The 115,266-nt window shown below is 36.9% G+C and overlaps 1 pseudogene; it reads right to left on the bottom strand.

The window, feature by feature from the left end:
* Positions 1-17,233: 17,233 nt before the first annotated feature.
* On the bottom strand, positions 17,234-113,984 carry LOC109050726 (annotated as a pseudogene).
* Positions 113,985-115,266: the final 1,282 nt, after the last annotated feature.

The following is a 115,266-nucleotide window of genomic DNA, read 5'->3' as shown; positions in this document are numbered from 1 at the left end:
AATCTTAGAGAGGAAATAAAATGATCTTCAGACTCACCTCTCACATGTACCACCCAATGCACTTCCTGATTTGCATAACTAAAGTAGTAATTGCCAGAACTGGAGCTATCGTGCATGTTGATACGTGCCTCACCAACTGTGATGTCTCATAAAATTCACTTTTAAGTTCTTTATTCCAAATTTTCGTCTTTGTTCTGGGTGTGGTAGCATACAAGTTTACTAGTGGTGTAGTTTGCTGGGATCAAAACTGACAGTTGGAAGTCAAGACTTTCCCCTGCTAGTGCCACTCTGGTTCTGTTCTGCATGGAGATTGTAGGTTTGGCTGGAGGAACGGAGAAGAGAACATGGTGTTATTGAAGCATCTGTGCCCTCATGGATTCTAATTCAGCTTAAGAGGGTGTGGGTGAGAAATCCAGCAATACAATAATAAAAATGAAATAAAACACACACCGTAATGACATAAATTAAGATCAACAATACCTAGAGTTTCCTGCCAACAGCACAGAATTTATGATCCAACACAGGACAGACTTGGCTGCATACATCCTTGAGCGAAATTCACATTTCCTTTCATTTGAAACAAAATGAGCCACACCTTTTTTCTCTTCTCTCGGTTTGTTTCGTCAAAGCTCAGAAACAAAGTGGTAAAACAACTGCTTTCTGTGCAGATGACGCAGGAAGTTAAGCCATATTACACCAGAGTGGATTTTCACAGGACATTCACATGAGGTACAATCTCAGAATCTCATGCAATCTTCAGAAACTACTTCCTCTCTCACTCCACAAACTCACTTCCTAAATTATTCCCTTTTACAGAACTGTTGTTCTTTGGTTGGTTTTGATAACAATCAATTCTAGATCTAAATGTAAACAAGGTTTCAACACTGAAATGTAGTTCTTTTACAAAATGTGTGCACAGCGCAAATTAAGCTTGAGGTCTTTAAAATGGTTAGCTTTTTTCACGTAGTGAAACAGGACATTCACAAAACATATGAGCAACCTCTCCAGTATCTTTTTTGCAGAGCATCATATGTTTCTATTTACAACTTATTTTGTAGGGTTGAGTAATATAACCAATCACAGACATTTCTGTCAATCTCTTAAACACATCTGATTGGCCATTGTGATTCTCTCATTGTTACCAAGATACATGATGCAAGAAATACATTCATTATGCAGTGTAGAGAGCTTTTTTATTGATTATAGACTTTGTTAGACTGTGAGACTGTGATGAACTGAAGTTAGTGACAGCTTTTTAGTTATTATAAAAGGAATCACTATTTGAACACTACCTAGGATAATCCATTCCGAACTTAAATTAAATAAGTTTTGTTTTTCCTGCTGCTAAGAGGACCAACGGTCCTGTACACGTAACAAACATATGATGACATATATAAATCCTTCATTACTCATTATATAAAGGCTATTGAAATTGCAATGACTGACATAATGATTATAATAACCATAGAAATGTATCCTATGGGAAAGAATGTAATTTTTCAAAATATATAGCCTAGCCTATGCATTGTAAGCAATGTAAAAGCAGACTAATAATAGCCTAGAAAAACAGATGTTTGAAATGCGGTTGCAATTATCATTTGTAAATCAGTTCTCACATGTACATTGGTATTGTTGTTGTGGTAAAAAGTTATTTCTTTTAACTGTTATTTTAAATAGTTGATTTTATGATAAAACACAATACCATTCATCATGATGTTATCTGCTATGCCCAGATAAAACTCGGCTGACAGGGTGTGTGTGTGTGTGTGTGTGTGTGTGTGTGTGTGTGGTGTTTTGTTGTGTGTGTGTGTGTGGTGTGTGTGTGTGTGTGTGTGTGTGTGTGTGTGTGTGTGTGTGTGTGTGTGTGTGTGTGTGTGTGTGTGTGTGTGTTTTACAAAACAACCCCTGGTTTATATGCGTAAACTAGTACGCTTAGTCTGAATTCAGTAGGCTAATAGAATTTTAAAAGTCTACTTTAACCACCAGGTGGCAGCAGAAGGACACACGATTCTTTGTGAGCGAGCGCCTGACTTGCATCAAGTAAAGAGGAGTTCCAAAATCATCAAAAATGAATTACGTAATTATTACATCACTGTCACTGAAATAGTTTACACATAATTAGCGCCAGGGCAAATAAATCAAAAACACCAGTACAGAATCTTTTTCCTTAGTTTAGTATGACTTTAAATTAAATATTACTGTATATATAGAAAAATATAATCTCTGATTTGTATAAGTGTTGTATTAAAAAAAAAAAAAAAGAGTCACATAAGAACAAAATACAGCCATTAATATGGATTTCACACACCTTACATATTTGAAATAGTTGAATATTCAAGCTCCAATTGTATGATAAAGATAAAGAGCCCGGGATAGGGAGATATATAGACAGTAAGGTGAAGAGAAGGGCAAGGAATTCAGTTTAAGGTGACAAATCGCCTTGTTTAATGAGAAACAGGTGCATGAATGTCTTGTGACTTCTGAGCTGAAGTAAAGGAATACACACATACTCTTAAAAGCCTATAAGCCAGGCTAAACTGACCTCACATACCACAAAAACAGACCAGGGGGAGAGAGAGAGCACGTAGAGGCACAACATATATAACATCTGGATACCAGGGAATAAAAATATTTCCCTCCCATAATCTCTTTCATCTTCTTGTTTCTGCAGTCATAATAATGAGAGTCAAAGTCAACACATAGAGGCATGATAGTAAAGGACTACAATACAACTAAAGCATTTAAGAGAAGGTTAATTGCAGGCTGCTTTTGTGAGAAAGAAAAACTGAATGAAAGAAAAAGAAGAAGTATAGTATATTTATTATGCTGTCAATATTTATGAATTTAAACCAGGCTCCTGGAGATTAAACATACAGTATAGTAAGTTTATATAAGTTTTTGGTCATTTTGCTTAAAAGTTTTTTTTTTTTTTTTTTAAGATTGAATCTTGTACAAACACTTCAGAAAAAACAATACAGTGAAGTCTGGACATTTTTTATATGAATGAACTGTAAAGCATGGTTTTCTTGTATTAAATATAAAAGTACTGTCAAGTCTTCATCAAGATAAAACAGATATGAGTCTGGGCACTGATTTATCCAGGTTTAACTAGATTATATGTCAGACATTTATTGTAGTGGCCCACAAAAATTCACCCACTGTAACCATGGAAATAATACTGTGAGACAAGGAGACTGAATTATGAATGCAGTGTTTTTAATAAAGAGCATTCCAACTGAAAGGCACATGCATGTTGATGCAGTTGTTGCTCAGCGATGTTCAAGAGCCTTTTGATTAAATAACAAAAATCATATGAGACTTGATTTATGAGTCTGACTGCTCTGCTAACCTGCTAGATTTTCTCTCTCTCTCTCTCTCTCTCTCTGTGTGTGTTTGTGTGTGTGTGTGTGTGTGTGTGTGTGTGTGTGTGTGTGTGTGTGTGTGTGTGTGTGTGTGTGTGTGTGTGTGTGCAGATTTGGCTATACTTGTGAGAAAACGTCCTCTAGCATAGAGTGAAACAGGTCAAAAACTGATGAGGACATATAAAGTGGTTATCACTATTTGAAACACTCATAATATTTGAAATGTTTAGAATGCTTCAAAATGTCAAGAGATTTTAGTAAGGGTTTGGTTTAAAGGTAGGGCATTATAATCGTATTATGAATGCCATTATGTGTATGAAAGGTCACAACCTGAGCCACAAACCCAGTCATAAGGGTCATTAATTGAGATTTATACATTAGCTGAATTTCTGAAAGCTGAATAAATAAGCTTTCCATTTATGTATGGTTTGTTATCATATGATATGGCAAAGATACAACTATTTTAAAATTTGGAATCTGAGGGTGCAAAAAAAAAAAAAAATCAAAATATTGAGAAAATCGACCTATAAAGTTGTCCAAATGAAGTTCTTAGCAATGCATATTACTAATCAAAAATTAAGTTTTAATATATTTACAGTAGGAAATGTACAAAATATCTTCATGGAACATTATCTTTACTTAATATCCTAATGATTTTTGGCATAAAAGAAAAATCTAAAATTTTGACCCATACAATGTGTTTTTGGCTATCGGTACAAATATACCCCAGTGACTTAAGACTGGTTTTGTGGTCCAGGGTCACATATAAGGTCTGTTTTGAGTGTGTGTCACTATAAGAGAAAAAGTGAAAAATAAATCTAAAGAAAAGGTTCACATCTGGAAAAGAGTGATAGTTTGGGAGGGAGTGAGAAGACAGAGCCCAACAGATGGAGAGAGGGGGAGAAAGAGACAGAGGAGAAAGAACGAAAGAAAGAAAAGGAGATGCAAGAGAAAAAGAAAGTGGGAGAGAGAGAGAAAAACTGAAAAAAGTACAGAAGGGAGGGGGAAGAATAAGACAGAGGACAGAGAGGTAAATGTACACAGCATTATAGTTCTTGCAGAAGTTTAAGTGTTTGCACACTGACTGTCAACAGACTTCAACACGCTGTTCAGAGAGAAGAAGTGGACAGGACGGCGATATCACAGCAGAGGAGAGGGGCACATAAAAAAGAGAAAGGAAAGACACATCTCATTCCCTGATAAAGTAAGTAATTTGCACTTTAATAGAATTTAATCCATTAAAAGCAAAAAAATGTATTCTATGATATTTCACTAATCTGTGTCCTGCAGTTTTACTATTCTGCTATTTCCCCTCTTTCTGCTGGATAAAGCCTTGTATCTAGCATTGGGATCAGTCTAGATTTTATAAAGCATCAAACATCAATTTTACAGCAAGTGTTAGTGGATGTACAGTATGTATTTTGTATTTGTTTGACTGATATTCCTATTGCATGTCAGTTCCTTCTCTCTGTATTTTAAAGCCTGCGTGATTTGAAAAAAAATGTGTGAAGTGGGTAAAAACTGACAGAAGTGTCTTGATCAAACATTAATCCTGTGATTTTCGAGTTCCTGAGCACATCCAGATATCTGCTGCGCCACGACGTGAAGCCATTTTGAGAAATGCCTCTTTAGTGACTCACTCTACAAAGTCAATTACTATGATCTCCAAGTTCAATATTATGTAAAGCTCTCAGTCCCCTCTGGACTCCTTCTCAGTGTGAAGTCAATCCAGTTTCCCTTTGCTTTCCTGCAGCATTTCTCTGAAATGTGGCTTTTTTTAGTCTAATGGTCACATTTTTTTAGCAGTTCTGCCTATTCGTAGTAATCTTACCTCAGAGAGCTCTCTGTGGCAGTGGCCCTTGTGGCTCCAGCACAAAGGAGATTTTCTTTCAAATAAGCTAATTGAGTTTGCTATCAGTTAGGCCAGTCACAAGACAATCAACCCGTCATCCATCTCCCCTCTGTGTTCCTGAATGAACTCGAGTCATTTTGGGATCTGATCACAGTCATTTAATAGAGTGGAAATACCCGACACTAGCGTGATTGTTCTTGGGAAGCGAAGAGCATGAGGCACTTTCCATGGAAACGGCACAAAAGAAGGCATGAAACCCAAAAAAAAAAATCAAAGTAATTTTTTCCTTTTTCAAACAGCCAGAGAAGAACATTTAGTTGAGTTGAAAATGTGTATTTAATTTTTTTTTTTTTTTTATTGTGTTATCACCGTGATGCACAGTTGAAATAATCAATGCTTTTGGGTGTAACAATTTTAATGGTTGTCAATGTAATAATAATGTTTGGTAAACAAAAACTAGTTCAAAAATGAAAAATAGTTTTAGTGTAATTAATTAAATCTTATTTCAATAGATTAAGTCAAAATTATTACGCTGTTATGTGATTTTAATAGTTGGATACTGCAGAAAAGTTATTTTTGAAAAGGAAATCTAAAATATTATAATAGAAAGAAATATGGGATTTGTAACTTAAATACTAAATTCTAATAAAAGAAGAGAAGAAGTAGAAGACGATATCAACAACAACAACAACAACAAAAGAGCCCTGGAAAGTATCATGAGGACAACAAAACAAGGAATATAGAAATGATGAAACATAGAGGATATGATCATATAAAAATACAGGCCTCTGCACTGAAATTTTCCACAGTATCATCGGCCCCTAAAACACATCTGGCTGTTTGTCCTGAAAAAAACAAAGGGCTCTCCCATGTGCCAGATGTATTGGCAGGGTAAAGGTTTAAATCTCTTGGGAGTGTTCTTAGTACTTGTTTAACTTTTTGATATTCTTTTTCCAACCTCTCCTTTAAAACGCAGCCACTTCTTCACCATGACCGTTTCGACTGCAAAGATGATGGTGCCTATGATGGTGGTGGCGTTTTTGTCTCCATGTCTTGGGATGAGCAATGAAGTGGATTATGGGAATTGGAACTACAGAGAAGGAGGTAATATTATAAAATTATCAAATCTGTGAAAATGTGCAGAATGTATTTAAGAATGGTAAAATGTGTTAAACTGAGGTGGGACAGCATTCTTATTGCTATCTGAAAGTAATATCAATTTAGCCTTAAGTGGTGTTAGGTGAGTATAATTATACTAATAACAGCCATTTAGTTTTTTAATAAATCTGATGAAATCTCAATTGATTTTGTGCAGGCCTAGTACTTTGCTTGCTGAAAGGTCACATTTACTGTATTTCTATAGTGCTTTATACAATACAGATCATCTCAAAGCAGATTCGCAGTACTAAAAATAAATAAATAACTAAATTTCAGCTGTAAAGCAGCCCTATAAAACAATAGTCATTATTCAGCTCAGTTTAGTTCAATATTTATTCAGTATAGTTCAGTAGTAGTGCAAATGTTGCAAAGTTCATTTATTATGAAGCAAATTCAACTGTAGAAAGCAGAAGATAGTGTCATTATTCAGCTCAATTCTGTTCAGTATTGACTCGATTCAATAGTAGTGAATCAAATTATGAAACGAGCTCAAATCAACTATTAAGCAGCTCTACAGAAGGCAATAGTGTTGTTATAGCTCGAGTCAGTTCAGTGTCGATTCATTCAGTTCGGTAACAGTATTAATGGTGCAGAATTCATTAATATGAAATAAATTCAGCTATAAAACAACTCTATAGGAGACAACTGTCATGATACAAATAAATTAAGGTTAAGTTTTGTTCTAATTCGATAGTGTCAGTGTGGTCATTTCATATTACTGAATATTAGGTGTTTTTAAACTTCATTCCAAAAACAGCTTCAATCGTTGGTGTAGTGGCCATTGTAAAAAAAAAACAAAAAAAAAAAAAAAAAACCTATAAGTCTGTATTGGCTCAACTTCAACACATTTGTTCAGATGTACAGTTTCATGGAGCTAATATTAAAATACAAATCACATTGACCTATGTACACTAACAATACCTTTATCTGTCAACCCAACTAAAAAACACAAATAGACATCTCCTAATTCCACTCTTTAAAGCTGAAGCCCTGTAGTCCAGTGACAGAAAGCTGATTAAAACCATTCTGAAGCATCAGAAAGCCTCTTGTCATGTGGTTGCCAGCCTTATTAGAGACTAACCTCATTGTCTTTGACCTCAACGGCAGCAGAGAATGTGAACGTGGCTAACATACGCAGCGTGACTCGAGTGTTGGACGCCTGGGGCAAACGCATATTCAAAGATATCAAGACTCTCTTACACTCACAACCCAACGCCCTTCTGCCAGACTACTCCAGGTAACACCGGGATTAACACAGACTACTCCAGGTAACACGCTGTCTTTCCTAATATCTCTTTACTATGCTGTTAAAGTACAAAGCAAGCAGCAAATAGTGTTAACCAACCACCATTATTTTTATAATATGGATTTTCGTATAACACTTACAGAGTGTTAAACCAGCTATATCTCTCTTTGCTATGTTCACTAAAGCTTTCTTGTCTAAAATTTGTATTTTTTTTTGCACATGAAAGCTGCTTGTTGGACTGTTTTATATAAACTAGAAAACCGCACCGTCCTTTGGGGGTTTGTTATCCTGAAGTCGGCAGTTTAACAGACTTACATTCTAGCCCTAAGGAGACTGTTTTCAAGAAGCTGATTCTAAGCTACAAGCATGGAAACAGCACTTAAAAGAGGTTTCCTCAGTATCTATATCTGTATAACATTTCTATTAGATCAAATTACATTTAATGCATAAATACAGAGGTTATCCCTTACACATAAATATAAATATATCCCTTATACATAAATATGTTTGAGTATATGTACTAAACATATATTGTCCAAAACCCTCAATATCTGTTTTCAGTAAACACCTTTACAAATATTTTCATACCTGAAATGTGTATGCAAACAATAAAGAGATGAAAGTTTATGAATATGTGTCCAGCCTGTAAATCCATGCATTAATTCAGTGAGGGTTTCAACAAAGCTGTTACATTTATATAAAAAATGGTATGCATTATTTAATAGTTTGCATTATATTTCCAGTATGCTATATTTCAATATATTTCTGTTTCATAAGGCATCCCAAAGTGACTTAAGAATTACATGTATGAATCAAATAGCAAATAGCAATTATAAGATTAAATAAGATCAGCTAACAATCACAAAGCATGCAAAGCTTAGCCTAAAGTCTTTTTAAAAGAGGTGTGCTTGAACATGTCAGCGCATTTGAAAAAGTAGTGCAACGCTTAAATACCGCAATGTACTAACACGTGTTTACGTAGAAAAACAAGTAAGGCATAGAGCAAGTAGTCTCAGCATCAGACGTCATGCCCACGGACCGTTGGCTAAACGTCTGATGCATATGGCACACAAAAGTAGAATCTCTTCAGCAGTTTCGAAGTCGTCATCAGATTGGTTGGATTATACAGGGTTTCCGGGAGATGTGTGTGTCGCGTTCTATAACGTTCCGCCTGGAAACAAAGATGCAGTGACACCAAACCCCCTCACTAAAGAAGAAAGCCGTCGACTATGAGCACTTATCAGCATCAACTAAATGCTGGATTCATAAAAGTATGTGAAGTATTTAAAGGGGTCATATGATGTTGTTAAAAAGAACATTATTTTGTGTATTTGGTGTAATGAAATGTGTTTATGTGGTTTAAAAAAAACATTATTTTCAACATACTGTACCTTATTGTTTCTCCTCTATGCCCCGCCTTCTGAAACGCATCGATTTTAACAAAGCTTATCATTCTGAAAAGCGAGGTGTGCTCTGATTGGCCAGCCATCCAGTGCGTTGTGATTGGCCAAATGCCTCAAGCATGTGAAGGAAATGTTACGCCCCTTAACATACTGCGATGCGTGTCGCGGTCAGAACACTGCCACTACAAGACAAAAACAATAAAACCCATTACAAACAAGCCATTTGTTGGATCCAGTGGGGACATTATTACAGATTATAATGACTTACACTGTGTTTTTAAGTGTTACGTTGCATCGCGCCGCATACACATAAGACCATGTCTGCATTTTTGATCAGAGAAACAACAAACAACAAGCTCTACTCTGCACCAGCGGTTCTCAATTCCAGTCCTCGCGCCCCCCAGCTCTGCATATTTTGCATGTCTCTCTTTGGGCGAGACATGCTAATTCAGATAATCAGCTCGTTAGAAGTGAGCTCCGTGCATGAACTGTGTTCCCATTGACATGGTCCCTACACAGTGTTCATTGCTCCCTACTCCCTGAGCAGGGTAAATCTGTTAAAGTTTACTTCACTTCAGAACATTCATTCATGGATTTACGCTGCACAACGTCTTCACACACGGACAAGTGTAACAACATATACCTCTATAATTAAATACAATTTAAATTGACGTCTTGCACACTTCAATGCACTTTGAATGGAACATATACGTTTGCTTTGAACTGGAATCATGGCGGGATTGTACCTTGATGTCCACTTCGCAGGGCACTTACGTTCAATTAAAACAAACGTCTGAAGCGATAAGAGAAACATACAAAATGTGCAGAGCAGGGGGGCACGAGAACTGTAATTGAGAACCGCTGCTCTACACTGCTCAAAACTCGCATTTGAATCATCAGTGGCAAATCCTTTACATATGAAAACGTACTTACAGACTGTGTGCCAGAACAGCCGGCATTGTAGTCTTCTCTCCCAGGATCAGGAAACAGTCCTCCATAAAATGCGCTGCACACATCTGAATATTTGGGTTGAACTGTTCTGGAACAGTGTTGTAAATACAACTTAACCACTGATTTCTAGTTGTGACCTCTTTTGTAATGCCAAACAAAGTATTTTCGCTTTCACAACGAAACAGCCTCTCCACGATATGGTGCCAGCGGCAACAGCGAGAGTCAAAGGTTACCCTTTCTTTCTTTGCGTGAACATTTGGGCAGCATTATGCAAATTTTCCCACATCGTGATGTAGACATGTGGGGGCGTGTTTAAACGAGGAGTTTTAGGAGGGCATGGATGAGTCTTAACTTTTATAAAGAATATCTCTTTGGGTTTGAGACTTTAGTCTTTGCAACTTTACAGATCTTCTTTATGCACCAAGAGCTTGTAACACTCCAAAGAGAAAGACAAACCTGAAATCGCATCATATGAACCCTTTAAAATCTGTGGCATAGAATCTTTCAAATATGTCCGACAGTTCTGTTATTGTGGGGACATTTCCATGCCCCAAAACGTGCCGCTGAATGAAACAAACTGTGATTGATTGTTTGACATGTTGATCAAATAGCATCATGGGCGGGCCTTGGCCAATGAAAGCTAACATGGATTCCAGACCTTCAGCCTGAAGGTCTGGCTACGTGAGATTATACAGCAAGTAACAACACATTGCCAGGATGGCAGGATTTTTGGCAATTCCCAGAAGAAAGACATTTGCAGTAGTCTAGCCTTGAAAATGTTAGAGACCATAAGCTACACAGAAGAGTAAATTGTGGAGAAAAGGCTTTGTTTTTCTTTTGTTATTATTCGTGAAGCAGCCTGATCGGACAGTTGTCATAATGTGGTGTACAAAGGACTCGTCAACCCTATGGCAACAGAGCGTTTTAACACACCTAGAGGCAATGGCGGCGTGACCTTTTGAGTTTTTGTGAGGCAGGTCTTAGCTAGGAGGACCAGAAGCACAGCCTTGTCATATTAAACTATGTCCTGTTAATCTATGTTTTTTGACTTTCTGACCCCAAATTTTAGTACGCTAAAACAAACATGAAATCTCCTTATTCACATTAATAATTCATAATTAACTTTTGGAGGACTGACTTGGTACGTAGATTTTTTGCTGTGTTGAGTGTGCACAGCGTGTGCCAAACCCTCACAAAATAAACAGAAAAACAATTATACACTCTTTTCTCTCTCGTAGGCTTACAGATGTTTTCGCACATGCATACAAACATAGAAGCCTCTTCTATCTCGCCCCATTTCACACTCTCTTCTTCCTCGCAGGGTTCGTCCTCTCTCAGAGTCCCTAAATGATCTTTTCAGAGAAGTCTCCCACTTACAGAGGCGCATCACAGATCTTAACAATCGCCTAGCAACCCTGGAACCCTTCCTCCGTCATCATGGTTACCGAGAGGAGGGGGGAGAAGGAGGGGATGGCAAGGAACCGGCTCCTCAGAGTGTGGGACCAAGTCAAGCAAAGTATCCACGACGCTATGTGGTTCGAGTGGTTCGTCCTGCGAACAGGGTGGTGAGAACCAGACGAGTCAAAGTGATCAAAAATGAAAATGGAAGGGTTAAAGAGAGCGAGAGGTAGAGGGATAGACGAAAGATTTGCAAATATTACAATCAGATGCATTAATGATATTCAGGAAATATCCTTTATATTGGGGATGAAATATAATTTACGTATTAAAAATGTCAGTATACTATACAAGTGTGCATTCATTTTCTTTTGTCTGTACTGCTTCACGTTTGGGTCTCAAAGGTGTGATTAAAGTTCCCTGGCAGAAAAGTGAATGCTGTGAATGTTGATTGTGGAAAACTTTCCCAGCAGGATAATACCAAATGGAAAAAAAAAACCTTGAGAGTAAAAACAGACACTCCAGCTCTTTCCAAACAAAGCTAAACAAGGATGAAGCCATGTACAATCAGTTCTTATTTTCTGTGGGGAATCTTCATTTAGGTATTGGTATCCAGAGACATGTGTGTGACAGGAATAAAATCAGGTGAATAAATTTGAATACTTTAAAAATATAATTCTGTCAATGTGTGTGGGTGTGTTTATGATTGTCTACTCATTTTTTAATTGTGCTAAAATATTTAACTGCAGGGGTTGGTTGACAATTAATTCTTTGTTGAATATCTCTGATGGAGCATTTTAAGATTGATCAAATTAAATCCTTAGTTTTAGGTAAACAAAACCAGACACGCGTTACTTAATTTTGTTAATTATGTTCAATTATGTTATGCAGTTTGGGTTTGGTTGGCACAGTGCCTAACCTGAAAGAAATATACAGAAAAAATGTACATTTCTATTTTATGACTAAACACCACTAAAACTACTTTACGGTTAATTTTTAGTAAATTATTAATTTGAACAAGTTTTACAATGTTTTATCATGTTTTTTTAAACTTATCCGGTAGCCGTTTTTATTTATGTAGGCACTGTTTCACGTGTTTTTGGTGTGTGTGTGTGTGTGTGTGTGGTGTGTGTAGAGGTAAGCATGTGGTTATGTTCTGCATTATTAAATTACTGTCATATTACACTCTATGCACGCCAACCATCTCCAATCACGTGCTTTTCATAAATGATGTCAGCTGGGTGGCATAATTTCTCTCAGGCTTCCAAATCTTATATTAAAATATGGTTCCCATCTCTGTGTATATGAGAGCAGTGTCCTATTCTATAGCTACCACACATTAACTCCTGCATATAAAATACATCATTACTAAATATCACTCACATATGCTCTTTCACACTCTCTAAATGAGAACAGCAGTATGCTGCTCACTAATAGGCGAGTCACTAAGACATTAACTCCCTTAAATAATACTGAACACTAATTACGAACATCTGCATTGATGAACACATTTGCTTATAATATAACTCAACGCATGCTAGCCAGAACAGATGATGGACTTTTTTGTGCTCTTATGTAACAAGTCAGAATCATAGTGGTGTAATTTTAACAACTGAAAATACAAACCATAGCGCCTCTACCCCTTCAGATGTGAGCAAGACGTCTCTGGAGTGTTATGTAACTCCGGGCGCATGGTGGCAGTGTTGCGCCGGTTAGTTCACGCGCGTTATTTTGACAGGAGTGAGTGCTTGAAGTCTGTGGGCGACTGTTTTTTGGTCAACACAGGACTTAAAGACGATTACCAATATATTTTCATACTTAAAGTTTGCTGGTGAGGGCGTGTGACGTAATATTGGTACGTATGAATGAGAAACTCTGTCTCACGTAGCGTAAACGAGCGCCCGTCATTTGTTATCATACTAAATTACTTTCTGAATCTTTCCATTCACAACTCCCTCTATCTACGCACCTGTCACTCCTTCCTTCAACTTCCCTGCTTGCGTTTAGCTCTCTTCATCTTTTTTTCCCTCTCCCTGACTCCATGGACACGTGTGGGTGTTGCTATCAGTTACTTTTTTGTTTCTATGTAATATGTTGTCGCGCCCCAAACCAAGACACAGTATACTACACAAATCTTTTCTTTTCTCTCGCTATCTTCCTCCTTCCGTCACTCTCTCTCAGTTTCAGTTTTCTTCTCTCCAAAGGTCCAGTTGCTAGGTAACAGTTAATTGTCAAGAAATAGTTACATGTGTTGCAATGTATTCTGTGATTGGCTGCTTTAAGAAAGCGCGTGAGAGAAAGAGAGAGAAAGGGGAATGAAAAAAAGAGTGGGGGAGTGAGACAGGAATAGAAAGAGTAGGTTTGTGAAATATTGAATTGCAAATGGTTTTAAAATAAACAGCTATTACTTTAAAAATAAACCACATGTACAACATCCTCATGATTTGAAACAGCACTTTCAGACAGGAATCAATAATCAGAATATGTTTGACATGAATCGATAGATACAGAAATGTGAGAGATGAATTCAGTGACATCAGTATTTGCTTGCAGTTTGTTCATGATGCAGTGAACCAGACGTATCCAAGGCAACACCGGTGGCTAAGAAGCTCTCATTCACGTTCCATGTACATTATGCCACGAGGCAAACCTAAGCTAGTGTTGAATAGTCAGGAGGATTATCAAATAATACGTTAGAAACACATTTCACAGTTTTCATATTAACGATGTGAAGAGCAAGTGAGATTCATATCTGGCACATGATGACACAGAAAAAAAGGAGTGTCACCATTTCCCATCAGATTCTCGCTGCTGGAGTTGTATGGAAAAACACAGAAGGACTATGAGGCTTGAGATATCTCCCTTTTATTTTGTTTTTAGTCAACACTGTTTTGTACAAAGAGACAGAAGAATATATCTTAGCACTTATTTTCACACTGTCTGTATTCTCAATAGCTTAAGTATTGTGAAATGTCTCATTAAATTATTATTGTAGTCTTAACACATGTAATCTCTCTCTATACAAAAACAGAAAAAAAGAAACCATTTTTGTCATATTTACAGAATCTGTACAGTTCTGATCCATGAGTAACATTTAAAATAAGTGGTTAAAATACAAGAAGGACAGAATTGAAGACAACGGAGGTGTAAATTTTGTCTTAAATTCTGGCTCTCGGATGCTATTAGAATGGCACTGTGCTCCTGGTCCAGTGGTCTAATAACTTTTCCTCATGTGGCTATAAAAAATCTTCCAGACAAAAATGTATCTCAAATTTCGTTATTTTAAATATTTGTCTTCATATATTAAAAGGCTATGGAAAGGGGACATAACTATTTACAGCAGACATAATAGATAACCATTGCACTGTGCTCTGTTTCCTTTTCACACATACACACACTCACTTGCACAGACAAATGTGCACACACAAACACCTGCGCGCACACATGTCCACTCACATACAGAGGTAATCAAGCATATGATTTCAAATACATGAACAATCATATGTGACATACCTTACTGGGGAGGGCATTAAAATGACAAACCAGTAAAATAGAGTCAAACTAGTGTAGTCTTATCCTACCAGTAATAAAGAAAGAGATTAGTTCAAATGAGAATGAATGAAAAGGGAAATAAAACACTGAAATAACAGAACACTGGCTACTATCTCTCCGTCCTTGTGCGCCCCATTTTATCGGCCAATCTCCCTTGTATCTTCTGCTGCAAATGTCAATATGAATGAAAAGGGAAATAAAACACTGAAAACTGGAAAGCTTTTCAGGAAGAGCAAAGGCATCTGTCCCTGACACTCACACACCCAATCACACAATACTACTTCTACATAGTACTACTACTAAAAACTGTTGGCTTGACTCTGCGGTACGAACACAGAGATTAACAGGAAATGCAGTGGTCTAAGTCTGTCACCACATCTATAGCTCTTAAAGCAATGCCACACTGTTATGAGATATCTTATGAGATATCTTTAAAGGATTTTCTAAATAAAACTAAAATGAGAAAAACAGACCAAGCATAAAAATATTAAGGGTACTTTAAAAAAAAGGGTACCATGCAAAAAAAAAAGGTATTGTGAAAAAATCTTGTGACTAAAAAGACAAAATTAGCCTTACATGGACACAAGAATGGTCTTCAAAAATTTTGCTTAACTAATGGCAGTATTCCTGACGAAATCTAGCAACATCACCCAAATTTGGGATTGCCGGTTAATTTCCATAACAAGTTATTATTCCATACATGTCCATTTTCAAAGATCTTATCAATTCACTGGAAACACCACATCTGTTTTACAACCCGAACCTGTATGATGCACAGTTTATCAACATATTGCACCCACAAAGAGCAGGATATCTAAATAGACATAAATGTATGAAATGCTAAAGATATGGCAATAAATAAGTAAAAGGCATGCATGCTCATCTTAAACACAAACTCTTACATTACACACAAAGACAACTGAGTCAAAAAAGAATGTGGCAGAAAGTTAAGATAAAAAATTCACAAATCGATAGCTATACATCAATTATAAACCGAATATTATAAATATTGTGCTTAAAGTGGAGATCTGTTTGGCTAACAGTTCATTCACAAAGAAAATGTATAAAGAAAATCTGCAATAAATTTCAAGTAAAGGATTTTTATCTAAGCTGTGGGCCAAAAGTTCAAAAAATGACCACGTCTTCAGACTGCCCTGCCATGAGTTCATTTGTGGTTTCGAAAACGATGGGGAAAAAAGGTCATAAATACTTGCAACAACCTCACATGGCTCTCATTTATCCAATTAAATGAGTTCACTGGTTTATTGATTTAGGTAATTAGGCAATTTAGCCAAATGATATGTTTGTTTTTGCCTGTGCCCATCCAAAATTCCTGAGAAATACCTCTACTTCATATAAGTGGGTATTAAAACTGCAACTTAACAACAGAAGGATAGGGGAAAAAACTGAAGCCATCCCCACCATTATCATGTCTTACGTTATTTAAAAAAAGCACTCTGACTGGCATAAACTTAAAATATCTACAAAATTTCACTTCTCCTGTACAGGTGCAGTAAAGGACTGTATTAGCCTGAATAACAGTAGGGAGGACATAGAAAAATTCTTAATGTTTGTCCATTAGTTGATTTTTAACTGATATATTTTGCAGCAAAGGTGGATTGTTAACCTTTAATGTAATTCCTAAAATATCATCTAACCAATATGGTAAAACATAGATATGTAGAGTTACATCCTTTCTGTCTATTCACTGTACAGAGTGGGAAAAAAAATTATATTTACATAACAAAATGCAAGTATCTGCTGAGAATCCTGCAAAACCCTACATACTGTGTACCGCAGTCTCCCTAAGAAAAGTATAGATAAGCATATCCAATACTAACTGCATTCAAAGAAGAAACAAATCCATGACACAGTTGTTATTTTGCTGCTTGATCAAAGACTTCCTCAGAATTGGGAGATGGCGGAGAACAAATAATTAATTAATTTTTATCTCTATATTGTGGCTAACACCATACAAATGTAACGCCCCACGTCTCAAATCAGGGAGGATACTGTGTACTGTACAATGTTGTGCAAACTTCAAATATCCTATGATTCTATTATTAAAAGCTATTTGAATAATAATTTATCTGGTTTTCTTTAGAACCTAGTTCTCAAGATTAATACTATAAACACATTTAGCCTACTTTATGTCTCCTCAATGCTGGATATTCCATATCAGTGCTTATACCATTAAAACGAAGGTTCCAGAATAATATGAATCATCCAATGACAAGTCTGTGTGCAGTGACCAGAAAGATACCATGGCAAAATGACCTGTAAATAAGGTGTTATTTTGTTATTGTTGGTAAGGCACATAACGTGCTGTATATTAAACCAATATTGTTCTAACAAACGAAACACTGTAAAAATTAGGTGATAATAAATTTCCTTCACAATGATATCTGAAGTACAGCTGAAGTACTTTGCAAATCATGCCTTGTACACACATTTTATAGCACTCCATGTACTGGTAAAATAAACTTGAATAATCAATAATAAAGAACCTTATGGAATCCAAGTTTGTCTACAACTCAATTAACAATCAAATAAGATCAGTTGACAAATCAAAAAAGCCTCCCGCAAAGTGGTTTGTTAACTAAGAACTGAAACTATAGTACAAATATATAACAGCATAAAACATCCAGAAACCAAGCCCAAATGGATATCATAAACATTGTAATAATATATAATGATATTATTATCAGGAACATTATCAATACAATTATTGTAAGTTTTACCCTGTTGCTTAAAAAGAGTAACTGATTTCCATCCACAATTGTACAAAGGATTGTACACAGTTGTCTCCATCTGGATTGGCCACTATTTTGATGTTAGGAGCAGGAAAATAGTGGGATATACAAAAAACAAGAGAATAAAATAGAGGAATAAACAGATTTTTCCCCCTAATCTCAACTTTTTGACAGTGGGCAGGTCCCCTCTCTCTATTTACATACGTATGCTTGGCAGCGCGTGATCCGCATAACTTAAAGAAAGCATGAGTCAGTTCCTCACACGGTTTCCTCTTCTTTTTGTGAGCATGAAGGAACTAATTACACACTGCCTTTTCAGTTTTCTCTCAATCAACATTCCACATGTCCGTTGGCTTCTTTTCTGCATTTTTATCTGTTTCTGACTCCCCTCTTCAGACATCAGACTCTATACTGGAAAGCTTCTCGTAAACATGTCCATTACTCGATCCATTAAACGGTCTCTGTCCTTGACCCATTCCTAACCCATCCCTTGCTGACAGCAGCTTGTTGTTGCTAGGTCCTCCACCGTAGTGGTTGCCAAGAGGCCCACCCAGACATAGCTCCTTGGGGAACCGAGGGGCCACATTGGACAGTACCCCAGAAGTTGCGGAAGCAGGCAAATAGGAAGTCACCCCCATGGAGCCCCGGAAGTCAGCCCGACTGTTGTTGAGGAGCTGTTGCTGCTGCTGCTGTTGTGGCGTCTGTTGCTGCTGCGGCTGTGCCTGCTGCTTTTTGATGTAGTATGATTTGGCGCTGTGTAATAGACACTGGTCGTCGCCGAAGGTTGGGATGAATGGGTTCTGGTTCACCTTATCTGGGTAGAGAGATTTAGACAAGGAGTAAGTCCCGACCCCTCGGGTACCGCCCACACCTCCTCCCATCATGCCTCTATCCCTGTCCCTCATGTCTCTCTCACCCACGGAGCGACGGTGCAACCCACCTTCACCCCCACGGAATAAACTAAATGATGAACCCCCGCCCTTCCCTCTGTCTCCAAAATATGATGTCTCCCGCTCCCCTCCCGCATACTGCTCAAACATCTGGGCGTAGGGGCTCGTGCCCTCCATGTAGCGGTCTTTGTCTTTTAGGCTCACGCTTCGGGGTGGAGGAAGCATTGACGCTCCGCTACTGCCTCCAAACCCACCCATCCTGCCCGCCCCTTCCTTCTGCAGCTCTACAAATGTGTCATAAGAGTGCTGCCTGCGCAAAACCTTACCACCTGGGCCAAATTTCCGCCTCTGTACCTGGGTTTGGGCCCCTGTGCCTCCCCCTCCCTTTCCGCTCTCCAAAGGGTGCTTGCCCCCAGTTTGATCCAAGAGGAGGTGGTTGTCCTCACTGATGTCATACAAGTTGCCCGGTTTCTTGCACGAATCACACCGCTTGCAGGTGGCTGAACTAGGGCGGCTTGAGATTTGTCCACTCCCTCCACTGGTTCCCCCTACTCCCCCAGCCCCACCTCCCCCATGCATGCAAACTGGCTTGCTTCCTCCACTTCCAACCCCTCCACTGTGGCAATTGCGACATTCCCAATCCCCTCCAGCCAAACCCCCCACCCCTCCGATGCCCTTTTCCCAGCATGCATGGCCCTGTTGCCCAGGCGATCCTCCTCCCATTCCACCCTTACATTCTGTCTTCTTGGATTTACCTTTCAGGAAATCTTCCATGGGAACCAAACTAGTGCACGCTCCCCCAGCACCACCACTACTAACTACTCCACCACAACCGCCTCCACCCAGTCCCACTCCTCCACCCATTCCTGGAGCATCACTTAAATCCAAATGCTCCCATGGGGATGCCCCTTCCTTGGCTTGAAACTGGTCCACATAGAAGTCCCTCAAATTCTCTTTGTCTCTGAATAGATAGGAGGTGCTGTTACCACCTCTCAGGCTCTTGCGCTCCACGGGTGGGGTGGCTGAGCGGTGTGCTTGTGTTGCTGGATGATGGTGGTGATGATGGTGATGGATTGTGTGGTGGGGACGTCTCCTGAAGCCAAGCTCAATCTCATCCTGCTCACGGCGAGACTTGGCAGAAGCAGGTCTCTTTTTTAGGCTGTCCCTGTACTGCTTGCGCCGTTTGCCATGACCCTCGAGGTTCCCGTAGGTCACGGTGTGAGTGGAAATATCGGACACGTCGGATCGAATGTTTCCGTCATCCCCTCCTGATCCCACCCCACCTCCCCCGCAGTACCTGTCATGTCCTGCAATAAACCCTGAACTGGATGCCCCACCCTTGAAGGAGAACTTTCCGTATAGATCTGGCAGGCCGGACTTGAAGCTTGACTGGGTTGGGTGACCCGCAATAAGGTCAAACTTTTCCCTGTTCCGATGTGTCAGCGACTGCCTTGGCTGGGTGGTGAAGATGGGTGCTACCCCACCCCCTAAGCTGTCACAATCGTACCCCCCCTCCAATGAACTGGCACTCCCTAAGCTACGAGGTCGGTTAGGCAGGGGACCCGACATACCGAGAGCCAGTTCGGATCCCGTGCCCCCATGGTGGTGTAGGTAATGATCCTGGTACAGGTTGCTGTCCTTCAGGTGCAAATTCCCAAAAGTCCTCTCCACCTCGCTTACATAGTCGCTGAACATGTTGTCCTCTGGCAGGTACGGTGGAGGCTTGCAGTCTGTGTGGCCTACTAGGCTGCGCCGGTGTTCACTGATGTCATAAACGCCTGACTCACGATGGCTGTAGTCCAGTGCGCTGCGAGGTGAACCATTGACCCCAGGCACAGAGGTCATGTTTTTGGCAGTACGCAACAAACGGAGAATGTTGGAGTGGGTGTTGTTCATGTTCATGTTCATAGTGGCTGATGGTGAGTTAAGGGCTGATTTGTTCTCTTCAATTTGAACACCATGGATGCAACTGTAGATGCCCTGTTGGACAGATAAAATAAGGAAAAGCAAAAACAAAGGAGAGGAGAAGGAACAAACAATGTGGGATTAGATAGTTGTTTAATGAAGTTTAATTAGCAGCAAGCATTTTCACAATTCTGATGCTAAGTCTCAAGGCTTAGTCCTTTCAAGTCAAATCTCTTAGTTTCTATAGTTTTTATGTTTTTGTAATTACTATTCTGACAGTCTTCTATATGCTGTAGTTTAATTTAGACAATTAAAAAAAACTTATTTCTAGGGATTTCCTGTTTATCACATGTAAAAAATAATAAATAAATAATTTTCATCGTAATTTTCATAATTTTCAGAGAAAGGAAATTGAAGGAGACAGAAAGGAATGAAAGGAGAAGGGAAAAAGATATGTTTAAAATATGTTCAAGAAAGAGAAAAAAGTAACTCTGTGGTTTTGACTGCCTATCAATGTCTTCAATCAATGTGATTAAAATTCAGCTGACACCACTGTGTTGACTCCTCTGTCTCTCCTTCATCACTGCCATGACAAATTAATTACACAATATTCTAATAAACCTCTCCAGCTCATTCACCAGTGATGCAGATTCACTGCATTTTAATCCATTTATCTGTGTAGTTTTGGCTGTATTTTATCAAACTCATTTCTTAATGGCAAATGTGTTATTGTAAAACTGTCAAAATACTTAATTATCTTTTAAACTGCTCGGTGCTTCCATTTATACCTAGACCTGTAAATATTGTAATATTAGAATGTTTTTTTATTTATTTTTTTATATACAAACCAAGAAAACCATTTCATAACAAACAATACATGAAACGTGGAACAAATAGAATTCCCTTCAAAACATTTCAAAGGGTAAAGGTTACTCTTCTAGTGGCGATCCATCCCTCTAGTGAGGCAGCATGTCAGAAATGTTTTCTGTCTCACTCTTAGTCATGCTTAGTGTCTGTCCACTCATATGTATTTTTCCCCTCTTCTCTTCATGTTCCTCTTATCTTCTCTACCTTCTGCCTTTTTTAACTCAGGCCATCCTTCCCACTGTGATTCTTACTCTCATTCATCTACTGACCCTTCAATCCAATTGGGTTAGAGCATATTCTTCATTCAGTGTTATCTCATTTTTCTATCTTTTTCCTTCTTTTTCTTAAGAGTTGCCTTTCTCTCCCATATTGTGTTGCCCCCCCACTCCATTAATTTTAGACTCTTCTTACCCCATCACACTAACACTGCTTTAGCTAGTGTTCAAACACACATCTTCATCTCAAAGGGAAATATATCTAGTAAGAGAATCAGTTTCCTATGTCTGTACTTGTAGCTGAGGAAACTGGTCATACAAATTGCCCTTGTGCCTAACAGACTAATATAGCATCTTTTATCCTTTTAGCTTCGATCATTTGTGAACTCAGGTAAACCTAGGTTTATGTGTAAGTCACTTTTCAGTTTGGTCACATAAACTGATATTTACTCTCTCTAGCTGGGTTTCCATCACCTTGCTTTTATGCACATTTTGAAGTATCGTATCAGAATAGAGTGATGGAAATGCTGATTTTCAAATAAAAATGCCTTAATTCGCAAAAAAGTTTTTATGCTCACTTGAGGTGGTTTTTGACTTCTGCGAAAAAGGGTTAATGCGAATTATGGGAGATGGAAATGCATTTTGCAAAATAAATTCCTCCAAGCGCATCAAAAATGTCTCTGACTTTGTGTTATGGGATGGTAAATCCTGACTAACCAGTGGACCGATCTTGTTCCACTGCATCTGAAATGTTGTTATATGGTCATTCGGAAATGCCAGAGCAAAGTCTGTCATCAAAGTATTTCTGTATAATTGCTTCCCAGAACTGTTAAACGACTGCGTTCCCAAACAGCAGCATCCACCTCCGATAGCAATAACCGCATTGTGTTTCGTCTGATCATTCTGAGGTGCAAGTAATTTATTATATAGGAAAATTATTATATTCAGTAGCTTCTCCTACTTTTCTTAGTGAGGTATACTGCCAATTTATCAGGAAGTGATGACTGTGTTCTCTTTTGGCACTTTTCCACTGCATGGTACAGTACGGCATGGCTCTGTACGGTTCACTTTTGGGGGGTTTTCCACTGGGTACAGTACCTGGTACTTTTTTTAGTACCACCTCGGTTGAGGTTCCAAGTGAACCGTACCATTACCAAAACGTGATGTGTAAACTCTGCTGATCACAGATTGGCCGGAGAGAATAGTCGCTACCTGCATCACTGAACTTGCGACACAAACACAAAAGAACTGCCAGATTTAAATCAGCACAGCCAGTGAAGGATCGAACGCAACTGTTTTGAACAAGCGCACCTTTTTTAACAACCAAAAAGTTTTGTTGTCTGTTGCGGAAGTACAGACAGGAAGTTCCTCTCGTTGATAGCAGAGGAGCGGATCCAGCCAGAGCTTGATGGGGCGATGCGGAATGAAAAAGTTTTTTTAGGAGTCGTGGTAGTATAGGTGGTTGCAACTATAACAACATATAAATAATCCCACCAACTCTAAAGCAATACTAAACTGCAGTGGAAATGCAAACCGTGGCGTGCCGAGCCGAGTCGTACCATGCAGTGGAAAAGCACCATTTGACACGTTGGATGGAAACGGTGCTTGTTCTCAAATGTTTGTGCGGTATTCCAATTTTGTGCATAAGTTAAATTCGCAACTTCGGATGGAAACCCGGCTCTGTGTTCATCCCCGCCATTATGTGGGTCACGGCACCATTCCAAATCGATTGAGGCATGATTTGATGTCCGAATGTCTGGAATGAGAGACTGTTGCTTTGCCTGGTTAGCTCAAGATCAGGGGTCTGATTTATAATGTTGCATTTCGTGCAAAATGGGCATTGAAAAGTTTGTTCACCCTTTCCTCCACATACATTAGAACAAAAGAAAAATAATGATTTAAATGTACAAAAATAAATATGTACAATACCACTAACAAAAATGTAGTTAAACCGTCCAATCAAATGTAATTATCATACAGATGTTAGTGGCTTTTCCAGCATAAAAATCAGTGTTGACATAATTCTAATGTGAAGGAAATATAAGTTATTTTCAGATGGGCTGAGAATATACACATTCAAGATACATTTTTTATACATAAATTTGCCATAAAGTGAAATAATTTCTTAATGAATGTTAATAAATCTTTGTTATTGTTATTATTAATATTGTGAACAAGTCATACTTTATGGAAGTCCATTTCTGCCACCGAATTAAAAACAAAAAAGGTAATTTTTTTTATCTAATAATTCTCACTGTTTTTCTCAGAAGTGTGTAATACAGATTCGAAAAATTTTTATTTTTTTTATCTTAAGTGTTTTACTCAGATTTGTATTCTCACTGTTTTTCTCAGAAGTGTGTAATACAGATTCGCAATCTTTATTTTGATTTGTAGTGCTTCCACTTTTGTGTGGAATGGCTCATCTCAAAATCCAATTAAATAATGATTCATAGAACAAAAAACATGTTTTTGTTTTTTTTGATAATCTGTTACACTTTGATGTGTCACAAATTAGAGAGCAAATCTGTCGCTACCTAGGATAGGAAATAAATTTTGACTGGACAATAAGACAGTACTCCTAATCTCCAAACCTTAAAAAACTCAATAGTCTGCTGGCTCCTGAATAATAGTTAAGTCAATCTTTGTGGTTGTTTGCCTCTGGATCAAAAGTGAATCTGCCACTTACCCTGCTAATGGAGAAGGTGAGGCCAGGCTTGCCCGAGCACACACCCATGAAGCAAAATCGCAGTTGCCAGTAGAAGAGGTGCTCTGCGATGAATGTGATAAGGGACAGGGCCATTGCAGCTCCCAGCATGTAGAACACACCTGCCATGTTGTCTACATCCAGCTGACTGCTCATCACCTCATTTTTCTCATTGTGGCAGATGCCAGTCAGCCAAAGGGCCTCAAGTTCCTCCATCTCACCTACAAAGGAGGAGAAAAAAGATTGTACTTTCTAGCATTTGAATGCGTGTTAGAAAGAGAGTGACCATTTGTGCATCTTTTTCTTTCCGCCTCTCCAGCTGTGTGTTTTGTGTGTCCATGGGCATCGAGTGCTCTCAAGCTTTACTGTTAGCAGACGTGTCTGTTCATGTTTGTCTATCTGTGACGATTTCAATGCATTTCAGCACTGCATTTATTTAGAGCCCCCACAAAACTCTGCACAGTAAACAAATTACGGCCCCTGTGAAGTGTAACATTTGTCATAATGGATTAATCCAACTCACACACACACTGAGCTCTCTTCACATTAATGACTGCTTATGGGAGTCACTTGAGATTTGGTTCCCAGCTCTAATAAGGACCCTGAGGGGCCTGACAGCCCACATAGGAGGAACGGGATCAAACTCCAAAACGCCATTCGGTGTTGTGCAGGTCTGTCTTTAGGGACAAATGCAGATCGGCAGATACACACGGCAGATACACACAAATATACTTTTTCTCACACTAAAAGAAAGTATGCAAAAGGATCCATCCATTCAGTGCCTGCAGTTCTATGCCACACTGGGAACTGTAGTCAGGGAGTTCAGGCTTCAAATCCGTCAAAAACCCAACACCTATGTGAGGGTGAATGTGCGCGCGGGTGTTCACATGCTGTGCCGGTGCATTCATGTGTACCTACATGTATATGTCACACAGTTGATGCCTTCCCAGTGTACTTTTGAGATAACACAAGCGCCCCCTTGACACTTGCAAATAGGACTCTATTGCTGCTCCTGGATCATATGCTGGCTTATATAATAACATGTGATACACCCAACCGTACCTTTCCGATTCCATGCTGCTGTCAGTGTGCACTGCCTGCTTGTCAATATGCATATGAACACTCACCTTGCCACTAATCTAATCTAATGTGTCCCACTTGTTTGACATAACCAAGCATGCATGAGGAATCATTAAGTAGGGCATATATATTATATAAATGTATCTGATAGAATTTTCTGTGACTGCCCGTATACAGTATCTATAAGATCTCTTTACAAAATGTCATCCTAAGTGTCTAAATTTGTTAACACTGTTTATGCGTTTGTGGGGTGCATAGGGCATGTTCTGCATGTGTCTTTGGATGTGTTCCTAACAGCTTGTCATCTCAGATGCTGTTTGGGGAAGAGATGATGATTTCTAGAAATGGCCCCTGGATCTGGATCACTAGGAAAGCACCCGAATCAAACTGAATTAGAGATGTGGATATAAACACTTTTCAAAGCTGTACATCTATTGCTGGTACAGTACAACTATTATAGTTGCTTAGTACACTAAATTAGTATACTATATACTAATTACAAATACAAATTTACTAATACAGATTTTAAAATGTAATTGATTCCTGTGAAGGTAAAATTGAATTTTCAAAATCATTACTCCAGTTTTCAGTGTCACATGATCTTACAGAATATAAAATGCAGATTTGCTGCTCCAAAAAAAATTATTGTTAAATCAATGTTGAACACAGTTGCTTAATACATTTGTGGAAAGTGTGTTCATTTTTGCAGGTCTCTGATTAATAGAAAGTCTAAAAAGAAAATAATTTATTTGAAATAGAAATCTTTTGTTACATTATAAATCTTTACGGTGAGGTCTGATCAGTTTAATGCATCCTTGCAGAATAAAAGTATTAATAAAAAAAAAATAATATATATATGATATATATATATATATATATATTATATATATATATACAAATTTCCACATTTTCCCCTCCTTATTTAATGTAACTCTTTTGCTGTATTTTATATTATAATCATAAACACAAGTTATATCCTTTGTGCAAACAGACTAATATGAAAGAAAACCTCAAACACCTTTAGCTTCAGCTTTGCATCACCTGTGTAAATTATAGTCATTTATATTATTACAGAGCACATTATGAGATGAATCCTTGATTTGATGAGTACATTAATTCGATATTAGCTTTATTATGCTTTAACAGAATGTGAATTTCACATAAAGGAAGCTTTGAAAAGCAGGATGCCATATTTTCACACATCTAATACCATTTTGTGTGGCATACTTGTTGGCGTTCTAACAGACAGTGTAGGCACTTGTCATCTCTTGGCAGGTATTCTTCAAAACAGTTTGCCTTGAGGGCACATTGAGAATCATTAAAAGAAGAAGTGAATGAAGTAAACAACTCAAGCTGTGAATCTTCTACACATTCGCGCCACTTTTGTGAACAGCATTTCATCGCGAAAACCTGCCTTGTTCACTAACCACCCACAAACCATTTTAACCAGGCACTGTCTGCTATCTTTTATAGCTTTGCATCATGCAATCTGCTCAGCTGAATTTTTGTGTGTGTCTGTGGTGACCAGACTCGCTGAATTTTTTCAATGAATCAGATGCTAAAAGAATGCAGACAATGCAGATTCATTCTGAGTGAATGTCCCCTAAATATCTTAAATCTTGAACTAATTTGTGCAGATTAAGGCTTGTGGCTAATTCATCACAATCATCCAATAAAATAATAATTTACCATCTCCAAAGAGCTGCAGAATGGCGAGATCCACTGCTCTCTTCCAGCCTGAGTCTTTCTGAATGGCAATGCCATACCCTGTAGTAGCAAAGATATAACCACTGCCGATGGTCACCAGTTTACATCCCTCATCACGTCCAGCCATGTAGTTCAAGACCGCTGCATCGTAGATGAATGCATCCAATTTACTACACAGGGCAGGGAGAGGAGTAATATGTTAGAATATTGGTAAGGCCTTGTCAAACATTAAACTTTGGCAAACCAGTGTTATTTTAGTATCATTGACACACCAAAGTTATTTTGGAAGCAAATTTTGATTTAGTTTTAGTCATAGTCTTTTGACTAAAATGCCATTTAGTTTTAGTCATCTGAATTGTTTTTAGTTTTAATCGACTAAATATCATAAGATTTTAGTCGACTAAATCTACAGTAAATTTAGTCGATTAGGTTTGCTATTAAGGTTTTATCATGATAGACACCAATTTAACTGCAGTGACACACAACATGCCTTTATGTTAAAATTAAATAAAACCACTTCTCATAAAGAACAAGAACATGGTCTTCTTTTTAATGAAATACCAATGATTATATAGGCTAATTGTGCATTCTTTAAAGCAACTTGCTTACCATATTCTTGATTCTTTCAAGCAGACATATTTATTTCTGTAAATAAATTTAGATTAATCTTTGGGGCTACTAAAGTTTTTCAGTCAAGAGCAGTGCGTGATTTTCTGTCTTTCTTTTGTTGCTTGATCAATGACTCGGACAATAGCAACTAAATAAGGCTACAATTGATGCAATGTACTGATACATGTTCTCCCTACTGTTTACGTTCACTTAAGGCGTAATCAACTGTTTACATGAATACTCGTCAAAACGGACAATTCGAAATCAATTTGTGTGTAATTCTCCATTCATGCAACGCAAAAGAGTACTCGCGCACTGTGAGACACACTTTCTGTTTGTGTATGCTTCAGTGTCTGCACTCTGAAAACCAGACCGAATTGAGTTCTCTCTTGCGTCCGTTCATCGTCAGATTTATCTGTTTGTCTGCTCTTCTCTTACTCCCACATATTGACATTTTTGAACGTTTTATGCGACGTGCAGAAAGTGTATGTTAGCTTATGTCCCGCCGGTTCATATGTACGCATCTAACCTCCGAACCATCCAGCAGATTCGTTCTGAATGAATCTCTTCCCAAATCGTCCCTCCCTAACATTTTCGTCTTATTTTTATTCGTAGAGGAAAATGTCAATAGATTTACGTCATAGTTTTTGTCATTCAAAAATAGTTTTAGTTCGTTATCATCTCGTTGTCGTTGGTGAAAAAAATTTAGTTGACGACAATTATAACGAAAATTATTCGTCAACGACATTAACACTGTGACATACAAATATAGTTTTTGTTAATATTCAGAATTTTTATTGATTTATTTTTATATTTACGGTTTCATTTAAATTTAAAAATTTTAGTAATTAAGTTTTTGTCACTATACTGTATTAGTTTTGTGTTTTTGTGTTTTTATTAAGTTTTAGTTTTAGTTATTTTGGTCTATCAACTTTAAACGAAAATTAGTTATTTCATTTATTTTTTAATAATTAAATTAATTTATTTTACTTAATGTTTATTTTATTTCAAATAATGACAGATTTCCTGGGAACTGTGTTGGATGTGAGATACAGTGATATAGTGTGTAATGCTAACTTAAATAGCATTTTGCTATTTCTTGCATTTAATTATTTTGCATCTTTTATGAGCTCATCTTGAGTCGGAGAGTACATGAAATTTGTAATAGACCATTAAAAACCAACATGACAAGTCAAAAAGGTATTTAAAATTTTTGAAAAATGTAAATGAAAACTAAGGTGACTTACTGCAAGATATGCCTGTAGTTAAAAAAAACATTACACTATACAATAGGGTCTCATTAGTTAATGTTATTAAAAAGTATAAATATTATATATATTTAAATACAATTATTATTATATAAAGCATTATATAAGCATTACATAAACAATACATTTGTTACAGTAATCATTCATCTTTGTTAATGTTATAAAAACACAACTGTTGAGTTCATGTTAGCTTAGATCCATTAAATAATATAAACAGATACAACTTTTGTTTTTTAGAATGTATTAGTAAATGTTGAAATCAACAGTAACTAAGATGCTTCAGAATTATTTTTCATTGTTAGTTCATGTTAACTAATGTAAACAAATGGAACCTTATTGTAGTGTTACCAATAAACTTGTAGTTTTATATTCAACTTTTTATTTCCAAAGTGTATTCAGTCATTTTTCTCTAATTAAATCCTGTTGTACTGAGTGCCTCTTTAAATTGTCCGCTATTAATAGTGATCAAATAAAGGACAGCAGAAGTCAGTCTCATGTTGAATCAGTCTTTTACCAATCAGTGTCTCTAAACAAAGTCCCTTCAGGATGCCTCATTTTGATGCTATTATCAATCCAGAGTTCATCCACCCACTCACTCATCACACACTGTACTTACTGCTGTCCTACAAGCTTTTCATCTCCCTGTCATCCCAGCCTTTATATTCTTTTCATGCAGATACCATCTCTCTCTTTTTTTCATTCTCACCCCATCTTGAGGCTGTGGAGGGCCTCGTTTACGTTCTTCTGGTGGAAGCTGGTCATATAGGTGTGCATCTCTTTGTAGTTGTTCCTTATGTTTCTCTCTGTGCTGCCATTGGGCACAGTACCAAAGCGGAATGGAGGGGAGAAGTCATTCGGATGCTGAAACTAGATAAGAGAGAGAAATCCGGAGAGAAATATATATATATAACTCAGCAGTGTCCACATTGTCAATGAACACTCAAGGGACAAAGTGTGAGGAGAGGTGTCATTTCAAAAACCTTTAAAGAGACAACAGATCTTTTTTCCCACCATTCATAATAGAACTATTTCCATTGTAAACACACAGACTATGTTCTCTAGACACTCAAAGCTTTGCTAGAAAAGTAAAGCATGACTTAGAATAAAAAAAAACAAAATCTCACTACATCAATTATTAAAGAAGCTAGCACCCTCTCAGAGTCAAATCTTGTTTTCTGTTTCATAACGGTTGGCTAATTCACATTAGCCCAATTTTTTACATGCAAAGATGACACGAAAAAAACAAAAAACAAACGCAAATTACCACAAAACCAGTCAGCATGTGGTTGCCCAAATATGTCATCAGTCGTTTGAGGATAATAAACAGTAGTATTAGGATGTCACATACAGTACAACACTGTGCCATGTAAGCATGCATGAATTCACTTATGAACAAAAATGATTCACTCTTAAGACCATTAAGTGGGACGTTTTTTCTATAAATTCCTTTTAAAGTCATCATTTCCAAACAGGTTTCACTAACAAATCCCACCCCCAAACTCATGACATTCGTTAAGCCAGAAGTTGACATGTCAGATTGTTAAACAAACAAAGCTATATTTTTAAAGCACCAGAGCCTCGGAAACCCACAAACAGCTTACTTATAGCTGTCTTTACACATTAAACTAAGACAGAAGAACATTTTATAACATCAAAAAACTGCACAGTGCACCTTAAATGTTGCATCATTTATCGGCTAGTCTGTGCGAATTAACCTTAGCTGTTTAACACCAAGGATAAAATAGAGTTTAGTGTATCAAGTCAAGTCACGTTCAGTCCAAGGCAGTCTTTGGGGGAAAAAAACAGCTTTTCATGTCCTAGAGGTGGAATAGATCTAATTTTTTGACAGTAGGATAAATGAGATCAATGAGAACTATAATTTTAATAACAGCTTTCAGATGCCCGAGCTTCATTTTTGCACATGCTGTTTAATTTGACCAGTAAACCCTTTTACCTTTTTATCACTCAGGCCCGTCACCTGGTCCACATACTCCTCTTGAATCATAAATGCGGCCAGGTTGGCAGTGTAGCTGGCCAGGAAAATCACAGCGAAGAAGGCCCAGACCGAGACCATGATCTTGCTAGTAGTGCCTTTGGGGTTCTGCACGGGGACAGAGTTATTGAAGACCAAACCCCAAAGTAGCCAAATAGCTTTTCCGATGGTGAAGGAGGGACCGCCAGGCTCTGATGGTGTGTAAAGAGGTAGAGAAATTGAAATAGAAAGTTATTACCTTATAATTTAATAGGAATCAAAGAGGAGTAAAAGGGCAGAGGAAGAAACCCCATAATAAATAGCCATGAATTATCTATTCAGTTTTGATTTTGATCAAAAGAATCAGTAATATTCAGAGAAGCAGTACACTGCTGAGCATGAAATTAGCCAATACAACATGGAAAAATGGATATAATGTCCAAAACTAAAAGACAAGGTTATTTTATATTTGTATATACATTGCGTATATGTGACATAAGTCAATTTTTCGAAATTGAGATTTATACATCATCTAAAAGCTGAATAAGTAAGCTTTCCATTGATGTATGGTTTTTTTTTTTGGTTTTTTTTTTTAGGATGGACAATATTTGGATGAGATAAAACTAGTTGAAAATCTGCAATCTGAGGTTGAAATGTTAAAAAATATTGAAGATGTAGTCCTTATGAAGTCATAATACCAAACAAAATGTAAGTTTTGATATATTTATGGTAGGAAATATACAAAATATATTCATGGAACATGAATATGCTAATGATTTTATGCATAAAATCTACAATTTTGACCCATACAATGTTTTTTTGGCTATTGCTACAAATATACCCATGCTACTTAAGACTGGTTTTGTGGTCCAGGGTCACATATATAAAATATACTGTATATATGTACATTGATATAAATATATAAATTTATAAATAAAATACATTTCTAATTACTTTAGATTTAAATTAGAAACATTTCAAACAAATGTTATATGAAAATGTATAAATAAATATACAAAACAGACATAAATATTAATATATAAAGATGCACCTATTTATAAATAGATTTAAATGAAAAAAAAAACATATAAAGCACCATTAAATGCACAGTTAATGCATAGTTATGAACAGAAGTATATTATATTATATAAAAATATTTAAAGAAAGCAATGAATGTAATTATATCCATTTTTAGATCGTTATAACATGAAAATGTTAACCTATATATAACAAATGTATACTGGTGTTCTGTATAAAGGATATTGATTTGTGTGTGTGTGTGTTTATATAAGCGTGTGTGCACACCTCGTCCATCTGCCAAGCAGCGATTATAGCCAACAGGACTGAAGTACTCAAAAACGAAAACAGCCACGGCTGAAACTATCAACAGCATAACGAACATCATTACCCAGACATCAGCGCTGAAGGGCTCTGAGAGCAAAAAAAGAAGGGAAAAGAAATTACTAATGAAGAGTGCACTTGAATTTGGAATTATATCTTGAAGGCCATTACAGTGTGTATATAGCACTTACCTAAAAAGGCAGAAGGCGACACTGTGCCATTGCTACGAGAGACCATGACACTAATCCCAGTCTCTATGAAGGGCACAGAGAAGTCAATGACCTCTGACCTCTCTTCATTAATGGTCAGGGACCCCACTGCCATGTGGGCATTCTTCAACACCACCTAGACATGAGGAAAAGGGGCGGTTATACCGAACCTGGACCAGTCTAGGCATGCCACAACAGAGGGAGGAAAAAAGCAACAGTGTGAGAAGCAAAAGGTGAAAGAACTAGTGAATGAGAAAACCATGATGGAAAAAAACAAGACTGTGAGACCAAGGAAGGCCGAATTCAGGTTACTTCCCACAGTGGGTCGCAGTAGCTTTTAATAGCCATTTCTCCGTTTTTCAACCTTTCCCTAATCACCACTTCCCCAAACCCATCACTTGTCCAGGAATATTTAGAGTTACATATAAGAGGCCTCTGGTGATACAGGAAAATGGGACAAAACAGTTAATAAGGTGAATGTATGCTACAGGAAGGCTTTGTCTACAACAGGGCTACTCAAGGGGCCACAAAACCAGATTTCTTTAGCCTCAAGGGCCACACTTCTAATTTTTTTTTATTGTGCCCATGTTATATGCAATAAGGCTACTGAGTGTTGTACACTTACACGACCACGTATCAAACTAAATCACTCCCATTATAATCAATGAAGCTGTACCATAAGCGCTCATCTGTGGCACAGTTTGCAGAGTGGACTATAGATTTCTGCTTGGTGCCGGATTTTTTAAATTGCACTGTGCATTTACCATGGTATATACCAGAATCTCAAAAAACATGCAGGCCGCGAGAATGCCCTCTGGGCTGCATGTTGAGTAGTGCTATTCTATATCCTATTTTCTTTCTCTGTTTTTTCAAAATATGAGACTGTATTTTGCATATTTGCTTGAATGTGTGTGTTGCATTAAAGCATCTATCACTGAACATGAGCATGTCTTGGAGCATCAGATCTTATAAAGACATTAAGTAAACATAAAGAAAGCTACTTAGAGTCTGCGACTCCAAATGTGATGCAGTTCTCCGAGTATTCATATGACTAGGACAGAAAGGGAACTGCATAACATTCATTCCAACTGTGGATTTACATATGATCCGGTAACTCATATTATTTCTCATCTGAATTAATGCACCAGCTGTATTTTCCCCTGGGCTTGTGCAGACTCACTTGCTCACATTTTCTCTCTCTTTCATCTGTTCTTGTCATGGAGATACTTTTCAGATTTTCATTTTTTGGAAATAATATATAATCAGAAATCCACAGACGCTATAGAACTTTGCCCTAGTGGTTATTACAGTTGACTAAAACCTTTAAAAAAAATAATAATCGTTACTTGAAATAAAATAAACATTAACTGAAATAAAAGAAAATATAAAATAACTACTTTTTTAAGTAAATAAATCTGTATAGACATTTAAACTATATCACAACATCACAGACATCACAACAAAATTACTAAAACTAACTAAAATTAAAAAGAAACCAAATTTTACAAATTTAAAATTCAAAATAACAAAAACTATAGTACGTACATAGTATATCAGTGATACTAAAATAACACGGGAGCCAATGGCATACATGCAATGTGAGTTTGAGTCTGGCTCGCAAACACCTTCCTGATCCAATTTCCCCCTTTTAATCACAAAATGTATTAGTCATTTGCTGTACGGAGAGAAAAAAAAGGTATATATACACTATCCAAAAATGAGTAACCACAAATTTGTGCAGAAATATAAATTGTAAATGTAACAAGATTTGTCAAAATGTTATTTTTAATTTACTGTAATAAGCATACCTACAGTGTGAAAAAAAAACAAACAAACAAAGCATACAGATGAATATGCTCCTCTTATCCATCACATGCAGACGAATGGTAGAACAGGAAGAACAAAAGTGTATAATCCAGCATGCTCTTGGATGAGAAACGACCTATTCAACCCAAACCGTGTGGTGTTTTATAACAACCAATAGTTTTCTTACTAAAAGCATTTCGAAACTAACCTCTCCAACCATGCCATTCCATGTGCCATTGATCTTTTTGCCATGCTTCCCATTGGTCACCAGGTAGAGATCGTAGGTAAATTTTACGGACTTGGCAATCTTTTTGAGGATGTCTATACAGAAGCCTTTGCAACAGCGTTTAATGTAGATCCCTGAATCTCCTGTCTGATTTCTGGAGGTAGGAAAAACAGGAAGAAAAAGTTGAGAAGATTAATGTAAGCACAGGAAGTTATTTTTCTAAATAGTGAAGATGGCGTTTAACAAATTTCGCCTTAGCCGTTCATCAATCCTTAATCAAAATACCATTTCATAATAAATCTGCATCTGAAGAAATCAATCAGTGAGTCAACATAACATCAAAATGACTAATGACCACTGCACTGAGTACTGCATTGACTACATTGGAACACGGAGACATAAATTTGTCAGAATTCACATTAATCTCGGATCATTTCTCATAATAAATGATTGAAATTATTAGCAATAATTTATTACATGAATGCTAAATTAAATTAACACATGAGTACTGTAATCAATATTAAAAAGAGAGATGAGATACCAGTTTAATCCATAAATGAATCAGTGTTTTTACGTTAATAGTGCAACACTGTATACATCACACTTTCTTACTATATGATATAATCTAGTCCCGACAGTGACAGAGCACCTTACATTTGAAAACTGAATGGAGGATCTGTGCTCTCATGAGGCAAATCAGCATTTTGGCAGTCAAGGTTAATGGCTGATCTCATATTGATCTCATACAATGATTGATTTAAATAGCTGATTTAAGATATTTTACCTATACTATGTAGCTTTATCTATCTTGGATATTAAGAAAATCTTTATAGACAAATAGTGTGGTGTGCCTGAGACCACTGAAAAACTTTATTTTTCACTTTTCTAATTTATTAGAGATTAATTAAAAATTATATTAGCATAGTATTTGGTCTCTCAGTATTTGGATTTTTTTTTTTTTTTTTAATCTTACAACCTTCTGTTTATTTTCAGATTTTAAATATTTTATTTGTCCAGTTTTTTTAGACCACACTGCATTCATCTGTGATTTTAGACAAGTTGTATAAAAATTTTCAGTCTACCACTTATAACATCTGCTGTGAAATCTGAATTTGAATTTTGAACAAAACTGTAGCACATCTTCCTGAATATCTGTACTGTTCCTATTGGATTCTCACTGGAGTTTGAGCTGTTTTCTGCACGGCACTGTATTCCTCATGCAGGTGCCACTGAGGGGGTCAACATCCTCCACAATAACAAATGGAGCCTCCTCCAGTGTAACAATGGACAGGTGGTCGTCCTCTCGCTCCTCAGCATCCGAGTAGAGCTCGAACCGAGGCCACACGTGGTACTTCATTGCCAGAGACCCGTTCTCCCATTTACCGACCTGTGAAAGTGCAAAGAGGGCAAGATGAGAGCAGAAGATGAGAGACGGATAATGAGTGAGATAATGAGAGGGTGTTGAGGTTGAAGTGGCTACGACTGGATTAGTGCGGGCTAAATTTGAGGACGGCTGAAATCTTGAATTAAGATAAAGAGTAAATGAAGGTTGATAATTGCTTCAGGGAACTGCACAATCATGAGTTAAGAGAAATCAAGAGGCAAAAGAGAGAAATGAGTAGAGACACCCACCCTTTCGTACTGCCTCTCCTTATTTAACAGTATAATGACCAACTTTGGGTGCATCTGAAAACCGTCCTCACTGAAGGAGAGGTTGCGCCCTTCAAATGTCACATTCATGAGGTACCTGAAGAGAAAACAGAGTGAATATATCAGACCAAACACATTTGGTGTTTATTAACACAAAGGCACCTTCCTCGCTTAGACCTGTATAGCACAAATATTTTCAGAACAAGTCGAAGCAATTTACAGGATCCCTCAATGTGAGCAGTTTACATGGCTTTCCAGTGTACCTAGTGTATGGGCTTCTGCACACACTATCCGTATATGTCCACACACATTTATAATGTAGGAAAGCAGGTTTGTTGCTAGAGGCTATAGCAAATTATATTCTCAATGGCAAATGTGAATCTGGCAGTCTCCTGGTCACAAAACCACTATTATGACTTTTAAATCCACCCAGTTGGAGAGTTTTGAGGAGCTGGTATGAATTTCACCTTAACATAATAATCATGAACCCAATAAATTATAATAATCCAGGGAAAAAATATTTATTACATTTATTAACATTACATATCAGATCTAACAACCGATATCTTAGCCTTTAGTTAGTCAACCAAAAAATTTTTACAGCAACTTTTTATTTGAAAGTAGCACATTTCTATATTATAATTATAAACCAGTTTGCTGCATCTTGAAACAATTTGGCTTTGTATTTGCTTGTAATGGATGCTGTGGATGAGACAGCAAACACTGCATGGTGAACAGTTTCATCCAAATGTCAAGTTTTTTCCAAAAACAGCATGCTTGACCTCCATCACTTAGGAATTAATCCTTGTCACGCAACCTTAAGAACCAGAGCCTTGCATAGCTTTTGACATGGTCAGCCACAAACTGTTCATTTCAGTGCGGACAACATTAACTAATTTACTGGTTTATTTCCTACTTGAACAGATCATATAAAGTTAGTAAAAAAGCCTAATTTACTGGCTCTCAATCCAGGAGTCCCTCATGGCTCAGTATTTGGTCCTTTAAATTTTTCCATCTACATCAGATCAACCTGCATTACCATCTAATCAGAGTGTAAATTTGATTCCTCCCCACTGGCCCACCAGATTTTGTCAAATAACCCCTTCAAGTTCATACAAAATGCTTTCGGTCGATTTGTAATTAACCTCTTTTGTAATTAACCTCTTTCATGTCACTAACCTGCTTCACAGAAAAATTTGAGCAGTACTTAATGGACTGTCTGGGTCTAGTGTCTCGTCTTTACTGACCTCATCTAGCACTTAGATATCTGAACTGCATCAACAATGTTTAAGCATTCTTATATTGTGTTGTTCTTCTTGTTGCCCTTGAGATCTAACTTAGCACTTGATTTCTTAGTATTCTCGGCCACAGTTCCAGCATTTGGAACTTACTGTACATGATATGTATATATGAGTTCATAATAAGACAAAAAAGAAATGAACCCTTCAGTAACATTATACATGTTTTTGTGTGTGTAGTTCCTCCTGTGCTTTTTGTATGTTTCTTCCAGTGTTTCCTCCAAACTAAAATTTCAATATCATATTTTGGTTTAGGAATCTACAGGAGCACCCATGTCTGTTCGTATTGCAAGATTCTTGCGGGCTACAATTTTTAATAATAATCCCAGTCTCACGTGAGAACTCCGGTCTTGCACACGTGATATCGCATTGTTTCCTTGTCACATCTCGCGTGTGTTTGGTTGTGATATGTAGTTTGCGTGCCAGACAGAGTTGTCTGCGATTCTTCCTATTGTAAAGTCATGCAGTGTGAAACCTTCTGTCGCCGATCCATCGTGCAGTGTGAACACAGCAGCGACTGAATGCTGGCCAAGATAGTCATGCAGTGTGAAAAGAACAGTGACCCAACTACTTTGAAAATCGTGCAGTCTGAACTCGGCTTTACCTTACTGTCAGACTCTGTTTCATGTTTTATTTGTGTTTTTGCTCCCCATGTGCTCTGTTACTCTACTTTTCCCATGTGTTTGATTGTTCATTGTTTCCCGGTGTTTCTGATTATTAGTATTCCCTGCACCTGTCTGTCCTTCCTTATCCAGTCCTTATAAGCCCCAGTCTGTTCAGTCTGTATTTGTTGGTTCTACTTGTTCATGTCACCAGTGATGTATGTGTGTCAACCTTATGTGCCCTGTGTTGGATTTACCCTCGGTGTTGGATATAATTAAATTCTCTTTCGATTATGCATGGCTCCGTGTTCCTTCCAGCAGCGTAACGTGACACTTACTAACTATTAATAAGCAGCAAATTAGGAGTTTATTGAGGAAAAGGTAATAGTTAATAGTTAACAGTGAGAATTGGTCCTCACTAAAGTGTGTGAAAACAAAATTACATTAACACACATTCAGACAAGAGTCAAATATATTTATATTTTTATATAAATATATATACTTATTAATATTTTATAGTGAATTATAGTTTCATTGATAAACTACAAACAAATGTGTTTTCAGGACAATTGTTTTCTTTATAATTATGTACATGTTGTACGTTAATACAATGTATTATTTTTGCCAAAATAATATTTTTGTACATTACCTTTTACACTTTTGCTATTTCATTAATTGCTATTTTATTATAAATCTGTGTTAAATTGTATCTGGTTTTCCTTGTCAATGACAGTAGAAATGTTCAGAAGGGTTTCTATGATGTTCAGAAAATGATTTTCATTAAAAAAAAAAAAAAAAAAAAACGTATCCTGACCAATATTATGTATGACAACCAGCCCCAGTATTCCCTTTAGATAAATAAGGAAAGGTGCTTAGATGGGTACACTTTTCCATTAATTCACCCTACTGTGTCAAACACAGAACATAAATTTCCCCACAGTAATAAAAAACATCAGCAGTAAAACATCATGAAACAGAATCACATAGACAAGTCGTTTCCCTTTTCTTCCATCTGGGTGTAAAATTTATGACGTAGAAGAACTGACCCAATTTCGACAGTGACTGTAAATCAGTCTGTAGTCAGGTGCATGTGTGTGTGTGTGCCCTTGAGCGCTGATACACGCACAGATTTTCATCATAGCGTGAGTATCATGTTTTTGTGTCAACAAGTTTTGTGTCAGAGCCAGTGAAAACTCTCTGCTGCTCTCCTCGCTCTCTTGCCTCCATCTGTGGGCTGTTGTTGCCATGACAACAATCGGCCTCATAAAAACTCACCAAACAAGAAATAAATATCTGCTCTAAACAAGAGAGAATTAAAGAGAAATATGCAAACAGAGAGAAGGCTAGAGAGCAGAATGACCAAACAAATAGTGTGTACTGTATGTCTTGTGTATGTACAATACAATGGAGTAAGACTTTGAAACAATGTTGTACATTTATACATACAGTACAGAAGCTAACATCAAAAAATGGACTTCTAGGAGGATGTCTATAACATCTGGAGAAAGCGAACCATTAGCATATCAATGGCAGTCGCTCGTCTGCCACAGGAGCTTCCAAAAGTATAGTATGTGACTTGAAATCTGATATCTTGATCTTGGGTGCTTGGAAGGTGCATAAAAATGACAACACTAAGCCCTTCAATTGAAATGTTTGCAATTTAGTCCCTCATGGCTCAGTATTTGCTTCCAAAAGTATTGTATTTTTTTTACTTATAGATCAGATCACACTGCAATGCCATTTAATCATAGCTAAGTTTGAATAGGTGCAAATAGAAAAATGCATTGTATGCCCACTGAATGGTGTAGCTACCAGTGGGGGCTAACAGAATCATGCTAACCCATCAAATATGCCCCATGATTTGTTAAAACTCACTTACTGTCAAATTCTCAGTCACCAGCCCTCTCACCAGCTCAGTCACCAGCCCAGAACTACATTTCCCAGCAGCCCGTCTGGTTCACACCTGCACCCTGTCCCTAATCAGCACACCTGTTACTGATCACCTCATTTCCCCATGCTATATATACACACTCACCTCAATCACTCGTTGGCTGGTCTCAAGGTTACAAGCTTCTCAGCTGGTCCCTTGCCTACCTGTCAGCCTGTCAATCCTGGGATCCTCTGCTATCCATTGAAGGACTAGAAGTTTCAACCCAGATAAGACTGTTTACTCTGCTTCCATTGATCACCTCAGTTTTGATTCTCCTATGCTGGAAGCTTCTCCTCAGTTGCTTTAATAAACTTACCTGCTTGTTTGAATCTGCCTGTTTGCCTCCTTGACCAGCTGTGACAGAAGACCAGCCCCACAATCTTAACAGCATGAAAAAAGACCTGGCATTCATCAATCTGCCCCCTCAGGGTGGCAGTTGCAACCAGTCGAGAAATCACCCGATTCATTTTACAGAATGGCCGGGAACTCAAACTATGTCCAAGAGTTCATCGACTGCATCCCCTGGGCAACTGGGGATGACCTCACTTTAATGGAGGGCTTTTGGTTCGGGCTTGATGACGGGATCCGGTTCGTTATGCCCATGGCCGCTTCGTGTTGGACGCTGGAGTCCTATATGAACTTCGCCCTTTGGATAGTTTGAATCAACATTCACTGTAGGTGAAGTGGCCGCTGACCTTAAGTCATCACCCATCATGGCCACTAGTACTAAGTCATTACCACCCATTGTCGCTGGTCCTACGTCCTCGCCCATCAAGTCTGCTGATCCCAAGTTATCACCTGTCATGGCCGCCATGCCAGAGCCTTTTCAGTGTCCAGTCCAACCCATGAGTTTGTTTCAGTTGCAGAATCCAGAAATGAGCTCGTTCCAGTGCCGGCTCCAGCCCCAGAGCCCGTTCCAGTGCTGGCTCCATTTCCAGAGTGCCCTCCAGTGCCCGCTCCTCGTAAGCACCTTCCACGTAAGCCTCCAGTGCCTGCTCCTCGAAAGTGCATTCTAGAGTTGGCTCCAGTGTTGGCCCAGATCACGCCATTTCCCCCCCGATCCAGAAGAGGAAACTACGGGTGTTCTAGCCCAGGATGAGCTCCAATTCCCGAGTCAAGCCCAGGTAGGGCTCCTGATCCCCTGTCAAGCCCAGGAGGGGCTCCTGTTCCCGAGTCATGCCCAGGATGGGCTCTTGGTCCCCTGTTAAACCCAGGGAGGGCTCCTGTTACTGAGTTAATCCCAGGATGGGCTCCTGATCCCGAGTTAATCCCTGGATGGGCTCCTGATTCCCCGTTTAGCCCAGGGAGGACTCCTGACCTCCAGTTAAGCCCAGGGTGGGTTCTTGATCTCTAGTTAAGCCCACAGGGCTCCTGATCCCCAGTTCCGCCCAGTGAAGGCTCCTGATCCTCAGTCAGGCAAAGAGAGGGCTTCTTTTCCATTTGAAATCCCTTTCCTAATAAATCTAGTTCCCTCATCGCGGCCAGGAGTGCCACTTTGCCTTCAGTCAGGATAAGTACCCTTATCATGACCAGGAGTGCTGTTCCCTGCTCAAGTGAATCCTGTTCCTTTGTCACGACCAGGAGTGCTGTTCTCAGTCCCGGGGGATTGAGTTCCCCAATTACGGCCAGTTGTGCCGATCCCAGTACCAGATAATCCATTTCTCTAGTTTCAGCCAGGAGAGCAGTTCCTTATTCCAGTAAATCCAGCTCCCTTATCATGGCCGGGAGTGTTGTTCCTTGCTCAAGTGAATCCTGTTCCTTTGTCATGGCCAGGAGTGCCATTCCCAGTCCTAGTGGATCCAGTTCCCCAGTTACAGCCAGAAGTGCTGTTCCTAGTTCCATTGGGTCCAGTTCCTTAATCACGGCCAGGAGAGCTGTTGCTCCACCATAGAGACTTCCCTCTCCTGTACTTTGGTGGTCGTCAGCTCCACCTTGGTTACCCTTGTCTTCGCCATGGATGCTCCCTCTGCATGCTCCGCCATGGCTCCCCCTTTCTCCACCCACGGTTCCAATTCAGCGTGAGGACATGCCTTTGGGGAGGGGGGAGTACTGTCACATTCTCAGTCACCAGCCCTCTCACCAGCTCAGTCACCATCCTGAACTACATTTCCCAGTAGCCCGTCTGGTTCACACCTGCACCCTGTCCCCAAACAGATCACCTGTTACTGATCACCTCATTTCCCCATGCTATATATACACTCACCTCAATCACTCATCGGCTAGTCTCAAGGTTCTCAGCAGGTCCCTTGCCTACCTGTCAGCCTGTCAATCCTGGGATCCTCTGCTATCCATTGAAGGACTAGAAGTTTCAACCCAGATAAGACTGTTTACTCTGCTTCCGTTGATCACCTCAGTTTTGAGTCTCTTATGTTGGAAGCTTCTCCTCAGTTGCCTTAATAAACTTACCTGCTTGTTTGAATCTGCCTGTTTGCCTCCTTGACCACCTGTGACACCTACAACAGGTTTCAGACATTTATTTAAATATCATGATATATTTGGTAGCATCGTAAAGTATCGTGGGACTGCAATAGTACTTTGTTACATTAACACTACTAGAGAATGATATATACAAACTGCAGTAGTTACTGCAATAGTTACATGCACATCTGATCTGTTTAACCTACAGAATCACACACCATCAGTTCCCAAATCGGTGTATTAGGGAAGTCTGTGCTGATTCCTGACACACGCGTACAACCCCAAACTGCCAACAGATAGAATGAAAGTGAGAGGGTGTGTGTGAAAGAGAGAGGGAGAGAGAGACCCACCAGCATATAAAATGCGTTACCATGGTGCCCACAACCATAGCAATCTCCAAGCAATCTGCTGTGTTGCCATGGGAACAGTAATCTCACTCGAGAGAGGAAGAGACATGGAGAGAGAGGTAGCATCTTTTGTACTTACAGCAAGACGCATGATGCAGCAGAGACCCATTTATCTGTCGCTATAAATACAAACAGATCGATATTGGACATGACAGCCAACCAGATTTATCGTATCTAACGTTTTTCAGTTCTAGCATTGATCTGACATTAGAAAACTCATCTTCAGATTTACCGTACACCCATTTAAAAGCACAACCGTTCAAGGAGCTATGAATTACTTGATCATACATTCAAGGGTTTCCTCTCATGTTTAATTTTGGTCCTGGCTTGACACCATGCCATTTCATGATACTCGTCACAGCTGTGAAATAGCCTCTCAGGTCAACAGGGAACAGCTTTAATAACCATCGAAAACTTGAGAGAGTGTGAGGACTGTATATGATCATTTCATTAATGTCTAGAGCAGGGGCATTTTCTCTGAGGAGCAGTGTTGTTATTGTTAACTAAAACTATCAAAAATAATTTTGTTGAAATAAAATTTATAATTATGAGACCACTGAATAAAGTTGCAGAAGGAGGCAATGTGTCTTTTGCTTCCCCTGAGCACATGGGTGTCTTACATATATTGTTTTTGATGAGATCACTTGGTGCCCTGGACAAGATAAGGCATGACCCAAAGAAAAAAACTGTTTAACAACCAGGTAGTTCTTTACATAAGTATAAGAAGTCCATGGCTAGTAGTACAGTTTCTCTGTAATGTGTAGGTGGATCTAGGTTCAAACATGATTTTGAATTCAACAGCAAAACTGCACCTGAAATAGACCACTGGATTTGTTTTTTTATTTTTTTTATTTAAAAGGTCATGCAAGTTACATAAGGGTGAGTATATGATCTTCTGTTTAAAGTAAATGATATATAGAAGGTGCATTGTGATTGGACAAAAGAAATTTGAATGTGTCATATGATTGATCAAATACTCTGTCAGTGGGATAATGCCCACTCATTATGTTCGTAAAGAGTCCACAAATTGGTCTGGCAGGGTCAAACCATTGGAATTGGATGGAGTAATTATGAGGTAAACAATTCACCCACTCAGACATCTTTACTTATGGTCACATCCAAACTTGAAATTACTTTAAAGGGTTAGTTCACCCAAAAATGAAAATTCTGTCATTAATTACTCACCCTCATGTCGTTCCAAACCCCTAAGACCTTCGTTCATCTTCGGAACACAAATGAAGATATTTTTGATGAATTCTGAGAGCTCTCTGATCCTCCCATAGACAGCAAGGGAACTACCATGATCAACACACAGAAAAGTAGCAAGATGATCGACAAAGTAGTCCATGTGACATCAGGTGGTTCAGCTGTAATGCTGTAATTTTGTTGTTGAGTAAAAAATGACAGAATTTTCATTTTTGGGTGAACCATCCCTTTAAATGATCTGTGACTGAGGGTTTTTTTAGGGAGGATTCAGCTCAGTTAATTTAATGTAATACTGCACCTCCGTGTCGGCAGCCTTCATGACACCAACTGTGTTTATAGGGAATTAGCTGACTAATGTTCTGAAAATAATGTGACTATTAATAATAACAAATAAATGACACATAAAATATGATTTTTACTTTATAATTCTAAAATTGCTTTTGAATTAATACAAAAATCATCAACACATTTTAATGAGACTTGATATGACTTGGTTTTAATAAATAGTATTTTTATTAAGAACAGTTCACTCAGAAATGAAAATTCTGTGACCATTTACTGTAACAAAATTTAATGGATATGGAGTGTTTGAAAAAGTAAATTGAATTTGAGTTAATTTGTGGGTGAACTGTCCAATTAAAGCAACAGTTCACCCAAAAATGAAACTTCTGTCATCTATACTCACCCTCCAAACCTGTATGTTTTCTTCTTCTGTTGAACACACAAAAAAGATATTCTGAACAATGTTGGTAACCATACAGTTGACGTAGCCATTGACTTCCATAGTATTTTTCATACTGTGGAAGTCAATGACTACTGTCAACTGTTTGGTTACAAAAACTCTTCAAAATGTCTTCTTTTGTGTTCAACATCTAAAGGAAATTCATTCAGGCTTGGAACATCTTCAGGGTGAGTAAATCATGACAGAAGTTCCATTTTTATGTGGACTATGCCTTTAATATAAAAAGCAAACAAAAATATTATGGTACTAGTTTGTTGATAATATCAGGTAAATGGTGTTTCATTTGCCTTCAACTTCGTAAACATCAAATGTAGCATGAATTTGCAGTATATTTGACTAAACGTCCTGCCAAGAGGGGACTTTGTCTTCTCATTTCAGAAGACCACCACACGTCACTGGTCTAGAGGGAGGCAGTCATGGCTGTTATGAGTCTAGAAGTAATTACAGTGTTTGCCCACCAGCACTGGATTATTTTAATGCATCATCAACACAGGGGCGACAATAATCTGCAGAGGGATTTATAACGCATGAGGTGTTATGACATCATGATATTAGTTAACCTAAACAGGATTAACCGAACACAGATCGAATCATACTTTGGTCTCGTGTCTTGTATTCAGAGCCACCCACAGTGCAATCTTTATACATGAAAGTGGATGTGGGCTGTGGAAGTGTGTATAGGTTTTTCTAAAAGTAAGTGTGTGTTTATGTATGCATTTTTAATTAAAGCAAGTTAGAGGCTCCTGGGTGAACCAGAGATTAATTACCTTTACTTACACAGGACACCATGTAATGATCAAACCCCTTCCCCAGGGAAGCCTGTGGGCCTTGTAACACCGCGATACACCACCAACACTCACACACTCTAATGGATAGACCTAAAACACACACTGATACATAGACACACGCACTTCCTCTCTGTGTAAAGGCACACAAAAACACACCTTTGGGAATTGAGCTGCGTTGAAGCTTTAAAGCCAAATATTTTGAAACGGCAGACTGTTCATTTTGAATATTTTGTATTCTATAAGTGTGAGAAAGCAAAAAATAAATGGAGACAGAAAGGAAGTGTGTGACAGTGAGGAGAGAATGGAGAGATAGACAGAGAAAGAAGACAGAGAGAGAAAGACAGCTTGCAAGACCGAAGGGGCTCACCAGTGTACAACTGATATCTTGACCTAGTTCTGAAGAGTTATTGTCAGGGTCTTTCAGCAATGCCCAAAAGCATAATAAAAATGTCCACAACCACCTTATTAAACTTTCTGGGCATCAGGTCTACTGGCCACCCAGTGAACCTGAGAGCGGCAGCCTGAGGGGCTACAATTAACTGAAGTGGAGAATAAAAGCCTGGCAGCTTCACAAGCCTTAAGCACCTCAGAGGAGTCAAAGCATCAGAGAGACAAGCCACACAATCACACATGCAAGCGAAAACACAAACATCATAACACACCAACAAATAAGGAAGAATGTAATATCTTCAAGATTGGGAAGACCATATACTGTATGGTTTAGTCAATACAAAAATAATCAAAATAAATACTTACATATTTTAGACAGTAGACATTTATAATATAACAATTCTAAATAAAAAAAAATATTTCATATATAAAATTAATTTATTATTAATTTACATGTAAAATTTATGCATGTATGGCTGTAAAAATGCTACTGTAAAAACCTGATAATTGTGTATGGCAAAGTTTCCTCAGACAGTTAAAAAACTGTAATACATCTAATGGGAGAAGAAGTGAATATTTGCTACATTAAAATTATTTTATGATTTTTTTCTGTAAATTTTATTTTAATCTGTAAAACCACAGTTGCTGTTTTAACTGTTTTACTGTAAATTTCACTGAATTGTTTACCGTGTAATATATTAATTATAAAGATTTAAAAGGCATATGATTCAGTAACTTTTCAACTTCATTATTTTTACATTTTACAATAATAAAAGGCTGTATCTATTTAAAAAAAAAAACATGTTAAAAACAAAATAAGAACTTGGAAAATCAATAGGATGTAAAATTCTAAAGGAATTTAGATCATCGATAATTTATGTAGATTCGAAATATCTATAAAATTGTAAATCTATAAAAAACTACACAACAATAAAAATCAAGATTCAGAACAATAGAACCATTAAATTAAATTCATCTTAATCATTAAAATTCAAGCACAATTCGATAAATATATATATATATTTAGCAAAAAATAACCCACACATGTCCTTGCAATCAATTTATCTGAGATAAGTACTGTACATGTAACCTCATTTAATCTCGCTCTCAACCTTTACAGGGTACATGTATCTTGCCTAACCTTCTCCAACCACGCCAAAACCTTCAGCTGACCTTCAGAGGAAGCCCTTGAGGCTGTCTCAGGCCCTTAACCATCACAGATCATGACCCATCCAGCTGAAAAGCCCTCCATCATCGCTGACAGATCCACCGCAGAGCATGGTGGGTGTTCCAGAATGATAATATAGAATCTTGGAATGCCATTTAAATCGTCTCCATTATGGTGGAAACGGATCATTAGAGTCCTCGAGGGGTTACAGGGTCCGGTGCTTCTCATTCAGCCCACCTCATAACGCTGTCATTCAAAAATCTTCCTGTGTGTGCACGCATATGTGAGGTCCCAGGTGTGCACTGCAGGTGAACCTGCACTCCCATAGGACTTTAAACAAAAAACTGTTTTCTCCATTTTGTATTTACGGCTACTTTTTCTCCATCTTTTCTGTGTTCTCCAGTGTTCATAAGATATTAGTGTCCTTATCTCCTCATCATCCAATTCAAAAATCCACTTCAGCGACTCTAAAGGCTAGTCTAACACATCCGCCTAATTACGCAAATACAACCATCTTGTTCTACCAGATACTATGCCTGCTGGGTAATTGTTTTAAATCCACCATTCACAAATAACATAAGTGTTTTTTCCCCACTTAATTACTTGTTTCCCTCATCTAAATAAACAAAGCTTTTTGCAACAACACAACTATATGTCTTCATAACATGCTGTCCTGGCTACATGCAGTTCCAGAAAGATTATTATAAATGTTTAATTTAATGTTTAAGTCAAACCTTAACTATAGTGTTTCATTAATAATCGATGGCACATTTGTATGCAGTGTGTTATTGACTGGTTCATGTCCAAGCTCTGTTCTGGAATTAAGTGCTCTTTTACATACATGCCTTAGAAAACAGATTCCAAATTTAGCATTGAATATATTAAAGTGTTTTTCAGAGACTGCGAAATTAGAGTGATCAGAAGAATGTTGAATGTTTCCCTGCTAACCACCCCTCAAATACTTCACACAGACAACTGTATAAAATAAGATTTCAAAAAGAAGAGAAGAATCCGTAACACTTTAGTTTAGGGAATAATTCTCACTATTAACTGATTATTGTAATGCATTTTATTAAAATATTGGCTGTTTTTTGTACATATATTGCATGACCATATTCTACTCTTTGGCCTTAAACTAATCAGATGGAAGTAACAGAAAGAAGTCATAGAAGAAAAGTGATGAATGAAGAAAGTGTAGGTTTGGGGTCATTAAGATTTTTTAATTTTTTAGAGGGAAGTCTCTTATGCCCACCAAGGCTACATTTATTTGTCAAAAATTTTACAGAAATTTTTCAGCATCATCCAGTCTTCAGTGTCACATGATCCTTCAGAAATTATTCTAATATGCTGATTTGCTGCTCAAGTAGCTGTTATTATGTTGAAAACAGTTGTGCTGCTTAATATTTGATGAAAAAATATATTGTGGAAAGATCTATATGCAGGTTTGGTCATACAGTTTTGGAACAACATGATCAATGGCGAGTAGTAAATTATAACAAAAAATTAAATGATGAATTCTAGTGCAGTTTTAATTTTTATTGTCGTTATTGTGTTTAAAATAAATTAAATCATATATAATTTAAAATGTGGGCTTTTTTTCAATAGTGTTATATTTCATTTTATTTTATGTATGATATTGTATGTCAAATTATATGCATGTCTGCACTGGAAGCTCATGTCACCAAGATAAATTCCTTGGCAATAAAATTTTTGGCCTAATATCATATATTATAAAAAACCTGCAATGAACTATACGGTACAGTATACAGTACACAACTATAACAGCCTCCTCTAAACAAGAGGAAAGGTGAGTCCAACGTCTGTTCTGTTGAAATTGGCACGTGATGAATACACTGAGGGAACCCAGCAGACATGTGCCACAACTGTTCATATTAAAGTCTGGATGAGAGGTAGATTTTAATTTGTTTACTGTTGCCTTTTCAAGATTGTCCCTGAGGTTTAACGTTTATTACATTAAAAGACGCAGTAGAGAGCCTACAATTATTGAGTCTAGGTGAGTGAAATGTAATGCTATCCAGTTTGATTAGGTAATAGATTTAACTGACGCAGGTAATGATTGCTGATATGTCAACAGTGTTTGTGGGAAAATTGTAAAGCTTTATGCTAAATGTTCCCTGGATCAATGAGCAAAAACCCAAAAGTGTTACGATTATCCTCCTCTTCCATGTTTGCATATGCCTAGAGTTAATCAAAGGAGGGGACAGGCAGACAGAAAGAAGGGGTGAAAACTAGACACAGAAAAAGAGAGAGCGAGAGAGAGAGAGAGAGATAAGAGAGAGAGAGAGAGAGAGGCCGGGCTCCCACTGTTGTTCCATTCGGCTTCCTAATCCTGCTCTGCCTCGAGCATTCAATTAACTCCTCACCAGCAGATCAAATGACTGGCTAAAAGAGAGTGTGACCGAGCCTAAACGCTAATTAATACTTAGGAATCAATGCCCCTCAATACTAAATGTCAAATAACAGTACAAGAGAGAACAGAGCAGTTCAGATGAAAAGCTCACTTTTGTATTACGATGGATATTTATGTTTTCTAAGATGAAAATAACAGCCGGCCCGGTACAGGGACATGTGGGCGCAGGCTGAATGTCAGAGGAGACATAATGGGGAAAGAAAAGTGAAAGGTGCCTTCAGCGACGGAGCTCCAGCAGACCCACATTACCAATAATGCACTCTCTTTTTCTCTTTTGTTATCCATTTGTCACTCTCGCTCGTTCTTTCTGCAGGAGGTGTTATAGGTACAGTACGGCTATAATAGAATGCTGCTCAATCTAGGACTCACTTTACACCTGGTATTAGGTCCAAATCGGCTGATCCAATCACAAATGGTCAGGTGAGACGGATCAGATGCCCCTTGGTAGTAACACACCTTTAGTATAGGGACCAATTCTCTCTATTTAACAGTTGCTTATTAGGATGCCTATTATTAACATATTGGCTGTTTATTAGTGTTTTTAAAGAAGGCACATATTCTGCATGACCATATTCTACATCCCTAATCCTACCCAATACCTAAACTTAAAGGGATACTCCACCCCAAAATGAACATTTTGTCATTAATCACTTACCCCCATGTTGTTTCCAAGCCCGTAAAAAAGCTTTGTTCGTCTTCAGAACACAATTTAAGATATTTTGGATGAAAAACCTGGAGGTTTGTGAGACTGTCCCATAGACTGCCAAATAAATAACAGTGTCAAGGTCCAGGAAAGGTATGAAAGTCGTCATCAGAACCTACTCCATCTGCCATCAGATGTGCAATCTGGTTTATATACACTTTTATATAACACTTTTTGTAAGCGAAGAAAACAAAAATAACAACTTCATTCAACAATTCCTTTGTCAACGGTCTCCTCTGTGTCCTCTTCAATTCTGTATCATCCGCGCCACAAGGATGAGCTGTTGCACGTGTATTTAGCTTTGATTTGAAACAAAACAGTGCCTCCTCATGGCGCGGATGATACAGAAGAGCATATGACAGCATATGGTGATATGAAGAGACAAAGAGGAGACTGTTTGATCATGGAGTTTTCTTTCGCTTACAAAAAGTGTTCCCGTCACTTCATATAACACCAAGATTGCACATCTGATGGCAGATGGAGTGTTTTCTGACGACGACTTTCATACCTTTCATGACCTTTGACACTGTTTATTTTACTCTGCAGTCTATTGGGACAGTCACAGCCCTCCCGGTTTTCATCCAAAAATCTCTAAATTGTGTTTCGAAGACTAACAAAAGCGTTTATGGGTTTGGAATGACATGGGGGGTAAGTGATTTATGACAAAATTTTTTCATTTTGGGGTGGAGTATCCCTTTAACAACTACCTTATTAACTTTTCATAAGCAGCAAATAAGGAGTTTTACTGAGGCACAAAATCATAGTTAACGGTTTTGTTAATAGTGAGAATTGGACCTTCCATAAAACCTACAGCGTTAAATAAATATGATTATTGTTAAATGTTTTTTGTTATTGTGTAAAATGCTGCAAAATGAGTACTGTTAAAAGTTTTAGGCTCTTGTGTAAAATGCTGCAAAATGGTTGATTTATGTATAATATCTGCCAAATGTTTTGTGTGACCATTTCTTTGTGTTTAAAGCAGTTTTTTGCTGCTAGGTGCACTTGCGCATAGTTTTTCAGGTAGCTTTGCAGTGAGGTCTCTTGAAAGCATCTTGGAGACATTGCTACAGTTCTTCTTGATTTAATCTCAGTTTGTTCTGTTTCTTCATGTCATTCCAGACAGACTGATGATGATGATGATCAGATCAGATCTCTGTGTGGAGCACTGGCTGTTGTCAGAAATAAACCTCACTGGATATCACAATTAATGGCAAATGAATTGTTTGGAATGTAAAACTGATATTTCCTACTGACACACTACAGCAAAAGATAGATAATAACTGATTTAAAACCACTTTTTTTTAGCTGGTGAAAATACTACTGTTTTCTAATAATTTGGGCCATTACTGTATGTACTCCCAAAGGATTGATGATGTGAAGAGTCAGGTGGTTAAAATAAATTTTACAGTGACGCTGCAGTACAACTCCCACCTTTCATTGTGTTCCCATCCTTTACTGGCGACTGCTGGCTGAGTTTTAAATACCCAGATGTACGCACTTTCATTTGGACACACCTTGTGCCTCTGATCCAATCTGTAAGTATGATTATTGTCATACGATGTTTTTTACCAAGTGTTCAAATGCATAGTTTTGTGCTTTATATGTTGTACACCCAATGCACCTCCAAAGCAAAATTAGAACCTCTAAAAACAGCATAAGGTTTTTTTGTTTGTTTTGTTTGTTTTTTTTACCAGTAATGGCTATATTAATCAATATTGCTAATATGATTCTGAAATTTTATCAAATTGATTTTTTCAATTAACCTATATTTATATATGTTGAAGACAAACATGATGTTTTAGCATAATAGTTAACTGAAAGCTGACTAAACCCAAAACTTAAATTGTAAATAAAAACAGGAAATCTTCTCCAAACAAACCTTATACACCACCATTCAAAACTTAGGGGCTGGTACGATTTTTTTTTTAAATGTTTATGAAAGAAGTCTCTTATGCTCACCAAAGCTTGCTTTTTTTGTTTAAAAATGCAGTGAAACCAATAATATTGTGAAAGATCGCAACAAAATATAATGAATGTTTTCTCAATTAAAATATCACTTTTAAATGTCATTTGTTTCCTGCGGTGTAATAGCTGAATTTTCCTGCTCCTTTTTTCTTCAATGTCAAACAATCCTTCAAAACTCAATCTAATATGCTGATTTGCTGCTCACTAAAAACATTTCTTACTTTTTTAAATGTTGAAAATGCTTGGGAACCATGATGTTGTTTTTCAGGATTCTTTGATGAATATAGACCTGCAAAAGAACAGCATTTATTTATAAACAGAAATCTTTTGTAACAATAATAAATGTCTATACTGATACTTTTTACTGAATAAAAAATAAATAAAACTTACTGATTCCCAAACTTTTGAACAGTACTGTATGTCACAATCACCAGGAAAAATCCGGGATAAAATGTTATCATGAAGTAGTATCCCAAAGTGCTGTATAGATGGATTTTCCCATTAACGCAAGTGGTAATGTAAGATCTGTCTCCTACTGTACCTACAGCATCTAACAGCAACCATGGTGTGTTATGTGTGCGTGTACAGTATGTTTGTGCACACCCGTCTAGGCTCTTTACCCTTTTCAAACCTCCATTAGTTTCGGGAAACCCTCCTGAGACAGCTGTTGCAAGTGTGTGTAATGCTGGCAAACTGCCTGTGTACGTGTGGTGATTGCAGACCCCAGATTGTCAGTGGTTTGAACCCCCTGGCACCCCACTAAGCCTGACTCACCTCAGCACCTCGTTGGGGTTTCCTGACTTGCTGCCTTTCTTGTCAGGTGTGTGCCGTGGCATCCAGACTTAAGCAGCATGTGAGGACCCCGATCCAGCATCATTTGTGGAGGTTCCATGGCGATTATGGCTACATGCATCCCGCACAATCGAGCCTCCAGTCCATAGTCCCACTCATCGTAGGAAACAGAGATCAAACCTGAGACACAGGAAGTGTAAATTCAGTAAATACAATCATCTGAAATATACAGTATGTGTAGTTTTTGTAGCTAAATATTTCTATAGTTTTATTTATTTTTATTTATTTAGTCCCGCACTTAAATGTAAACTGTTATTTCGATTAGGATTAGGTTTAGGGTTAGGGTTTCTTTCAAATTAGCAATATTTCTCATTTTAAATTTACATTTCTTAGGTTTAAGTTTCATCTAATTTTTAAGTAATACTTAATACTAAATACTGATGGCCAAAAATAAAAATTCTATACAATGTAGTCACAAGATAATCAACTAAAAACTTCACCACAGTACAATCAATCGTTTGAAATGAAGTGATTTTAGACACTACAGCATAATAATGTACAGTATGAAAAATGTATATTATTTCGAGATTTTACAAAGATTAGGTGTTCGATCATCTGAAATATTTCGATACACTGACAAAAATGGTTTAAACTCTATTTTCAGTCAGTTGCTAATAAATTTCACAAACAATAACAAAGAAATAGCATGCAACACTGAGATTATATTACATTATTTTATTTTGAAGAAAATTGTATTATAATATTTATACAACATATATATATATATATATATATATTATATATATATATATATATATAATATATATTATATATATATCTATAATAATTTATATTTCTTCTTACCTGTTGGAAAGACGCTGGGGTAACATTATCTGCATCCCCTGTCACCAGAGATGGTACGATCCAGGTGTAACCATAACCAGTGAGGCCGACAGAATGTGCCACCTCGAAAATGGTCATGGCTTCTTCTTTAGTGCAGTACAGTAGTATAACAGGACTTTGGAGCTTCTTCATCTGGTTCTGGATCTTTGAGTCGCCATCATCTACTGACATGTCCAACAGCAGCACCTCCTCCAGCTCCCAGCCAACAAAACTGTTCTCGACAGTACTCCGGATCTGGATGAAGGCAAAACAGACAAAGAAAGATGAAAAAAGGCATGTCCTATAACACCCTCCTGCTGCCTCCAGCTGTTTTTGCTTTTGTTCTTTAGATATAAAGAGAAGAGAGAGTTTAAAAAGAAAACTGACAAAAAAAAGACAACAAGAGAGAGAAAGGGAAAGCTAAATTTTTATTTAAAGGAATAAATGAAAACACTAATCATAAAAAGTGAAATTCCCATCATGCACTTCATCCAGATACCTTTCTTTTTTTTTTTTTTTTTGATCTCTATGATTTGTAAAGAAGCAGACCTAACCCACATTTCATAATGCACAGAACTGCTCTGCTCTGTCTGAGGAGACAGAGAGAAATTCAACTGCATTTCCTCATAACAAATTGTTCAAACACGAGTCCACAGAGATGCTTTCCATTATAATCTACTGCAGTCAGAACTAGAGGAAGATGAAATTATCGTACCCACAATTCTGATGATGCATATTTCTGTATCGCCCAATATTTCCAGCCAATTTGACAGACTTGCAAATTGCACTGACAGTATCATTACACACATGCAGTCAAGTGTAGTGTGAGCATCCGGTACCACGGGGTAAATCTACAAAAATGACTGTGATGGTCCCTGGTACACTAATACTCTGACATTTCAATTCCACTGTACTGAAAGATCACTATATTTATATATGAGATATTTTTGTTTTATTTATATACTATATAATAATATTAATAACAGTAAAATGTACTTAGAAATTAATTTTAATTGAGGTTTTATTCAATTTTATTATTTTTTATTTAGTTTTTAGTAATTTTTTCTGTTCTTAGTCATTTGTATTCGTTTTTTTGTTTGTTTGTTTTTTTTTCACCATACAGCGTAATTCTTTTTTTTTTTTTAAGTTTCTTACATTTGTTAAAAGGACAGTTCACATTTTTGTGATCATTTACTCAATGCCATGTTCTCCGCCATTTCAACACAAAAAAGAAGATATTTTGATATGTTGGTAACATATCTATGGTCATTTACAAAGCGTAAAGTATGAGAATAAAATAGCATAGGTACTGCGGCAACTCAGGATATTGCAAAAGATGAAGGGGCACAAATAGGAGGCACAAGAAAAACAGATGTCACTGAGGCTGGAGAGGAGAGTATCAGCACTGGACACAATTTGTTCAAGCTTTTGGAATCGCCTGAACCATTGTTCCTCCCCCAGCAGACAGCAACACAAAGCCTGGCACTGGTCTCACTGGTAGAGCATCTAACACCTGCCTGCTATACACCTGCAAGAACATCAAGAGCCTGCTGCATGAGCCTCCTCAATAAGCAGAGCATCCTCTGGATGTCTGCTGGGCTCTGCTTGCATTGCCCTGAGGTTGCTCCTGATTTGGAGTATTACTGAAAGTACAGTAGAGATCAAACAATCCTGACCATTGCACTGTGTATTTAAGAACTTTATCCACAACACTGTGGGCCAAACATAAATTTAGGAGATCTGTGACAACAGTAAGTTGCAGCCATTGTTTCCCAGTTGAGGCAAAATACAGTATATATTTCTACACTGACTCAACGCATTTCTAAAGCAGTGATATTTTAGTATTATTTATATGCTATTACACTTTTTATTAACAATTATTAATTATTTTTATATTTTCAGTTTATTTAAATTTTATTTTATTTTTAATGCATTTTTTATGTTGATTTTTTAAATATACATTTTAGTTTAGTTCGTTTTTAGTTTAGTTTTATTTTCTTCCATTTAAAATTAAAATTTTATTTCACCTCTTTTTTAATCAACAAAATGTTTTAAATAGTTCTAGTTTTAGTTAACAATAATAACCTTGTTCTATAAAAGGCTGTTTTGCTTGCATGAATAAAAAGGGTCAACACTACTATTATAGGGCTTGTATACAAGGCTAAAGGCACATACTGTGAGAGGCGTGTGATGAATGAACAGAAAGATGGTTACAGGGAAAATTCCACTAGTCATCATTTACTCAACCTCATGTCATCTTGTGTGCAGACTCTTTTCTGTTGCCACATGGGTTAAAAATTACATAAGGGTTAGTAAATGATGACGATTTAATTTTTGAGTGAACTATGCCTTGAAATAAGACAATAAGACTAAAATTGGAGTGAAAATAGAAAAAGAGGAAAGCAGCATTAGTTCCTATAGGAGCGACGCATAGTGAAAGTAGAGGAGAGGACGGGTGTATTAGTTTTGACAAAAGCACTAGCATACAGAAGTTAGAGGAGAGGAAGAGAGCATTAGTGGAAACAGGAGCATTGGCAAACTCCTGATGATGAAAGAGACTCGAACCGCAGCGGCTGGCGCCCCAGCGGGAGTTAGAACCTCGGTATTAGGGTGTGAATCGAACCAGCTAGAGTTTCCAGAATTGGGGGCAGTGAAGCAAACAGCAGTCTGGGGTTTCACGAGATCCCCATCTCAATTTGACCAAATTGGTGTAGCTCTGGATAGGTGAGTGTTTATACACCCTGATGTTGCATTTCAGTGATTCGATAAACAAGAGCAGGTTCTGAATGGATTGTTTGGTGGGATTATGAACATGAGCCATTTAAACTGAGATGTGTTTCTTTCAACCACTCAAAACTCATTTGAAATCACCTCGCAAGCCCTGGTAAAAACCCTAGCAAGCACATAGCAACATGCTAAAAACACGAAGAACATCTTAGCAAGCATATTGCAATGCTTTTCTGCACCACTCCAAATTCCTTCAGAAATAACTTTAAAATAATAAATAAATGTAATAACAACTACAACAATACACATATATACAATACTGTTCAAAAGTGCACAAAAAAAGTCTTTTTTTTAAGAAAGTAATATTTTTATGTAGCAGGGAACACATTATATTGATCAAAAGTGGCAGCAAAGATTTGTATAGACACTTGTTACAAAAAAAAAATTTATTATTTCAACTAAATGCTGTTCTTTCTATTCAAGAATTCTGAGAAGAAGAAAAAAATGAATGTATCACGGTTTCCCACAAAAATAGTAAGCAACTCAGCTGTTTTCCACAAAAAATAATAATAATAATAATACATATTTTAATATTTTCCAATATTGATTAAAAAAATGATAAAATCACATTTACATTTTAATTTTTTTTAAATATTATTTCACAATATCACTGTTTTTACTGTATGTTTTAACAAATGAATGCAGCCTTGGACAAACTTTTTGAACGTAATATGTAAAATATATAAAATTGTGTATATGTAAATATATATTTAGCTAACATATAAAACTATGTTTGATGAGTTCCTGCAGTCTTCTAAGCTTAGTATGAAATAACACCTGAACTGACATCAGAACTTAAATCATAAACATGCATTGGGTTTTTGGATGAAGACCTAAAACTTGACCTGATATATAGTGTATTACTTCTACACCTGCTTAAATTAACGGTTAAACAGAAAATTAAAATGGAATCGAATTGAGAAAAAAATTAATAGCTTCAACTCACCCGATTGACAAAGTCCTGGTATCCAGGGTAGTAGGGGTGGTGACAATGGAGAATATGTACCAGTCATATTCCTCCATTATGTTCAGCATGACAGAGGCCTGCTGCTCTATAGAGGGCCCAAACTGGAAGAACATGGAATGGTCATCCTGCAAGAAACAAAAATACACGCATGCATGAGAACAGAAGAATTAAGGCGAATCACATTATAGTTCATACTGGTTTTCAACAGTACATACAGTATGTCAAAGAGAGAGATGAGAATATGCTAGCTCAATCATTTTTCTTGTATTCATCTTGCCTCCAGCCCATTACAAAGACAAAGTGACAAATCCAAGGTTAAGTATAATTTTTTTCTTTTCACCAAAGTTTGGATAAAGGAAACAAGGATCAGGAGAAAGAGGGTAGAGAAATATGAACCGCAGTTTGCCCAGATCTAACATCTGCTGCAACAAAGCCTGTGAACATCTAAATGACCACTTCACTCCTGAAACAAAATCCCAGGCAGTTCACATGTCAAAATAAAATGTCTATAGTACATTGGTGATGAATGATTTCAAATGTTTATAATAAGCACGTTAATGAACTCTTCACATCTAGTATGCTACACTGATGCGAGTGTGTGTTTGTATAAGCAGTCAGTAGCAAATTAGCCAAAGCACTTTAAAGCTATGCACACATGTATGACAATGCACATGAATGCATGCACACTGATGTATAACTCTGTACATGCCTGTAAATGATTGTTTTGTGTGTGCACTCATGTGTGAAGTCGGTCGTGGGCGTTTGCCATGTTAGTCATGCCGCATGGCAAAATCTCACAGTCTCTCTCTCTTTCAGGTCTCCACGCTCTACTCAACATCAAAGCCACTCCCCTGGGGTCCGAGATGGACTGATCCGTTACCTTGATTCGGCTTTAATGAGGTAACAACAATGATGGGACTGCGGGGAGGGGGTTAGCTTGTTAATCTAACGGCTGTAGTATAGTATTTTACGTATGTGTTTATATATATTCTTGTTTTGTGGATTCTCACTAAATGTTTAATGTGTGCGTGATTCGCAAGTGTGTATGTGTGTGTCTTTGCCTCTCTTTAATTTTCTGACTTCTATTCATTTACGTGCCCCAAATATTAATTTCCTGTATTAATTCTTCCTCTTCCCTTTTGGAGTTGATCCCATCAGGAGAGGTGGGACTCCAGTCATGGGGTCAGTAAGATTTCTTTTTCTCTTTTTCAGAAAGAAATTAGCTCTTTTACTCAGAAAGCAAGAATTAAAGTGATCAAAAAATGACAGTTAGGAAGAAAAAAAATAATAAATCAAATATATATATATATATATATATATAGATATATATATATATATATATATCTATTTCAAATAAATGCTGTTCTTTCTATTCATTAAAGAAACCTGCAAAATGTGATAGAAATGTGTATCATGGTTTCCATAAAAAAATTATACAGCACAACTGTTTTTAACATTGGGAAGAAAAATAAATGTTTCTTACGAGCACTAAAATTCAGTTTTGCCATCACACGAATAAATGACATTTATATATTAAATATATATACACACACATACACACACACACACACACACACACACACACACACACACACACACACACACACACATATATATATATATATATATATATATATACATAAAATAGAAACCCATTCTTGTAAAATATAATATAATATCTATCAGTTTTGTCAGTTTAACATGTTAATTAATTAGTTATTGTAAAAGGCAGTATTCATTAGTTATTGGGACTATCATTTCAATAAATAATTGTTTCTTATTTCCATATTAAGGGGTCATCAGATGCCCATTTTCCACAAGTTGATATGATTCTTTATGGTCTTAATTAAAAGTCTATAACATACTTTGTTTAAAATCTCTCAATGGTAATGTAAAACAACACCCTTTTTTACCTTGTCAAAATCAACTCTGCAGACATCAACTCATTCTGCTGCATGTTGCTTTAAATGCTAATGAGCTCTGCTCACCCCGCCCCTCTCTTCTGTGGCGTGAGGAGCCATGCTCTGAGAGACTTGTTTACTTTAGCCACGTCTAACTATGAGACTTGCTAACTAGCACATTATTAGGAAAGGTGATTGCAAAGATTAATAAAAAAAAAACCTTATACTCACTTCTGCTGTAAGTGAAGCTGGATCATGAGTGATTTGCGCGAACATATACGCATTTAGGTAGATCGGAGGCAGTGGCTGAGCTAGAGTTTTATACATGGGGTGGCCAGTGGGGTGGCTAAGGCTTATTCAGGGTGTCCATAGACCATGACAGAAAATCAGTGCCAACCTGGCATTAAAAAGGCATGAACAAATCCTACGATTGCTGATTACTTCACATTACCCCACATTAGCCACTGATCGGGGGACACATTCCTTTTAAAGACAAAAGTAATCCACTGCATCTTCAGCGGCTCAGATTTCCGGAGTAAATGACGACTGCTATGTTCATTATTACATCCATCATCAACAAAACACCTCAATCGCTATGAAGACATTCTTGTCTACTCCTGCTCCGGCGTCGAAACAATGGTGATCTGACTATTACAGTTTACTCAGGGATGGTCTAATGTAAGACGGCCATGTCAATCAACTATCTTGGGAGCGGCTTTTGTTCATTTGATGTCACACAGACAAGAAGCTGAGAATGGCCTGATTTGAAAAAGGGGAAATTATTTTTAGGGATTAAATAAAAACCACTGGGCGAATTTTATCATTATAGGGTAGATGTGTACACACACTGTCAACACACATTTATGTTCAAACAACATCTAAAAGTGAATTTAGCATCCGATGACCCCTTTAATATAAAAAAATGCTTTAATACCCATTTAAAATTCATTTATCTAACATTATTTATACTATTGCAATTGCAGTGTAAATGCATTCATGCCACCTCTGAGCTGCAATACATCATCTGTAAAAATACCTAATACCAATTCAGATGCAGCTTCTGAAAAAAAAAGAAAAATCATCCAACCAATCCTCTTTAAAAAATAATAATAATAAATTGCAACAATATACAAGCCTTATATGCGCATTACATTTGTTTTCTGGGATCACCTTGTAGTTTCATGACACTGAGCAACTCTTGTAATGTCACAATAGACTGTATAAATACAATATAATAAAATAATAATAATACAGTTTATAATTCTATTTCATCCCAAACACCAACAACAGCAGTTTACACTTCAGATACACCACTGTGTTGAACATGTGAAATGATGCACATGGCCTCCCATTTCAACTTTACATTTAACACACACATAATATATAGGATACCATGTGTCAGATTTGTTTTTTCCGGATCATTCCTCTCTAATCCGTCGTTCTACACTTCTGCTCCTCACCCCCTCCCTGTCATCAATCTCCCTCGCTCCGCTCCTCCTCTTCATCCGTTCTGAGTCTATTCATCTCAAAATGAGCGATCACAGACACATGCACTCTACATCCCATTCCTCTATCGCCAGTTTAGCACAATGGAGAGGCCAACCTAGTCATCCACTACCCAATACAGCCCTGCACGAGCAGCAGGGAACTAAGCCAGACCTTACATTACTATCCTCTCACTACTTTCCTCCCTTCCTCTTCAATAATAGAGACTAGTGTCCTGCAGAGGCAGTTTATAAGCAAAGTATCTTTAATATTCGAATGAGAGGCAGAGGCATAAAATAAGTTTCCCACTAACTCTTGACTGCTGGGAGGGGATAACAGCTAAGCTCTTGCCATCAACAATACCGTGCCAGAACAGCATGTCATTAAGAGAGGAAGGGGAGCGATTGAGATGCGTCGAGGAGAGAATGCATCTAAATTCAAGTGATTCATCAGTTGATCTACCACGATGGATCAAGTATCAGACTGACTGGAAATAAGAGGCACTTAGCAGCCAGAAAGATGTCTCTGTGTTGCTTCAAGAGAGCAACCATATTTGTTTTGTTTTATTTTCTTTCTTTTACATTCAGTTATTTATAATAATTAGCATTTAAACATTTTATTATTCCGTTTAATCAATTATAATAATTGTAGACCCCTTTTATTGATTCATTCATTAATCAGTCATTTTATATTATATTATACTATTATATTTTATATTTGTTTTCAAACTGTTCATTTAATGGTTTTGTGGTTTCCAGGAATATTTGTCTTCACGAGTAAGACAGTAAGAGAATGTCTCCATTTCACAGTTTTTAATGCCATAGGATGATGTTCTGAAGCAGTAATTTTCCATTGCTATAGGTGGGATTTGTTGGATTTGTGCTGGTCAGATGAAGTTTGACTAAGCATTAAAGCATACGTAACTACTGTAAGATTATCATCATTACTCATCTCCTGCTTTCTCTTCCCTGCTTTCTCGCGACTGCCTTTTGCCCTGATAGAAGACTGTTAATACTGTTTTTGGTACTAGATAAAATGCAGTGAAACACTGATTTTTGGTACCAGACAATACTATATATTAATCACTGATACTTAAAGAAACAAAAAATGTGCATGTTGTCATAAGAACAACCAGTCAGCAAACCCCACAGTTAGTTTTTAAGCTGTGTGTGTTTGACTCGCCAAAATAAATCAAACTCATTAGAATAATTTGTTTGGGAATCAGACTACGCTGGCTGCACTGTATGTTTTTGATTCACTCAAAAGAACTAGCTCATAAAAGTCATCATTTGTTCTGTAAAAGTAATGTCAATATTCATAATTTTTACTTTACAACTGATAAATATGATTATTCTGACATGGCGCACTGTTAAGGATACACCTGCTTCTGTTCATAGCCTGACATATTCCAATCAATGTTCTTTTCCTGAAATGCGTTAAATTAAAATAAAGGCTTTTTAAGGTTTGTATCAGAATAGTACCTTGGACAATCATTTTTCTATATTGAAACTCAACAGAGAGCACCTTCTGTGATTTTCTACAACAATAGAAAGAGGCCCTTCTAGCAAGTAGTGCTCTAAAATCTATTTCTTAACACAGACTCAGAGATAGGTTTGAATAATAAAAATTAGATGAGAAAAAGAACAGACACAGTAAGAGAAAGTAGAAAGAGAGAAATTAAAAGGAGGAGAGAAAGAGAGAGCGAGATAAAATGAGTCTGAGAGTCAAGAGTCCAGAATTCTTAATTTGACTTCACTGTATCTTCTGGGTAAAGTTGATGTACCATTACCTCCATCGCTAAAGACAGCTTCTCTCCTCTACAACTGTGTTGACAACATAGTTTAGATTAAACTCTCCAGAACACCAGTGGCATTAGCACAACCAAACGGAGCTCGTGCTGAACCGCAGAGAGGGAGACAGAGACTCGCTCTCCAGAAGGTCACTCGCAGCATTAACAGACTCTACTGCTGCTGGCTTGTTAAGCCTGGCAGCTATCACAGAGCTGTCTGACTTATAAACTACAGAAAAAAGAGCACAACCTTGATCGCAGAAGATAAAACATTTATCAAAATTAAAGGGGCCATATGATGTGATTTAAATTTTTCCGTTCACTTTGGAGTGTTACAAGCTCTTGGTGCATAAAGAAGGTCTATAAAGTTACAAAGACTGAAGTCTCAAATCTAAAGAGATATTCTTTATAAAGGTTAAGACTTGTCCACGCCCCCCTGAAACGGCTCATTCTAACACGCCCCCACATCTCTATGTCGCGATGTGGGAAGATTTGCATAACAGATTGACATACCATAACAGTATATGTTGAGGGGCTTAACATTTTCATCAGACGCTTGAAACATTCGGCCAATCACAATGCACTGGATAGCTGGCCAATCAGAGCACAACTCGCTTTTCAGAACGATGAGCTTTGTAAAAAACTATGTGTTTCAGAAGGCGGGGCATAGAGGAGAAACAATAATGTACTTTATGTGGAAAATAATGTGTTTTGTGAACCTTAAACCGCATAAACACATTTCATTACACCAAATACACAAAATAATGTTCTTTTTAGCAACGTCATATGACCCCTTTAAAGCGTACAGATACACTTGAGATCAAAGAGAAAAAAAACTATGTGAAAGAAGAAAAACAATTGCACAGAATAATTGAAAAGAGGCGTCTAAATTATGTACAAACCCCTCGACAAAATAAAATTACTGTTCACTAAAAGTGAAAGCCTTATATATAATATATGGACACTTAATGTTACAATAATAGATAGAATGATATAACCTTAGATAGTCCGACAAAACAACAGAAAGAGAGATAGAGAGACAGACAGATACATCAACGGAAGGACGGACGGACGGACAGACAGACAGATAGATAGAAAAGGACGGACGGACTGGAAGGAAGGAAGATGGATGGAAGTATCGAGATAGAACAACAGAACAATAGACAGACAGACAGACAGACAGACAGACAGACAGACAGACAGATAGATAGATAGATAGATAGATAGATAGATAGATAGATAGATAGACAGAATGAAAGACTGAATGATAGAACAAAATGATAGATAGATAGATAGATAGATAGATAGATAGATAGATAGATAGATAGATAGATAGATAGATAGATAGATAGATAGATAGATAGATAGATAGATAGATAGATAGATAGATAGATAGATAGATAGATGCACTGTAATACAGTAATACAGAGCCGAGCTTGGGTTGTACTGTAGAAAGGGATGTGATGACTCATTAGTCACGCAAGGGGTTTTAGAGAAAGAACAGAAAGAGAAGAAAGAAGGAGAGAGAGGGAAACACGAGAGACAGAGGAAGAGAGAGAAATGACAATAAAAAAAAAAGAGTCTTGTTCATAACAACCCGAGCCATCAAAGGATTAGAACGATGGTGGGCTGTCACAATTCACCCCGCTCAATCTTCTGCTTTTGTTGTGAGTGTTTCACATAATGAGGCTGATGTTTTAATAGACTTTGTGAATTATGGTGGATCTGTAAAATCAACTGAGCATCTTACTTTAATATCAGTCTGAAAAGCAACAGAGCGGCTCTAGAAGTGGCTGTTTTTGATTTGAATGAGTGTTAGAAAAGCTTTCTCTCTGAACATTGTGTCAGGGGAACATACATCTTTATCTACGTATTTGCTCAAAAGCACAAATCACTGAAACACACATAGTCCATTCTGTTGCAGAAGTAACAGCATTCTTACTCTTTCTGTATCTTATTCCTTATTTAAAAACACCTTATTTCCCCAGGCAATATGCACTATAAACAATCAATAGGCATCACTGCATGTCCAGCTGTTCATTTAGCCCAAGAGTTCTCATGCTGCTATAGCTCCAACACAAATACACATCATACTGTGTTATATTCTTTGGGCTGTGCTAGGATTATTTTCTGGTCTTGCCTTAGTGTAATACACTGCTTGTGTTTTCCTGCTTTTATGGTCCTGTATCCCAAAATCTCGCCCACAGCCTATGGCATCTCTCTGCCTGGGTCTTTCTACAGGACAGGTGCCATCTGTGTCCCTCATGTACAGTTGTGTGGGAAAAAAATAAGGTAAACAATGAATGAATAGTGGATCCTAGTGTTAAGTATGTACTTATACATATTGACACTAACATATAAATACAGTCTAAACACTAAACACACACACACACACACACACACACACACACACACACACACACCACACACACACACATACATACATACACCCATACATACATATATATATATTTGAAGATACAGCTGATGAATAATTTTCATGTTATTCTGGACCATCAACATATTGTGCTTGATCATCATATCTTATTTAAGGGCCTCTCCCTCAATCTCTAATCAAACACACACTGAATTAAATTACATGTCACATATGACGCATAATTAATGTGTAACAACCTTAATTCCCATTATACAGCCCCCTCCCGTCGGCACTCTTAAATCAAATTTTTTTAAAAAGCTTGTCTTTGATTGAAACATGGGGCTATTTTCGTCCAGCAGAGATAATTCCTATTTTTCTCCCTGTGCATCTTCTCTCCCTTTTTCTTTCACTCTGTTCTCTCTTCCTGGGGCCCTGAATTTCGAGGATAAAGCGAGAACGAATTCAGCCATAGGTGTGAGTGACGTCTAGACGCCTTGTCTCAATAGTGCCGTGAGCCCGAGGTGCATCTGCTTTAATCAACATCATGGAGGTAAACAGTACCATAAAAGCACTAAAACTCCCCTCACATTCATTTCTATTACAGCCAGAGTGGATATTGATAATGCACTAATGCGTGTGGCACGACGCCGCTACTTCTCTCTCCTGAACCGAGTTCTGTAGCCTGCATACAAGATGAATCATTGCATAAGCTGTTGAATGTAAAGCCTTTTGATGGAGATTACATTTTGTCAAAGCAACTTAGTAAACAGTGGTTTAAAAAGCCGGTCACATACCTACTTATATGTAAGGAACTAGGGCTGAAACAAGTTATTGGTAAAATCAATATTTCCAGAGAATCCACAAAAAACCTTGTCCAGTGACATCACTTTGCAAAACTAAAAAAGCAACTATGAAAAAGTGAAAAACAGTTGATGATGCATGATATATTAATTCCAAATCGGTTATTATAGTTAAGTAAATCTAGATCCACCACAAAAAATGTTATTTGTTACTTCTTGTTTGTTCAAAAAAAAAAGAAAAGAAAAGAAAAAATATATGTTAGCTAGAACATTTTCCATTTTTATTTAACTTGAAGTCCTAAAATAAATCAAACTTATAGTATAAAATTATAAAAATTAACAGGAAACATAGGAACTCAGGAAAACAGAATGACGTAAGACACCGGACAAAGGAAGGGGAGGGGGGCCAGCAGACAGAGTCCAGGGAGGTGAAGACAGAGGGGAGGAGCCAAGGAGGAAAACGGGAGGAGCCAGGGCGTATCAGACGGAGGAAGGAGGCAGGGAGACAACAGGAGGGACTTGGAGCATGTGGTGCCAGGTGGGACCCAGGCCACAGGAGGTGGAGGAGGAGACAGAGGCGCCAACGGAGAGCCGATGATCCAGGGCGACGGGGAAGATCCTGAGGGCCAAGGCAGAACATATGGCACCGACGGAACAGATGGCACCGACGCCGGTGACCGAGGTGGAGACGGGGATCCAGAAGGCCACAATGGAGCCAGAGTGACAGAGGACTGAGGAGGAACCGAAGGGATGGAAGAGCCTAACAGAACCGGAGGGCCGGAGGGACAAGGCGGAGGCAGAGGAGTGGAGTTCCAAGGCGACGGATGGTCGACAACAGACCAAGGCGGAGCCGGAGGCACAAGGAAGGCCCAGGCTTTAACGTGGGAAAAGGAGCTCTCTCTGGGCTAAACTAAGGAACAGGAGCTCCTCTCCACACTCTCTGTCCACAGCTTTCTCCCTCGTGGCGGGCATTGTAGCCGACTCTCTCACCTGGTCTGATGATGTGTGAGGCTCTGACTCTATAGCGATCCTCAGCTCTGTCGCACTCCTAGGCGATGGCTCGTCAGTCGCAACAGGCTCGGGCTCTTCATCAATGGTGAGCTCGGGCTTGAGCTCCACACAGCAGGAAGATGGTGGGCTGGGCACTGGGTCTGGCTGTGTTCTGGATCAGGTGTAGACACCAGATGATTGCCTCCCTCCAGCACACTCCGGGTAGTGTCTGGGAGGCCGACGGGGCGGTAGTAGTTGGCCCCGATCCAGAACAGGGAGTTCAGAGCAGCGTCATCCAACGCCATTAAAACGGTGCATGCTCCAAGAGGGAAAGGTCCTTGCGGGCGAGGAAGGTAAACTTTGCAGCGAGGGAAATCCATAGGGCACATAGGGAAAAACAGAAAACAAACACTGGAAAGACGCAAAAAAAATAAAACGGGGGGAGCAACGCAAATAAACTATTTTCTAGGTCCAGTGTAGTGTCACACTGCTACTGTGAGGAGCGAGGAAGCGAGGAGAAGTGGAGTAAAACACAAATAAGAGAGTCTTTAATGATCCAAATTCCAGGGAATACAGGGCACACAGGAAATACACATGGCACTAAATGACGAATAACACTGTACGAAGCTGCCAGTCAACCAGAGAGTGAGAAAAATAGAAAAAGAGAGAGCACACACACGGGATACATAACCACACCCCAAAGGGTGGGGAAAAACATACCTCAACAATTAATAAATTAAAAAACATACATCCTAGGGATGTAACACTAGACATGGGAAAACACAGGGCTTAAGTACTCAACTAAATGAGGGGATGACAAGACATGCCTGGATTCATGAAACACAATCAGAACAGGAAGAAAACCAAATAAGGGCATGTCAGACACAAGGGTGAACTAGGGAGCAAAACACAACACAGACAGTTCATATTCCTGACAGTAATCCTATTTATTTAAAAAAAGAATCAAAAACATAATACCTATATTTAAAATGAGATGTATGTGTATACATTTGTTTGTACAACTGATAAAAGGAACAATTCAAGAAATGTAAGAAATAACTGACAGATTAACTGAATAGTTGCATACTTAAACACTTTTTTTGTTAGCACAGGTCTCTGTATCAGCATAATAACATAAATGACACTCATGGATACAAACTGTTGTCTAGTTAATAACTTAGTAAGATAACACCCATGTATTAGCCATAGGCAATGGCCTAAGTTTCTATGTCAGAAACACAATGACCTCATTTTCTTTCCCCTTTTTGTTCTTTTTCAAGTTTTTCCTGCCTCAAGGCCCCTCTAAGGGAAATGAGGGCAAAGACTTTCAACCCCTCCTCACTTCTCTGATCCCTCATTCTTGCTGTTTTTTCTTCCAGAGAAAATGAGATGTGCTACCAGGCTCATTAATTGTTGACAACTTTTCTCTTCTATTATCAGTCTTTGGCTGCATCATGTCCCCCCCTTATTCGTCTTGTCACCTCACTGTCAGCCGTCTCCCTTGTTGTCTATTACCACCTCCCTCTGTCTTTCAACCTGGACTTTATCTTCTCTTTTCTCCCTTTGCTTCCCTCCTTTATGTCTCTGTTCCTTCAGGAAAGTCAATAACACGCATTCCTCCCCTCACATCTCTACCTTCTTCCCAAACCCCTCATCATTTCTATCTCTCCCCGAACAAAACCAATTGTTCTGAAGGACAACTAAGCCATTTTTCTCTGCTCTCAGTGTCTGAGAGGAAGGGAGGGAACATTTGAAACTGGTTCCCACGAATGAAGAAAATGCTGCCATTTACACGGGATACTACGTTGTACTACAATTCCTGCCCCACTGTGTATACATATGTGATTATTCACAATGCAATTGCATATTTGTGTGGAACTCTGACGTACAATGAGTGAAAAACTACTATATCAGTCATACATGAAGACTGGGAACAAAATCAAATGGATGCTATTTTTTTTTAGGGTTATTGTGTATCCGAGTTGGACTTTTGTGCAGGTAGCTATGATGAAGACAAATATCAGGATGTGGCTAATTAAATTAATGATGATAATGATGATGATGTTAATTATCACAGTGAAAATGATGATGAAACATTGGATATTGTCACCACTGTTAGTGGTGTTTGAGATTGACAAAACATGTTTTATTAGCAAGTAAAACTTGCAAATTGTTCATGTTCATATTCAATAACTCAAGGAGCAAAACAAAATAATGCCTATATTAAACAATTAGCAAAATTAATCCCCTTTTGTTTTTTCACCTGTAACCATAGTGATAGTCAGAAATTTGTGACATCAGAAATGGTGCTTTTCATTATTCCCCCTGGAAAGTTTTTTTTTTTCACAAATGACGAGACACAAAAACAGTGTTTAAGATGCCTTCTTACATGATGTGTGTGGATTCTGACCTAAAAAGTCACCATCTTTCATATTTACTTCAGTTTTACTTTAGAGGTTGGGGTGTGGAGTTGATCCCATTTTCATTCAATTTCCTTAATTTGCTAATTTTTTTTTATGCACAATGTTTAACTGATATTTCAAAGAAATTAATATTTTTATTCAGCAGGGACGCAAATTGGAAATTGATCAAAAGTAAGAGTAAAAAACATTATAACAGTAACAACAAAAGATTCTCGTTTGAAATAAATTACTGTTCTTTTTGAACTTTCTATTCAAAAATCGTGAAGAAAAAACAAAATTGTTTATCAGAGTTTTCAACATTTATAATAATAATTACCGGATGTTTCGTTGAGCAGTAAATCAGTATATTAGAATGATTTCTGAAGGGATCATGTAAACACTGAAAGACTAGAGTAACGATGCCCTGAAAAATTCAGCAATTTTAAAATATATGTAAATAAAATAGCAGTGGATTAAATAAATGCAGCCTTGGTGAGCATAAGAGACTTTTTTTTCATTACTTTAAAAAAAATCTTTCCCATCCAAAACTTTTAAAAAATGTTTTTTATATGTAAACTAAAGGCGATTGGTTAAAAGAAACTGAACACATTTTTTATGTGCCCCCCTTTATTGTGTTGATCCTTGGTCTTGAATTAGCTCCAAAAGAACATGAACCAGCTTGAAGACAAAACTTGTATGCTACAAACAAACTTAGTAGAAAGACCAAAGACATAAGAGAAAACTCTCTCTTGAGATTTCAGACATTTTGCTGCACGTTTTAGTCCCCCTTCACTTTAATTGTACCTCCCAAAATAAACACAGTGACGTTTACATAGTTTAACATCTATAGTTTTTAAAAGCCGGTTTGCCCTCCATGTCTAAACGATAAGTGTAAGGTCTCAGCCCCGTTTGCTGAGAGCGTCTGCTGCAGCAGGCCAAGAGGAGTCACTCCTGCTAAATTTAATGAGACTTCCTGCATCTCATAAAGTAGCAGCATTTTTATGCTTCTCTTGGACTCACTAAGTAGGCTTGGCCTGGCACAAAAAGAGAATACATCGCCTTTCCTTCATTAAAAAAATCCCTATCTCTCTAATTCCCTGGTCCCGCACTCTCTCTCCCCATGGCCAATTTTCAACTATTTAATCTTTTACTCTAAATTCATGTGTAATATTCCTAAATTACCAGCCATTTATTTCCGTATTAGAAACCCAAGACTTTGTTGTCTCCCGTTATAATTATCGGTCGCGGCTAATAACTCCCAAGCGCGATAATGAACTCCCAATATTTGCGCAAACTAACAATTCTAATATGCCCAAGGCCTTTTCAAGCCCCGAGTTTCACTATTAATATGGGCAGCAGGAAATGAAGTATGAATAATTGAAACCCAAAATCTCTTCATTCATGTCGGTAAACACTAATATACGAATAAATCCCACACTGCCCAACTCAAATAAAGACGCTATTACTGATCTGTGTGCGGTTTTGCTGAGACAGTTGCGAAGCAAAATAATTTGATGGTTTGATCTTCCCATGGTAGTTTTCTCCTCAGGTGATGACTGATTTAATCAAAGCATTTCTTTGCATTTCATCTGTGGAAACAGAAAACAAAACGCGCTCAGATGGCCATGAGGATCTGTTATCACCAGCTTACACAGAATCTAAGGGCACATTCCCCAGCTGGTACCACTAGCCCCGCCTAAAGCAACCCTTAGGGCTAGTGTTCCTGGAAACCTCTGCCTTTGAAACACATGCGAGCGTGGTTATGCAAAATCACTACGGTTATTCAAGCTCCTCCACAAGCAAAGCATGTCTGTCTCGTCAAAAACATTCAGTGCCATGTCCTCACGCGAAAGATGCATGACACATTTTGCATAAAAAAGCACCGCCAAACATTTAGAAAAGCATTACGGACATGCACACAAACACATTTAAGAAGCGCATTCATACTTCTACTCTACAAAGCACAGTTTCCTAGACGTATAAATAAATGCAGGGTGTCATTTCAGATACACTAACAGCACGGAAACCTACAGTCACTCCTAGACACACTAACACAAAGACATTCATAACCGGAAGGAACACAAACTCACACACACAACTAAAAATGAAAACAGACACAGGCTCACCTCATCAGAAAAAAACACTCACCCCATACACATGCAACACCACACACACACACACACACACAGTTGTGCTCCCTTACTGTGACATAATAGATGTATGAACGGCTCAGTCAGACTGAAATAGACTGTAATAACAGGGGGGACCTAAAAAAAACACTTCATCTTCCAAAGACACGTGCGAACACACAACACTTCGACTCTAAAACACTTCATCATCCTAAGACACACACCACATGCTCTAAGCACTTCATATTAAAAAGACCTGCGGAAATATAACAAAACTCGCACAACAGCGCAAAAAAACACTTTCTCTTCCGAAGCACAATGGCCAGCATCGCTTAACATCCGAACGCTCGGGATAATGAATTCATAAACACACGTGTGCGGGTCTGAACTTTAAACACCAATATCAATGTATGTATGTTGATACCAGCAGTTTCCAACAAGGAGAAAAAAAAGCACAATTTCACATTCCTTTTTTTCCCTTTTTCTATGATTCACTAACTGTTTCTTTTATGTTCTCTCTTTTTATCTTTTATCCTTTTTTCATCCAATGAATTCGTAAATCAAAACAGATCAATCGTGCTGCTCTCTAAAATTAGGCTTAACCCGTATTCTAATCACAAGGAGCTCTTTACACATCTCCAACATGTTCTCCACTTGGATTTTTTTTTCAAGCCAGCATTGAACTGCCATTCGCAGCCTGTTTTATTTTCTTAACCCTTATGTATGAATGAGTAAAACTCACTCTGGAACTTGATTGGATCTTAAAAAAAGTAGGCATACCAAAAGTGCTAGACCAAATGGAAGTACAGTATGCTGAAAATCTGTTATTTGTTAACATTATCCAATAGACCAGTGTGACATAAGCGATTAAAGACTACACTCTAAAAAATAATGTTAGCTCAAAAAAAACAAAAAACAAAAATTAACACAACAGTTTTGCATCAATTGTTTTGACAGCTTCTAATGAAATTATGTTCAACAAAAAAAACTACACGGAGTTAGTAGACCCTAATAATTTGTAACACAAAACACATTTACTCAAAATTAAGTTGCTCCGACTATGGGTCTGGTGTGCCTGGAACCAATTTATATAATCTTTTTTCAGTTCAAATCCACAGCTTATCATAGCACAACTTATTTAGCATGTATATTTAAATGTACAAGTAAGATGTTACTTGTCACTAGCATTAGCGCTGTCATTTCTAAAGAGTCAATACATGTGGTCTAAAAACTTCAACATAACAGAAACTCTTTTAAATCTCAAACAGAGCAACACTAAACACTAACAGGTCTTTCCCTTCTCTAAGAAACACATAAAATAACACGTTATCTCAACATTTACCCTACTTATCCAGTCCTGCAAAGAATTCTGAGAACTAGAAATCCACTACCCAATTTCTAAAGTTAACAAGACAATTTTATTAAGTTACTATAACTGAATTTTTAACAGAAATTCAATTAACGAAGAAATCTGAGGTTAAATCACACAAAATATTAAATTTAATGTCATGATCAACATTATCATCTCAACTGAACTCAACAAAATAATGCAACTTTAGGTTCAGTACAAGTTAGTCAACACAGCATTTGTGGAATAATGTTGATATTATATTAACTTCCATTTGTCCCTATACTTTCTGTGTTGAAAAATAAATAATAAATAAAAAAAAAAAAAAATATAGACATATATATATATATATAATATATATATATATATATTATGATATATATATATATATTTTTGGGTTACAGAAGTGTGAATGGGGCCAATCTCTGAATGTTCAAATACTCACTGTTTAAAAAGGTTAACATGCAGTTATATGATTTTAGTGCAAAAACAAACTGCATACTCAGCTTTTCAGCATTTAAATTATATTTAGTTTGTTGCCTTGACAACATAATGTCTAAAACAACTGCAAAAGTGCTTTTTTCTTATTTAAAATTTCAATTTGCCTAAATAATTTTTGGAGAATCAACATTATTCCACAAATGCTCTCAATTCAACTTGTTTTAAACCCAGAATATTTACTTTTAAGAATGTAAATAGGGATATTTTTTTTTTTTTTAATTGGCTTTCAATATTTGTAGTGAAAGGTGAAGGGAAAAAGGAGGCAGGGCAATGATAGCTGATCATCTCTCATTAAAATGCATGCTTTATGTCATTACGCATAGACATACACATAGACCGAAAATGGTGGAGACTACCAGGAAAAGCATGGATAGAATAAGTGAAAGAGAACAAGTACAAAAAAAGCAAGTGAAAGTGGAAACAGGAAAGGAAAGGAAAGGAAGGAAGGAAAGGAAAAGGAAAAGGAAAGGAAAGGGGGAGCAGACAGTATGGAGACAGAGTTGATATTTTTCATAGACCCTTACCCTTCAACCCCGTAATGGGGTACTTTAAATTCTCAGCTCTTTTCAGTTTATAGAGCTCATTAGTAACACAGCGGATAAAGGCAATTAGTCACTTATTGACACATGTAAAGCCGTGAATTGAAAGAGCCAAAATACACACAACACGCATACGCCCAATGAATTCTCTGCTGAAAGCTCAACGCTTGATCTTTATCAAAAGCACAAGGGTGTGGTGTGTGCATGCTGGCATTAGTATGTATCGAGGGTCTTTAAACTGCCTAAATAATCTCAGGTAGTGAGAGAAGAGATGAAAGAGAGAGGAAAAATTGGAAATGCTGTAAAAGCAAAGTGATGGGAAAATTTCAGAGAACTTTGAGAAGATGCATGTAACTGGTAAAGTAAAATGAAAATACAGTATGTGCCAATTATCAACAACCATATTGTGGTCAACAAACAATGCATTTAAATCAGCATGACAACTTCACAAAAACAGTAATGAATTGCTCAAAAGTTGGAAAATTACCATTTATTTATATGCCTGAAGGTGGTCACACCAAACATCACGTTCAGTTCAAGAAAGTAGTCCAAAACATTTCAACTAATCAACAAAACAGGCAAATGTTCACTTCAAGAAATGAGCAAGTGGCATCACTGAGTTTGAAGTTTGGTGTTTGAAAAAAAGAGCAAACTGGAAAAGAAAAAAAAAGCGATCTATATTATTTAGCTCTCTATATGAAGCAAAAATACACTTAAAAATGTGGAATTTATGTAAAAAAAAATAATATGGTAGCACATATTTGGTTTTGCAGATATAGCTTAAATTTAAGGTAAACCTGTATTTAACGATATACTGTAACGTTTAACATACCAAACGTATTCACATTTATAGTCTGGTCAAACAGCCTAACCCTTAATTCTTCTCAATATAACTGATATAATATTAATATACCAACATAAAACATTTATAGTCTGGTCAAAATACAGTAGATAGCTCTTTCAGTAATAGCCTATGACTCAACGGCTGGAGACTCTGGAGAAAAAAAAAAAGTAGTAATAAACACTAAAATCTTGGCCTCAAACGTTTGAATAGCAGTGTACGGTCATTTTTGTGTAAAAACAAAAACAGCATGCATTAACAGTTCTTTTATTGTAAGTGTGAACAGACGGTCAACAACATATTTTTATTTTAAATTTATTTTTTTTTAATGTAACTGAAATTACTACATTTGATTACACCATTTAAAGTCAGTTTTTAGAAGAATACATCAAATACTTTCTTCAGGAGTTGTTTTACATCATGAGCTTTTTAAATACATTTTCCATGTATTGCTGTTTCTATGAAGACATCCAGGTGAAACCACATGATTGTATTTACTGAGGTGTTGTTACATGCACACGTACATGACCGGCAGCTCCAGAGAACAGGTTTGTTTCTGTTGTGATCTTTGGGTGTTTTGCTAACAGGTTTAAGGCGGATGCTTTCATTAAGCTTCATTAGAGTATGAATAACAAGCTTGTATAGAGCGCTGTGCCTGAATGTATGCGAAAAAAATATACACATGCCTCCAATTTTATGAGGCAGCAGTGTGTGAGTCAGAATGTTTCTTTTCTGATTCTATAATGAGTGTGTTTTACATGAGGGAGTTGTGTACGTGTGTGTGTGCCCAAGTGAGAGTCAAGTACCGGGAATGTTAAAAGAATGTCATTCTCAGTTCATAACCCTGAGCCGAGCGCAGACCTGAGGAGTGGGTGGGATAGTGTGGCACCTTTTCTACATTCACCACCTCTCCTATGGTATTTTTTTTCTCATCTCAAGATCTGCGTCTGCTAATCCTCAGTCCCTTCGTTTCTCTTCCTTCCCATTATATTCATCAGCCAGTGCCCCATGCCTCCTTCTTCACCATATACGTCTTCACATTTCCTCTTCCACTCCCCTCTTTCATGAACAACTCACTTGTCTCTGTCTGGGCCCCTCTCTATCTCTCTCTATCTCTGGCATCACAACCCTGTGCACCCCCCAAGTTCTCCTCTTCGTTCATCTCGCTTTTCCGTCATTCCCTCCTTTGTCACTTACTCGTAATTCCTCCCCCTCATTCTCCCTCCTTTCTCACTCCACCCTCTTTGCTGTAGTACATATTAGCTACAACTTCAAAACCTGTTTCAGCTAATTTGTACTGGCTACCCAGTAAGTACACAATTACAGACTGATTTTTAAAGATCGTCTGTTGGTTTTAAAAGAAATTAATTTTTTATTTGGCGCCCTCATGCAAAATCCGACTATCAGTCAAAAAAATCCTCCAAAGCATTGTTGATTTTTTCAGGAAAACTGTTATATGCAAACCAGACTTCTTGTTGTCGTCACTGGAAGAGATCTTGTGTTCATTTGTGCTACATCCATTTTTTGGTAGATCACAGATCTGGAAATAAGAACTCTGAGCATTTAATGTTTTTAATATTAAAAAATAAAAACACATTAAAAACTATTTTTTCATTATTTATTCTGATTTTCAATATGTTTTTCAATAAAGTGACACCTTTTTGTTTTCTTAGTTCTTTTATTTATTTATTTTTTTTTGATTAATAGAACACAACAAACTGGTGTAAAATTTACTTGGAAAAATTTTCACTCAGAAATTGCTAGGAAAGTTCACAAATAATTACAACACATTGAATTAGATGTGAAATTAAAAGCAGAAAATAGTATAAAATGTAAAAAAAAAAAAAACAAACACTAATAACTTTGTTTTATATACACTTCTTAATTTTTATTTAACGAATAAATAAATAAAATAGTTACTACAGTAGTATAGTACAAAGTAGTAGTAGTACATTTACTCAGTTAGGAGATGCTTTTTCCAAAGTGACTTCAAATGAGTAAGATTAGACTAAAATGACTAAAAATGGGGGGAAAAAATATCATACAAAAGTAGCAGTATTGGTAATAGGAGGGTGGTAACACTTTAAGCCTTTATGTATAATGCATTATAAGGGTTACTAAAGGGTAAAATGCATTATAATTATTCTATGTATTTATTATTATATGTATTCTTATATACTACATTTATATAATTATAATTATAACTGAATTTAAAAGCATATTGTAAAAACAAATTGATAAGTGTTATATTGTATTAAACTGTGGTTACTATCATTCAAGAGACTGTACAATGCATTATAAGGTGCCATTACAAGGCTTAGTTCATGCATTTAAATATTATTTTTTTATAATTTAGTCTCCCTAATTTGAATTGTTAATTTAACACATTTATCGTGTCTTTCACCCAAATTATTTTCTTGCCGTTTAACTTTTGATAAAATATATACTGTATCAATTTATCAAAGTATTTTTTTATTATGACATAGTATTATATTATCAGATATTATAGCAGTATATGGTGTTAATTCAGATCTAATGAAACTGAGCTGTACAGTGTTACTTAACTCCTGCAGTATTTAGCACAGCAAAACCAATCTCTTTTTCCTCTCTCACTAACCCCTCTTCTTACAGCTGTTATCCTCTGCTACTCTCCTTATCTCACCACTTCAGTTTCTTCTTTTTTTTTTTGGGGAGATAATTATTTCTTTAACTCTCCCTTCAAGGAAGTCAATCTCACTTTCCTCACTCTCCCTCTCAGTTTATCTCTCTGCGCTATATATTTTATTTGAATTTTGAATATCTTTCTGCTGTGACACTTCCTGACTAGGGACAGCTGCACTCATTGTCAGTACCAGGATGGCGAGAAGAGAGAGAGAGAGAGAGAGAGAGAGAGAGAGAGCAGGAAGGGTGTGTATATGGAGGGATTTTCTAATTCAAAGAGACATGCAGTGTTTCCGTGGCAACGTGGTTTCCATCGTTACGTTCTAGCTAAAGGATGCCATTAGAGTGAAAAAATACTCCCCACACACTCACAGACACAAACACAATCTGAAACACATATATGCACATTCAAATGTTAACAGACAAATACACATACAAACCCCCTAAACAAAATAAAGGAGAGATAAACATGAAGCAATTGAGTACCTTTTCTGAAGAAAAATGATGGTGTTTGCCAATGAAAATCTGACTGACATGATGCCAAAAAGGTTGGTGGCCTGTTATGGCCGGGTTGCCAGGGCATTGCTATGTGATTTCTAGTGTTCAGGGAGGTTTGCTTACTGGCCCTAGTCAAACAAACCCTAGGACATTCTGGAAGCTCTTTCAGTGGAAGGGCCTATGAAATCTGTTTTTATTTTTCCCCCAAATTCAGTTTGTTTTCCGTTTAAATTTTTTTAGACTCTGTTTTAATGGTTAAATTAAATTTTATTCATCAAAAAGCATGTCTAATTAAATGAAATCATGTAACTTACAATATAAATTAATTAAAAATAATTTATTTTAAAGGTTAAGAAAAGTTACATTTTGATGCCCTGTGAAATGTTTTTTTTTTTTCCTCAAATTCAGTTTTATTTTTACCAAATTCTGTTTTCTACTAATTTTCTGGATTCCATTTTAATGTTTTCATTAAATATTAATCATCAAAAGCATCTCTAATTAATTGATTTTATATTAAAAAAAGTATATTTCATTTAGTTATTTTTTCAGAAATTGTGTATTTATGTGCTGTGTATTTACATTTTTTCTCCTAAATAAATTCTGTAAATAACCTTTTTCTGTTAAATATTCCTTTAAAAATTTTGTTTTAATAACAATTTTAGTAGTAGTAGCACATTACAGTAAGTAATATTTCTGTCACAGTTTCTTCAAGTTAAACAGAACTTTTATTCTGACTGGTTGCTGTGAAGACTTTAAATTTCTGTTGTGTATATGGTATGATGATAGTTTTTTTCTCAAAAGAAATGGTAAAAGCTCATGAAGTGAACTCTCTTGTACTCATTTATTAAGGCAGCAGAGGCTGAAAAAACTGAGCATCACGCAATCATGCATGTATTCTGCGTGTCTATGAATGGCGCAAATATGCGGTTTAGTTTCCTACATACTGTAGAATACTGAATGTATGTAATAAATGAAACCACGCATCTGCACCATTTATAGACACGCAGAACATGCAGGATTCACTATTTAAAAGGTATTTTTGTAGCTTAATATTCACAGACAGTATTCCATATCGCGTTTTATTTTTTTTAAGTGTACCTGACCAACTTTTGATGTATCTTTTCTTTTTTTTGATATTTTGTTTAATTTAAAATTTGTAAAGTTCCTTGACATTCCACATTATTCAGTAAATTATTCCATATTGCGGTTTTTCTGCATTACGGATGATCATAGGACCCTATCAATGTAAGAATGCATTTTAAACATAACATGAATTAGAATAATTCACTCAAAAATGAAAATTCTGTCATGTCTGTCTAAACCTGCATCCAGGGTTGAACACCAAAAAACCAAAAACAAGATGAGATTACAGAATATATCTATTTTATTTGGGGTTTGATGTCACTTTGTTTTGGAACTTTCATTATAGGGACAAAAACCTGGAAACATTCTTCAAAATATCTCTTTTGTGTTTCCACAGAAGAAAGAAATGCATACACATTAGGACAGACATGAAGATGAGTAAATGAATCAAAATTCAGCCTTCACAAAAAATAGATTCCCATAATGAGTTTTTGCTGACAGCAGTATAGATATTCCATATTTATAAGGTTTTGTTCTTGAATTCTGCGCTGGCATGTATGACCTCAGAGTTAGGTTGACCACAGCAATGCCTCTGCATGCATTCATATCCTGCTTTTATGCACATATGAATATAATTCAGAAGGAACAGAGCTCATATGAAAACAACAGCTGAGATACGGTTATGTCATTTATCACGCCACTGTCCCTCAGCCAACACAACGACAAGTTCCCACGCCTAACATCCTTATCCAGGCGAGCCTGTGTGGTGGGTCTTTACAACTGTGCTGTCAATCACAGTTCAACAACACTGTGTGCTTACAGTGCAGTTTGTAGATTAATAAACAAAATGGGGGTACATTACTGCAGTTCCTGGCTTGAAAATGGGAATGGATAGTGAAATCTAACTGTAAATTGTATGAGCCAAACCCTTCGATAGATAGATATACAGACAGACAGACAGACAGACTTTTGGAAGGTAGTGTATATAAATAACTATGTCTTCACTGTAATGTATAACCGACCTGAATTGGAACTGAAATGAACTGGGTTTTTTTCATACTTCTGATTCCATTTTATAAAAGCAAACTGCTTCTTGCTGTGCCTAATAACAGCCATTAACTGTAGTATAAAACACTGTAATGCACAGCATCTCATGGATTTTTGCTTTATTATATACCTGCTCTTTTGGTGTTTGTGTGTGTGCAATGAACAAGAGTGTGTCTTGTGGCTTAGTATATTGCTATTTAGTGTGTTGTTTTTGTCCGGTCTGATTGCATGCATGTTTCTCTGTGGTCAGTGTTGATTGTGTGTGTGTGTGTGTGTGTGTGTGTGTCAGTCTCTGGTGGTGAATGTGAAGTGTTATTCTGTCAGTGCCAGACTGCCTGACTGTGTGTGTGTGTGTGTGTGTGTGTGTGTGTGTGTGTGTGTGTGTGTGTGTGTGTGTGTGTGTGTGTGTGTGTGTGTGTGTGTGTGTGTGTGTGTGTTTGATGAGAGAACTGTCTGTCCAATTAAGCAGCTGCCTCTCTCACCCTGAACAAAAGAGCAAGGAGCTAAACGGTGACACACACACACACACACTTTGACAGAAACACTTTGATCCTACAGTGCCCTAACAAACACAAACAAACAGAATCAGAAACTGACAGGACCTTTCAAAACCAAAGTCACCCAATAACACATCTGTGCATGTAGATTTGTGTAAAGTGATCTGGTGTGATTGTCACAATGACAAAATCACACTCAACAACCTGATGTGATATCTTTATATCGCAGAAAGGTAGAACACACACACACACACACACACGTGTGCACAGAACTTGTGATCTTTTGGCATGCCTGGTGTCTTCATATTTCCCCCCCTTTTGATCTCTCAGACACTCTCACACTTGGACTCCTGTGATCTCATGAGGGAGAGCCTTGCACACACACACACACCCACACACACACAAAGGACGGCACTGTAGCACTTCCAGTGATATCAATCAAAAGCACCAAATGATAAAAAGAGAAAGAGTTTACATTAGACACCAAGAAAGAGGGAGAGGGTTCTGCATTATCTATGCATCCATGGGCTTTTTGTATAATAAGGTTGAATAGAGGAATTCTACAGCCTGTCACTACCCTTTAGGACCATATGGATAGACGAAGAGAAGGAAAAAGAGCAGGAAGGAGAGGAGCAGGAGAGTAGAGGAGAAATTTAGATGAGCATTACTAGATACACAGATTCTGTGATCTAGCAGATTCCGGATACAGAGGTGATGTGTCCCGGAGCACCAGGGGAGCGGAGAGCACTTTCCACACAGGAGAGGGAGGACGAGACGATTTGTGTAGAGTTTCAAGGAGAGGAGAAGAAGGTTAGGTAGATGCCAGAGTGATTAGGAAGTTTGTGACGTTGGTGAATGTAGATTCAACAAACGCCTTCGTTCAGTTAATTTCACTGAAGCTGGTGCCTGTATCTCAGCTTGAGCGAGCAGGAAATCTATATCATGCGTTTGCCACACATTTTTTTCAATCGCGAACTTTGATGCTGATGCACGCTAAAATAGTCGCGCGTAAAATATCATCACGATCACGCATAGTTCTGCTAGTGTTCCAAAGCGCAGGTCGTTCCTGGACTGAACCCGGCAATGTTCACTAGTCCCCCCGAACCATGATCCCGGAATCAATCCCGGACGTGTTTTCTGTTACACAGAAGTCGACATCCGGCAATTTGCACGGGTCCGAACGTGCATGTGAAAGATTTGATGCAACAGGGAGTAGCAAAAAAAAGATGAAGACAGGAATGAAAATAGAAACATGAGTTTGCTTGAACGAGACAAAATACAAAAAGAGAATTGGATCCAAGATTGACAAGAGAGGCAACAAGCTGAGAGGAAAACAACAATGCGAATCAAGATGAAACATACAGGCGAAAAAGTCAAGATGAAGACAAAAAAAAGTGAGATTAGACCATGAAGATGGCAAGAATGAGACAAGACAAAAAATGAAACAAGACACACAAACCAGAAGAGTCAAGACAAAAACAATACTCTAAAATGGATAAGACATCCAGGTTATAAGAGACTAAGAGGGACAATACATCGTATATCAAAAAGAAGCAAAGACCAAGACAAGACTAGTGGAGAAAGCATAAGATGAGATGAGTACGGAAAAAGAAGGGTGTATGTAAGAGAAGGAAGATGGATGAGATAAGATGGAGGGTGGATAGTTAAAGAGAAGAAAAACAAAAAAATGAGTAGCAGAGAGTCAAGATGAGATAATACACGTAAAGTGGAGAAGAGCACAGGTGAGACAGGCTAGATGAGAAGAAATGGTGAAAAGAAGCAAAAAGAGGTCAAGATGTAATGAACACAAGACAAGAGCAGAAAAAAGATTGAGGTTGAGACAAGAAGAGAATACACAAGTAAAGTCAAGACAAAGAGAGAAATGTCGAGATAAAGATAAAGTGGACAAGACAATATGGACTCAAGAGTACAGAAGAGAGAATGTGAGACAAGGAGAGAAAAGAAAAAAGCAGAGTCAAGATCTAGAAAGAGAGAGAAGAGAAGAAACAAGAAGTTGAGAAAGCAAAGATGAGAATAGTAAAGACAAGGTGAGTCACAGAGAGAAAGACCAGATTGAGACGCAAACCAAATAGATGAGAGAAAAGATGAGGTGAGGATGATAAGTGTCAGCAGATCAAGAAAAGACCATCTTAAATGAAATTAGAACCTAGAGAAGGAAACACAATTCAAGAACAGTTTTAATGTGAATATAGTCTGAAGTTTTGAATCAGACCCATTTTTCCTTATCTTTCTTATACCTTCCTCTATCTTTAAAAAACAGTTTTTGTTCCTCAAGGTCAAGGACTAAACATTCATAAATGCTGATGATCGGAGCCAGCAGAAAGAGGAAAAAAAAAGCTAAATTAAGGAAAAATCATTCAGGAGAACGGAGAGAGAGACTGCATGAGCTCTGTTGAGGCGCTGCTCTCACACCTGAGTGCAGCACAGGGTTTTCGTTGAGACTTCCAGGCTTTATCTCCAATAAAACTGATCGGCAGAACACTATAGCCTAGCAAAACCCCAGTGTGGTGTGCTTGTTTGTCTGTGCATCTGTGTATCCGTGCACTCTCCACTTACAGCACGCACAAGTCTAACACCACCAGCCTGTCTGAGGATTACACCCAAGCTCACTAGCAACGGTCCATACGTGCACATCCACACTTGCCTCTTAATTACAGCTGAGCTGACTCCAACGGGATGAATAAATAACCTGCTCGTCCTTTTTGCCTTCACCTCTTCAGTGCTCACAAGCACCTTATTACTAGTACCCACTAGGCAGCTTACTTCCCCACCCTCCAAGAGCTGAGAAACAATGATGATGGTTTAATACCAGGGGCTTATAGACAGGATATAATCAACAGCCTAATCACAGAGAACAATAGCACCGTCTCTATCTCCCCAATGCAGAATATGTATTCGGGCCAAAAGACAATGCATTTCCCAGGCTAGACAGCACAGAAAACTCACTTTATTAGCCTATGTTGGAGACACGACAAAAGTATTTGTGTGTGCAATTTAAATTGTGGCTATGAAGAGGCATAGCAGTGGTACATGGGGCAAACTTATTTTGTAAGTTACAAAACGCTGAGTGTCTGTGAGCTCAGTTTCTGCGGTGTGTTGCTGACACTATTCAGAGACCGTCGGCGCCTTTTGGTCGATTGAGCATGTTGAATGCTCTGATTGTCTGTTCAGTTTAGTGAATGTGCAAGAGAAGAAAAGCACAAGTGATGAAAGCGAGCGAATGATGAAGTCAAGAGGGCACACACTGTTTGAATCTTACAGCTTCATTTTACCTGCTTATCCCAATATCCAAATATTTGTAAAACAACATGGCCATTTAGAATGAAGAAAGTCAAGACTAAGTGATCAACATGATTAATCAAAATTGTAGGCAAGGGCTGTTTTGTTACGGTTTGTTTATCTTTTTTTATGCCAAATATAGACTACTGCCACCTACTGGTACAGACTCTGATACAAGCGTAAAAGCATACGTGCTACTTGGCCATTGTCTATGTTTAAGCACAACTTTTTGGCCCAGATATATATATATATACATACATACATAAGTATATATATATATAACTAGTATATATATATTTTTTTTTTTTTTTTTTTTACCATGAACACTACTTTAAGGATAGCTGTGGCCATACTGAGGCTTAAAAATAATGTTTAACTTTTATAATGTACCACACTGTACATTTCCCTTCACTTCACCCATGTAAACCCTCCCATCTAGCCGAGATCTTTGAAGAGTGTGTGTTTAATGTGCTCTGACCGCAACCTCTGATGCTTGCTTTGCCCTTTCAGTAACTCACAACCTGTGTTCCAATTCACAGGGTCCCTATGTAGTGCTTACTGCTCCCTATACTGACCAGTTCACTTCACTCAACAAAAATGCCTCAATTGGCACCCTGCAACACCAACAAACAATGAGATGCACAGATTAGAGGTCTTAAATATAAATGGCCATACTTTAAAATGTGCCTACATACATTTAATGCCTTCATGTATATTAAATATATCAGAAATTTTTACATTTTAAATAAATACCTACATAAATACATCCATGTGTGTGTGTGTGTATATATATATATATATATATATATATATATATATATATATATATATATATATATATTATATATATATATATATATATATATTTAACATCATATAAAAAGAATGAAATATTAACAGTATTTCATTTATAATATGTAATCATAATGTATCCATAACCCCTGCCTTTTTTTAACAAATGAACTGCATAGAAAACCAAGTGAATAAAAACACCAGACACTCAACTCTTTTTCACTGAGTGTCACTGACCAAAGTTCACATAGTACTGCGGAGCGGTTATACTGCAATGAATGGTGACTGAATTTCATGTAAGAAAATTCCAGAGCAGTTGAAACGTTCCTATTCTGAATCTCCTCTTCTGCCTTTTCCTGACTCCCTCGTTGTCTTTCTCTCCCGCATTCCTTCCACGTATATATAGAAATGTATGTAGCAGCGGTTGCCATGCCAACCAGTGCAGCCCACAGAGTGTGTTTGGGGTTGGGGTGGGGTAGAGAAAGACAGAGAGAGAGAGATAGAGCGTGTAAAAGTAATTATTAAGAAAAAGACAGGGTTGAAAACACTTCTCAATCCCCTCTATTTAACCACCACCTCCTGTGGCATGTCACACATCTCTCTCGTTCGTTCACATGCATGCTTTCACTCCCCCATCTGTGCTAGGGCTCTTTTATATTCTCTCTTTCTCCATCGAATTGTCCTATAACACTTCTTTTTCACCCTCTTCATCTTTCTGTGATCATCCCCTAATGCTGCATCTCTCCAAAAGTCACGTTTCTTCTGTTTCAATCTGTTCTTTGTCTTTTTGAATGCCTCCATTTAGATGTAAGTGTGTTGTAACTGCTTGTTGAGTGCCTTCCCTCTTCCTCTGTTTCACACCCACGTGTTTCATTTTAAAACAGGTCCCCCTCCTTCCTTTCCTCTCTCTCCTCTCCCACTCTAGTCTTTTTCTACCTCCCTCTCCAGCTGTCATATTCATCCATCCATTCTTGCTTTTTTTCCAGTAGCATTCACTCGTTCGGCAGCCGTTTGATCAATGTTTTCTTGCATTCAGACTTAGAGATGATCTAAAGAACTGCTTTGAATGCTGCATTTGATGGTTCTGGGAAATCTGTTGGTCTGGGAACCACATATATACAAATTATTGTTTTAAACCTAGAAATACCTAGAAATGAATGAGCCGATGTTCTGTGGATTGCTCTAAATTCATTCTGGAGTACATTTATCAGATTTTGCTCAGAATTGTGATGTAAATGCAGCTCAAGTGCTGCTGTCATTATAGCAAAAAGCAGACAAATACTAAGGCATTCACAAATTACTCAAATTGCCATGGCAATAATATAATTTCTGACAATAATGTCATTCTTTTATTCCGCTAGGACGCATGACATTTATCAAAAGTGACAGTAAAGAAAAAAAAACTATTTCAAATAAAATCTGTTCTTTTAAACTTTCTATTCATCAAAGGATCCTAAAATATAGGCTATATATACATATATACATCACAGTTTCCACAAATATATTAAACAGCACATTTCTTGAGCAGTAAATTGGCATATTAGAATGATTTCTGAAGGATCATGTGACCTGGAGACTGGAGTAATGATTAAAATATATTTAAATAGAATATTTTCAATTGTAATAATATTTCACAATATGGCTGTTTTATTGTATTTTGATCAAATAAATGCAGTTTTATTTTAAGACTTCTTTTAACTAATCTTACCAACCCCAAACATTTAAACGGTAAATAAGAAAAAAAAACATAATAATAATAATAATAATTGTATGAGTTTATTTGTAATTATTTATAATATTAAAGAGGAAAGCCGTTACTTTAGATTTGTTTTGTACTGTTTTCTTCTAGGTTTAAGCGATGAGTCAAAGTCACTGGATGTGATGTTAACGTGCACTACAGTGCTTTTCTACATTAGCGATGTGTCATAACTACTGTATTCATGGCACTGTGTGACACCACATCTTTCCAAACAGTGAGAAACAGCACACTGAGACATGGGTCACAAGTGTTCGCTCACAAGGTGCAAATGTGAAAGTGTTTTGCACGGCTTCCCCTGCGATGCTGGACAGAGCAACAGGCTTTCAATCAATAACCGACACTTCTGAAGTGTTTGTGTGTAACAAGGTTTTTTTATGGCGAGCATCTAGATTAATGAAGGGGGGACTGGAGGATCATTTGAAACAAGACACTGATCGTATCAGTCTGACACTGATAGTTTAGGCTTTAAAAACACGATCCATTAGTGAGTTCACCACTGAAAATACTTAAATTTTTTGCATTTATATAATTACATTGAGGTTTTTCTTTTTTCTTTTCTTTTTTAAATAAGCATAAGTAAAATGTTTAAATTGAAAATTAATATTAATTTTCTCACCCTTTAAAATGTAGTTTGTTTCTTAATCAGAACAGATTTGGAAAAATGTAACATTACATCACTTGCTCAGCAATGGATGCTCTGCAGTGAATGGGTGCCATCAGAATGAGAGTTCAAACAGCTGATAAAAACATCACAATAATTAACAAGTAATCCACACAACTCCAGTCCATCAGTTAAAGTCTTAAGTGAAAGTGAAAAAGCTGTGTGTTTATAAAAAAAAAATCCATCATAAAGATGTCAAGCAATTGGTTTTAGCTACAATATGAGTCCTGTGTATTGCTTTCTCCAGTGAAAAGGTAATCTTGTCTGAATCAGGAGAGAAATATACAGAGATTAAGCACCATTTACAAGTGCAAACAGACAAAATAGATATGTTGGTGGATTTTGGTGTGAGAGGAAAATAGATTTTTTTTTTTTTTCACTGGAGGTGTTTTATTATGGTATTGATCTTTTTATCAGCCGCGTGACTCTCATTCTGACAGTACCCATTCACTTCAGAGGATTCATTGGTGAGTAAATGATGTAATGCTACAATTTTCCAAATCTGTGAACTCATAGATCTTGTATGGCCTGAGGGTGAGTGAATTTTAATTTTTGGGTGAACTATTCCTTTAATGACAGCAGCACTCATGATAAGTTCACATAGGTAATGTCATAAATTTGCTTATTTGATTAGTGGCAGATAAATATTATTTAATCTGAAATACTATATTTCTGATTAATTGATTTTCTTTTCAAATTAAGTGTTTAATAATCTTTTTAAATTACTGAATACATTTTTAATAAAAACAATAAAGTTTTTTCATATATAATTTCCAAGTTTAAATATAATGTATTAGGTTAGATTGTATCCCAGATTTTCAGTGTGAACTCATGAAACCCACTGTGTTGTAAATCAATGTTGCAGAATAACAGACTCAAATTATCACAAATGCAAAAATGCATTCATGCGGATTCACAACACTAACAGATTAAATAAAACATCTGAAAAAAAAGTGGACAGATGTGGTATATAAAAACATTACAGGCACAAATGACTGAAAATGCAAATGCAGAAGAGAAAGCACTATGCTCTCTCTCTCTCTCTCTCTCTCTGGATGTGTATGTATCCCAAAGTACACATGAGCGAATGGGTTGCATGAACCGGTCAGGCAGGTGCATCTGATGAGTGGTTTGACAACACAGTCCCTGTCTAAACTGTCCCAGCTAAATACGACATACACATCTAATGCTTTCCGTGTGCCAGTGAGAGAGGCGTGTTCCCATTAAGCATGAAATTAGCAGTGCGGCTGCGCTCGTTAAGTATCCCAGCGCTCCTATGACTCCCCATTAACACTGGGTAAAGCACACGGAACGGATAAGCCAGCGCATCAACTCGCCTGGAGTTTAGTAGGGTGGATGGACTCCAACTGATTATGGTGTCAAGGGGTAAAGTCACAGAATTAGAAGTCCTAATATTCCTCATAATGCTTATGTACGTACACTAAATGACTTCTCTTTTGTCATTTCTGCATGTATATAATGTAAATCTAAAGATCTCCATCCACTCCACTGCTCTTGGGAAGGAAAAAGAGTCATAAAAACCAAGATAACAGTGCGTTTATGTATGTGTGGTTGGATGGAAAGGCATCGAGCATGGTAAAATGTTTCCGCTAATTCAATTAGCCCCTTATCGAGCTCCTCGGTGGCTTACGAGAGGATGTGGCGTGTTTTAACAACCCTACACCAACACTAAAAAGAGCTCCTCTCCTTGTAACAGCCTGCAGATATGGCAAAAAATAGATCTAGAACAAAGAGATTGCTGACAGACCAGTTGTACATTCCCAATGTGTTTAAACAGGATCTATGTACATCTAAAATTAATGGGAGACATAAAAATCACACAATTAAAAAGTTAATAATTGTATTTTCCAAGTTCAAGTCAACTCGAGTCCACGTTAGCACACATGGCCTACTTCAGGTCACACTACGTCATCATGGGAAATATCATGGGTCATTAGGCAATTAATTCTGGTTGATTTATTATGTTGCATTATGTTGCATATCTAAACTAACAATTAAATAAAACATCGTAAACATAATACAAGAACATGGCCCTTAAGTCTAGCTTGATTGTGACTATACCAGTGTTATTTTAGAATTATTTATATATAATTTACAACAATACTTTTTTTAATTTCTGTTTTAATATAATTTTAGTTTACATTTTAGTAATTCTGTTGTGCTTTTTATTTGTTTTTTATAATAAGCATTCATTTTTATTTCAATTTTACTTCGACTTATTTCAATTGGTTGCCAAGGAAATATTTAAAATGTTTGCTCAAGTGTTTTAAACTTAAACTTTTTCATCTCATCAATTTTTTTTTCAGCTTTATTTCAATAAAACAATGTTTAAAAGTTTTAGTTTTAGTTAATAAAAACACTGGACTATAGACTTGTGATAAGCTTATGTTCAGTAATATGAAAGACACTTTTGTCTGTTCAGTGATTTCATCCTCTAAAATAATGTAATTTTTATGAATTCATATGAATTTCTTCATTTTTATATAAATACAATACATGATAAATTGTGAATATTCTGTACAATGAATGTATTTTTTTATGATTGGCAGTCCTCAAACACCTCAAACATTCCGATATATCCGATATTCTGAGTTGGCCATTAAAATTTTGACTCAAGAGCCCAGAATTAGTCCAAATCCCTGGTGAAAAAGTATCACTTCCTCTGTTCACTTTTAGATTTTCAGTTAATATCAAGCACAAAAAGCCTGTAACAAGATCTTGACACATCTGTAGCCATAAACATCAAAGAAGCACCAATCAGGAAAACTGATCTGAGCTGCATGTTCTTGAAAATATACTGCAGTGTGAGTTGGATGAATAGTGTCCCTCTTGATAAATATAATGGAACCTGTTCCATTAAAACAAAGGCTGTTCAAAACGGGGCTCATTGATTTAGCACCAGCTTTCAGCAGTAATGGCTGCCCCTTTAAACACTCAGAGTACATCAGGTGTACTCAGTTCCCAAAAACTGCTAAAATAGGTCTTCTTTGGACAGCCGTAATTATGCATGCAGCTGTAAAAAGCTTGAGAATGTTGTGTTAAAGTTTAGGTAATATTTGTTTGCACGGTGTATTTAACACTGCAAGTGTCTGCAGTTATTGTCCTCTTCTGTTTTTCCTTTTCTTCAAGATGACAAAATAAATGTACTTGACTCCCTGTTTTTCACTGTGTGGCATTTACAAAAAGTCCCTCTGACATTTCCTTCTCTTTCTGCACTTTTCTCTCTCTGTCTCATCTTTTTTATTACCTTCTTTCTTATTGGCCAGAAAAAACAGTGTCTTTTGAAAAACAAATATGCATCGCCATTATTTTCTCTCTCTTTCTTCCTCCTCTTTCAAACACAGTCATCTTAATGAAGCACATTGCAGGTAGTTAACGACAGCACAGACAGTACACAGCACTATGCATTCCATCACATCTGTTTCCAGCTGTTTAGACCTCCACTGACTTACTGTAACAGCAGGCACAAGTCTGTTACACCTGCTACACAACTCTGACCTTGGCGGAAAAAAAGAGAAAGAGACGAACATGTGGATGTACGTGTATAAATATTCATGTGAGAATCGAAGACGTTGAGGGGAAAAAGAGTAGACAGTGTGGCTCTGTTCCAAACCCTAGTGAGTCGACTGTCTACACAGGCAGTTACTTTTAAAGCATCTTATTAAAAATGCTTTGAAATGCTCTAAATGCACAACTTATAGCAGGACACGATAAGTAACCGTCTTTGTGGGCAGTACAGTGTCTTGTATGATTGGTTCTCTAGTGACCATCATGGTTAATGTCAATACAGGTCATAACTATGTGAATGGAGAAATACTTCAATCTTCAGAACTGGAGATTTCAATGGCATACATTTCATTAAAATTACATATCAGCAATAAAATCCAAAATTAACATTAACATCAATTTTACTGCATTTTACTGCATTCATGCACACACATGTTCTATAGAGACTTCATATACTGTATATAATACTGTACCATTAAAAAGTTTGGGGTCTGTAAGATGTTTTTATGTTTTTAAAAGGTCTCTTATGCTCACCAAGGCTAGTCATTTTATAAAAAATACAGTAAAACAATATTGTGATTACAAAATAAGTTATTGTTTTAATATTTATTCATATTAAAATATATATTTTAAAAAAACTGCTTCATATTTTAATATATTAAAAAAAAGGAATTCATATTTGTGATGGCAAAGCTGTATTTTCAGCAGCCATTACTCCAGTCTTATTTTTTTCAGGACTCTTTGATTAATAGAAAGTTATAAAGACTTAAACTTATTTGAACTTGAATTTGTAATTTACAAAGCCTTTACTGTCACTTTTGATCAGTTCAGTGCATTCTTTCTGAATAAAAGTAAAATTATTTTAAAAATAAATAAATAAAAATCTCACTGATCCTAAACAAATAATATTTTAGAATAAATATTAACACTTTACAATTAGGACTCATTTGTTAACATTAGTTAAAGTGATAGTTCACCCAAAAATGAAAATTCTGTCATTAATTACTCACCTTCATGTCATTCCAAACCTGTAAGACCTTTGTTCATCTTCGGAACACAAATTAAGATATTTTTGATTAAATTAGAGAGCTTTCTGACCCTGCATAGACAGCAACACAACTGACACGTTCAAGGCCCAGAAGGGCAGTAAGGAATCATTAAAATAGTCCATGTGACATCAGTGGTTCAACCTTAATTTTATGAAGCTACAAGAATACTTTTGTACATTAAGAAAACAAAAATAATTACTTTATTCAACAATTTCTTCTCTTCCGTATCAGTCTTCAATACGGGCTCATGACAGAAAACTCTCAGATTTCATCAAAAATATCTTAATATGTGTTCCGTAGATGAAAGAAGGTCTTCCAGGTTTTGAACGACATGAGGGTGAGCAATCAATGACATAATTTTCATCTAAAAAATCATTTTGCGCCTGTACTGTTATTAGATTACCCACGCACCTGATTGTCATTGACCCTATTCTAATTTGCACTGCTCTTGATAGATTGCGTTGGTCATTATGGTAATGCACTGGCTGCGTCTGTGTTCTTGTCAGTAGATCACAGGCAGAACTTTCCACTCCCATCTGCTCTTTTATGGACAAACTAAATTGTCTTGTTTAGTAAATCTGTCAGAAAGCTCTTGGATGTCATTAAAATTGTCTTAATTTGTTTTCCGAAGATGAACGAAGGTCTTACAGGTTTGGAATGACATGAAGATGAGCAATTTATTACAAAATTTTCATTTTTGAGTAAACTATCCCTTTAACAAATACAGTTGATTTTAAATATCTGTAAAAGTTGAAATTCACATTAAGATTAATAAAAGCTGTAGAACTGTAGTTCATAATTAATGTTAAATAGTTAACTAATGCAGTCTTATTGTAAAGTATAAAGTAAATTTACAAGCAATTACGCTCTCCTACAAGAAACATTGGGCAGGTGTAGAATCTGGCCAAAGATTCTCATAGGAGAGCATAATTTGTCCTCATCTTAACCTTTGTGCCTCAAATGTCTTAAAATGTCTATGTAGCAATTGTGTTTGTCATACCTTGGCTGCCATGATCATGGAAGAGCCTCCACGGATGCCCAGGATTGGGATGTGCGTCTGAGCTGAGATGAAGTCCAATATCTGGGCGATGGCCTCCTGATCAGTATCATCCCCAAACACCACACCCTGGAGCCAGTTCCGTGACATCAGAGCACAGATGCGGTTAATGATACTCTTGGGGTCAGTTTCATTCATCGTGACCAGTTCGACTTTCGGAGGGAGAGGCACGTGGAGGAAGTCCTCTTTCTCCAGACCTTCAGAGAGGGACACCTCGCTGGAGTTTCCCACAAGGATCACTGCAATGCTAAGGCCTTGTGCAAACTTTGGTGGCAATGGAGGACCCACTGGATTGACTCCTGGTGGCGGATAATGAGGAGGGCTGATTATCGATTGGCCGCGCTCGCCACCGCTCATGCCCCCAATGGGCGTCCCGATCCCGCCTCCACGGCGAGACTCGCAGGTGGGGAACAAGAAGAGAGAGAGGAGAAGGAGCGAGAGGAAGAGGGGTGGTTTGGAGGAAGAAGCCTGGGAGACAATAGACAGGACGCGACGGTCGGAGAAAGGGGAAGAGGAGAGGTGGAGGCTGACAAGCATGGCGGAGGAGTGAAGATACAGTCCCTGCAGACAGAGAAAGAGAGGAGAGAGACGAAGAGAACTTCAGTTTGGGAGCTGAATTCACAAAATCCACACGATTTGAACTCGACTGGTGAAAGTTGAGTTGCAGTTCGCAAGTAAAACCAACGAGAGACCTGTGGTTTTAAAAAGACCATGTGTCCTCATTTCAAGGGTTTGTCCTCTTCATTATTGACATATGTTGGACAGACATCACAGAAACATAGGCAGTCCTGGGAAATGAGGTCGTTTGCAGCAGTCACACAAACACACAGATTTTACTAACTAAGGACATATAAAAAACTTCTAATATTTATATATATAACGCTAATTAACATTAGTAGGACAAACCCTGAATCAAATTATTAGATTGATAAAAATAAAGTTTAATTATTTATACCCTTAAAGGGGTCATGAACTGAGAAACCAAAATGGATCTTTTGACATAAGGGGTCACTGTACTATAAAAACATCCTTTAAGTTTCAGAACTCAAAACTTTGTCATTAGTCTAAAAACAGCTTCTTTTGAAGCCGGTCTGCCAAAAGGTCGGCTTTCTGTAATGTAAAAGTGTGGATAAGCACCGCCTCCACAGAAAAAGATCAACGCCTGCTTCTACAGCGCTGCCTGTTTAGCCCCGCCCACCCATTTGCTCATGTAGTGTGAATAACGAGAGGGGCGAATGCAGGTCTACGCAGAAACCAAACAATAAAGATGGCTCCGAAGACAACAAGACGCTGTGCAGTGCCAAGTTGTGGAAAATGCATTGCAATTACTTTGTATTGCCTTCTTTCTGATTCCAACGTTAGGAAAGAGTGGATGAACTTTATTTTTAATAAAGATCCAGAAAATGTCAGTAAGAACTTGGTCCTTTGTTCACTTCATTTCACCACGGATTTGTTTACAAACAAGGCACAATTCGACACAGGATTTTCAGAAAAAAAATAAACTAAAGACGATGCTGTGCCGGCTATATTGGATCCAACAGTAATGTTGCACCACAGAAGTTTAAGTGACTGTTTTTATTATGTGGTCACTTTTGCTTTGTCTGTTATTACAGATCGTTTGATATGAGTATTTATGTGTTTTTAATCTAAATCACTGCAGCATCTATCTATGAAGGTTGTAGGCTGTCAAACATACACAACTAAAAGCCAATCACAGCAGTGGGTGTTTATTTCCGAGTCTACAATCCTCCACGCCTATTCAAACAGAGCGTTTAGATGAGGTGTGTCAAACACAGGACAGGAAACAGCCTATTACTTTTAAATAGTGTTTTTCATGTAAAAATCTTGATAACATATAAGTGGACCTCAGAAAACAGTACTAAATAAAAAACAAAAGCAGTTCAAGACCATCCCTAGAGATCCGCAAAAGGATGTTTTGTCTGATAACAATTTGGTCCTCAAACTATTGTACACTTTTTTTTTAATGCAGAAGAATGCATTCTGGGTTTTCTTTATCTACTAAAAAAAATACATGTTGTGTTTTAGAATCTGGCCAAAGTTTCTCATAGGAAAGCATAAATCATCCTCATCTTAACAATCTTTGTACCTAAAATGCCCTAAAATGCTTAGGTAGCAGTTGCGTCTGTCATTCCTTGGCGGCCATAATCATGGACGACATCCCAAATGGAGGTTTTGTCAGATTTAGCTAAATTCTGATAACATTTGGTCCTCAAAATGTTGCACACTTTTTTTTCATTACAATGCATTCTGGGTTTTCTTTCTCCTGGGGACTTGTCATTGACATCAGTTGTTTATACTGAGTTAATGCTATTTTCTGACCCTTATGGGGACATTTGGTTCCTATGGTGTAGACAAAGTCTGGCCCACAAATACATGCTCTTTAAAAATGAGCTCAAAGAGTTCAAAAGACCATGATTGTGAAGCACAATGAGAGAGAATAGCTACAGTATATATATATATATACAGAGAAAGAGTGAGAGAGTAATGTGCGTACACTGAATACCAAATGCAATTAGACGAGTAACATACAAGTTGATTTATCGGTAAACAGCATATTCACTCACACACAACACACACAGTGATTGACATTTGCCAATTATCTTTCTGTGAAGACTTTTGAGAATTTGTTGTTATTTTTGTTATTTTTAGTTATTTTAGGTGTGAAATAAGTTAGGCATTAGCTTATGTGTTTGTATCTGTTTGTTAATGATGGCTTTTCTGAAACTTGATCATTGTTGTTTCATTTCATGTAGACATATTTTCCATTAAAACAGGAAGTTTGCACGGACATATAGTACACTACCATTCACAAGTTTGGGGTCAGTAAATATAATGCTTTAATACAGCAAGAATGCCTTAAAGGGGTCATATGATGCAATTTCAAGTTTTCCTTTCTTTTTGGAGTGTTACAAGCTATTCGTGAATAGATAAGATCCCTAATGCTGCAAAAACTAAAGTCTCAAATCCAAAGAGATATTCTTTATAAAAGTTAAGACTCATCCACGCCCTCCTAAAACGCCTCGTTTAAACACACCCCCACTTGTAGATCACGATGTGGAAAGATTTGCATAACACCGCCCAAATGTTTACACAAAGAAAGAAGGCGTAACTATATTGTTGCTGCCAGCGGCTGTGATGTTTTGTGAAGACGGTGTGTTTTTTTTTGAATGTGAGAATATTTTTTTTTTGGTTTTAATATAGGGGACAAATATAGATATGTGTTTTTGTTTTGTTTTTAACACTGTTCCAGAACAGTTCAACCCAAATATTCAGATGTGTGCTGCGCATTTTATGGAGGACTGTTTCCTGATCCTGGGAGAGAAGACTAAAATGCTGGCTGTTCTGATTCATAGCCTGTACGTACGTTTTCATATTTAACGGATTTGCCACTGATGCTTCAAACACGAGTTTTGAGCAGTGTAGAGCAGCGCTTGTTGTTTGTTGTTTCTTTGATCACAAATGCTGACATGGTTTTATGTATGCTGCGCGATGCAACACAACACGTAAAAAGACAGTATAAGTCATTATAATCCATAATTATGTCCCCATGGGTTTTAATGTTTTTGTCTAGGCCCTCCGGGACAAACAGCATCACAGTATGGTATGGGCTGTAACATTTCCATCACACATTTGAGGCATTCGGCCAATCACAACGCACTGGATAGCTGGCCAATCAGAGTACACCTCGCTTTTCAGAGCAATGAGCTTCGTAATAATTGATGAGTTTCAGAAAGGCGGGGCATAGAAGAGCAACAATAATGTACATTATGTGAAAAATAATGTGTTTTTTGAACCTTAAACCGCATAAACACATTTCATTACACCAAATACACAAAATAATGTTATTTTTAGCAACATCATGTGACCCCTTTAAATTGATCAAAAGTGACATACATTTATAATGCCACAAAAGATTTCCATTTCAAATAAATGTCCTTTCTAACTTTTATATTCAACAAAAAAAGCTGAAAAATGTATTGTTTCCACAAAAATATTAAACTTGGATAAAATAAGAAATATTTCTCAAGCATCAATCAGCATATAAGAATGATTTCTGAAGGATCAGTGGAGTAATGATGCTGAAAATTCAGCTTTGCATCACAGCAATAAATGAAAATAGATTCTAATATAAATTACACTGAAATAATGTTTTAAAAATAAATAAATAAATAAAGATTGCTAAGTTAAGTGACGTTTTCCATTCTGTGAGGAAAAGAATATTATACCAATAGCAGCCTGTTTTTGAGGCTAAAAGACAGAATGGCATGCCAGCTAAAAGCCACAAAACACATTTCAAGGGGTCTTTAAAGAACAGGCACAAAAATTGGGAAAGAAACACATGGTGGGTGAAGAGGAGGACAAAAAGATGAAAGGACAACATAAGTGAGGCACTGCTCAGAAAGAAAGCAAACACGCTTGAAAAAGGAAGACTGCTTTTACAAGGCTAATTATTGGAGGTTTGTCAGTGCTAATTGCAGGTACACATGCTAATTGTGAATTAGCTCTCTTCTGCTGCATACGAGAGAAGAGACGGAGGAGGACAAAGTGTGGGAGGAAGAAAGAGAGAGAGAGAAATCTTTGAGAGGGAATGGAAAAGTATAGAGATGGAACTGCAAAACGGAATTGAAAAAACGAAAAGGAGAAAATTAGGGGACTAAATAAATGAAGCAGAGACAGAAGGAGAGCAGTGACGAAAAAGAGAAAGCGTTCTAATCATCAGCTCGTTAAAAGTAGGTAAGCAAAGAGAAGCACACAGATCGGAAGGATAAGCACTAGATAGGGAGATAGAAGACTAGGAGGACAGCAGCTGGGTGAACAAGAGAGGGAGGAGAGAGACTAAGATGCTCTATTTGGCTCTGCCTCTCATTTTAACAGCACTTGGTTTCCATAGCAACTATTCAAATGAACCTTCCTCCACACACACACACACACACACACACACACACACAAACAGAGCCTGCTATATACAGACACAGTTATATAGATTTTATAATCTTAGAGTCCATAGTAACACCTCTTCATAGTCAATTGAAAAACTATTTTATACAAATTGAGAACATACATGATACCACCATCTCTTGCGATAAATAAATAAATACATAAAATGAAACACACACACCTCCCACACATTTTCTCCTAAGGAGCTAAAGGCTCAACGTCAGCTCCACAAATGTTTTTTCAAACTGTATGTTAGAGAATTCGTCTGAAATGCTTGAACTGTATTACAGCTGATCCACATGTAAAACACACACCAACTACATGTAGCAGACTTCTAAAATTAAACCGCACTAAAATTAAACATCAAAGTTCCCTCTTTGTGTTTCGGTGGTTTTACCTGAGGGTAAATTCATGTTCAGATTCTTTTGATGTTTACACATTTCTGGGTTAAAGGCACAAGCGTCATCCTTTGCCTTACAATACGAACAAGAAACAAATACTTCGATGTGTTTTTACAGGCTTATATTACAATACTATTTTTAAAACAATGGCACAACCAATGTAAAAATGTTTTTAAAATGTTTGTAAAAAAATACAAAACAGAATTTATACAATTTATTATAGTGTTTATTTGTTACTACTGTTGTTTGACTTGCTATCATTATAAATAAATGTTTAAATAATTATTAATAAAACAATTTAATAATATAATACAGTATATTACGCTGAGCTGAGTAGCCCCAACAACTCACTTGTTGATAATTTTGCATTTCATATCATTTCATTGCAACTCTTTGCAATTTCTTTATTAAAGTGCAAATATCCAAGTGAGTGAGTTATTTGCTCTGCAGATAATTAGTCTGTCCATTTTTACTAGTTTGACCCATTCAGGCCAAACCGCAGACTGGTGAGAACATGATGGAGAAGCTTTATTGCATTTTGTCTTAAATTTAAAATCAAGCAGATCAAGGGAATTAAAAGAGTCACTATCTCTATCTGAACCACTACCGACTGATGTAGCTGTGGACGGTAATCTACACATTAGTAATTTACACATTATTTCAGTTCTTATATATTGGGTCAAAAACGAGATGTGATATCCCATTTTGCATCAAATTAAATGTACAAAAGTGATACAAAAGCATACATAGAAATTATATTAAATGCAATAATGTGTCTACTTAAATGCTTCCAGTATCTTTTGTGACTTTTTTTTATTTTTTTAAATGAGTTTCAAATAAAAACATCTCAAGCTTTGTCTCTCTTATCTTTATATGGGGGGGGGGGGGGTATAAGAATTTCTAACTAGTAATGTATTATTACAGTTTAAAAAAAAAAAGGATCTATATATAGATCTATCTATCTGTCTGTGTAGTGGAAAAGATTAGTAAATATTTAAAATTGCAAATAATTATTTATTTTTTTTGGTTGGGGGGTGGGGGGGGGGGTGGGGGGGGGGAGTTGGATCTGCATCATGACCCTTAAACTGAGACTTTTAATGTCATCCAATGATTCTTGTTCTTCTAAATATGCCTGGCAAGATCTTTTGGTATATGAACTACCGTTAAACTGAATTACATTTTAGTGGCTGTCTTCTTTAAATCATGGTAAATGTATGGTGTTTTTCCTGAAAAAATAAATAAATAAATAAATCAAACAGGACACATTCTAATGTACGGGGGGGAGGGGGGGTGTAAAGAAAGCTGTAATAAACTATTGTTTGATGCTTGAAAACCCTTTTCGTCTTTATCCCTATTACATAAATAGTTCACATATCTGCTGTAACATTTGTTTAGTTTTTGTATTGCCATCTGTTTGTTTCTACATGCTAAATGCTCCCAGACAAACATGCATACATGCTTGCATACCCAAGCTGCATTGTCACTGTACACGGGTGTTTGTTGAGAAGAATTCCAGAGTCGCTCAACATTTGCTGGATGGCTACTGAAGCTTAAGTTTAACTGACACAGATGACAAAAAATGTTAGTTATGTATGCACGTTCATTGTGGTTGTTTATGTTTTACATGCATCTGCCTGCTCCGATAGATCGCTCTCTCTTGATTTTCTGTGAGACAGTTGTGCTCGGCCTAAGGCCTGATTGGCAATTGGCTTAAGATGAGAGAATGGTCCCCAAGGGTCCCAGATTGGCGACAATGGTCAGAAAGCTTCCAATAGGCCTGGGCCGGTCTGTTGGTGTCAGCTGAAATGCCATTTAGAAAGACTTATTGATCTCAAAAGCAGTCGCTGATCAAAACTCGACCCAAACCAACATGATTACTGCAAACCAAACAAGACACAGGGAAGGGTATAGACTACACAACATGTGTGACCGGTGATTCAAAGGTGTCCTGGCATTGTGCACGTTTTAGAGGGCGAGAGAGGATGTGAAGTGAATAAAAACAAGTGTGTACATTTGTGCACTGTAATACATCTCTGTTTCTTTCATTGCTTCGGGAAACACAGATAAGGCGTTTTTCTACGCTGTCCTCCATCTCAGTTCTTCCTGGCAAAGTAATAAATTATGTATTTAACAAAATGTTTGTACAACAGCCCATCACAGACTCCCTCCCATCTCAAACGAGCTCTGTTTCAGAGAGGGAGGGAAAGCTTTGATAACAACCAGAAACTGAATTAACATTCATTGATGCAGTTATACAGGATGAATTCCGATAAACCCGAGACAGTTGATTCAATTCCGAAATGCACAAAAAATACTATTTAATTCAGCATAAAGAGATGACAGAGCTTTGTAACAGAAAAAACCATGCGCACACATGCACGTATGCACTCACACACAGACCATGCTTAAAGTAAGAGATTAGGCTTGTCTAGTAATCCAGTGCAACACTATGGAGGTATGCGGCTTGCCTTTTTACGTCAAATATTCTCTGGGGTACATGTAACAAACACACACACCAACCTACATGCAAATAACACTATCACAGGGAAACGTCTTGATATTTACCGCTAACTAATCTCATTTTCATACTTAGACATTTAGCCAGCACTTCTGTCTTGGCTTCCTCGCAAGCATACGTGGTGCTCAAACACACACCTCGCACACACTCCGGTCTCTAAGGTATATCTGTCATAGCAGTGTGAGCGCGGTTCCATTAAGCAGTGTTTATGAACTACTGCCTCTGAGCTGTAACCTTTACTGAAGTCCTCTCTCCTCATAATGACGCTTAAACAACAGCCAGCAGCGGTTTGCTCTGATTGCAACTGAGGCACAGATGCTAAAATCAAGATTCCTGGTATTAAAGCTGATTTTTGGGGCAATCGTCTTTTTTACCGTGAATATCTATACCAATATAGATTAGGTCTGTTTAGACACATTACATGGGTAAAATCAGGATAGTCAGACATGACTGTCTTAGGTGACAGGGAAAAATCTCTATGTACAAACAGGTTTTTCAAGAAGCAAATATTATTTTGAAGTAGAAAATAATCAACATGATTTTCGATCAGGTTAATGAATATTAGATGACAGAACTGGTGTATCTAAATCAGTAGACTTCCCTGTTTATTTGATGTGCACCACCATTAAAATGTTTCCTTTCAGTGATTTAAAAATTGAATAAATAAATAAATAAATATCATTTTTATTCAGCAAGAATAATAAATTGATCAGAGCTGACAGTAAAAAAAAATAATTTAAAAGCAAATAAATGCTGTTTTTTTACTTATATTCATCAAAAAAAATCCTTAAAAAATGCACCATGGTTTTTACAAAATAAATAAATTAATTAATTTTTAAAATCATTTATAATAATAAAAAATCTTGAGCACCAAATTAGCATATTAGAATAACATCTGAAGGAACTGCTTTTTACTTTAAACTGTAAAAATACTATTTCACAATATTACTGTCTTTATGGTATTTTTGAGCAAATAATTCAGCTTTGATGAGCATAAGAGACTTTCATCAAAACATTTTTAAAACTACCTGTTAAAAAGTCATTTTTTCAATGTCACTTTTTTGAATTGAAGCGCTCAAAATAAAAATGTCAAATAAAAAATTGAAACAAGTTAATCTGATTAACAAAAAACTTTTTGTATAAAATCTAAACGTGTTTTGTAATTATGTTAAAACCAATTCCACCCAATGTACTTGACATGAATTTACACAGCAGCTTTACATTATAACATAAATGCATGTAAATATCAAAGTTTGACACACGTTTAAATCAGGAAATCATGCATTAAGTAAAAACACACTGCCACTAGCATACACACACAGAGACACATTACACACAAAAACAACCAAAGGAACAGACATATGTTCACACAAGCATATGACAAACACATACATGCACAAACACAACAAACAGCCCTAAACATATGCAAATCCATATGGGCCCACAAATCGAACTTACACACCCACAACTTCACACACCTATACAAACACACAGAACATGTCAGATTCTACGTGGAAAGTTTTTTGGCTTGCAGATGCAGAGGAAAAGCAGCGCTACCTACTGTATAATATATGCCAAATACTGTAGATGTTATGAATGGCTGCGATCATAACATCTGTATCAGAGCGTACCCACTCTGACAGACACGAACACACTGCTGAGCAGGTTTTCGGGTGAGAGATCACTTCCTCCCCTGAGGGCTTGGTGATGGCCTGCTTCTGTTTTGACCAATCACATGCGAGCATTGGCTCACCCCCCCTGCCCATTGGTCATGGGTAATTAATTACCAAGCTGTTCCTAGTTTAGGCCAAATGAATATCAGCACATGGTTACCACGAAACAATGAGCCCCATCCCAAATCACTCAATCGTCCAATCCTCAGTGCTTTGTAATACACCATGTAGCATTCGCTAATGGACATCGAAGGGAGGTGGAAGTAGACTGAGATACGAACATGACCTGTGATGTGATGGACATCCCTAACTAGGGCACAAATTGTATTTCAAATACTCATAAAATCACGTGGACTGCCACTACTGGTTTTCCACAACTATGAACAAGTCACTTAGTCAAAAACAGCACTTCGAAAGGTCAAAAATACTCTACAGATGGTCATTCAATTTCATTGTCATTAATAGTTTGGTCTGCCTACAAAATCATAATAGCTATGTTATTATGACCATTAAAGTGTTTATAAGAGATATTACACGTTTTGATCATTCGAAAATAAAAATATTTGACAATTTCTTTTTTTTTTATTGTTGACATTGTCAATAATGTTGACTCATTAAGGGGCAATATTTGATTGGCTTCAAGGATTTTTTTTCTTTGTAAGGCCATTTTTTTATTACCTTATTAAATTTATGAATAAAAATACTAAATATTAGTAAATACTAGCATTTAACCAGTTTCTCAAGCAATCACAAAACTATAGACTGTTACAAATCATTTTTCATCTTTACACTACAAAACTAGAAGAGAAGTTGCATCTGACAGGGCATTTATGTTTATTTATAGACTGCTCATAAATGAATTTAGCCAAAAAATGCATATGTATGTGTGTGGTGTGTGTGTTTATATATATATATATATATATAATATATATAATATATATATATATATATATATATATATATATATAATAAAAAAACTTTTATTACACTTATATAAAATGAATCATTCCTCAATTTGTCATGATCTTTCTGAGTGACTATTCTGAAGTGTGACATAAATGGCAGAAGAAAGTACTGTACATTTAAAACTTTTAAATTCTCTTAAGAGTTCTCCTCTGGCAAAACATTCACTAATATATTAAAATGCTATTTTTATGAGTCTTGCAAAAAATATTGTCACTTTTGAGTGCCCAAAGATTACAGCATCTACTGGCAGGGGTTATCTGGGACAAACTAACCAGTAAAGTCTTGTCCTTTTGGCATAAAGACCATTACTACCAATTACCATGTGTTTGATTGGTTTTTGTTTTTTATTGGGGTGGTCGTATGCTACATGCACTTTTACAATCTGTTTGAACTGAAATGTGTGTTGGCAGTGTGTGTACACAACCACCCTATAATGATAAAAATCCACCCAGTGGTTTTTTTTAATCTAATAAAATCTTTACCCCTTTCTCAAATCGAGCCGATCTCAGATGCCTGTCTTTGTGACGTCACAGACAGGCCCCTCCCACAATAGTTTGATTGACAGTAGTGTTGCAGCACAGACTGGACTGGCGTCTTACCTTAGACCCGCCCTGAGTGAGCTGTCATCAGTCCACCATTGTTTCCCCGCCAGAGCAAATGTAGACTAGATGTCTCCTAAGTGATTGAGGTGTTTTGTTGTTGGGTGTAATAATGAGCATAGCAGTTGTCATTTACTCCTGACATCTGAGCTGCTGAAGACGCAGTGGATTACATTTGTTTCTGAAGGGAATGTGCCCCTGATCTACCTAAATGTGTCTATCTTTGAGCGAATCATTCGTGGTCCAGCTTCACCAACAGAATAAGTGAGTATAACGTTTTTTTAATGAATCTTTGCAAATGGCCTTTCCTAATAATGTGCTAATTAGCAAGTTTTATGATGAATGCTGCTAAAGTAAACAGTTCCTCAGAGAGCAGCTCTGAAGAGAGGGGTGGGGTCAGCAGAGCTCATTTACATTTAAAGGAAAATGCTACAAAATGGCTTGCTCTGAAATTAGCTGTTTTTGACAGAGTAAAAAAGGTTTTTTACACTACCATTGAGAAATTGTAACAAAACTATATTACAGACTTTTCATTAAGACCCTAAAGAATCATATCAACTTCTGAAAATGGGCATCCGATGACCCCTTTAAATTCTAGAGCAGTGGTTCCCAAAGTGGGTGCCGCGACAACTGTCTAAGGGTGCCGCAGAATCTTAGCTTTTTTTTTTTTTTAAACAACCTAAAATACTATCGTACCATATAATAACCTTTTACAGCATATATTTTAAAAATAGGCTATAAAATACCGACATATGAGCATGTCCAAACGAAAATAAATAAGCAATATATTTCATACTTATTTAAAGTTTAAATATGTATTTACTGCCAATTGGACAGTTCACAAGAGAGAATCGCCGTCCCCTCCGCTCAGCTCGGCCCTTTGTACTGGTGTGTGCTCAATTTTTGATTTCATGCAGTAATTGACAGGACACAAAATTTGTGTTGCTGCTATAGAGGTGTTGATTTATCACGTGAGTAGAAGCTGACAAGGAAGAGGGAAGTGAGACAGAAGAGTTTCAAAAGGTCATGCAAAAGCACCCGTTTTAAAAATATTTTTGTTTTTGAAAAGCCTTGACTTCTGTAATTTATTTAATGTGATATTGGGAGTTTTTTAAAAAGTCATTTTTTATTTATTTGGTTCCGTAGTGTTTGCTGATTTAAATTGATTTAAACGGTGTATTTATTTATTAATTATTTTTTTTTTTAAACTGTGTTTTTTTTTTTTTTTTCTTTCTTATTCGTTTTGCTAATAAACGTAGTGTGTCTTATTTATTTGGTTCCACAGTGTTTACTGATCTTCAGTTTTGTAGGCTATAGACTACCTAAACTTTGTGTAAGTTATTTGTTAGTTTATATTAGGCATATAGCATGGTGTATTTTTATTCGTTTTGTTAATAAAAGTTCTATGTTCTACGTATTTTGTTGTTGCTTGAATTGAATTCAAGCAACTTATTTCAAATTGTCGCTAATTTGAAAATGAAAGTAAAATGTGCACAAAGCTTTTAAGCTATTTAAAAGTAAGCAAAAGAGGGAAAACTCAAACAAACTAAAAACAAACAACTACTTGACACGGAATTGGAGCTAATTTGAAATTGAAAGTAAAATACGCAGGGGCTTTTAAGCTATTTAAAATGGAAGGAAAGTGAGGAAAAACTATCCCTCTTTTCCTCACCATCACAACCCTAAATTATACACATCTATCTCAGAATGTGCCGTCAATGTGCTGTTGCCATTTTTTTTTTAAAGTTATAAGGTCAAGTTTGAACAAATCCACTGAGAAACTAAAGAAAAATTTGAATTTGAGTTTATTATTATTTATCAATCTTTAAATGTGTTTTGTTCCACTGATTCCCACATACAGTAAATATTTCAAATCAGTCTGTTGACGTGTCATCCAGTTGTAAAAGACAGATGGTTCCTTTGAATGGGTTGTTTCACCTCATATTTTGTCTGTTGTGATGCATTCATAATAAATTTATGCTGCTGTTTATGCTTTATTTGTTGTTTGCTCATCTGGATTTAATTTCATACATGTATGTACACTTGTACGTTTAGTTTAATTGGGTTGGGGTGCCATGGAAAAAAAACACTACAAAGGAGTGCCATGCTTTAAAAAGTTTAAAAACCACTGCTCTAGAGGACGGTAAATCTCCAGAAATAGGATTGAGCACCCCTGCAGTCAAGGGCGTAGTTTTGGTTTGAACATCGGGGAGTTGTTTATTGATGTTGCAATAAAGTATCATCATAGTAAACAATTACATATATATATAGTCACTTATTGGCTATAGTTTGACAGAATTGTTCTAATTCAACATGCCATGGGAAGTCAATCTAACTTAACATTTTCTTATATTGATATTGTTTATGTTCATGTTATGTTTATGATTTCATCTATGCCATCTTTTGGAATATCTGAAGGCCATGTACCATAGTTCTTAACTGTAGCATTTGTTATAATAAGACTAGCCTATTAATCATTACCAGGACAATAATGACTTTTTTAAAAATTAATCAATATAGCATTTGATATGAAGAGACAACCGTCTGCACATTTAGAACCAATAGCTACAACATGCCACAGTTGTTATATAAATCTATAGGGAAAAATCTATTCTCTTAACAGATTATCTAATATAAATGCTATAAGTTCGACTAAATTTTACACAATAAATAAGCCTACAATAAAACGTGATAAATTCTAGTAAAGGTGGTCATGATTTTAATAAAATGTTAGTGCTGGTTCAAGAATGTTTTCTCCTCTTTTCATCAGTCTTTTTAGTTTATTTGCCTTTTTTAGATACTGTTCGACTTTCTCCATACCATATTAAAGTGTCTGTTTCTCTAAGTAATTCAAATAGATCACATATTTGACCATCAGCTTCGCGATAGGAATGGCTCGCACAAATCTTATCACACTTCTCAAGTGGACTGGTGAACAGACGCAGAGTATACGGTGCACCACTCGTAAACTGTGCTTCAGTCATATTGTGCTGATAACTGCTCCGTTAATTAATTAAAAGCCTGATTTCAGGTTTCCATTAACCATGGTACAAACATGGGGGGGGGGTGTACTTGCTAGTTTTGGTTATTTGGGGGGGGGGGTTATATCCCCCTATCCCCCCCACAAACTATGCCCCTGCCTGCAGTAAAGGCAGACAGCTAGAAAATGCAAGCCAAACGTTTTTTAGGTGACAGCTAATCTGATATATCAAGTATTTCACACTTCACAAAAAATAACAGCAAAGCAAAGTATGGTATTGAACTGCAGTGTGTTGTATAATGATATTGTGACTGTTGTCTGCAGTACAGATCCGCTTACTGGCAACTTTCTCATCCATATCCTCCATTCTGAAGTAGCAGAATGTCATTAAGTGACATACTGTAATGAAAGACATAATGAAATTACACCATTAAATATGCACATCACTCATCTCAGAGACTTACGACACTGTGCATGACTGGACAAGAGCTCATTAAGTCACTGTAACTCTATCTGTAATGAAGTCATGTGCCTACGCCTCAACCATCTTAGCGAACAAGGGCCAGAATCACTCCTGTGGTGATAGAGGTGTGAATTACAAAAGGTGTACATTGATAATCTGGTATACCATCACCATGGGGGCGGGGAGGATGGGGGGGGGGGGGGTATCAAAAACACACAAATTATATGCACAGACAGCCGTAACAGGCCTTTTTGAAAACTGTCCTGTGCCATTAGATATTGCTTTTGACCTGTTTATGATTACACAGGAGAACACAGGTAAATGCGCCCCTTACAAATATATACACAAATACACACACTGGAAACCAAATCCCCTTAATTTGTTAGTCAATACTGTTAAAGCCGATGAGAAAAGACCAGTGCAGGATAATGACCTCCATGTGATGTCAATCCGTCTCTCCTGCTGCCACAAACACTTTCACACAAAAGTGTTTATGCATTTAAGAAGACAACAGTTTGAACTCTGTAATCTGCTTTCATTTTTCAGTTTTATCTGACAATATACTGCTGTACCCAAGTGAAAAAAAACATTTTCAATTTCATTCAGTTTAGCTGACTTAAGAGCACTTTTTCTTCATAAGTCAGTTGTTTCTCAGTTTTATTGGTTGTTTTCTGCTGTACCTATTACATCTGTAATCTTTCTTTTATCTGTTGTTGATATTTAATAATTAATGATAATTTGAAACCAAACAAAAGTCAAATAAGAAGCAAAAGCAAATAAAATCCTACTGAAAAAGTGAAATCAGGTTGTCCTTGTGACAACAAGTATTGTTGGAATCATATTGGAAATTATTGCATTAGGATCCTTCCCAATTATTTTAACAAAATTCATATATTGGATTAAGGAATTTTTTACTAGGATAATGCTTCTATGAAAAATACATAATACAATTTAATAATTCATTATTAAAAACAAATTCCCTATTTTATCTTTTTTGTACATACACTTCTACATATCTACTATCTTTCTATTTTCTATTGATATTAAAATAATCAATGATAATTAATACATTTGAACCCAAACAAATCAAATATGAATCCTGTTAAAATAAATTAAATATATATATAACTGGATTGTACATATTGGATTTCAGACATTTTATTACGCATTTTTCATGAAGTATTATAATTATTTGTATTATTGTTATTTTTATTAATAATAATATAATTCTTCTTATTCATATTTTATTACATTATTAATACATTTTATTTTTACTAATGATAATCATTTTTACATTATTATTACATTTTTTCTTTCCTTTTTTAATGTCATGTCTGCTTCTATGGCTATGTTCATGGCGGGAGCCAAGTTTGGTTATATTATTACATTTTATTATTAATAATAATTATTACTACTATTACTAATAATAATAATACATTTACAGACCTTTACTGGAAAGTACACAACATACCAGACCTCAAGATTCACTTTTACTTCACCGCAAAAGTATAAACCAAATAAGCACCACCAACAACACTACACATCTAACATGTTTCATCATCCATCCCTGCATCCCTGAGAGGCTTTTATTGACTATTATCCTTGTTGTTTGAAAACAAACATTTATACAAGTCAAATTCCCCTAGTTTTCAGGATGATAGATTAAGGACCATTGTTTGCTCATTCGGTACACACATACACCAGTGCAATGTCGAGCAGTACATCGTCAGCCAATTTGTATACACAAGCAAGGTGTCTACAACGTAAGTATCATTATTTATGAAACAACGGCTGACACGAAATCAGATTTGCACCATCTCTGTGTAGCAGTTATATCGCTGAAAGTCTAGAATGCCCTCGTGTCCCTATGTTCCGTTGCCATGCCAACAGAGGCTCCGTTACCACACCAACAGAATCTCTGAGTGATGCTTCACTCTGAAAGACCTTCCACACTGTCCTCATCCCTCTGGTCCCCGTCAATCAACGTCAAGCTTGATTGACAGCTGCTTCGACCCCACTGACGTGGGTAAAAAACACTGTCACCTCACGTTAATCAGAAGCGGCACATCTTAAGAGGGCGATACGAGGGGGAAGCATCATCAGACGTTTTCAGATCCGTTAACTACTTTCGTGTTTTCCCAAGAAAGAGCCTAACGGCGATGAGGAGCAAATCTGGAGCAGCTCGAGAAAAGAGAGCAGGAGAGTGAAAGGCAGCTCGACCTCTCCGTCTGTTTCTCACCCTATTTTCTTACCCCTTCTCTCTTTCTCAGTATTTATCGCTTTTATTAACCCACTTAGCTACAATGTCTGACCCAGACCACAGGCACATTACTCAAACTGGATAGAAGGCAGCACGACTAAGAGTAATTTGGTTGAACGCCTGCTCGAAAATAAGACAATGGCGCACTGAGGATCACAAACACACACATTCGTTGAGACAACAGAAAATTACAGCCCTGGAAGGAAAAACAGACATGTCGTTAAGGCATTCAAGTAAGTGACAAAAGATAAAATGGCGATGAGAGAGAATGAACGTGCGTGCTTAAAAGCGCACATCAAAGATCGAGAATGGTTGGCAGTGTTCAGAATATTATTTTACCATCACTAGTTTTAAAATTGTTACAGTATGTATTCTATGCAAATGTCCTGTATATGTTGAGTATAACCTGCTACATTTGTCCAAATGGACAGCATACAACATAGTGTACATTCTGTATCCCACAATGCAATGAACTCAATTGTACTTCATTTCCACTGTGATAAACTAACATAAAATAATTTAACATCTCTTTTATGACTCATTATTTGATTGAACTGTCAATCTGTGTAACACTTTTGCACCAAATCGATTTAATAAAAAAAAAAAAAAAAAAACAGATGTTAGCTGGATGCCAGTTGATAAGTTAAACTAAGTGGTTTGGCCAGGTCCGTTTAGGACCATTAGCACTATACTGTGGCAAAAAGCATTTTCTATTTTGATGGCCATTCAGTTAAGGTAAAAGCTGCATTTATTTGATTAAAAAAATACAGTAAAAACACACTGTAAAAAAAAAAAAAGAAAAAAAAGAAATTGTACTGGTAATTTTCTGCCAGGACATTATCCATTAATTTAACGGACACCTCCAATTACCCTAAAACACAACGCAAAATTTAAAATACAGGTAAAATTCCTGTAAAAATTAATAACAAAAATTCCTTTATAGAAATACAGTACACTGTGCCATATGTTTACAGAATGTATTTCTTACTCTGAAGTAATATTGTGAAATATTATTACAATTTAAAATAATATTGAGCTATTTTAATATATTTAAAAGTGTAATTTGTGGCTAAGCTGAATTTTCAGTGTCACATGATGATCCTTCAGAAATCATTCTAATATGCTGATTTGCTACTCAAGAAACATTTCTTATCATTGGCTGTGTTGAAAATAATTGTGCTGCTTAATATTTTTGTGGAAACCATGAACCATTTTTTTTTTTCAAAAAGAAAAAAAAATCTTACAGATCCCAAACTTTTTTCATTAAGTACAATAAAACATCATAGAAGAAAAGAAAACAGAGTTCTTCCCTTACCTTGAACATTGCCAGCCCAACTCCCATTCTCTCTCCTCAACTCTTGCATGTTGATGTGAGCTGGGTCTTGTCTCTTCCTCTCATAGCCCTGGATGGAGGAGTGACTGACCTTTGAAGTAGTTTGAGAGATTGGCAAGAAAAAGTAGGACTGGTGTAGAGACCGTGGATGAAAGTGTTGGCCCCTACTGTAAATCCAGGCTGGATGACTGAGCACAGGTATTGTCTATTGAATCAAAACTATTAAGAAAAGTCATTCAAGAAAATGAAGAAAGATGCCTGGCTCACAAATGAAGACAAAATAAAAGGCAAGTAAGACTTTGAATGTATGAGCTATGAGATCGATGTTCAGTCAATGAAGAAAAGCTAAGTCTTATATCAAATCTAAGAAATGTACTTAAAATTGAAAATGAACCAGGACAAAGTCTAGGACAAAGCCTACATTGGCTACAAAATGTGATAGAAATTGAAAAAAATGTGAAAAGAAGAAGATTTTTCTTGATTATTCTAAAAGTCCATTTTGATTTGTGAACAAGTCCACAAACTCTGGAGCTGCTTGCTGCCCGGTGGTGAAAGAGCTGAAGCAGCGGCGTCTGGTCTTAAACTGTCATTGGTTCAGGTATCCATGTACGTCCTTTGCTGGGTCCTTCTCATGACACTGTTGGAAAAGAAAAGAACAGTATCTTCAGTATCAGCACGTTTTCTGGCAAATGATGTTGAAAAAATGTCAATTTTGATGATGGCTTTGGAAACTTTTATTTTTTTCCCCTTTTGTTGTTTTTTTCAGTAGATCTAATATGGACTGCTCAACACTAAGTGCTTAATTGATATGTAATAAATAAAGTTTATTCTATTTAGAGCCATAGAAGGGACAGGCATGTTTCACAAACCCACAGTAACACACTTACAAAGGCATACAAATACATTTACGTGTGATATTTTTATCGTGTTACTTACCAGTCTAACTGTCCTGTGGCATTTCATCATTAATGTTTGGATAATGTTTACAAAAATGTGGTACACAAGACAGAGGGCGAGTGCAAGCATTCAAAAACATAAGACAAGATGGTCGCCTTGATATGTCCATTTCGCCCAATAACAGGCAAGTGAGATGCTTTTTTGTTTTTGTTTTCATAAAGTCCATATATAAGAAAAATTGTGATGAAGATGATGAATTCGGGGATGTCTAGGAAAAATCTTATTTAAAAAACAAACCTACTAAATGTTAATTGACATTTCAAACCAGTCACCAAGAAGAAAGCACAAGCATATAAACTACATACGATGCACAGAAAATAAAATATCAGTATGAATGGAAAAAGGAGTCTTAATTTGCATCACAGCGTCACTTATTGGATCACCATCCCTTTCTTAGATTCATTTGAAATGAACTGGAAACCAAGGAAAAATCAAACTCTTGACTCTTTTTTATATTCAGAGGTAAATATAAACTATATTCTATAAAATGCAAATACTAATTGTGAATATCAAATCAAAGAAGGCAGTTCTGAATTAAAATGATGTATAAAATAAAGTGCAAATGGTTAATTCAAGGAGGATAAATTAGGGGATATAAATAACTTACAGTGGGGAGTGAAAAGTTTTCATTCTCTAATGAGCTAACGGTCATACAGTGGTCATGCACGACAGCTAAAAACAGGGACCCTCAAAGAGTACAAAGAAAATCAAGAGGTTGTGATAAGAAGAGGAGGTGACGGCCTGTCCGAAAGGTGATAAATGGAAGGATTAAAATAAGAGAAAAAGCTGGTGAGCGCCAGCAGAAAATGAAACACTCAATAAAAAGAAGGAATGAACATAACAGCTCAAATGGATTCGATCTCGCAAGCAGGTGAGCCAAAAAAAAACCTAATCAATATTTGGAGCAAATACCAATCTATTATTCACAATTCAGATTTCATGTTTCACCAGCTCAGAGGAAGCTGCCAACAACACAAATCACAAGTTCAAAATGTGTCCAAGAACCGCAAATTAAGCAGTCACGCCAACCTCACCCATCTCAGTCAAAGCAGCAGCTCATCTGAAATGTGTCTGCAACGATTTCTCAACCGAAATAAAGGACACTGATGCTTGCACTGGACACTGGAGATGAATGGAGAATATTTCAGACCGGGCAGCCCAAGACCAGATGTGTGTAAGTGTGTTACTAAAGAAAGAATGACGGGAAACAATTGTTTTGCTGTTCATAAGTAAAATGGACAGGGTTGGAGAAGGGTAAAGATGGGCATGGAGAAATGATATGTAATTCTTGACACCTGGCTGTCCATTTTATGGCCAGTTTAATGCATGTGTGTGTATGTGTGTGTCGATGTGTGTTTTATGTGCATGTAAAAAAGGAACACACAAGTACACACACACAGACAAACAGAACGGACGGACACTAAACAAGCCGTTTAACCTACCTAGAAGAATATTAAATCATCCAGGGAAAAAAAGAGTGATACGTGAGGGTAGATGGTGGAGGACTAAAAGAACTGTTTAAAAAAAAGAGAGAAAGAAAAATAATTAAAAAACTGATAAGGAGATGTGGAGATGGTTTTTGAGTCTCTTCCACAATTCTAACCCAACTTTCATTCAGGGAGCATCACACTTTTGGGATGGAGGGAGGAATGGAAGGAAGAGGGGATGATCAGAGGAGAGAGATGGCAAGGAGGGACAGGTGAAGGAATGAAGGGGGTCATAAATAGTAAAAAATGAGTGGTAGAGTAAAAAACAAAAACAAAAAAACTTGCCCCTTCTTTCTCTTCTCTCCTGTCTCGTCATAAATAGACAAAATTATACACCATATAGATGGAGAAATAGATCAGGAGGCAAATGATGGAGAGAGCGAATAAATGAAAAGATGATGTGCCTCCCAGCACCACGATGAGAAAGAAGAAAAAAACAAAACGAAAGAAAAAAACAAATACTCCAGTGCCTTCCGTTTTTCTTCTTCTCTTTTAAAACATGGAAAGGCAGTCAGTTTGTTCCTGTCATCCAGTTGTTGCTTTAGTTCTTCCCTTTCTTTCTCTCTCACTCTTTTTTCCTCTCTTTCTTTCTCTTGGCTTCTGTAGGAGTCCTCCGTTTGCAGTAATAAGTAATAGCCCTTTTCCACAGACAGTGACTGAGGCAGAACAGTAGGAAGAGGTGTAATGGTTGCAATGTCTGCCCAAGAATTCCACACATGGAGACTGAGCTCTCTCTCTCTCTCTCTCCCTCTCTCTCTCTCTCTCCTCCCTTACCGACGAGCCTGTGGAGTAGGAGTGAGGCAGAGAAAGGAGAATGAGAGGGAGACCTCTACAGGACAACAACACAACTGAGAGACAGAAAGAGAGTGAGAAAAGAGGAAGAGTAGAGAACGTCTTCTCAATTCCAGTTCAGTCAAACTAAATATGAATGAGGCAGCAAACAGGACGCAAAGTTGTAATTTGAATTTGACAATATATAGCTGTACCTATACATACAGACATTTCTGTGCGGTTTCATAGTTCTGTAGTAATGCCACAAAGTAGCATTACTACAGTAAAGTTTTTCAGTTTGAATAAACAACAGTGTTATTATATACACACAGTATGGGGGATTTTACCAAACACAAGATTAGATGATACAAATAATTAAAGTTTGAAACATATTTACTCAAAAATATATGCAAAATATACACACCTTCAGCCGTGATTTATTCACAGTACAGCACGGCCTCTAGTACCTTATTGCTTTTATAAAACGGTTACCACACAATAAAATATATATTTAATGTAAGTACAGCAATGCATGTCCTTCCGCCGAAAATGTTATAGTTTTTGACAGCACAGTTCGTCTAAATGCCTATCCTAATGGAGCATAAATAAAAACAGAGAATGGAGCTCTTATCCTGCTCAGCAACATTTTTTACAACTGGATATTTTCTCACACACATCTGCTTGCCTCAGCATCTAACGTCTGGAGCTTTTAGTTTAAAAACAGACCGAATTCGCGGCACCTCATCTAATGGAGCTTAAATAAAAACAGAGAATAGCTCTTATCATCCGCTGTTTGCAAGTGTTATTACAGTTTAAACTGATCAGTAATATTCCCTCCGCACTTCGGAAACTGTGGGCTTTCACATAGACGCGCACACATCAACATAATCTCATGAAAGGGAGGAAAGGGCCTGGTCTCAAAATTAAAGATGAAAGATGCAACATAACGCCAGCAGGGGTCACTCATACTTCATTAAATAAATAATAAACCGCAAATTCTGCCGAAATACATAATAAATGAAACCGTTTTGATGCTATATTATTGACTGTTTATGTTGCTAAGGGTGGTTGCTAAGGGTGTTGCTCAGTGATACACAGAACCATTGGGTGAAGGGGTCATAGTCTGCTGTATCGTGAATTATAGTGAGTTGCTGAGCTGTTGGAATATAGGATTGGAGGTTTGGTTTTATAGTTTTATAGATAGATAGATAGATAGATAGATAGATAGATAGATAGATAGATAGATAGATAGATTATTTTGGTTG

The sequence above is a fragment of the Cyprinus carpio genome, chromosome B1 (assembly GCF_018340385.1).
Source record: "Cyprinus carpio isolate SPL01 chromosome B1, ASM1834038v1, whole genome shotgun sequence".
Taxonomy (NCBI): domain Eukaryota; kingdom Metazoa; phylum Chordata; class Actinopteri; order Cypriniformes; family Cyprinidae; genus Cyprinus; species Cyprinus carpio.
Note: the sequence above shows the minus strand (reverse complement) of the source record. Positions and strands in the feature narration are given on the sequence as shown.